The 116622-nt window shown below is 39.7% G+C and overlaps 11 protein-coding genes across 23 annotated transcripts; 6 read left to right on the top strand and 5 right to left on the bottom strand.

Moving 5' to 3' along the window:
* Nucleotides 1-4408: 4408 nt before the first annotated feature.
* Nucleotides 4409-41920, bottom strand: lars2 (leucyl-tRNA synthetase 2, mitochondrial). 2 transcript variants are annotated; one of them, XM_032559327.1, is made up of 21 exons: nucleotides 41775-41920; nucleotides 36426-36667; nucleotides 33016-33147; nucleotides 28551-28642; nucleotides 28413-28473; nucleotides 27892-27981; nucleotides 27576-27719; nucleotides 23860-23967; nucleotides 22410-22569; nucleotides 22026-22130; nucleotides 21400-21515; nucleotides 21002-21285; nucleotides 16534-16632; nucleotides 13073-13210; nucleotides 12888-12991; nucleotides 11886-12065; nucleotides 11509-11678; nucleotides 10019-10096; nucleotides 9808-9919; nucleotides 7990-8117; nucleotides 4409-4787 (listed from the first exon to the last, which is right to left on the bottom strand). In XM_032559327.1, exons 2-21 carry the CDS (start codon nucleotides 36657-36659, stop codon nucleotides 4608-4610), a joined length of 2715 nt encoding a protein of 904 aa, XP_032415218.1. In that variant the 5' UTR covers nucleotides 36660-36667; nucleotides 41775-41920; the 3' UTR covers nucleotides 4409-4607. The 2 variants fall into 2 exon arrangements, with proteins under 2 accessions (XP_032415218.1, XP_032415219.1); XM_032559328.1 differs by having other exon boundaries at nucleotides 36426-36663.
* A 9349-nt stretch (nucleotides 41921-51269) lies between these two features.
* Nucleotides 51270-52916, top strand: tmem158 (transmembrane protein 158). The gene has a single exon (XM_032557415.1). It carries the CDS (start codon nucleotides 51483-51485, stop codon nucleotides 52194-52196), a length of 714 nt encoding a protein of 237 aa, XP_032413306.1. The 5' UTR covers nucleotides 51270-51482; the 3' UTR covers nucleotides 52197-52916.
* A 2784-nt stretch (nucleotides 52917-55700) lies between these two features.
* clec3ba (C-type lectin domain family 3, member Ba) lies at nucleotides 55701-58603 on the bottom strand. The gene is made up of 3 exons (XM_032557419.1): nucleotides 57813-58603; nucleotides 56575-56673; nucleotides 55701-56459 (listed from the first exon to the last, which is right to left on the bottom strand). Exons 1-3 carry the CDS (start codon nucleotides 57907-57909, stop codon nucleotides 56059-56061), a joined length of 597 nt encoding a protein of 198 aa, XP_032413310.1. The 5' UTR covers nucleotides 57910-58603; the 3' UTR covers nucleotides 55701-56058.
* Nucleotides 58604-58714: 111 nt separating this feature from the next.
* fez2a (fasciculation and elongation protein zeta 2a) lies at nucleotides 58715-65102 on the bottom strand. 5 transcript variants are annotated; one of them, XM_032557400.1, is made up of 10 exons: nucleotides 64468-65098; nucleotides 63027-63135; nucleotides 62765-62881; nucleotides 62560-62686; nucleotides 62211-62476; nucleotides 61983-62063; nucleotides 61774-61849; nucleotides 61633-61698; nucleotides 59912-59937; nucleotides 58715-59649 (listed from the first exon to the last, which is right to left on the bottom strand). In XM_032557400.1, exons 1-9 carry the CDS (start codon nucleotides 64797-64799, stop codon nucleotides 59927-59929), a joined length of 1185 nt encoding a protein of 394 aa, XP_032413291.1. In that variant the 5' UTR covers nucleotides 64800-65098; the 3' UTR covers nucleotides 58715-59649; nucleotides 59912-59926. The 5 variants fall into 5 exon arrangements, 4 of the variants coding, with proteins under 4 accessions (XP_032413291.1, XP_032413271.1, XP_032413298.1 ...); XR_004338539.1 differs by having other exon boundaries at nucleotides 59912-61698; nucleotides 64468-65099; XM_032557390.1 differs by lacking the exon at nucleotides 59912-59937 and having other exon boundaries at nucleotides 58716-59649; nucleotides 64468-65092.
* Nucleotides 65103-65373: 271 nt separating this feature from the next.
* ubxn11 (UBX domain protein 11) lies at nucleotides 65374-69851 on the top strand. 2 transcript variants are annotated; one of them, XM_032557369.1, is made up of 14 exons: nucleotides 65374-65652; nucleotides 65748-65788; nucleotides 66669-66776; nucleotides 66867-66964; nucleotides 67076-67127; nucleotides 67225-67304; nucleotides 67966-68050; nucleotides 68145-68362; nucleotides 68452-68529; nucleotides 68597-68675; nucleotides 68797-68900; nucleotides 68971-69044; nucleotides 69389-69532; nucleotides 69610-69851. In XM_032557369.1, the coding sequence occupies exons 1-14, from the start codon at nucleotides 65489-65491 to the stop codon at nucleotides 69737-69739; spliced, it is 1455 nt and encodes a 484-aa protein (XP_032413260.1). In that variant the 5' UTR covers nucleotides 65374-65488; the 3' UTR covers nucleotides 69740-69851. The 2 variants fall into 2 exon arrangements, with proteins under 2 accessions (XP_032413260.1, XP_032413253.1); XM_032557362.1 differs by having other exon boundaries at nucleotides 68597-68711.
* An 894-nt stretch (nucleotides 69852-70745) lies between these two features.
* Nucleotides 70746-82202, bottom strand: cep85 (centrosomal protein 85). Of its 2 annotated transcripts, XM_032557344.1 has the most exons (14): nucleotides 82052-82202; nucleotides 80501-80560; nucleotides 80263-80394; nucleotides 76645-77411; nucleotides 75722-75852; nucleotides 75449-75566; nucleotides 75174-75359; nucleotides 74627-74779; nucleotides 74369-74523; nucleotides 74155-74272; nucleotides 73478-73528; nucleotides 73291-73398; nucleotides 72654-72897; nucleotides 70746-72539 (listed from the first exon to the last, which is right to left on the bottom strand). In XM_032557344.1, exons 2-14 carry the CDS (start codon nucleotides 80538-80540, stop codon nucleotides 72376-72378), a joined length of 2367 nt encoding a protein of 788 aa, XP_032413235.1. In that variant the 5' UTR covers nucleotides 80541-80560; nucleotides 82052-82202; the 3' UTR covers nucleotides 70746-72375. The 2 variants fall into 2 exon arrangements, with proteins under 2 accessions (XP_032413235.1, XP_032413244.1); XM_032557353.1 differs by lacking the exons at nucleotides 80263-80394; nucleotides 80501-80560; nucleotides 82052-82202 and adding an exon at nucleotides 78002-78940.
* A 2770-nt stretch (nucleotides 82203-84972) lies between these two features.
* On the top strand, nucleotides 84973-93981 carry wdtc1 (WD and tetratricopeptide repeats 1). 6 transcript variants are annotated; one of them, XM_032558511.1, is made up of 16 exons: nucleotides 84973-85036; nucleotides 85664-85714; nucleotides 85824-85907; nucleotides 86590-86636; nucleotides 87012-87123; nucleotides 87271-87458; nucleotides 87909-88091; nucleotides 88170-88264; nucleotides 88571-88686; nucleotides 88788-88863; nucleotides 88968-89061; nucleotides 89143-89313; nucleotides 89427-89662; nucleotides 89986-90151; nucleotides 92092-92284; nucleotides 92549-93981. In XM_032558511.1, exons 2-16 carry the CDS (start codon nucleotides 85667-85669, stop codon nucleotides 92744-92746), a joined length of 2007 nt encoding a protein of 668 aa, XP_032414402.1. In that variant the 5' UTR covers nucleotides 84973-85036; nucleotides 85664-85666; the 3' UTR covers nucleotides 92747-93981. The 6 variants fall into 6 exon arrangements, with proteins under 6 accessions (XP_032414402.1, XP_032414401.1, XP_032414398.1 ...); XM_032558510.1 differs by having other exon boundaries at nucleotides 84995-85135; XM_032558507.1 differs by having other exon boundaries at nucleotides 84995-85135; nucleotides 85519-85714.
* A 1243-nt stretch (nucleotides 93982-95224) lies between these two features.
* Nucleotides 95225-100226, top strand: LOC116717269 (transmembrane protein 222-like). The gene is made up of 6 exons (XM_032558512.1): nucleotides 95225-95400; nucleotides 95620-95704; nucleotides 95856-95887; nucleotides 95971-96067; nucleotides 96165-96295; nucleotides 98977-100226. Exons 1-6 carry the CDS (start codon nucleotides 95282-95284, stop codon nucleotides 99062-99064), a joined length of 552 nt encoding a protein of 183 aa, XP_032414403.1. The 5' UTR covers nucleotides 95225-95281; the 3' UTR covers nucleotides 99065-100226.
* A 504-nt stretch (nucleotides 100227-100730) lies between these two features.
* On the top strand, nucleotides 100731-104611 carry LOC116717744 (trophoblast glycoprotein-like). The gene is made up of 2 exons (XM_032559329.1): nucleotides 100731-102338; nucleotides 102550-104611. The coding sequence occupies exons 1-2, from the start codon at nucleotides 102076-102078 to the stop codon at nucleotides 103517-103519; spliced, it is 1233 nt and encodes a 410-aa protein (XP_032415220.1). The 5' UTR covers nucleotides 100731-102075; the 3' UTR covers nucleotides 103520-104611.
* Nucleotides 104612-106040: 1429 nt separating this feature from the next.
* kdf1a (keratinocyte differentiation factor 1a) lies at nucleotides 106041-112051 on the top strand. Its single transcript, XM_032559462.1, has 4 exons — nucleotides 106041-106366; nucleotides 107643-108691; nucleotides 109087-109161; nucleotides 111397-112051. The coding sequence occupies exons 2-4, from the start codon at nucleotides 107662-107664 to the stop codon at nucleotides 111480-111482; spliced, it is 1191 nt and encodes a 396-aa protein (XP_032415353.1). The 5' UTR covers nucleotides 106041-106366; nucleotides 107643-107661; the 3' UTR covers nucleotides 111483-112051.
* Nucleotides 112052-114425: 2374 nt separating this feature from the next.
* On the bottom strand, nucleotides 114426-115495 carry nr0b2a (nuclear receptor subfamily 0, group B, member 2a). Its single transcript, XM_032556170.1, has 2 exons — nucleotides 114857-115495; nucleotides 114426-114758 (listed from the first exon to the last, which is right to left on the bottom strand). Exons 1-2 carry the CDS (start codon nucleotides 115389-115391, stop codon nucleotides 114511-114513), a joined length of 783 nt encoding a protein of 260 aa, XP_032412061.1. The 5' UTR covers nucleotides 115392-115495; the 3' UTR covers nucleotides 114426-114510.
* Nucleotides 115496-116622: the final 1127 nt, after the last annotated feature.

Genomic DNA, 116622 nt, shown 5'->3' with positions numbered 1-116622 from the left:
TGTGCGAGCTGTTAGTACAGTGTATGTGAGCGAGCTGATAGTAGTGTATGTGAGCGAGAAAGTTAACGTTTGTGTGTGTGTGTGTGACATTTTAGTAGTGTGTGTATACGCAATTTGAGTATTTTTTGAATGTGCGTGAGTAATTTTTGAGTGTGCGTGGCTATTTTTTTGAGTATGCGTGAGTTTTTGGTAGTGTGTGAGAGACAAAATGTAATTTTTTTGAGTATGCGAGAGTTTTTGGTAGTGTGTGAGAGACAAAACGTAATTTTTTGAGTATGCGAGGCTATTTTTTTGGAGTATGCGTGAGTTTTTGGTAGTGTGTGAGGGACAAAACGTAATTTTTTGGAGTGTGCGAGGCTATTTTTTTGGAGTATGCGAGAGTTTTTGGTAGTGTGTGAGAGACAAAACGTAATTTTTTGGAGTGTGCGTGGCTACTTTTTTGGAGTATGCGAGAGTTTTTGGTAGTGTGTGAGAGACAAAACGTAATTTTTTGGAGTGTGCGTGGCTACTTTTTTGGAGTATGCGAGAGTTTTTGGTAGTGTGTGAGAGACAAAACGTAAATTTTGTCCTAAACGGCCCCTCATACTAAACTTAGCCACTCCTACACACATTTTTCCCCATATTGCTCTGGCATGGGAAGGCGTACTTTAAATTGCAAGGCAACTCTGGCACACACACACACGCGCACACCCCCACACACACACACACCACACACACACACCCTTCAATATTGTTTGTGAGATATTTCAACTTTGCAGTAGTGGATTTATTTTCCTTTTTAATAAAAGCTCAGAAAACCAAAAAATATTGAATAAAAGTTTGGTATGAAAAGTTATTTCCTATTAACCAGGAACTTTAATTGGAAAGTTAAAAAATAGAGCATAATGAGTTTACAAACTGCTATAGTCATATATGCAAATATATCACAAATTTAAGCATGTAAACAGGATGTCAAGGGAGGCCTAGGCCTCGGCCAGTGGTTGGATTAAAACAGTTTACACCACAAGCCTCGACTATCCATGTAAAGAAGATGCAAAGACAGTAAAACCTTTAAGAGTGTGTGCAGACATCATCCTAAGAATTTGTCCCTAACAGGCTAGTTATCATTCAGACGTTATTCAAACAATAAAATTAAAAATAGATTGTCACTGTATTTATATATCATATAAACGTTTTTAATCAAACTTTATTAAAAATGTTGAAACGAGGTGCTCAAATTGTGCTTTCACAAACATTGAATACTTCTAGCTATTTATTGTAAACTAAACTGAATATTTTATGTAAAACATAAATATACACAAACGTGAAAACTAAAAGAAACCACTTAAAACAACAGAAGTTGTACTTGTTCTCAAATTTAACTGTAGATTTCTCAGGCTACACAAATTAACTCATAAATGTATATGTATCTCCCCAAAAAGGAGAGAATACGTTCAGACAGAGAGTGCATCCTAATTGTCCTGCTACGGACAATTTTGCAGCAGAAACATTAGAAAGAAGCAATATTAATCCAGTTGTCAATAGCCATGATTTGCAGATTGATTACAAAAGATCAAAACAGTTAAAATTGATCAAAGTATCAGTATCAGGGAAAAAAAACCCTGATACTGCATTATATATAAATCATGCGCACTGAGGGCAGATGATTTTTTTCTTTTGAAACTGATTTTTTGTTAGTTTAGTTGTACAGGGTGAAAGTCATATCATCTGTGTCAAAACATTGTTGTGGTTTCATTCTTTGCATCCTGAAAATATTGTAATTTAACAGGGGTGTGTACACTTTTAAGAGCCACCATACTTCAAGATGCAGTCACATAGTTTTGGTACTGAGGACTTGAGAATGCAGTCAAAAATATGTATATAAAAAAAAAAACTACACACCCTGTATAAATATAGATTCCAGTGCAAAACAGGACACATCCATATGGATATTTGTGGACAACATATGGGATATTGTTGCTTTAGAATTTGACAAGTTTGCCTCTACTCAGTTTCTATTTACTTAGCTTTATCCTAAACATAGTTAAGGGAATAGCTACAATTTGCTTAGACAGTCAAATGACGTCAGGAACATCCTCAGAGGATCAAACCTCCTTGTGGTCAGCTTAATGAGCTATAGCATTACTGTGCCCTCCTGTGGGAATGCATAAGCTAGTCCAGAAACTAAACTGGCGCAGTGAAGGGTGACTGGGACTGCACTGCTGCATGCCCCACCCTTTTTTTCTGTCTTTTAGAGTTTCTCAAGAGCAAAGGAAGTGATTTACTTTAACGCACTAAAGATAACTCATGGTGCACAAGGCTACGGCTGGGGTTTGAAGACAAAATGAGTCACTGGCAGCACTTCCCTGTTCAAAGTTGTCATGGAAACTGCAGAGCTGACAAAAAGTGTTAAATGGTATGGCGGAGGCCGACGGTGACAAAATTAACTGTCAGAGGAAATGCATCACTGCAGCTTAGGCCTTATTTCTTAAAATGAGAAGAAATATGTTCAATCTTAACTTGTAGTTTGGGATTTTCTGGCAGCCCTAAACAATCCAAAATAAAGTCACATAAACTAATGCGACTGATAAAGTGTTGAATCAGTATATGAGTTGCGACAATGACTCAAAATAAATCAAGATGTTAGCTAAAAAAAAAAGAAAGATTGTGTGTGCACTTTATTTTTATTCCACAAAATCATTTGGGGAAGTTGAAAGAAAACAAAATCTGAAGTGACAGAAGATAAAGAGTCTCTATCCTTGGCCTTTCCATTTTGTGCTGTGACAGCATTTGGCTGAGCTTAGGTGTGCATATTTAACAGCGAGAATAGCTAAAACAGGTTTGGCTCTGGTTCTCTTATTCCTGGCCTTTCTTCCTGTTATTCTGTCCGTCCTGAAAGCACTTCCTGTCACCTGATGGCGGGTGATAAATCACAGAAATATGAAAAGAGGCTAAAGGAATGCTTTGCTTTTCTCTCTCTTTGCAGTTTGTCTTGGGCAAATACAGTTTACAAAATGACACAGAGGCGTATTTTGAGATGATGCCATTGTTAAAATGCTGATATTAGAAAGTTCTTGTGTGGGATGCAAATTTTCAGCACACACCTACAAAAAAAAAATCTTGTGGGTACTGAAAGGTTGTGAAAGACAAACGCTTGCATATATCAGATGACTGCTTACTCACACGGGCTTTAAAGATAGGCCAGTGGGTGGGCACCCAGATAGATTTCAGCGCCTCCGGCTTGTGGGCTCTTTGAGTGCAACGCTAATGGCCAAGTCATGGTGGCCCACTGCCACACAGACACAGAGCTAATGAACAGGCGCCGCTGGTGATGGGGCACTGAGCAGCTATGGATAATCAAGATGTGATGGCAGAGTAAAAACAGATCCACCCCACACCAACCACATTAGTTAAATCCCACTCACCTTTTGATGGCAGGCTGAACCCTACAGCGCTTCTTAAAACCCAAACAGCAGCTCATGCACAAGAATATTCAGACACATTGAACTTTTATTTCAGAAATTAACTCAAAATTGCACCGAATAACATTGTCTAATGAGAATAATTCGATGGACAAACTTTTCAAATCTGACAACATTTTTGTTTCAAAACTAATGATCAGAAAAGTGTGTTCCCATCTATGTCAATCCTTCTGACTACCCTAAATAAAATTCATCACAGGTAATTAGTAAACAGAAGCCACTTGTTTTAATTTAGTCTCAGCATAAACCCAACGATTTGGTAAAGGTTCACAGCTAACAACAGCAGTAGGTTGTGCGCTCCACAAACCTGGCCATTACAGGAGAGTAGCAAGAAGAAAGCCATTCCCATAATGAAACATGGTGGTGATGGCAGCATCAAACTATTGTGATCATTATTAGTTTTTAATAGACAAAACAGGGAAGCTGTTCAGAGTTGATGGATGGAGTTAAATCTAGAACAATCCTGAAAGAAAAACCTGTAGAGACTGCAAAAGGCTTGTGACTGAGGAAGATTCCCCTTAAAGCAGGTTAATGTCCCTAAACATACAACCAGAGCTATGATGGATACTTTTAAATCAAAGCAGACCCAAACCCAATTGAGAATCTCTGGGAAAGCTTGAAAATAAATGTTCACAGACATCTTACAATCCGTCTGACTGTCTTTAAGCTATTTTGCAAAGGAGGATGTACAAAAATGTCAGTCTCTGGATGTGCACTCTGTGTTGCTCAGAATAGCTTTTCAGCACTGATAAGGGATATCTAAACTTGGCTGAGAAGGAGTCCAAACAGGGAGGTGTGAATTGGTGGCACAGAAGAGGTTATACCTTTGATGAGAGTGTGAAGGACGTCCGACCTCGACACTTGGGTTCATAATTTATCAACAGGTTGAATAAAACTGAAGGCTTCCGAACCTATCCTGGTCAGGTTTGCAAAGATTACCCACACTCTGCTTGTTGAATGTTTTATTAAAAACTGCAAAATATAAATAAAATATTCTTGGAGGATATTTACATTGATATTTTAACAGACCAACATACCTTCTCTCTCATACGATATCAAAATATCAACATTACTTGTCTGTCTGTGTGTACAGGAGGAAGCCACCGCCCACCAGGTGCTGCACACAATCTGGTAAACATCCATACATCATTCATTAACCAGGAAGTTGATGAGGGGAGTCCTGGGAGAGAGGATGGCTTTCTTGATGTCACGCTCACTCAGACACTTCTGTCCGATGGGGCTCTCCATCACCAGCTGCTGGACCCGGCTGGGATCTTTGGACACCTGCAGAGGGATCGTCACCGTGCCACAGGGCTTGTTGTTTATCTGAGGGCAGGAAACAGAAGGTAAGAGACGAGAGAATGTTCCAGTTCTTCCTCTGAAAGGTTTTCATCATCTGGCAAACATTCGTCCCGATGGATCTGTACCTAAACTCTTTCATGGAAAAAAAAAAACACCCTCTAAAATAACACACTCCATTTCTACGTCTGCATATGCAGCACGCTCTTTCAAACACATAGTTAGTGGTAGGTATGGGAAGGCCACTCGGTCATGTGTGCTCAGAGGCAAGTGCAAGCGTGCACATGGTGAATGTGATCACGTCTCTGGAAGTGCTTACAAATTAATGGTGTGTGGATGCATGTATGTTTCTGAGGCCCCTCAGCTCAGCCACGGACTCTATTCTCCCTTGGGTTTGTCCCACATATTTGGGACAAGCCCAAGTGCATGATTAGAAGAAAGAGGGCGCGAGGAATCCCACAACAGACAGTTGAGTCCAAGGGAAAACCAGCCTCATTATCCTCGATGTCTGGGAGTTCAAACATGTGCGCTTGCTCCAAGTATTCGAAAAGGGGGAATATCGGGAGATGTTCACTTCTGTCAGACCAACTCAGGGAAATAAAGAAAGTAAAATCTCAGTTTTAGGATTAAAATCAATGCAGAGCGCAGGCTACCTATCTGATAAGCCATAATCAAATATCATCTGTCTCTAGATTGATTTTATACTCTTTAGAAATTAAAAACAGCAGAATATTATTTTCCTCTGCTACCAGTGATGGTTATTGGTAGCTAATAGCTTAAGCTAAAAAGACAACAAGACAGAAAAATCAGTATACATTGTTCAGACTAAGAGTCTTCAACCTGTGGCTCCAGAGTCTCACACTCTTTGGCCAAAAAAGGTTTCAGAACCAGGCAATGTATGAGCATAAGTACCATCACAAATGACATTATATTTAATGATATACAAAAATGCAAACTAAAGAACTCTGCAACAGAACTTTCTTGTAATCTTGTAAAGCAGATTTCTGCAATTGTTTTCCATGCTTTCTACAAAATCTGCAAACACTGGCTGATAGTCCCACTTTCTCTTCAAAACCAAGCCTTTTTTAGAGGAATGTGGTTTTTTTTATCTGTTTGTTTCTTTATCCACTCAACTCTGACCCATAAAAAATTCAATCTTGAAAAAAATTTTTATTGCCAAAGAGCTTTTAGCTGGAAGCTTGAAATAAAAGGCAACTTAATATTGATACATCTCTAAATTCCTGTGTAAGGTCTTTGCAACTTTTCTCTTCTGTTTCCAAAATACGTTATTTTTAGATATAATTTAGTGTCTACAAATAGTTACATTTAGGACCTAAAATAATTTCTTTTGTTTTCACACTGACAACATGCTGCCATAGCTGGGTGCAAGAACTGGATAAAAAAAAAGAAGTGAAAAGGCAGCCAGAATGAAAATAACTTTTGCAGACCTTCAAAAAATCAAAAGGGCTCATTTTATTTTATTTTTCCATGGAAGTGTACTGGTTGAATTACTCCTACAGAGTTCTGACTGATAATAAAGGCTTCAAATCTGCACATATGACACACACAAATATTCCTTCACAAGGCGAAACAACAGTTTATTTTCATTTCCTGGACCAACTTGTCTATTCATTCTGAATCGCATTGCATTACCTGCTACTGTGCCTTTTCCTAAAGGACTCTAAACTTAAACCTTCATTGAATCTAACCAGAAACATGCTCGAAGCTTTAAAACTGAAAAATTTACACCACGTTGTGGACATCCTTTTTAAGCCTCATAAGGAAGACACACCCTTGTGATGTGACAGATTTAGGTCTCCACAACATGAGTAGTAACTAAGCCACACACCCACACACATACACAAAGACTTTTACTATTTTTGAGTTCACAGTCAAACCAAAAAAAAAAAGAAAGAACTTCAAAGAAGAAATACCAGTGAGGAATAACATCGCAATTCTGTTGCAGACCCAATTATTACCAACACGCCTGTTTAGTTTAAACTGCCCTGCTGGCACATAAACTGGCATGCACAGGTATTTGCATTAATGTAGTCATGTGCACACTAAGGCTAATTATAGTCTTTGTTGAAAATTACAGAGTTTGAATGTAATCATGAGCTGACATGTTGGAGAGTTTGAGTGGAAAATGACTAAGGTTTTTGGTGTTCAAGAAAAAACTATATTTAGAATGGAAATTACTCCAAAAATAAACTTAAAGAGTTTGCTTGACCTCTTTATTTATTTAATTGGTTCCTGTAATGGCAATTAATTAGAGCAATTTAGTGTTTATGTTGCCAAAATACATCAAACAGATGATATGTATCCAATTTGTAAATTGGACTATTAAAAGAGGTTTGTCAGCATCGGCGTCGCTAACAAACCTAGGCTAATGGACTGTGAAGTTCATTTGGAGGTCCAAAATAACAGATGTGTTTCAAAATTAGAGACTCAAGCTTATAATATGAAATTTGTTTATAAGATGGACTTTTAAAAAGTAGTTCACTGATACCTTTCAAAATAAAATCACCATTATTTCAGGGATTAGGTAACTGAAACATAGTGGCACATTACTAGATGTAATAAGCAGGTAATAATAAATGCACAATATTTCCTTTTCAAAATAAAAAACTCAGTTATTTTCCTAACACTTTTTAATGTCAGGAAAATGGGACAATACCATCATTTTAAGAAAAATAAAAAAATGTGTTATACACAAATTAAAGTCTCAATATTTTATAAGTTACTGCAACTGTTTGTTCCACATTATTAGAGGAACTAAACCATCAGGGAAATGGCATAATGTTGGCTTTTCAAAATAAGGCTTGAACATAATTATTCTTAACAGAAGGTCACTATTTCATAGCTTATGTCAATTATGAAGTAATTGACACAAACCAGTAATATAAAACAGATAATGCTGAACTTTCAAAATAAAAATGAATAAAGACTCATCAAACTGGATTTTTCATGTTGTGATAATTAAATTATTATCAATGTATGGTTCAGATTTCTTGAGAGTGTCTAGACCAAAGCTGATAAACATTAGTCTAAACCAGACATGAGGAAAACATTACGGATTTAAACCGCAGTATGCAACAAGTGGCAGGCACAATTAAAATCCTTTCAGGAATTTTTCTAAGTATCACTCAGACAAAGTTTGTCGCTTTTATTAAATGTTCCAGTTGCTAATAAATCATCAGCGCATCAGTGAGTTTGTCTCTGATCCTACCAGCACAGACAGCTCCACAAATTCAGGGGCCTCCAGATACTCGGGGTCCACGTTTGGCCAGGGCTGCTGCAAGACGTCGCCTCCCTGCAGCAGCATGGGACTCTGGGGGTTTGTCACTTTGCAAAGACCTGGGGAGGAGAGAACACAGGAGGGCATTCATACTAAATATAGAAATGCTGAGGTGCTGGCAAGCAGCTGTTAAATATGTCTTAACTACAGTTTGGGGGAAAATACAACATGACGACATAAAAAGGCTGAAAAACAGCTAAACGTTGCAACCCGTGTTCCTGACTCCCAGTTAAACCAGTGCATCACTCTGCAAGAATGATGCACACACTCAGAGGAAGGATGTGTGCTTCCTCCATCCTGAATGGTGTGTGTGTGTGCATGTGTGTAAAATCACACAAGCCACCCAGAGTGAAAGGCCCAGCACAGCTGAGTGCAGCAGAGGTCGTGTTGTTCTGTCCTGTTTATGAACTGTTTTAGGAACTGAAATACGTGAACACAAACAAAACTGAACACACACACTCCTTCCTTCCAGCCATAATCTGCCAGGTTTTCCAGACTCTGCCCATCAGCTGGACCGGTGTGCTTTTCCAGTGTGTTGAAAGCTTATGTACGTACGTGTGTCAACAACAATAAAGGCTACCCGGCCAAGTTTCCACACGAGGCACAAAAGGTAACACTAGATTTTCCTCTCTATTGTTCGCTCACCACAAAAAGTCAAACTGAACCTACTGCTAAACAGAGAGGTAAATGATTCCAGTTAAAATGTACTGAACAGACATGGACACATCTCTTGGCACCGCTGGTAAAGAGGTGTAAAAATTTGTGAAATGATTGCTGTAGTGTGATCTCCATAGTTAGAACAATCCAACCTTTAACTTAAATGCAGCTATTCAGTGAGAAAAACAATCCCTCAATAAGAAAATGAATTAAGAAAATTACACATGACATAAATATTGCTCTTCCACAACAATTAAGTGTGACTACACTTTTCTTCAATTCTTGATTTATTCTATTTTTATTTTTTTTTAAGTAGTCAAGGTTCTCAAAACTTCTAATTGCTAACTTCTAACTTCTGGTTTCTCTGGGTTTTAAACTTGGACCCATTTCTAATGTCCACTATCCACATAGCTGGACGAGATCCTACAGAACACCTCCAGTGAAGAGGATGATGGGGAAGGTAAACAAATTTCCAAAGACCTCTGTTACAGAACAGCAAACAAATAGGACAAATATATGGAAAGCACAGCCAATTATAGAGGAGGATCTGTGATGCTGTGGGCCTTTTCCTCCAGAATAACAGAACTACACAGAACAAAATAAATGGGATGGGGACCTAAAATTGCAAGGCTGACTATTTTTTACAATTGTTAGTGTGAGATTAAGCTTCTGTAATACAATATGAATCTATATTAAGGTTTTTGCACATCTTTCACTGAATATGCCAATAACTGTGAATGGCACTGTGATAGTGTTAAACTGGCTATAAGAATAGGTATTACTATGCTAGATGTGTTTGTCAGATGTTACTTCCTCTGACATTATGCAAAATAACCTAATTTTACTATGAGCTTCCCTAACCAATGCTATCTTAAAATGTCGTCTGTATTAAAGTGAGCCCCTTTGGGATTTTAATTATAGAAATATGTTTTAAATTCAGAAGGACCTCATGGACATGTCAAATAAAAATAGGCACTCTGTTTTTCTGGAAATGGCATAATAGCTGATATATAAATCACTCTCTTGAAATGCACACTCCACCACAAGTGTGTAAACTGTTGAGCCATAATTAGCAGAAATAACGTCACTCACCTGCCCAAAGCTCAGAGGCCAAGTGAGGAGCCATGGGTGCCGTCATTATAACAAGGGCAGCCAGAGCTTCCTCAAACTCCACACTGTGCTGTAGGACTCGAACTGTTGCACTCTAATTACCCAGAAAAACATGTTAAAATGTGAGATACGTAGCATGTTTTAAACAGGTAAGCGAGACAGATTTGTTGAAGATAATGAAGGACACGCTCACACTCAACGTGTTGGTAAGGCCCATTAGACGAGAGAGGGCTGCGTTGAACAGAAAGTCTTTAGTGAAGTGAGCTGTCACCTGAAAATATGAACACAATAAGCTGATTAGACCAATAAAATTGGCATTTTGCATGTTATTATTAGACACAGGATGTGTAACATGGATGAAAGAACTTTAGGCTCAGTGTTCCCATTCTGGGGAGAAGAACCCGTTTTGGAAACCCCTGAGAAGAAGCTTGATCAGTGTGGCTTTTCTGTGAGACGCATCAAAGGACGGCCTCAGCTTTAAGGCCTTTTAGCAAACAACCTGAGGTCCTTTAAAAGCTCTGAATCCGACATGCAGAGGGAGGGGGATCCAACCTGGCAGCCGAGGGGGAGCTATTTATAAAGTGTGAAAGGAGACACAGTGGATTTAAAATCAATTTCCGTCCTCTTCTGCTGTTGCTCTTTACTCTAGGGGTTTCAGGTTGCGACAGATTCATCAACATGACCGGGAAACGTGTGATGAGTAATGTATTACTGAAGTTATGATCATGTATATACTTTGTAACTGAGAAACAACAGCCTGTCTATGCTTACACTTTCTATGCCAAATGTCATGCAAAACTTCTTCCTCCAGGATCTCCAGAATAGATTTTCACAAAGTTTTTACAAGCCTACCTCATGTTGTCAGAAAAGGTCCTATTTCAGGGATTTGCTAGGCAATCATCAGCCGTGGGACTGTCTCATAACAAAATGAACTATTCGGTTCAAAAACTGCAGTAATCATGATTAAACCATGTTTGTTTCCTTGCAATGATGAAATAGTCATATAAAACAAATAATTTTTATCACTGAGGTCATCATTGTCTGACATTAAAATCAGTTTGATGATCTATTTAAATGTGACACAAAAGCAAAAACAGAAAAAAGCACCTTTCTGCATTTACCTCCAATTCCACAAAACAATTATGTGAAATCTCCTTACATTTTAGTAATGTAGTATAAGGTTCTTTCACTACTTTTCAAGCAGTTGGACTAACTTGAGTCACGTCTGCTTCAATAGTTATATCCCTCAGACCAGCAAATATGGACTAGAATATCCTACACTAAATACAACTTAAAAAAATACACTTTTGACCTTAGAATGGTTGTATATTTGTTTGCAAAAAAACCCAAAAACGATGCTTTGATGCATTGCTTGGCATTTCACAAAATCTCCTAATATCATTTTCTATTTATTCCTTAAATGTTGAGATGCTCTGGCAATTGAAGACTTTTTAAAAGATAATTTGAAGTTTAAATGTCACAGAATATCTTAATAAATAACTTTCGGTAAAAAAAAAAAAATCTGGGAATTCAAATAAGAGCTCATTCCTGCCCCCTGCTGGTAAAAACTCCTTTAATCTCACTTTTTAATGACGTGATTAAAAGTTCATTTTTAAAACACAGGAAAACTTTAAGCCAACATTATTAACAAAATTAGCTAGCCAACACTAAAAAAACACCCACCTCTTGAACTGCATAGTTCTTGTTTCCCCAGATCTTCTTGACCTCTCCAAGCTCTTTCTTTTTCAGCAGCGAGGGGTTCGGGACATCACCGAGTTGTCGAGCTCCTCTTAGCTTTGTCACAAGCTGCCAAAGTCGAGACTGCCAACGCAGAACCCCTGCAAGTGCATCAGCTGGAACACAAACAAGAGGACAGAAAGAATATTCTGACACTTCATGGTAAAGAAAAAACTTGAAATTCTGACAATTATGTTGTCAAAAAAGACACTTTCTTTAAAAAAATACTTTCACAAAATCACTATGTAATAACCTGACTCCTAATTTAAATTTATTGATGACTTAATTTATCCGTGTCATTTTGCAGTAGCAGCCAGACTCACTCTTGACGTTCCAGAGGATATCTTGCTCGGGAGGAGCAGCGTAAAGGATGTAGAGACGGACGGTGTCCACACCGTACTGCTGCACCACCTCCTGAGGGTCCAGCCCGTTGTGTTTTGACTTGCTCATCTTCTCGAAGGTCACCTCGACTCCGCCACCGCTCAGAGCCACCGGCCCCTTCCCTGGATCATAAGACTTGCCATTACAGGAATCTCATTTTTAAGAGCAACAACATTAATCTCATTACGTGAATACATAAGATGTCATGGATTTATATCTATTGTTTGCTCATGCCATGTTTAGCAATATTGGATAAAAGAAAACTACAATGCTTTGAAAAAGCGTTCAGACCCCTTAAATGATTTTAGATTTTGTCATGTTGCAACTATAAACTTTTATGTGGTTTTACGTGTCTGACAAGCAAAGTACATACAGTTTTCAAATCTAAAAAAGAACAAAAAACCAAAAACATATTGTATTAAGCCCCTAATCTTCGATACCTCTAAATAAAATCCAGTTGCAGTTCTATGAAGGCCTACGGGTTTGTTTGAGAACTAACAAAGCAGCAACAATATACTGATAATATCTCACAAGAAAGTGGAATTTGTTTTGTAATGTGACAAAATGTGATCAGGTTAAGAAACATGAACATATATGCCAATTATTGTATGATCAGATAAGGGATTTCTGGTTATTCAATTTCTAAGCTGCAGACTGAATATCATTGAGTGAAATTATTTATGTAATATTTTAAGCTTAGTAACTTATATTGTTAGTTTTGTAATCAGGTTACAATGTCATTAAGTTGGAAATAAGTACAGGAAAGTACAATTAAACAAAAAGAGCTTACTATTAAAAACATGTAGAAAACCTAAAAGAGTAAAAAAAAAGAAAAAAAGACCTCTTTGTTTTATTTCCTGAACTCCATGAACAGAAGCTCTTTTCACCCATCTATTAAAAAGTGTCACATTAACAAACACTCAGCAGACCGAGGTACAGCGTACCTGTGAACTCGATTTCCTCTTTCTTCAAATACTGACCGCTGCCTGCCAGTTTAAATGTCTGACCTTTGATCAGACCTTGAACCAAAAGTTTTGAAAACGGCTCCCTGCAGAGCAGAAAGTTCATAAGCTGATGTGCATATTAAATGTACATGCATGCCAGGAGAAGATATGCAAATGCAGTCCACCTGTGAGTCACAAGGCCTTGATCCTTGCAGAAATGGCAGAGGAAGCGGGCGTAATACAGGTGCATAACGGCGTGCTCCTTCCCGCCAACGTATACGTCCACTGGAAGCCAGTGGTCGGCTAGCTGACGCTCAAAAGGTCTGCAGAAAGAAGGTGCATTTATTCTTTAGTAACAAAGCTGAATTAATATATAGGATCCTGAAATAATGTCCTTATGATCAGTCATATGTTCCTAAAAAAAACTTGCAGACAACTTTGTTTGTTACTCTCCCAGTCTATGAAAACAATGATTCATTTGTTCTAATAAGTGATTCAGTTAAAAACAACTGTTTAATGTAATCATTCATCACTTAAAGAAATTAAATTGCAAAAAGAAATTATTTCTTGTTTCTTCTACAAAGAAGATGTTAAAACAGAACAAATAGATCAGCTGGCAACCATAGAGACACTATTAATCATTGTATCAAGGTCATGTTTTAATCCTATTTAGAGTTAGTGTTGGGTGCCTTCAAACTGTTCACCAGCCATTAGGGCTATTGAAAAAGAACAAAAACCATGCTGCTGGGTTGTTTTGGATTGTTGTGTCCATCAAACCCAGAGAAAGCAAAGTGGAAAGCTATCTGAGGAGCTGAGAGACATGTTTAGGTTTAAGGCTGCAAAACCTCCCCAGGACCTCTAAGAAGCTTCATGTTCCTGTGAACACAGCTTGGGACTGTAGCCAACCTCCCAGGATGTTTACTCGAGAGGAAATGCAACTCCCGGTTGATCAGACAGATTGGCAAGGAGAAATTCAAGGACCCAATACACTTGAGCTGAACTCCAAGGTCAAGGCACATCACTTTCCGATCGCAACATCCGTCCCATTACAAAACACAGCAGTCTTCGTAGATGAAGACCCAAGAGAGCTCCACTACTGTATTATCAAAAGACACAAAAAAGCCACAGGAAATAAACACAATGGATGCTAACAAGCCATAATGTTTAGGGAAGAATATCTATTGGTTTGATGAGAAGAAATTGTATTCTTCAGACAAGTTAGATCAGCTCAATGTTTATAAAGTAAACATCGAGTTTATTGAAGTTTTCTCAGTTTAGTTTAGGGGCTGAGTTGCTGATTCTTGGAACAGAGAAAGCTTTATTTGAGCATTAAGTCTCCAAACTTCACACAATCATGGCTGAGAATAAATCAACGCTCTGTGAGTCCATTGAGTCTCGTTCGACTTGGATATGAAATAAAGAACGAGTGACGACTAAACCTTTTCAGCTTCAAGTCATTTCACAAATGGTTTTAATGTTTTATTTGGATTGCTTTTTGATTGGTGCCAGCAAATTTGTGTGCATCTGTAAGCCCAAACTCTGAAGAACAACACATTACATATTATGTCTTAGAAAGTATCTAAGCTCTCTTCTTCTATTGAGATAAAAGAGAAATCAGCGGTCCTGCGCAACTACTCTAATATACCAATCATATGTAAATCAGCAGGTCTAAACAAGGAAATTGCTTGGCAGTTTGCTGAAGTGCAGCACTCAGGTGTTTGTGAACAGAAAAGCAAAGGACAGAGCAGAGCGACAATTTTAGCCAAACAACTGTTGCTACCCATCAATCGGCGAAAAGTTAGAAATAACATACACATGGAAATTCATGACAACTGTAAATCTTTCCAGAGGTAGAGGATCAAGTAAGATAACACTAGGATCAGATTGCACAATGCGCAAAGTTATAACCAAAACCGCAGCAGAAAAACCTCAGATTGATTAGACCTCACCAGAAATCTTTGTTTATAAAAAAAAAACACACAGGAAAATGTTTCAACTGTGAAGAGCTGATGACTTGGACCTGTGTGGCCTTGACAGGACATAGGCAGCTGTCAGTGAATATGTCGACCATGAACTCTTCTGTATATACCAAAGTATTCAAGAAGTTAAATGGAAGGCCACTTTTCCAACAGCTGAAGCTCAACTCGGGTCATTCGACAATACCACGGCCCTGAGGAGAGCAGCTAATCTATAACAGGATGGCAAAAAGAAGAAAGGAATCCAGGTGTGACAATGGATTTGTCAAAAGGTTGGACTTAAATCTGGATAACAATATGATTGAAACAATCAGAAAGCTCTGCATAAATGAATGGTCGCAATCTCCAATGAACTTAAATGGAAAACATTTATATAATTTAATAGTTCGACAAGCAGCAGAATCATTAAAAATGAAAGGGGAGTGAATTTGATGCTTGGATTTAACTAAAACATTTATTTTATAAATAGTGTTGCTGAATTATTCACTAGAGGGGTAGGAAACTAGACATAATAATAAGTCCATAAATTTATTGCAATGCATTTGCACTTGAACTTGGCCAGACATTTCCAGGCTCGTCCTGCAGAGGGCAGGCTGATTCTGACGCACAGACATTCAGGAATCAGCCTGATTCATCGTTTGTTTAACTGGCTTCACTCTCAGAGAAAAAGAAGCAAACATGCTAACACTTGAGTCAAACTGTGTCCTTGGATCTTGACAGGTCTGCTGCATGTGGTTGGCCTGACTCTAGTGATAATCAGCAGTAATGACGCTCTTTTAGGCAGGCTGCTATCTCACTGTGTCTTTTTTTAACACCAGTCATTTGTCTCCTTCACACCTCTCTGACTCTCACCTTCCCTCTGTGGCTGGTAGGGTCTCTCCAGATGAAAAAAGAAATTCCCAAAATGTGAAACTATTTAGCTTGCTTAAAGGAAACCGAACTGCAATACTCAGCCACACACAGAGTGCCACATAACCCAAAAATTTAATCTGTCTCCACAAACTTTGAACATCTCTTATTTCTTTTCATCTTCCTTCCTCTCTGCGTGAAAGGCTCAGCGGGGCTGACTGAAATGCACAAATAGTGTAATTGCTTTTTCTGTTGTGCCATAATCTGCCCAGCTCTCTAAAGCAACAGAGAAAGCAGTCCGTTCTGTAGCAAAGCAGCTTTACGGCGAGGTCAGGGCAATGGGAAATTAATCTCTTTTGTTAAGCCCTGGGTATCGCCACCATCCCAGCAGGTGACGGCCGCAGCACCGTAATCTCTGGCGGAAGAAAGCAAAACTTTTACTCGAGTTTGTGAGTAAAAGTAAATGCAGTGTGTGAACATTTAAAGAAAAAAAAACTGAAAGACAGTTCACAATGCATATTAATTTACATGATGAAATTGATCAAATTCACCAAAAAGTGCTTCAATGCGTTTCCTGTCAGAATTTCGTACTTCCGCCAATTTAAGTTTCAAAGTTATTGCTCTGTTTTTAATCCAGAATTCACTGTATCAAAATTTAAGTTCACTGATTATATTGCAGAAATTTCCAGAGTGATCAGGTTCTATGAATTCAGACACAACCACTAATAGATGGGTGGATGAATTGACAAATTAATGGATGAATGATAAATTAATGAGTTATCAATGAATGAATTTGTTAGGGGTGAGGAAATGGCACAAACCTGTCCCTGTTGTGAGGGTCTGTGTATCTGAAATAATACCAGGCCGAATCCACAAACGTGTCCATGGTGTCGGTCTCCCGCCTGGCAGGGCCCTTGCATCTAACAGGGGAGGAAAAAAAACACAGAGAGTTGGCAGAAGCGGAGCATCAGTTAATATTAGTTGGACAAATCAGAGCGAACGAATGAGCCGTGTTGTTGGGGCTCAGACAAACTTGTGTGTTTGATGTTCTAAAACTGATTCCATCTGGCTGAAAGGGTCACGTCTCTGCAGAACAGCACGGCTGAAGCCCGACTGGCAGCACTGCTCTGTTCCTGTGCCCCTACTAACAGGCTGTGCTAACAGGACAGGCCTCAGTTCTGATCGGGTGTTTGAGTTGGAAATGCCGCCTCGTGGCTCCTTTCTGTCCAAGCCAAACAGCACTTTGGATGTACAACGTGAATCTGCCAGCAGCCCTTCCACAGTGCAGGGAAGGACGCTGACAAAGACATTCAGAGAGAAGAGCTTCTGAAGGGTGTTTTCTTTCTTCTTTTTTGCTTTAGAACTAAAGCATTTCATGGAACAGTGCGTGTCTGCCTTTTTAGTTTATAATGAGTCTCAGCTGATTTCAAATCACAGTCCCAGAAAGATAAACAGAAAAACAGCTCAGAGCTCTACCGCAGAGCGAGGAGCGGCTGGTGCAGCTTCCTGCACCGTCTGTGTCGCTGTCTGTCCAACATTTCCCGTCTCACAGCGAAACTTTTAAATCACATATTCACCAACAGACTCACTGGGAGACACAAACGCCTCGACCACCTACCATACCAGTCTATAATAAGGATGTAATGATGAGGTAAGAGCTGACGGTTGCCAGGCAACAAGGCTAAGGTGTAGCAAGGTTAATGTTTGGAAGCCAGGTGTTGTTTCATGGGAAGAAATCTCAGCAGTTTAACAAAGAATCAGTCATCAATAAAAAAAAAAAAAGCAAAGTCCCTTAAACTAAAAAAAAATGTACTAAAGATCTGAAAAGATTTTTCTTATTTTAAAGACCAATTGATTACTACATTACAGATAAAATATTCTTGAAAAAGTAATTAATACCCTTCAACTTTATTAAAACCATAAAGCATCACTTAACGATTTATTGATTTCATGTAATAAACCAACACAAGTAAAAAGTAATTGTAAAGTGTACGGAAAATGATTCAAAATGATTTGCGCATGAAAATATGACAGCTGTGACATACATTTGTGTTCAGTTCCCTTTACTCTGACACCCTTAAATTAAATCCAGCACAATCAGTTGCCTTTAGAAATTGCCTATCCGTCACTGCCACCCAACTAAATTGACTGACTGAGTAAGGAGAGCATTAATCAGAGATGTAGCTAAAAGTCCCACTGTTACTCTGGAGGAGCTGCAGAGAATCACAGATCAGACAGGAGAACCTTTTAAAAAGTCTGATTTTAATGGAAGAGTGGCAGAATGAGTTTTTTTTCTTGTTTTTTTCTTGAAAAACTACAAAAGGAAACTGAAGCTGTATATCACCCTGACCATATCATCCCCATAGAGAAACATAGCAATGGCAGAATCATGATTTGGGGATGTTTTTATTTAGTAAGAACAGGGAAACTATTCAGATTTTAAAAGAAATGGATGAAGCCAAATTATTGAGAATCTTAGAAAAGAATTGTTCAGCCACAAAAGAGTTAAGGCTGGCCCAGAGATTCACTTTCCAGCAGGACAATGGCTGCAAACATACAGACAGAGTTAGACTGAATCGCTTTGATCAAAGCACACTCATGTGTAGGAATATCCCATTTATGGCTCAGAGCTAAATGTAGTCAAGAATGTTCTCAAATACTTTGTTGAATATGATTGAGTTTGAGAAATTTCCAAATAACAAAACACTCAACATCTCTAGATGTGCAAAGCTGGGAGAAAGATACACAAAAAGAAACTTGACTCAGCAGTCTACAGCACTACTGCACATGTTTTGTTTTTATTTGTAAAAAATTTAAAACCCATGTTTCTATTAATATCTTTTGTAAGTCTATCACATACCGTCTCATTAAAATAAATTAAAGTTTGATGTTGTTACGAGACAAAGTGTGAAATACTTTTCCAAGTCATACCAAACAGAAAAGCTTTCTGTCTGCTGATAACAGTCCTCTAAGCTCTGAGAGGATCCCAACACCTAAACTAGCTATCTAAATCTGTGTGTCCATAAGTATTTAAAGAGTGCCTTTAGAGTACGAGCCAGAAAGAGCCAAAAGGCTCTCGAACAGATGCGGGAAAGGAGGCAGCTGCCCACTCTATAAAGCTCCTCTTCCCAGAGAAAACAGACCTCCATCTGTTGTGTGTCTGTGAGCCTGCCTACCCCAATGTGTTGGTACTCTGCAGACCAGGTGGTCTCTCTGTTTACCTGTGGATCCATAAAGCTCTCACAAACACAGACACACAGACACCACACACACATGCGGGCACGCTCTCCTAATCAGGCGAAAGCTGAAGCAGGGTTCAGTTGGCAGGCTAATTTACAGATCTGCGGAGGGTCGGAGACGAGATGAGCGCGCAGGAAATGACTTCCTCAAGGACAGATAAAAACCGCTTCTTTCACCAACCTCACTCGTCTGTGCCCCACTCAAACTTTAATTGGACACGGTCCATGAGTGAAGGGAACAAATTTCGACAGACACTTAACAACTGAGGGGGAGATGGGTGGAGGCGAGATAACGACGTCTTCGCCGATTATTACCATCAATCATTGCTGATGGGGAGCAATTCTAACAACTTTCGAGTAAACACAATCTGATGACTTGTGCCATCTGCGACTCAGTAGGCCTTTGTTTTAATCAACATGGAGCCCTGACGGTGATTAGTCGTATTCAGAGAGGAATTCCCATGTAAGTGAGGGACTCCGGAGGCGCCAGAGGAGTAGTCGTCGTGCATTTCCAAATACATCCACCGAGTAGCTGAGTGGAGAATGAGCGTACGTGTGTGTGAAATGATGTCTATGTACAGGGGGTTCATGCATGTGCATGTTCTCCCTCTGTGTGCCGCTTTCGAGGCACAGCTGGCTTATGTAACCTCCGACATCATCTCATGCGGCCCCTGCCACACATGCCACTCATTGCATAAGCCAGTCTGAACAAAAAGTATTAATCACAATTTGTAGACTCTCTGTCAGCGCCCCGTGTTCTTGTAAAGCTGCCTGACAGCAGGCTCGTTTTGTCGGAGCCGGTCTCCTGAGGAAACACAGGAAATGCAGAGCAGAGACAGTCACCGGAGAGGGTTCACACATAATTCAATTCTGACTCACAGAAGTCCACATAATTTCCCCGATCGCTCATGTTGTGTAAAAAAAATAAATAAAGACAGACTCCCATAAACAATATCAAGCATCTAAATGGGGCTTCTGTGCGCTAATGCCTGGAATACTTTGGGATAAAGCAATGATATGATAATTTATTTAAAACCTCTTTAGGGGGATGATTTACTGCTGAGTAAAGACAACAGGACATGAAAAGCCATTGGATTAAATTTATCCAGACAAGATATGAAAGATATTTGTAAGTAGAAAAAATAATTGACCTGCAAGTAACTGAATCTGAAGTGTATTATTTTACTGATTCATGGAGCCTCTTGTTTTGCAAAGCCTTGCATACACACATATTTTTTCACCTTTTTATGGGACAGAACCATACACTTCAATGAATTGTACAGTAAAATAGTATTAGTTATGATTTATCAACAGAACTAGACAGTCCAGTAAATTTGTGATATATTAAAATGCGATTATGGTACTTTGAAGTGGATCGTGGATTTACTCCGATCAAAAAGGAAAGTACATTTATTTTTAAGAAGTAATTTTAAGTAATCACTGGAAGGATTGAAAGAATAAGGCTGGGATCAGATTAAGTCAAACATAAATATCCCGCTAACATATATTAAAATTTTTGGATATCACAGTTTGAATAAAAGAGAAATATTGATTCTATTTGTCATAAGAGAAATTAATTTAGATGTTACAGCCTTTGTTTTGGTTCAGACCAATTATTTTGCCTTCTTTACTCACCAGCGACTCACTTCAAATGAAGCATCTTTCACTCTTTGCCTAAGACTGGTGCGTATCAGGCGCTCACAGGAAGGCAGTTCACACGACGCCAAGGACAGCAAACAATATTTGCATGTCAAATAAGCCTCACATAGTCTGATGCACTTTTTGCCTGTTCTCTGTCTTGTTAAGTGAAATAACTTAGCAAAATAAACAAAAAAAAAAAGAAAAAACCTCTGTCAACTGTGACGCTGATCTCATCTTTTATATTAAAGAGCGTCACATAGATTTGGGTTGATCATGAATGTCACCACTCTGATATGTAAAAGAGAAAATCAAGTTGTTGAGTGGAACAACTGATAGAGTAAAAAGTTATTTAGACCATTCTCTTTAAGAGATTAAAAATATGTGTTTTTCTGAATAGCAGTTTTCCCACCTGGGACACTTGCAGTTGACCCAATCATGAACAGCTCCCAAAGGCGACGCCCCTTTTCCTGTGAGAGACTGCGTCTTCGGCAGAGTAACTGGTAACTCCTCCTCAGGGACGGCGACGGCACCGCAAGAGTCGCAGTGCACCACTGGGATGGGCGTGCCCCAGTAACGCTGTCTGGATATCAGCCAGTCTCTGAGCTTGGAGCTGGTAAGATGGCCCCCGACTCGCTGCTCTCTGGCCTTCTGGGTAATGGACTGCAGCGCCTGCTCCCTGGTGAAGTCTGAGAACTACACAGAGATCACAAAAAAATAATTAATAAACATTTTTGTCTTTCTAAACAGTAAGACAAAATTAACTAGAGTGCTGTTCTTATGGACATCATCATCATCATCGCTGCTGACCTCCTGAGAGTTAATCAGAGTTTGTGTTCCGTCTTTGTGGGTTTTCAGCACCATGGCCCAATTCAGATACAGTGCACTGGCCACAGACAGGTCTTCCTCACTCACATCTGGAATACCTGTCACAACAGGAGCAGCAAGAGCACAAATTAGAAACAAAACAAAAATACTTAGTGAGATTTTTTATTTTTGCAGTACAGTAATCAATAAATGGCTGTATATATAAAAGTTTTTACAAATAGTCACACAAAACAGACTACAATAGCAAAAAGGAGAAGCACAGCCCTAGAGTAATCCTACATATAGGTTTCACTTCAACATAAACGCCCTCTGGTGCTTTTTGTCTTGCTTGGAACATACATGTGTATAGAGTAATATAATATTTTTCAGAAGATTAATAACGGTCAGAAGATAAAAAACTATACACAATCACTCCACTGGTAAAAACATAACCTGTGGCCAACAATAAAGAACTCCAACACCAAGCTGCTAATGCAAACAAGTAACACAAACTCATACTTGGTTCCAAAGTAACAAAGAGATCCAAGTTCTGACTGATAAATAAGAGCATTGAATGTGGCATTTACTCTATACATCTACATCTAGCAACCAGGAGCCCCAGAACTCACCGATCACAGTGTCCAGATAGTCATCGAACGCCTCCTTGTGGGAGATCACCACAGGAACCTCCTGGCCAGTGAACAGGTTGAGAGCAGTGACCTCTGTTAGGCAGTCTGGATAAAAAACACAGGAAGCATGAGGAATATAACGTTCTTGCTTCAAATATCGGCTCCTTTTCAAAACGCTACTTAACTCAGCAGTGCATTGAGGCTCCACAAACATATGGTTAATGTTCAACATCAACATTTTTATTCAAGACAACAACAGACTTGAACATTTCCAAGAGTTGTCTCATGTTCTGCAGTGAAGTGCCTCAACGTGCAAACAGTGACAAAAAAAAACTTAAAGGGTGTCCCCCAAGAAATCTAATGAATGTTTGGGGTCGGACTAACCTCGCCCTGGCTGAAATGCTTGCTGTAGGAGCGAGCGGACTGAGCTGCTGCCATGCAGCAGCCTGTGGGAGGGCAAGATGGCCAGGTAAGCTGCTCCATACACCATCTCTGGGGCAGAGCTGTAAGCTGACAGGGTCTCGCCTGTCTCCTTACCGTTGACCTGCAAAGTAAGAATAAATAGGAGTAAATAAGATCTGCAAAGTAACATTTGGCAACCTTTCACCCCCTGCTGCTTTTATAACTTCAGTTAGTTCATGAGATCGACGTCAAATGGACTCCCGGTCTAATGCAGCTTTGAAGAGCTATGGAGAAGCACACGCCTAAAAACTGTGCATAAACTGGTTGACTAAAGGAAGTTGAGATTTTGTTCTTTACTCAACCTCTTAATGAAAAACATTTTACACATTTACCACTGCCCACCCTTATAGAAGAGGTGGGCAGTGGTAATGAGACTGAGAACACAGTGCACTACGAAAGATAAACATTTTTCTAATAGGGCTTTGTGAAAGAAAAAAAATGTAATTGCAACATCACTGATGAAGATTGGTGCAACAATATTGTAACAAACTCGGATTTTCCTCACTGCTGTTATTCTCATGTGTGTCTTCAACCCACTCTGTAATCTTTATTACTGTAATCCGTATCAGGTGGGAAGTATCTACCGCAATTCAGCAGGATGGATATTGCATTGGCACAAAATGAAGGAACTCATGACGCCTGGAGTGTATTAACCAACAATTACAGCATTCCAACAAGATTGCACACACTGAGATTGTATGTAGCATAATCTTGTTAATGTTATCAAAAAATAACACTAATTGATTATCAGAAGATATCAGGTTCAATAAGTACTAATAAATATGATTGGCTCCCTAGAAAACTGATGCACTATGGAGTTTTTGTGTAGGATGATTTAAAATCAGTCATCCAGTCAGTTTAATAATGCAGCGTTAATTATTCATCCTACCTCAGAAATCCTTCTTACACACACAGATAGAAAAACACAAATTGTCAGTTTTCTTAATTTCTCCTACAGTAAAGAGACAGGCTTAAGTAACACATTTTTGAGTAACATGCTTTGACAATCAGAGGCCTCTCAGTGGGTTTATTGTTTCCACTCAGCTTGAAATCACTTCTTTACGAAGAACGGCAAATATGGCTTTCACAAATCCAACATAATTTGTGACATTATCTGTTTGGGAAAATTGCCACTCATAAATGTGTGTAGCTGTTGAAAGCACATAATAAAGCCATTATTCTGAAGCCTTTTTGATGCATTTTCAGTCAAATACATGAGTGAACAGAGAAGTCAAAGACAAAGCTTAAGATGAACAATCAATTTGGGGAAAAAGACACAGAAAATAGATGGAGAGATGAAAGAAGTGATGGCAAAACCTCTTTTAGCATGTGGAAACATAAGCTAAAAGAGGGTGAGAATTATGAGTTTCACCTTGAGTTTAAAATCAAAGTAGCATCCAGTGCACTCTCCAATCCAGTTTGCCTGCATGGCTTTAACCCCGTACCACTCAGGAAGGTCTTCCAGAGCATCCAGGAGAGGCTGAAAAGAAAACAACAGAAGACAAACATGTTTTCAACTTTGGACAACTGTGAAAGCAGCAAATTTTCCACTGCGCTGTGGCAAGCCGATATTCTCAGAAGTACGTGATTACAGTTTAGTGTTGCCTCTTTCAAAGCATTGAAAAATTAATTGGACGAATCAGCACAAACCTGCCATGTCACCAGAGCTGGACAGAAGGGGATTTTTAAAAATTCTGATTTCCACTGCGTCTACTTTCCTGGAAATGAACAAACTCTTTGGGATCGAGCACACTGCCCACTTTCCCCCACACATACCAACAGTTACTCTGCATGATTAAATGGAGCTATGCATATGAACGAGGCTTGGGCCAAAAAGCCGCAGCTGGTCAGTGGAGAGAGATGTTATAATTCTCTATTTTCCTTTCAGTCTGTCACAATCCATTACCTACAGTCCCGCTCCTGGAGCTTCTCGGTGTGTGCTGCCTCATCACAGAGTTATTGATACAAACATAAACACTGGCTGGGGTCCTCAGTGGGCACGAGTGCAGAATCGAACGGCGATGTTTGCTCCAGATTGGGAAAACAGAGACATGCTATGTCTTCTCAGATTACAAGTAACCTGAAAAGTGCGGCATGCACTGACATTCAGACCACGAGCATGCATTTAAAGCTGCACGCATTATGGGATGCGACAGTGTGTACGTCTGCAGACTGAAATGTCTGACCATTTCTGCTGGCAAAATCAGAAAATCAGTCATATGGGGGGAATCTGTGAAAACATATTTTCAGGTTTTGCTGCTTTTGCTACTTTGGATTTAGATCCGGACTCTGCCTGAGCCATTCCAACGCATCAATATACTGTGATTCAAATCATTTCATTGTAGCTCCATTTAGCGTTATTGCTCCGCTGGGAGGTGAACATCTGTCCCATCTGTCCTAACAGGCTAATCCATTTATCTTTCTATCAACTCAAGAACAGAAGTATCCCCACGGCCTGATGCTGCCATCACCAACCAATCCACCAACCATGGGAATGGTTGATGGATTGTCCAACCTGAGCTGTGCATCTCTGCGGCTCCTCAAGAGTTCCTACTGTCAGGTTATGTGGGTGGTCATGTCTTGTTAGATTTGCAGTAGAGCTCTATTAGACGCTTCAAGTAATGAATTGGTGTTTGTGGACGAAGCATTAAAAATATTGCTTTGAAAAGTTGAAGGACAATGCTTTTGTAAGGCACTATAAATATAATAAACCTGAATCAGTGAGACATCAGTGAAAACTCTGGGAGTCATTAAATAAAGTTACCAGCAATGAAAAATAAACTCCAGGAGGCATGACGGACAAGCAAAGGTGGATTTCCAGTGAGAGGGAACAACTGTTTTTACTTTCCTCGACTCAAAAGTACTGATTTGCCACAGAAGCACAAATAACTGTAACATGTACAACAAGGACAGGCGTTACTATGGAAACTAAGAAAACTGTGAGAGAAAAAAAAACATGGTATGGCAAAAACTAAGTATTACTCTATATCTCAGAGAGAGAAAAAGTCATTTAGAGAAGAATACAATACATTGTAGCACAAAACTCAAGTTGCTAATGGGCAATTTACTGAAATGATGAAGCGTTTTCAGAAACTTGAACAAGCATGCCTTTAACGAATACTGTCAGAGAACTATAAAAATGGAGAATCACTCTCTCTGTCCAGAATTTCTCTGCCTACAAAGTGTGATTATGCATGAAATTGAAAAACTCTCCTGCAGCCACCTGATAATTTAGCATCCTGCACGCTGCACATTATTTTTTCATTATTAACAGATCCATTGTACAACGTGGCGCAACTTGATGGCTAAACTGACTGAACATTGTCTCAGGTTAATGTTGTCTAACGGACCCGAACACGTGCGGGGCCGAGCCGACGACACGCAGGAAACTCGCAGTCCAATTACATCACTTTTCATTTGGCACGCTGCTGCTCGACATGCTCCTTCCTTTCATCTCCATCTGTCTTTCTCACTTCTTTCCCTTAACACCTCCCTGTTCCTTCCTTCCCACTTCTCTGCTCGTCAGAGAAAATTAGAAATGCAGGAACACATTGTCACAGTAGGCTGCTTCCACCTCCACTCGCTCTTCTGACACGGTGGCCAACTTCGACTACGCCAATCGGATAAAAACTGATGGTGGACAAAATGTCTTTAGCTTAATCTGAAATGAAAAAGTTGGCAGGCAATAAATCCAAAATGAGTAAAATTGATTTACTAATGGCTACAGTGAATTGAAAAAATAAAATAAAACACCTGTAGACCCTTGAACTGCTTCACACTTTGTCATGTTACAACCACAAAGTTCATTGTATTTTACTAAGGTTTAATGTAATAGACTAAGTAGTGGATGACGTTTAAGTTTGTGTGCAAAATGTGGAAAAGTGGAGTCATTCTTAATAAGTTCTCGTCCCCTATAAGGCTAAATATTTATTTTGTAATTTAAACTACAGTAACATTGGAGTCTAAATAAGTGAAATATGTTATGAAACCACAAATAAAGACTCAGTGTGAATCTTTCTTGTAGATTGGGATATATTTTTGGGGAACCTTTGAGTTTTGCTTCTTGTACAACACAATTGTCACTACAACACAAATTTCTAAGAATTTTCTAATCATCTTAAAAAAGAAAAAAGAAATCAAGGTTGTAGAGGAAGTCACTTTTGATTGATGTTGATTTCAGGTGATTTTTTGTAGATTTTTGTGAACTGAGGTAAAGCAATCAAAACTGATTGGCCCATTATAATGCAGGGGAATGTTTAAACCTTAACTTTCAACCCATTGAAGCCATTAGGGAGAAAATATGTCTCTTTTTGCATAATGAATTACGTCTTAAATAACTTCATCAATCATTCAAACAATTTGATGCTTTTACCTTTTTACATGCCAGTTTGATAAGTTGATATGACCTTTATTATTTATGAAAAATATGCAAAACATGATTTATTTTCCCTATTACAGTTCTTAGGTGGGTAGAGGACAGTTTTTGTGAATAATTAGCCACAACATGGACTTTAATGCATCATCGGTTTTTGTGACGCATCAGATTTAAAAATACCTCTGGAGTTATAAGGTACAAAAATTTCCACTCTATTTCTCTTTATTTATGAGTGAAATACTAAATATTTAACAGCTTTTTTTTTTTTATTCTTGCAAATGCACCAAATATTGTAGGGTCAAATGTTGACTCCTACTCATTTCAGTTAATGTGGCTTCTGCTGCCCATAATGCCTCACAGAGTAAATGCATGTGCTGCATGTAAAACACATTAACCAGTGTTCCCTGTGCCTGTTTCAGTCCAGAGGGAGTTTTCGCTCCCTTAGCAGGCCTGCTCACCCCTGTGCAGGAAGGTTAGGTTTCATCAGCCAGCCAGACCAACCCCAGGTCTGTTCCTGTATTCACCCCTTTGAACAGAGAGGCCAGGCTAAAGATGATGGTCTCCAGGGGTCTGATTACAGAAGCAGGGAGGCAGGGCAGCAGCTGTTGCTACTGAAGTGTCAGCCATGATTGTTATCAGAGGGCTCCGCTGCTCGTTTTTACACACAAACACACACCTTACAAATATGGCTCTCGCACATGAACCAGTCGAACCTTAGCATAGTTTGTAGTCTTGATGAACCACTGTGTCAGTAGCTTCTGCTCCACCAGAGCGCCAGACCTCCAGGATCGACCACTTTCATCCACCTGCTCATCTGCCAGCACTGTCTGATCAACGGGGTCCCAGTTCACCACGGCCTAAATACGGGACAAAAACAAGCACACACAGTCAGATCACAACCCACACGGTTAAAATGAAATGAGGACGCCTGATTTCTGCCTCAACAATAGAAAGGCTTCTGTTTTTCAGGTCAAAAAAAGAGACAACTCCACTGGTTTTGACACTTCTCTATGAAGAAAACATTCCTACCTCTTTTTGATATGCCAGTCCAGCTTCAAAGAGCTTGATGAACAGATACTGTGTCCACTTGTAGTAGTCTGGGAGACAAGTGGTGATTTCCTGTTGATGAAAGCCAAAAATCAGGAGTGCAGTGCAAAGTAGAAGTGAGCAGAGAGTCACTTTCCTTTTTCCTCTAATCACAGAAGCAGCAGCGACATTTCTGGATTTCTTTGGGTCTTAAAAGTCCTGCCTATTCCATCAACTTCCTATGCTACTGAATGGATTTCTACTCAGTTGTCTTGTTCCTTTTGCACTACGTTTCATTTTTGCTTACTCAATTTTGAGCTGTGGATCTCATCAGCATCTCCAAAGTTATATAAATATGTAATACAAATGTATAAAGGTTTGTGGTTGTAATGTGAAAAAGTACTTGAACACTTTTTCAAGTTCCCTCTTCTTTATGTGTGTAAATGGAACATGAACATTGAAAGAGCAAACACGACTCGGTCTTTTGTAACATCTTGGCCGATCCTCTCCTATCTCCTACTTACTCTGTCCCAGTTGAAGCAGAGCCCAAGGCTATCCAGCTGCTCCCTCATGGACTCGATGTTACTGAACAGAAAAGCAGCAGAGGAAGAAGTTACACATGAAAAACAGACATTTACACACTTCGTTTTAAATGTACAAACCTTTTTGTCCACTCTTCGGGATCAAGACCTCGCTCTATGGCTGCGTTCTCGGCAGGAAGCCCAAAAGCGTCCCAACCCATCGGATTTAGCACCTGGGAATTCAACTGTGTATTAATTGTCACTGTTGGGTAAATAATTAGTTAAAGAATCAATCATAAGTCAGTCCACATAAACCAACAGAAATTAATATCAATCTGGGTAATGTTACAAGATTTTATACCTGTATATTATGTATCAAATATTTTTCCCCAAATTTTTCCTTTTGTTACACTTAGGTTAAACTTCGCAAAATCTCCCCATAGATAGAAAATCTTTAGAAAACTGTCTCAGTGACTAAAGCCTGTGAGGCTGACCTTTGTGATAAAACATGCTCTAAGCAACAATAGGACACATTCAAAGCCAGCCTGCCGTCTTCTCTGGAAACCCCACAGTTTGCTTACGGCTCCAACCTCTCCACACCTCATCTCAAACACACACTGAACACAATCATTTTTCACCTGAAGAAAAAGAACGCCTGGAACCCTGTTTGTTCTCTTTTAGCGTTCAATAATACTTAAACAAAATCATAGCCAAAGCAGCTGATTACATAAGAGGTTTTCAGACCTCCAAAGAGAAAAAGAAGACTCAATTGAAGCTGGCAGGAAATCTTCAGGCTTCATCAAATTGAACGACAGTGTTCTTCAGGGATGTGTATTTAGTCCTTTGCACTTTATCCAACAAAAAAAAAATCATAGCATTCCTGAACTCCATGAAAACAAGATTAAAGTTGTTAATGATCCTACTGCAATCTGAGTCGCTAAAAATGGAGTTCAGCTTAAGTACAATAGTTTCTGCTGTAGACAATGACATGTTTTCACACACTGCCAGTGGCCGTCATATGGATAGGCTCAGCAGAAATCACTTTTTCAGAGTCTACACCAGCGATTAGCTCTTCTGGAGTCTTAGCAAGACAAACCAAGCCAAAATAGTAGAAGGCACAGCTGTATGGAATAACAGATTGATGGACATTTCATATATTTTTTAAAGCAAAATTATTGGTCGCATTTTACGACCTTATTTTATATTCTTGTCCTTCCATAGTAATTTATCTTTTATCTATGATTTTTTTCATGTTATTCCAGTTCGACTGAAGGCATCACTTACAAAAATGTTGTCTTTTGCTTACCCAAACCCCCCTGCCCTCCGTATTTATGTTTTTCCTGTCCAGAAGTGCTCCGTCTACACATCCGTGCTTTTGTCTCGCTCTTTGACACACACACTTAGGAAGTCTCTTTCACTCATTTCTCAAGCCCTTCGGCTCTATTTTCTGCTCACTGAGAGAAAAACGAGATGAAAGCGCAGGACTGGAAGGAGCGAGTAAAGTGGAGGAGAAGGAGAGTGACAATGAGTCGAAGGCTGGAGAGGATCATTGCGGGGACTCTAACGGGTCTGATGTTTCAGATGAATTGGTATCCTTGGTAACTGCTGGGCCCTCATTTGTAAAGCCGAGTGGTGGATGGTATAAGGCTGAGAGGCTGTCGGCTCACTAAGCTCCGGGGAAATACGAGCACAGCACATGCCAAGGATAGTCTATGATAATAAAAAAAACACATACTAAAATGATGAGAACATCATTATGGTGATACAATGCAGGTCTGCTTATTTAGCATAAATAGCTAAAGTTAGGCTCTATTTATGAAGGTTTCTTTTGAAAAGGCTGTCAATTTTGTTTTTTTCCTTTATGGATCATATTACACTTAAAGAGTAAAGCCTATCCTGACCTTAATTTTGATCACAATAAGATCTACTGTAATTTTGGATGACACCGATCCAACCAGGACAGGAAACATACTGTAAACTCGCAGCCTTCTGGACAACACTGTTCCAGGAGAGCTGGCAGACTCGTTTTATGACTGCAGAGGGACAGTACTAAATAAAAGCGCTCACCCACACAGCTCAATTCCATCTGTGTTAGCTTTGAAATGCAACTTCACACTCTTGTGTCCAGATGCCAACGTTTCTACTCAAATTCTTATTGTGTCCACTTGTTTCAGTGGACAAATGTAATTTTACATCAAGCGATACATCTGTTTAATTATATCGCAGCAACTACACAGCACGCCATGATGCATTGATGTCTGCGGTTTCAGCAGGTTAAATCACTTCAAAATCCAGGGAACAAAAACTGGCCACAAAATTCTGATCGGTGCATCTCCAGAAAACGCATTCTTACATTACATTTACCTGTACAAACAGTGGCTAAATAAAAGATGTTGTAAATTGGATAATCAGTTATTATCACATTATAATAGGAGTTCAAAACATATTCAAAACATCAAAAACTGGTAGACATCACCTCAAAAACTCAGCAGAATATCAACAGGTGAGTGTATATTTCTCAATTAACACATTGGGGAGTTTTGAGCATTCACCATAACGGTGTTTGCTTTTAGACAGATGCTCAGGGAAAGAGCAGTGCTGTGCAATGAGCAGCCAGCAATCAAGTGAAACCAAGTTTCCTTCAGGGAAATCCCACAGAGACAAAGGAGACTCTCTCAGCAGGTGACGGATAAATGCACATTTGATGTAAAATCTCAAAGGAGCAAAGCTTTTCACATAGCAGTTTGTTGTCTGGCTAAAAGCAAGGACCAATGGTTGTTTAGATGAGCAATGATCGAAGCAGAAGTGTGTTCCTGCAAAACAGCCACCAACCTGACCTTGTAGTCGCTGACCACAGCTCCATCAACAGCAGCCAGTAAGTGGAATCAAACAGAGAGCAAAGAGAGCTGTGGACTGAAGCACTTTGATCTTAACTAGTCTGGTCATTAAGACACCAGTAGGCTTTAGCTCAAGAGTATGGATCTGCCTTAATTTACACACCTACTGAAAACCAAAAGGAAACCCCGTATACACAAAAGTAAAATTGCCTTTCAGTTTTAACACCCCACGGCTGTAGACAAACAGGAAAACAGCTGAGTTTTCCCCTTTATGGATCTGACAACAACAGCTGTAAATGGTAAAACTGTATTACAGAAATATTCAAACCCAGCTAAACAAAAAAAATAGTCAAATTGCCTATGTTCTGTAGATAAATACTTTCAGGCATGAAGACACAATATGATAGATTCAAATATAAAATTTAAACTGTATTCAGAGTAGGGTTCGAACCGGCAGCCAAGTAGTTGTAGGATGAACTCCTATCACAGTCATATCACTACTGCATGTTGAATAGACCTGTGGCTGAATAACCTTGGTCCATCAACATTTAACAGAAAGGAACTGGAATCAAACCCACAACCTGACCATGGATAGGCCTTGATTTATTAATAAGGTTTGGATCGATTTTGAATTTTGATAAATGCAAATATGATTTGAAATTTGTTTAGGTGCCTCTCCTGGTAATGATTATCTGCCATTAAATTGTGTGAAACATTTAGGTTTGACTAAAATGCAACAACTGAAGGATTACATAATAAACATTTACATCCAGGATATGGGAATATGCATACTTTCAACTCTGCAATTTATGTCACGACTGTGCAAAACTAAATGCAACTTTTATATTGCAAGAACAAATTAAAGCAGCAAATTAAAGAAAATCTTGGAGCTGTTAACTGTTTCTCACTTAGTCACCCACTTGCCCTCATTGTTTTTTTCAGTGAGATGCCGTCAGAGCTGCCCTGGCTTCACCGACCGGCCAAAGGGCAGCAGATGAATTTCTCTTCATTTCTAATGAGTCAAACTCAAGACATTAATTTGAAGAGGTTGCTTTTCATCCTTTAATTTGTTTTGTGTTTTGCCTGAATGAAGAGTTCATTTCATAGAATTTTAGTAGAATCACAACAACACAGGAATCAACCCGTTATCTGCCGTTTGTAGAGAAAAGTCAATACAAGCTACACACACATACTGCATCAAAGTTCGCTCCCCTACTGTGTAGCACTAAAAAACTCAAACAACAATTGAAAAAACTGCAAAAGCATAAGAGTCTTAAAAATTATTTTTCTGTTATTCGAACTAACCTGAGACAGCAAACACTTAGTGCAACTGAATGACAGACAAGGAAAAAACAGTCTGTGTCTTTAAATAAAGTGTACGTAAATATCTGGTTTCAACTGCAAATACCTCATCTAAGATCTATTTGAGAATAATTTGAATCTGAAAATAACCATAAACCTTGTGACATCAATGATGAAAAAAATCTCCAGAATCTGCAATTAAGCTGCTTTTCTCATGAAAGAGTTTAATCAGTGACTAAATAAACAGATTTCTTTTTTCATTTCCAGTTGCTTAGATCTGAGCTTTACCAAGGAGACATATCAACATTGGCTCTCAGCTCTCTCTGTGTCACAGGCAGAATATTTGTGCCCCAACAACATGAGATATCTCTGGCTGGAATTCAGTTGCGGCTGCTTGGAGTGCTTTGCATGTTTCAGTGATGACCGGGGTAATAATAGTGAATACAAGTAGACAAAAGCAGACATACCTGATGGCCTCTCATTTTCTGGAAGTGACCAATGGTGTCGCTGATTGTGTACACTCGCACATGCCCCATGTGAAGGCGCCCCGAAGGGTACGGAAACATAGAGAGGACATAAAACTTCTTCCTGACGGAATGCTGTGGGAAAAACAAAAACAAAAAAACAAATAGCAGTCGACTTTAAAGCTGGTCTTTCCTCATCAGCCTGACTTTGAAGGATCTGTATGTGGAGGAGACTGCATTAAGCGGCTGAGGTGAGGATGCCAGTAATAACTCATCATATTCAAAGCGAGGGCCGCTGACTGTATTACTGTATGAGACTCGCACAGTGGCTGATTACAGTGTCTAAACGGTGGCAGATAATGTATGGTTTACAATCACAACACGGTTTCTATGGCAGCACAGCGAGGACCACTTCCACCCAGCTATACGTGATTGCAGGAAACCTGACTCATGAATTTTTCAATAAATTAATTAGAGCCAGCGCCCTGTCATAAATGCACTTAATCACTGTCAGCTTTGCCTAGACAGCCACACGCTCAGAGCGTTAGGATATATAATCAGCCTGTGATGAGCTACCGCGACCCAAACGCCTGTGAGAGATTAGGGAAAAATTTAAATAAAATACATAAATGTGGAAACAGGTAGAAGATTTCGCCATAGTTACATCTGGTCAAAAAATAAATCTTTTTCACATCAGATGTTTCATTTACCGGAAAAAAATGAGGTGAAACAATTTCCATTAACTGTGGAGCGAGTCTATTGAATGGCCCAGAAAGCCAGTGAGGCAGCATGCACAAGCCACATGTCATGTTTAATAACGTCAAGTGTATCTGTGCTTTACTTCTCAACTGCAGACCAAAATGTCAGCAGCATTAAAAAAAAAAGCTCTATCGATCGCTACCAGCTTGGTTTGTGACAGTCTTTTTTTTTTGTAGTCGGTAAGAAGTAGGTCATTTTAGAGGCAACCATCTGTGTATTTACAGTGGTTTTAAAAAGTGTACACATACCTGCTAAAAGTTTTTCCACTCTAAAAACTATTTAGACTTTTAACATGACATTAATATAAAAAAAACTCCAAATATGTTCCAGGAAAAATATTGAAAATAAAGAAGATAAATACAGTACAGTAAATACAGTGAATTTAATGAGAAAGTGTGTCCAAACTTTTGGTCTGTACTGTATAGCTGTGTATATTCTTTAACTAACACTTTGTTCAAGCATCATTTGATTCAATTTGAGAATTTATACTATTTTGGTGGGGGGAGGCGCGCGGTTAGCGTATCAGATCTTATATTTTCCATTTCCTTAGAAAAGAGCTTGGAATTAGGACTGCATATCAGATTCAGTTCCAAAACTTTCATGTTCTACATCTGAAGTCTCTTTTATTAATTTAGTTGTAAGCTAGAGCTCACCATGGAGCTGAAAAGTACAATTACTAACAGACTAGTGAATATTTTGATGAGTAATGCATTTTTTTATTGCTTATTATATCAACTACTTTGAAGAATACTCTGTGACTGTGTGCATGAATGGGAATGATCGATTTCATGTAAAATGTCTCTTTGAGGGTCCTGAAAATAACTATATAAGTCTGATGTTATTTTATTTACTGAAAATATATATGAAGGAGTAAGAACCAGAAATTCCTGCAGTATTACATACATCAGGTGGAACAGAAGTACTATAATCAAAGACAGTTTGAGCTGAAGGAGACTAAATTATGAATTGAGACTGAAAGGTACTTTAAAAAATTAATAGGTCAGCGGTGTGAAGATGTATGTCACCAGATTAATGCAACATTTTTTAAATATTTCCCTCTCTACAGCTTGTCTGTTTTCCAGCTGAATTGAGCATGATATTCATATCACTGGAGATGTAAAAATTATTTATTGTGGTTTAAATTTCAGATAAAAGTCTGACATTCAACAGGGTTGTGTCCACTGTACAAACAGGTGTGAAAGTGGAGAGGCTCAAGGAGAAGAAAATAACAAACACATCCTATGAATGTCTATTTTTAAAATGCGATGCCATTAAACAAGCAAAAATTATGTGGTTAAACAGATTTATTTGTATTCATTTGAAAGCCTCTATATTAAAATTCTATTTAACATAGATCTGACTGAAATGTATTGAACAGTGTTCAGAAAAAGAAAAGGTGCAACAGCACTTAACAAATACTTTAAGAGATTTTTAAAAATCAAAACAAATTTTCTATGGCAAATAAAAATGAGTACTTTCAGTGTATTCTGCATTTGCTCTCTTGTAAAATTAGCTGTAGAGCAGACTGTCAAAACACAGTTCACAGGATCGGTGGGTACTTTAGCAGAAATAGACCCAAAGCACATTGTCTCATAACAGAAAAGGACTGCAAAAATAAAGTCAGTGCCATTTTACAAGAAAGATTTCTGTCCACAGTTCAAATGGAGACTTTTTTCCCCAACAACTTTTAGTGCAATAGAACCTGAAACTGATTTAACTATAAATTATTTTAAAAAATGTGTTGTTTCAATGCAAACTAAAGCTTACCAAATCAACAATGATAATTATTTTTGATTAGTACTAAACAATAGGGTCAGGGCTGCTGGTCACTTGATTCAGAGGGAATTATTCCACTGATTATTGTTAAAATAATGTCTAAAAATGAAGGTTTACATGAACAGACATGATAGTTTATCTGTACAACTTGTTCAGGAAAGCAAATGTTATTTTGTTCTAATTTGGCAACAAGATGACAAAAACCTATTCACAAGGCTCCCAGCCAGGATATACCCAACATTTCATTCTTCTGCCAGAATCATGAAGGGAAAGGAATTTCTTGTTCTTGTCACTTTCCCCAAACAATTGATGCTTTGTCTCACAACAGGAAATATATACATGTTTCACAGTGCAAATGAAACATATTTTGCTTCAGATATTTTCTTAGTTGATAACAAAAATATGTTCTAAAGACCTAATTTTAAGTTTTGGAAATGTGTTCATTGTTCATGAGGTTTAGAAAAACAAGGAAGAACAACTTTGCAGAAAAAACTACCTTTTTCTGCAAACTGTGAAGTGTACGACTAACAGCTATCAGTAGAGCTGTGAATCTCTGCAGCTCCTCCACAGTAACCATAAACATCTTCCCTACAACTCTGTTTAATGCTTTAAGGCCTTCACGGAACAGTTGAATTTATGCTGATATGACCAAATTCCTTAGGCAATTGTATTCACACATTTAAAAAATTGAGTCAAGTGGGTAAAATGCAAATACAAACCAGAATTTTTAGATTTTTAATTTTATAAATGTGAAATGGACAATTTTTCTTTTACTTCAATCAAATAAAACAACAACAAAGTTTGTGGTTATAATGTGACAAACTGTGAAATTCTGTCCGGTTTTCATCAGGATAAATAATACATATTTACACACTTACTGCGTTCAGCGCATCCTTCCGCCACTGATCCATAATCCGCGAGCGCCACCATTCTTCTACTTTGCGCCTGGTCTCGGTACGATAGTCCTTTTCCCAAACGCCCGTCTCACTGAACAGGGTGCGGATGCTGGGGGACAGGAAGCGGAGTGCCGAGCTCCACAGAGCAGCCCTGCTTCGACAAGGCTGGACTGCACACAGAGGAACAGGAGTCAGCCTCCTCAAGGACGCCTGCATGATCCTGCCTTCAGAAAAATTAGGAAAGAAAAGACAGAGAACAAGAGGTCAGCTGGCAGACATGTTGTGAGTGCTGCCTGTAAAAAACCTGATACTTCTGAAGAGTGTCAAGTCAACTACTTGTGTGCAGGCGTGATATTCAGGACGGGTAGAAAACTAATAGATCCTATTAATAGAAACAACCTAATAGAAACTAGTAGATAAACAAAATTTACAGTTTGTTAGAAAAAAACAAGAAGGCAGCATAGTTCTGATTTGCAGGTTTACAATGATGCTACTTTAAGAGCTTTATGGTAATTATTGAATGGCTGCACAGTTGGTAGCACTGTTGCAAGAAGGTTCTGGATTCTATTCCCGGCCCGGGGTCTTTCTGCTTTCATGGAGTTTGCATGTTTTCCCTGTGCATGTGTGGGTTCTCTCCGGGTACTCCAGCTTCCTCCCACAGTCCAGAAACATGACTGTCAGGTTAATTGGTCTCTCTAAATTCTCCCAAGGTGTGTGTGTGCGTGGTTGTTTGTCCTGTCTGTCTCTGTGTTGCCCTGTGACAGACTGGCGACCTGTCCAGGGTGAACCCGCCTCTCGCCCAGAACGTTAGCTGGAGATAGACACCAGCACCCCTCCTGACCCCATTAGGGACAAGGCTGTTAGAAAATGGATGGATGGTAATTATTGAAAAAAAATAATCAACATTAAAAAACAGTTTTTTATGATTGATTGATAATTCAAGCAATGTTGCTAAAGAGGGAAGGAAGGTTTGAAAAAAATTCAGGCATTCCCAGTAAGGTCGGGTCATAAGTTCGCATTGATTAAGTCCCTGCACTTTGTACATGGTTATGGAAGTAAGCAAGTAAAGAAGGAAGGACGGAAGGAAGGAGAGAAGGAAGTAGACGAACCATGTCTCTTTATTTATTGAAAGCAAAATAAACACAGGTCTTTTCACAACTGCTCATGTCTGTAGGTGTTAAGCTGGAAATATTTCATATTAGCTTGCAGTTTCCATGTCAGTTGTCACTCATAATGAAGCACTGTTCACTCTCACACTTTTCCCCTGATTGGCTCTTTTCCAGTCGGTGAGCCAAAAAAAAGAGAAAGAAATATTAAAAAACTGGGGTTTTTTTCTGTTTATTAAATATATGAAAAATAAAAACTTTTTTTACATTATGTAAATGACATGGCAAGCATGTTCTTTGATGCTCTTTGTTTTGAGTTTATTAAAGCCCAGGAATTTTGCTTTGATGCGTAAACAAGACTAACCTTGTAAGCCCATCTTGTTCTGTGAAATTCACAAATACTGGCTCTGTGAAAACGCCCGCAGCCCTTTTCTCTCTTTTACTGGCAAATTCTTGTGCATTTAATAGTTAGACTAAAGCAGGGTTTACACAAATAACTCTTTATGTGTTATAGCTACTGGAAAGAAAAGTAAAAACCTGATCTTTGCATCCGTAGTCATTTATATTTAGGAGGAAAAAGTAGAATTTTAGAAGTAAAGAAGGCAACAAATGCCAAAAAACACAAACATAACTGAATGGCATGGAAGTCAAAAATCCCTTCATCTCAAATCAGATTTACTTTCATATTATTTAAATCTACAGGCTTGAGGAGCAGATGATGGGTTTGCTCTTGCTTTGAGAAGACTGACAGCTCTCCTCCTCATTTCTCCTCAGAATTGTTTTTTTCCAGCGCTGCTGCTGTTGCGTAACAGTTGGCAGTTTTCACACCATGTCGGTCACACAACAGCGTGGGTTTTCTTTTTTTTTTTTTTTTAGTGAAATGAGAGGTTTATTTGCTGTGATGTGATTATGGCTCTGCATCACTGCGGCGCCCTGGACAGGCTGTTCTTCATAAGACTGATCAGAGGACTGAATGACAGTTTTCCATTTAACTCAAATGAAAGCAGCCCTTGTCTGAAATCCAAATTATCATAAACAATCCAGTTAAAATGCAGAACTTTAGGATGTGGGGAAAAAAATTTAATGGGAATCAAAGACAAATTAGTTTAAAATGTCACGTTTATAAAACTCAATTAAAACCAAAGAAATAAAATTGGAAGAAAAAAAATTTTTTACTTAAATGTTGCAATTACTTAGTTACACCTTTGAACTAATATTTTGTCGAGGCAGCTATTGTTTTGATTTCAGCTTTCGGTTTTCTTGCTGCCTAATCTAAAATGAAATTCAGACATCCTCTTATGGGATACCCGACATCTGCATCCTTCTGCTAAAGCCAGTTTGGAAAAAAGGTTACAGAAGATCACCTAAAACTCACATTGCACCTTTTCAACACTAGTCTGGAAAAAGGTGGAAAATGTTTTTTCTTCCATAGCTTTGTGGATGGTTGTGCTCTACAAGCAACAACAACATGCAGTATTCTCTTTGGAGAATACAGACCAAAAAGCAAGGTCACAAGCCAGAAGCCTTTTCTCTTACTGAAACTCACAAATTTTTTATTTTCCAATTCTTGAGGCAGTGCTTTTACGTCTTTTAAGGTTTTAAATTAACTTTGGCGTTTTGTACGTCTTTCTTTTTTACACTAAATGTGTGCATAATTTTCCCAGTGTTGTGTAACTTTCAGTGAATTTAGTGGGCTTTCCATGTTATTGCTGTCGATGTACAGCACTTTGGTTGACATTTTGCCTAAAAAAAATAAATAATTTTTTTCCAAAGAAATTAGCTGGGCCTGGCTAAAACCTAGATTTTAGATTTTAACCTAGACTAGGTTTTTAAATGTTACCATTTAAAAAGGTCCTAATGCCAACTACAAGTTCATAAATCTGTTTGATATGAACTTGATTTCTTCCACAACCATATCGGTCAGATATGAACAAAAACATGGTTTCTAAGGCAACCCACAACAATATCCGTACCCTCCTCCTCCACTGAACTTCACTAGTGCTGCTAACCTGACCTGTGGAGGAAATAATCTCATAGCAGAGACGCCTGGATCTAAGACGGCAAGACCTTTAGAGCTGCAGACAATCAACACTCCCTGACAACAAGCTGAGATAAAGATGTAAATGAGATACATATACAAGAATTACGACTGATTATCTGAAGCTTGGGAGGAGAAGGTGATTCTGTTCTGTTATGGGAATATATGACTACAACAAAAGAGAGCTACGAGTCAACAAATCCCTGAAATTACTGAAAGGAGTTAGATCTCCTTTCAGTATCATTATTTTTTAGACTGTTAACAGGCCAGATGTTGCTTTCACTCAGATGTTATATAAATGGAATCTGACCAGCCTGAAGGGAGGACAACTCTCCTGAGGTTAAAACTCAGTTTTTTTCAACCAGATGAGCATTAAAAAGTACCCTCCAAACACCTGCTGGTGGGAATGTTTTTTTTTTTTCTCCTCCCACTAAAACTCCCTGGAGTATTAGCTCAACATCACAGCAAACAGCACTGCAGCGTCAAACTGCAGCTGGGAGAGCCGAGCACTCGAGCCTGGGCACATCTCTGAGTGAGTGGGCTGGAGCGAGAGATGGAGATGATGTTTCTATGGTGACTGGGCACATCCATTCGGGAGTCTCCAGAGAAGAGGGACTGAAAACTTCTGCAAACACTCAGATCGTCCGTACATGTTAGGGTCAGATCATCATAATGGCTTCTTGACAGCTGCTAACATCTTTTTGTATTCATCTGTTCCTTAATAGTATGTTTCATTCCCTTAAAGAGCACCGATTTTATGTGTATTATGTCTTTTAGGAGACATACATAAAAATTATTTTTATATTTATCAAATTAACGGAAACCTGAAACTATATTCAGCTGGATTTTTGTTGTTGTTGTTGCTATAGCTCCACTGTTTTTTCATTATCAGAGTAAAATAACTCATGTTAAAGACCAAATGTGCATGACAATTCACAATGCTTTTAAGACTCTACTAAGCATCCTGAAAAACCAATGCCATAATATTTTAATTATTTTAGAATAAATCATTATTTGCTTTTCTCAAAACATCAGAACCGCTTACCAAAACATCACAGTGTAACAAACAGACACAAAACTAACTGGAAAGAATCTGCTCTTCTGGTTAATTAATCAAATATACAATCGATCAAAATGTCAGTAAAATAGGCATTTTAATATTTCCCAAGAAACATATTTCTTCTTTTTTATATGAGATTCTACCATGAAAATAATCTTACTTAAGTACTGCATCTGTATGTAGCCAATAAGATTATTTCCAGACAATTTTCTACAATGATCTCATAACATAAACTCTACATAGAAAGATTTTCAAAGTAAACAAAAGGAAAATGGTTTTTTTCTTTCTCAGGCATAATGAAGGACCAGCAAATAAACACTGCAAAACTTTTGATTCATACTGAAATGTTCAATTTATTTACATTTTACAGTTTTTCCTCTCGTCTCTGTTGTGTATTCTTACACATGGTCCTGCTTTTATATGTTCTTTCTGTCCCTACTGTGTTGGCTTAGTTTCAAATAACAGTATTCTAATGTCTGAAGTTTAGGATTTAAAACTAAAGCCAGGGGAAGAAAACTCGACTTTTGATGCCAATATGAAGATCAATCAGATGACGTCTGTCTGCGTGATGCTATGATCGAAAAACTAGAGCTAATAGAAAATCATCATTCTCTATCATGGGACTTATTTATTGGCAGACGAATCAAAACACTGCAAATCCCAAAAAATTTACAATGCTGCAACATAAGCTTTCATTAAGGTCAAACTCTCAGTGCTACTTTGGCACAAGACCATTTAAATCTCACAACATCTACCCTGGATTAATTATGTTCTGTACCGCAGGTGCTTGTCAATCATAAAAACGTTTTTTATTTTTATTTTTTACATAAAAGAACATGTTGCTGGCTTCGCCACTACTTTCAGTCTGAAATATTGTTTATTTTGAACGTTTTTCTGTTCCAGGGTCATCACATTCCCTATTATCAAACATTTCTGCACAAAGCCAAACTGCAATTCATCTTCTATCGCTTAGACAGGACTAACTCGACCAGTTTCCATATTTTTGTCACTTAACTGAGATGTCGTTTGGTTTTTCATTCTGTTTATAATCTGGTTTAAATGTGAAAGGAAAGAAAACCGAAACGGTGTGAAATATTTATAAAAAATATACGAATTAGATAACTTACCGTCTTATCTCAGATTCCTTTGTCTCCGCGTTCTAGTCACAGGAATATATAATCTATCATTCTTGTCGAAAGCCATAAATTTCTCATTTAAAACCTACATAAATGACTTGTTTTCTGCTTCACGACTGCTCCGAGGGCGCCGCCATCTTGGATTCAATAATCTTTATTGACACAGCACGAGTGTACAACAGTTTCTTTTTCTTCTTCTTCTTGTTTTTTGCCCCAGCCACTTCACATAGTTATATGATGCTATGTGAAGCACTATATGTATTCTAAATTTATTTATTTTATCCAGAACTCAACGTGATTGAACTTTTAGTGCTCATGCACGTCTTGTATCAACATATGAACGCGGTCCTATCATAGTATGAATAAGATTGTTTTTGTTCATTCCAATGAGTCAAAGCAAATTTGTTGCCTTGCAGCAACTAGAAATTTTGCTGGTTGCTGCAAAATCACTGAAGAATTAATAGTCTTCAGTGAAAGAGAAAAAGGTTTAAGTTACCGTTTGTTTGATTTTGGCGGACTACAAACATATATTAGAACAAAATAAAATAGTTTTTGGACAGAGGTGCCAAAGTGGAATGTCCAGACTGAAACGTCACATGGCAATTTAATTTGATATTTTTGCTGTTTTATTCCTCTTTATTCTCCACTGTCTGCTAATTTTACTTCCTTGGCTTGTGCATGTCATTTTTTGTGGGTTTGTAGGCTCATTAAAACAACGTTTCCTCTTCAGCTGTTCGACTGTGCAGTCAGCTGTAGTTAAGCAAGTTACGATGAAGCACCAAAGACCTCTCACCTCAAATGTCTGAAAAGTCTTTGTAACCAATTAGATGCTTTTGGGCTTTTATTGTTATTATTTTTTTAAAGATTTCTGCAGGTGTTTTATGATTTTTTTTTTATTATTCTAATTTTTACCTCAGTATTTTGAAAGGTTCCAATCAAGAAGCTTGACGTAATACAACTTCTTCCTTGGAAACATTAGTCTTTTTGGTTTGGTTTCAACGTGTTAATGTTGAATTAGAGTTTTATCTCAGATAGAATTAACCCTGCAAAAATTATTCCTTAGGCAAAATGCTTTGCAATGGTTAAATATCCTAACATTCTTCTCTTGTTCCTCCTTGGATTTATTTCTTTGCTTGAAGAAAGCAATCAGAGGCAACATCAGGGGAGAAAATAGAGAAACTAAACAAAGAGAAACAGAGCAATAATCAAAGCTCTTATAAGTACAGCAAAACCTCACAGAAATCAATTAAAAATGATTAAAACCTCCAGAGATCAATAGTTGTTTCAGCTATGTATTTCTCATTATTCTGGTAATCTAAAACAAGTTGATCCACATGTAATTATGAAGGTGTTATAATATCTGCACAGGCTTTCCTACAGCACTATAGAGTGCTGTGGGAAAAGTTTCTGCCCCCTTACAAATATCTTATGTTTTTTGATCATTTGACAGTAACAAATCATCAAAAGCAAATTAGTGTAAAAAGGAAAACATAAGTGAGTCCAGAACAACAACAAAAACTCATCATACTCTAATCTGAGAAAAGATCCAAGAACAAATGAAAAATAAAGTTATCAATTTGAAATGTATATTTGAAATAACGCTAACACCGCATTTCAGAAAAATATATCTGCTGTTATCAAACAACATGTGAAAATGTGATTCTGTGCTGCTTTAGGGACTGGATAATAATTTATAGAGTGATGAATTCTGCTCTTTATCTGAAAACGCTGAAGGAGAATATTTCTCCATCTGTTCACTAAACTCAAATTCAGATCCAAGTGACACCAGAACATCCACTTCTGCATAGGTCAAAAATGTAAAAACTGAAGGTTTTTGAGTGGTCTAGTTAAAGTCTGTACTTAAATCCTACTGAGTTCATCATCAAAAATCCTCCTACAATTATGCACAGCAGAGTGCAACAAAATTTCCCCAGCAAAAGACTCGTTGCCACTTTTCACAAAGACTTGACGGTAGTTGTTGCTGCCAGACGTGTCACAATTAGGCTTAGGGGGCAATTATTTTTTTCACAAAGTGCCAAGTTGGTTTGGGTAAATTTTCATCAGTCATCATTTGTTGCATGGCTTACTCATTTACATCATGTGACAAAAAAGGGGCATTTTAGATCATACTTGTTTCATATTTGATGTTTGAAGCAGGAGAGAATATCTATTTGGAAATTTCCGGCATAAAGTAAATTTGGACGTTTCTTCTAGTCTTCATCATGTTTGATAGGGAGCCAACTTCTCATCACCGTGTTGCTTTTAAAAACAACCCCCTGTGGTTGTGTTACCTTTGATCAGGCAGAAACTGTTAAAGCTGTCTCATTGCAAAAGAGAAGAAGAGCAAGTGGGAAGGAAAGTTCCTCCGCCTGACGTCAGTGAGTTAAACCTGGGGCTTTGCTCCGACTTGCCCTCGTATATCAGCGCAGAAATATGTGTTCGCCTGAGGCACAACAGGACATGGATACAGAGCAGAAATGAGAAGGAAATGAGTTTCTGACACTGAGGAGATGCTAACCCCCCAGATATAACCCCAAATCATCAGATACAGACATTCATTTGATCCTCACTTCTGCACTTAGTCCATCAATGGAAAACATATGGGATCATCTTTTTTCAAAAATTGCATTCATGTAGCTGTTTCATTCAGAAAATAAGCTCAGACATTTTACATTTATCTTCTTGCTGTTATTGTTACCCATGGTGTCTGGTAATGTTTTAGGGTTTTAAAAGCTATTTCACTGTTTTTCTTTGACTCTTACTCTTGCAATAAGAAGTCTGAATGGCCAGTTTCCAAGTGGGAACAAAATCAAATAGGACACCACCTGAAGTTGGAATTGTGAATTGAAAATTGAGTTTTTATATTTAATGGATCTAAATGTAAAGTTTTGTAAATGTGCAGAGATAAATTGTTTACCAGGGCTTTTGATGTCTCCTATCAGCTTTGCATTAAAGACTGCGAACATCTAGAGACCGAAGCTGTTGCACATTCGTCTTTGCAAAGTAAGTCAATCTTAGCCAGATTGGATGGAGAGCATCTGTGAACATTAACTTGCAAGTCTTGCCGCAGATTTTCAATTGTATTTAGCTTGACTTTGATTAGACCGTTCTGTCACATGAATATGAGCTCATTCCAGTTTTTGGAGACACTTCCAGGACTGTCTGCTCAATCCATCTTCCCACCAAGGCTTCCTTGTCCTGCCCCTATATTTTACTGTGGGGATGGTGTGTTCAGAGTGCAACAAATCACACAATAAATCCAAATGAAATACTGAAGCTTGTGTTGTGACGTGATGAAATGTGAAACATTCTGCACTTCAACCCCTGCCACCGTCAAAACACTTAGATGTTAGTTAATGGGTCCATGAGGACAACGACATGATTGTGGTAGTTCAGGGGATAAATTTACGATCTTTGATTTTCAATAAAAGATCCCCCTGTGAAATAAAGATCACTTAATTGTTGGAAATAACATAGTTTTAAAGTAACCTTAACTATTTTCCAAAATTCTAATATAAAAAAGTAGGGGCAGATTCAAAACAACCAAAATATTGTAACATAATTATGAAAGTAAGAACATTAGTTTTTTAGCCTCAGGTTGAAAACATTTTTTTGTCACATTTTTTGACGCTCGCTACATGCCATGAAGATTTCTTCCAACTTCAGTCAGTCACTATTTTTCTAATTGATGCTCTGACAAGATGACATGTAAAGAAAAATGATATTGTGTAGCAGGAGCAGATGGAGACTCAGGTTGTTTAAAATGAATTAAGGCAGTTTACAGCACAAAGTTTGGCATAAAACCCGGGATCAGTTTGTCTCGGGATTCCTCTTTCTTATGAATCTTTTTAATTGTTTTTTTACGGAACAAAATGAAAGACACTATTTTTTCTTCTTCTTCATCTGGATTACATTGGAAAGTAACATTGTTTTTGGAAAGCAGTATTATGCTTATGTCAAGCTGGCCTACTTGTGTTTCTCAAACAAATCATGCCGAAAGCAACCAATTACCCCTCTGTTCCATTAGCGAACGCCTCCTTATTCCCAACATGACAAACAGCCGCTGGTAATCACCCCCTTTTCCCAATTGCATGTCAGCAGCAGAGCAGCAGCTGACAAACAGTCTCCCAGAGCTACAGTGGCAGCAATGTTTTCGGTAGAACTCATATGAGGGGGGGCTTGTCGCTACCTGTCCAAGGTTGACCTTTCGTGACCCAGAGTCTGATTCTCGATCCGTATCTGCCTGACCGAGGCTTCGGCCCAGGAAGCAATCTCACACCCTCTCAGCTCCCGGAGAGGGAGGACAGCCAGGCTGACGGGTCTCTGCCTGCTGTTGACCGTGTTTCAGGGAAAGTGATAAGTGTGGTTTTATTTCCAAGGCCCATTTCACATCAACAGGCTTGTGCGCCCCTCGCTTATCTGCTCTCACTGGGACCGAAGGCAAAGAGAGAAGCATGATTGTACAAAAGGAGATGAGGAGCTTTGTAGCTGCAAACAAAATCTCAATCTGGGTGGATCTCTGGGGCCGCATCATGATTTATCCTGATGTTTCATCTGCCACAGCTGCACCTCGGATCTCTGATTAAAAATCGAATCTTTGCAGCAGAATATGTTGCTGCATGTCCCAGGAACCCCATCGCATTTGAGTTATTTATTATTTATTTATGTCGTAATTGTGAAAGTTGATGACAAGATTCTGAAATGCTGAAAAATGTTATGTTAAATCGCAATTTATCAAGCTAACGTGAATATTACATAGTCTGATCAACCATGAATCATACTAATTTTATCCTCTAAATGTAGTTTGCGCAATAAAATATTTATATTCACCTTGAAATCAAGTTATTAAGGGTTTAATTGGATTGGTTTTATTTTTTTTTCTTGTGTAACTTCATTAAAACCAAACACTTAAACCATTAACGCACCACTGACTCCAATGTTCAACCATGATTATGTTTCAGATTGACTTTTCTAAGAACTACCTTTCTGTGCTTGCATAAACGAACTCATAATTAGTGCAATATTTATGCCCAGAGTGATTATTGTGGATGTAAGAGTGATGATTATCCAGCAGCCTAATACAACTCTCTGAAGAGGAAATCAAACAGAATGAGTTTTAGCCCTTTCTTTTAAATCTTTGTCAAAGTGCAATAATGCCTCTAAATTACATGTATAAAAATATATGCATATTTAAGGCTTTTCGTCACACAACCATTTTTCACAGTGAAACCATCACCAAAGAGAAATCTTGTAAATATCAGTGAAAACAGGATTTTCACAGTGATTATTCAAAAATGAATAATACTTGACATGTTTTACTTTAGCGGGATAAATTTTAGTTATTTGACATTGTTTTATTATCTTTTCAGAGTCACCTGCCTCAATTGTCATCAGATACAAATGGAAATTATTTAAATCTAAATGTGTCAGGAGTAAGAAGCATCAAAAAGGAGTGGGATAATATATGTCCAAGTGAAATCCCTAAAATAATGTGACGTCCCTTAATAAAGATGTGATGTAGCTCAGAGTGTAACACAACAGGAAAACAAAGTTTAAAAAAAAAAACTATAAATTACTGAATAGTAACTGTCAGTGAAAAGTTATTACTTTCCACTTGAAAGCAAGCAAAACAACTAAAAGACACAAAGGAACAGAAGACAGGAAAACCTTTAACTTCAGGTGGGTTTTCTGCAGGAGTCACGTTTAGATCTCAGGGGTAAAAGAAGGATGTTTCAGATTCACATCACCTTCTTTCTACTCCCAAAAAACGATAAAACACAGTTGCTGAGACATGTCAGTGGTACACTTTCTAAACATTTAAAGAGACTGTTTGTGCTCAGCTCAATAAGACGCTGCTTACTGCAGCTACCACAGTGGAAGTGAGGACTTGGGTATTTTAACTTCACTGATTTTAAAGGGGAAATCTTTAAACCCACTAATTTAAAGTTCTCTGTCAGGATATCTGTTTGACCCCTGATGTCGACGTTGAACCGGACTATGCATGTAAAATAAAAGGAATGCCCTCATGCATCAAGATTGGAAACTTCTGCACACATTAGACATAAAGCGCTCTAATGGGTGGCCTATTAAAATTACACAAGCTAAAATTATTCTGTCAGTGTAATTTAGCTTTTTAAAATAATATCACTCTAAACCTCTCGGAAACTAGACAGCTTCTGCTGATCTTAAATTAATATCTCTGATTAGATTGTTATTATTTGCTCTTTTATCATCACTATTAATTATACAAACTCCCATATTATTGAATGAAAGGATGGGAGCACTACTTTATTGCCTTGGTGATAAATTCTCAGTGCCTTGCAGTGTGACAGAAACCTCTGTAGACGCCAGATTCACCCGGCTCGGATGTAAAACCGGAGATTTAACACTCCTACTCTCGAAATGCATGAACCCAATCCTCAACATCTAATTAAGGCGGTCGTGTGTTAGAGCCGGTGGGTCAGAGCAACAGCGTCTGACAAAATGTGGAGCTGATGAAGGCCAAGGAGGAGCCGCTGCAGATCCTGCTCCCCTGAACACACAGACACATTTTTAGAAAATGAATCTTTCATACACTTTCCTTCAGCAGGGGGAGACTTTTATCTTACTCCATTTGCATTTTTGTCACCAAAGCAATTTACATTTTTATAGCATAATTAATGAGCAAGGAAGTCATTTACATCTCCCTCCTCTGTTCACCGCTACATTGTCTGGAGCATATCTGATGCGAAGAGACCTGCATTCTGGATGTGTGTGGGAGGGTTTCAGAGAAACAGACAGATATCTGAATTTACAGAAAGAGAACCAAACAACTGGGTAATTGTTTTAAAGCAACAAAAAAAAGGAGGCTGAATGTGCTGTCATAATTAAACTGGGACAAGAGGACAAGGTCTTTTCAGGTGTAAATTGAGGCCAGAGCATCTTTATCTTCAGCGGGAACTCACATCAAACACAGAGAGGCAGGACTCTGGAGCAAATTACACCATTTAAATAGCACAAAAGGAATCAGTTCGTCCAGGTAGCATTTAAATTCCCCAGTCTGCAAAAGATGAAACAGCATAATTCATCATGATTTGGCTCCTGGTCAATGACCCAGTTCTGTCAATATCTCATAATAGTTTCTGATGCGTTATATATAAGTTGTTAGGAGGAAATAAACACACGTATTTCCCAGGTGAAAACTTTAAAACCTTTCAAAAAGGCTGAGATAAAATAGAAACACAACAGCTTGAGGATAATAGAAGTAAGTGCTGTGTGGTGATAGATTTGAGTTTGTGACAGCTTTTTAAAGGTTTTATTTACCCGATTTAGGAATGAATAGCATTAAAGATACACACTGTGAAAAAGTGCATCATATTTCCCGTGCTTTGAATTTGAGTTGAGCTAAATCATTCTACCAGTTTGAAACATTCACTGCCAAAACTGACCAGGTGTTCAACCAAAGATCTAAATGTTGTTTCAGCTAGCATTAGAGCAACCAGGTGACGAAGCCACGTGTTTATTGATGTGTCTGGCTTCCCCTCAGTGCACAATGTGGCGGATGAAGACAAGCACCAGCATAAACACAGCTTGTGAGCGGAGAGCAGGTGAACACACAAGGGATTATAAACAGATGCCTTTTTATATATTTTTTTTTTTGAAAATGCCAGGAAAGAAACAAAGCATATGAAATATAGTTTTTTAAAAAATAACTGCTCTCAGATTTGTGTCATATAAAATGTAAAAACAAATGAGCACGGTCTTTTCAGGTCACCTACATTTCACAGGGCTCTCCAAAAATGTTTGCACATCTGTTAACCATAAATAAAAATCTTTAAAATAAACTTGTTTTTGCTGCAGTAGCATCATGTCATACTGAAAATGTATATTTATTCAGTGGTGATAAAATACCTTGCTAAACAATAACTCTTTTTAACAAAACTGGCAGTAGCACACTTACTTTCACCAATGATAGTGAGGTTGTTTCAGATCAGTTTACTGTCTATTGCAGTAAATTGATAACAGTCAAATGTGTAATGCAAGATGTTGCCTTAATTAAGAGAAACATTTCTCGGTAGTGAATAATGCCAGTGTTTGTTGAGATTTGCAATTTGATGAAAAACTTGCTTTGCTTTTCTCCTTATCTGTACACACAAAAAAACCTGCTCAATGTTTTATTTTTAGGGTGGATTGAGTGAAAGCTTCACTACACAGTTTTCCCTTAGAAAATTTCACGTACTTCTGAAGCTCAGCAAACCAAATTTATTCAGAATAAAGAAAGGGTCGGAGGTTAAGCTTCTCTGCATGGCACGCGGATTATCTTCTTATGTTTTGAGCAATTACTCAAATGAAACACCAGGCATATTCGTTGGTGTGACCTTATCAGAAAAGTCACCTCTGAATCTGACATTTCTACCATCTTTGTCAACTTCACAGAAACACTAAAGTGCCCTGCAAAAGTTTTCATACCCAGCAGATATGTTTACGTTATCCACACCACTCGGTGTGTTTTATTAGCATTTGATGTCATAGATCATCAGAACGTAGCACATGATTGTGATGTTGGGCAAAAATGATGCATTTTCTTTTCTCTACTACCCTAGACTAAAATTCAGGGTAATAAATGGATCTCACAAGTCATACATTAAGTAAATGAAATAAACACAATTTCCATAGTAAAAAATAGTGGTGGAAATACTATACTGCAGAGTACCAAAGTAGTTGTCGTAGTGCTAGATCTACAATGGACTGGGTTAGAACAAAGCATATTCATGTGCTAATATGGCTCAATTAAAATCCAGAGCCCAATACATCTGGGAATTAGTGGCAAATTTAAAGTTCATGCTCGCAGATGCTCTACATCCAATCTGAATTAACTTGATTTGGTTGGTAAAGAAAATTTTACATATATTTTAGTCTCTAGCAGAAAAAGGTGTTCCTGTGACGTATTGACTCAGAGGGTTGAGGTGCATGCCACACTTTGTAGATTTTTATTTGTAAAGTATCCTACAAAGCAAGCATTTTGCTCCACTTGACAATTACTTTTTTTTTACATAGGTGTACAAATGTGAAATGTGTTTATGTTTGTGGTGACAGGTAAAGTTTGAGGGGTTTGAATTACTTGTTATTATTCTGGAGTGGGTTTGATAAATTGAGGACAAAACTGCACAGATGGTCTTCAAGGACTTCTCCACCTAAGCTAGGTTTCCCCAATCCTATAAAAGCTGGCTTGAGCTGATAAACGGGCTAATATGGAGCAACAGTTCCATTGGCTCTGACAGCAGTCTGAGATGAATCGCTTTTTCTATCAGGAATTAGGGTTTTCTGCCGCCAGGAAGTTTCTAAAAGCAGGTCAGCGTCATTAAGCGGACGGCGTGTGTTGCGCTCGTCTCTGCTGTCCCTGCGCACTGGAGACTCTCCCCACACCATTCCCCAGTGTTTTGGTGCTCAGTGCTCACACCTGAAGTGACAGAGCCGAGCTCAGAGCGCACAGAGCTGGGTTTGGAGAACCAGACAGAGGAAAAAGATATATGCAGGGAGGAAGGATGCGCGCATATGGCGAGAGTTGGATGGGTTCGTTGTGAATGAATTTCTCCTCTGGGAGCTGCGTTTATTTAAAAAGAAATCACAAGCGTCTCGCGTTTCTGCGCGCTGCCCTTCCTGCCTGCCGTCCGAGGTTCTTCGAAGCACCATGCGAGCCGGAGAGACGCGCCTTGTGCCATGTTGAACAGCTCCCCGACCCTCCTGCTGGCTCTGACCGCGGTGGCCGCACTTCTCTCGCCATGCCGAGGCTGGAGCGACGAGGACCTCCTCCTGCCGCCCATCAACTCCTCCAACAGGTTCCTGGCCAACCTGGAGGTGGACGTGCGCTTCTCCAAGAGGTCCGTGGAGGAAAGCGACGCCTCGCCCGAAGCATCCCCGCTGCAGAGCCTCGCTCCCGCGCAGTCCCAGTGCAACGTGACGGTCCACAGGCTGCTGCCCACCTCGCTGGTGGCCCGCTGGGACAGCAGCTTCGGCTTCCAGTGTGACGTGCTCGTCTACACCACCAACAACCACGGCAGGGCGTTCTTCTCCGCCTCCTTCAACCGGGCCGTCTCACCCGTGGTGATCGAGCACCTCGGGGTCACCGGGGGTCAGCAGGAGATGAGGCTGTGCGTGGGTTGCGGGATGTCCCGGTACCGCCGGTTCGGCCAGGGCAGGTCGAGGGGACAGCAGAGCGGGGACCAGGTGGCTTTCTGCTGCGTGGATTTCAGCCTGGACGAGCTGAAGGGGGACAAAAGTTGGAGGCTGAACAGGAAGCCCATCGAGTCGACACTTGTGGCTTGTTTCATGACTCTGGTCATCATCGTGTGGAGTGTTGCTGCTCTCATATGGCCGGTACCGATCATTGCAGGATTTCTGCCTAACGGTATGGAGCAGAGGAGACCCAGATAACTGAAAAACCCCACGACACTAAAGGGCTATTCTGCTGCATTTAACGACCCCTGCCGTCATAAATCTGAATAATAAGGATGGTCAAACTTCACCAAGATTATTTTAGACTTATTTCAGTCTATCAAATACAAGTTGGGATTTGTGAAACCTTTGTGAAATGTCATGAATGAGCGATTTTAAGGCTTATTTGACACGAGAACGCCTCACAAAATCACACGACCAAGACAATTATTCTAGCTTTACGAAGCCTGTATTTAACACATAAAAACATTAAATACAGATTATGTAAAATCTGATTGGTTGATTCAGTTTTTTAAAAATAAATAAAATAAACTATTTTGAGGTTTGTTTTGACATCACTAATTTTCAAACTGGATCACGTTTGATAAATTATGCCACATAGACAGCTCAAACCAGGACATAACTATTGTAAGACACATTTTATAAAATATAAGCGGTGGTTTTTGCAGTCCTAGTTGTTTGTCTCTAAAAAAAAGAGAGACATTTCAGGATTCTCCCTTTGCTCAGAGAGTCTAATCTGGGCTCCAGCTTGAAGATTACAGAACCTGGACAAATAAGTTCTATACAGCACAATCCTGCACTGCGGATAGACAGTGTAGGATTGGAGGATTTTCTGAAACTCGGTTTCAGAAAATGTAGAAGATATAGGGCTGTTGTAAGGTTTTGTTTTATTTTTGTTTGTTTTATTTATTTATTTATTTATTTATTTATTTATTTATTTATTTATTTTGATTGAGACCACTTTACAGGACTTCCTGCCTGACATTCTATAGAACAAATTTACTTTAAGGGACGCACTATGTGTAATTTCTGATTCAAATTTGCCAAGACTCCAAAAGAGTCAATTGAAGGCTTTTTTTCCCCATAAGACCAACTTATTTAGTTGAAAAGTATACCACTTAAACAGCTCGCATCTGAACAAAATATGTTTTAATATTTGAGCCCAATTATAAAAATAACTTTTAAAAAACTTGATTTTAAAGCTTCATTTTGGCCCATGCACCTTAAATGAGGCTCATTATGAAATGAAACAACTAAAACCTAGAATTATTGTACACTGATGACAGACGAGTCCAGGCTTGCCCCGTCTGTGTGATCCAGTTTACATGTTGGAGCTCATGTAAATTATTATTGGGTCATAAAAAATAAGGTTTCATGTTCCAAAGATCACAACATATTATGTTTTCTAAATTCAATCTTTAGAGCAGCATAGCTGTGTTCATGTTCAACTGTTTAGGTATGTAATCATAAGGCTGGATCTATAATGTAAGATGCTACAAACTTCTTCTTCTGTAAAAGGTTTGAAGAAAGGTTTCACTGATAAAGTATCTGTCCTTTAGTGCAGAATAATGCTGTATATGTTTGAACACTCTTGGTGGTGTAATTTTCTAGCTGTACCCCACATAAGGTGTCCTACGGTGGAAAAAAGGGTACATTTGAGATTCTTCACAAATTGTATTTAATAGATGCAAAACAATCCAGTTCAAATGTGACCAGTATTAAGTTTTTTAAATTTCCAACCAGCGCAGATCAAAGGCAGTGATGACTTGTTAAATGCAGTAAAATAGCCCAGCCAAGTGCAGTCGGACGCTGACTTCAGTGTGTTGAAAAAACAAACTTTAATATATGAATATAGCCTGTGCTGCCTATACTATAACTGTAGCCATTCAGTAAATGAATGTGGAGACCCTCAGAAGTTTGGGTTGATCTTTAGACTCCTCTTCTTTAGGACAAACCAAGGTAAAGTCTAATTATAATAGCCAATGGTAATATATACTGGGACCAACACCAATGTGTTTTGTACACCCTTATAAGCCTTCCTAGATAATGTCAGCGTAAACTGTGCCAACTTCTATCTTTAAACGGTGTTTGTATAGTTTTTAATCTTTTTAGACTGTTTTTGCCTTATAATACCAAGTTTAGGACTTTTGCACAGAAAACTGAACATTAAAGTGTGCTGTCACTGTGGACTACTTAACCTATTATCAAGCTCTGTAACTTTTATTTAATATTTAATAAAACCATGACAAATACATGTTGGTTATAAGAAAGGTTTTAAGTATCATATTGTTATATTTCTAAAAGTCTAATATAGCTGTTTATTTGCATTAATGTTTCAAACTTTTAATGAAATAAATATTTAAATCCTTTAGCCTGCTACAGTTTTCTCTGACTCTTTTTCTGTGTTTTAAATCAGTTTGTTCAAGGCTTAATTCTGTTATTACAATTCTTCTATTATTGCAATAAGAATAATAAATTTAATGCGTCTTTTTTTCAGCGTGCTCAGTTTGCTGTTTGGTAAATATTTTGTATAGGAAAGAAATGGAGTTGTAAGTAAAAAAGATACTCTAATAACACAAGATGGTTTCTGTATGCAAAATGGTTTGACACAGTAACCATATGTCATATTTGACCAGATGTTACATTTATTTAAAACAAGAAAAAATCTTTTCATGACAACAGATTTATTGTTTTGTTCAAATGATGTCAAAAATCACTTGGTTTTCCAGTTTCTTCAAAGAGAAAGAAAAAAATATCAATTTCATAGGTTTCTAAAACCCAGTTAAAGTTTGTTTTATTTTATTATTTGACTTTTTTCCTTGCTTTTTATGACGACATGCCCCTGTGCCTTCCCCTTGTCTTCATACTTTCACCTTTCTCCGACCTAGACGATTGCTTTGTTGTTTACCCAACCTGCCGTTCTACTTTTCGTGACAGTCAGTTGCGTATGCCAAGGTATAATAGTCTTTATCTATGTGATCAGTTCGTAAAAAAATTGTTCCCCCTCAGGGCTGACTGACTGCTTTCAGTGTTGCCCCGTCATGTCATAGAGATGCAGCATCCCTGTAAAAGCAGAAGGAGGGTGTTTTACTGCAACGATAACATGTGACTGAATCAATTCCATGGAATTAAATCAGGAAAAGGTGCCAGCCTTAGTTCATGTTTTGTTTTGCTTATTTTTCTTATTAGAATTTTAAAACATATATACTGTAAGTGTCATTTTTTAAGAAAGAATATCACACCAACAACTAGAAGTCCTGAGTTACTGAAACTTATTTCATACAGTTAATCCAACTATTTCACTTGCTACAAAGTTTAACAATATTAATCATTTATATTTGTACACATTCTTTTTAAGCAACCTGTATCACTAAACATTAGACGGATGGAGATCATATCGGGTCCGGTCCAATAGACCAATTTTAGACGTCTCCATGAAGGTCCTCTGTTTTATTTGGATGTTTAACCATCACATCCAACAGCAGTCTGAACCTCAGACGAGACTTCTTTTTTTTTTTTTAAATAGACATCCATTACATTAAAGTTTGTTTTTCTTTTCTTTTTATTTTTTGTAATTTTACAACTAAAAATATTTGCCAAAATGGTCACCTTGGTCACTTCCTTACCTGTCTGCAGTCAGATTCTTTTGAACTCTCCTGTTCCTGCCAGGTATGTTCGGAAGAAAAACAAGTTGCAAATGCCTAGAGGATAACTGTACATTTTTATCCATATCATGTCATACATAAAGCTTGTGGAAATAAAAACCAGGATGCCACAGAAACATATAATTGATCGTCAGTTATAAAGCAGATTTGATTACATATAGCACACAATACACAAACAAGCCATACTGATATATTTTAACATAAACATGAGTATTTTTATAATTCACATAAAGGTTCCAGTGAGTAGTTTATACTGTGTCATTTAATGTTCTTTTCTGATAATGACATGTAGAAACGGAGGTCTAAGGAAAACTGCAGCTTAAATCTGTTTCAGTTTAATGCTGATATCATCTGCATAGAGAGATATCAGAGTCTAAAGAGTGGCAGTAAACCTCTCAGACGATGTTAAACTCACACACCGAGGCCTTTTCTGCTCTGCAGTTCTCATCAAACCATTTCCCATTGGCTGTGGTGGACAAGATGGCACAGTTCTGGGCGTGCCCCCCGTCGGGCTGGTGGGTGATCTCAGTCTCCCAGTTCTTGAAGCGTACGCTGGAGCCTGTCTGGTCCACCCAGTGTCCGTCCATCACCATGTCATTGACGCCCAGCCAGATTTGCTCCTCCGGCCCGACGCTCTGGCGAACGTAGCTGTGAAGCTGGTCATTCTCGTCTGCCGTCAGCGGGGTGCTCAGGCTGCCTCCCTTGGCGATGCAGTCATCGTTGGCTGCGTGGAAGGTCTTTTTCACTGGATCGGCCAGGAGACACTTTCCCAGGATCTTTGTGCCTTTCAGACAAACTGGGAAGCAAATTACAAAGAATTAATGACTCAGATGCTGATTCTGTCCGCTAATCAAGACACATGGCCTCACATGCTAGATGATTGTATTTGACATTTGTCAATAAAAACTTACCTGTCTGCAAGGCTTGGTGCTCTTTCAGCAGGTTCAGCTCCTGAACAATGTCATCAATTTGTTTCTGCAGCTTCTCAATCGCATCACTTGTTACTGAGTCTGGTTGAGGAAACACAAATATCAGCTTTAGCTTTACCTGATACCTGCTACAGCAGAGCTTTACGTAAATTTAAAGTCTGTTTTCATCTGCTAACGCATCTTACCTCTTAAACTTTTCACACTTTGTCTCTCTACAACCACAAATGTCAGTTGATTTTATTGAGATTTTATGGGACAGACGAATACTATACTTAACTCTGATATCCATAAGTTTCAAGGTAGTGCAAGGAACTACATTCAGATGTCAAGCATAAATAGCCTGTGTGTTAGTCAATCTTAGCATACATCTGTCCACCTAAGCTAATATAGCAGGTAATGAGAGCATTTTATTAGAGAAACACAAGAGTCCCACAATAACTTTGCAGGAGCTGCAAAGGTCTCCATTCACAGGTGGATGAACCTTTTGACAAAACAGCTGTGAATAGTTCACTCTATATATTGCTTGTACAGAAGAGTAGCAGAAAGAAAGCAATGGCAATAAGCGAAAACTTTTGAAATTTGGCTCAAGCAATGAAGGAGACAGAAAACAGGAAAAAAAGTGCTTTGGTCAGATGAGACCAAAATGTGACATTTTGATCTTCATGTGAAACAGAACATTAATACTCATATCACTCTGAACAAGTAATGCCAGCTGTGAAACATGGTGGAGGCAGAGTGATGCTGTGAGAGTGCTAGAACTGAGCTGGTTAGAATTGATGGGAAGATGAATGGAGGCAATCCTGAAGGAAAAATTGTTAGCAGCTGTAAACGACACTAACAGGTTAAAACTGGAGTGAAGACTCATCTTCCAGCAGTACAATAATCCTAAACATACTGCAAAAGCAATACTGGAATGCTTAAGGAATATAAGTCTTAAAATGGCCCAGTCAAAGTCCTGACAAACTTGATTTATAATTTGTGGCAAGACATGAAAAGTGTTGTTCAGACACAGATGCTCTCTACAAAATTCTATCTCATTCGGTAAAAACACATGCTGCAGTTTCCAAGTTTCATTTTCTCTCCACCTCTTAATTTTACACTTTGTTGGTCTAACACATTAAATCTCTAATGAATCCATTCAAGTTTGCGGCTGCAACCAGACACAAAATGTGGAGAAGTTTAAGGAGTTTGCATACTTGCGCTGCATGTCCAAGTCTTACCTTTCTTTCCGTTCCTCTTCTTGGAGGATGTCTGCTGCAGTGAGCAGTGCAACAGCAGAAGAAGACAAAGTGTTACCTGAAGCCCTCTAAGATCCATGGCTGAGGAGGAAAACCCTGAAATCCACAGCAAACAAACTGATTTGCTGCTGCAGCTCCTCTCAGCTCTGAGCAAAGGCTCGGCAGCAGACTGTTTGGTCCCACGTGACGAAGTGAAGGCAGAATGTAAGAGGAAATCTTATAACAGGGAGAATAAATGTTTTGCAGATGTCAAACAGCTGTTTGTGTCGCTGTTTTTGCAGAGTTTTCTTTATTATTCTTCAGCGTTTTTACATTATGACAAAGGATTTTCTTGTTATTTATCAAGAACACACGATATGTAAGGCAAAGTCATATTTATCTGAATACATCTCTTGGAATCAGATGTAATCTCTTGTTTTCCTTCATGTTGCCTGCAGTGATTGCCTTCTAGGCGCCAGAGGTCGGATGCTTTGGAGATTTCTCAAAAGTCTACATCTGGATCTCTTCAGAGAGCTGGACAAGGCGCAGCAAACACGTGGCAAAGCCTTACATAACAAAGAAACACTATTGTGAGGTTCAAATCTGATTAAGATGTAGGTTGTTTTATCACATCTACTTGATATTTAGTGAAAGTGCAAATAATGTTCAATCATTTCTGCTCTGTTAATTCCAGACAAAAGTCAGTGAGTTAAAGCAAAAATCTTCCTTTGACATGTGCAATAAACAGTGGAGGATTGTGTTTCTGCAGTGCAAGATGAATCCGTCCTAAGGTTTCTACTCACCTTTATCAGGGGTTCTACTAAGTGCAGAAGTCGCTGTGCAGGACATTTACAAAGTTTTTCACTCCATTAGATCATCATCAAAACCACAAACCCTGACTCAGCATGTTTCCTCATCATGTTCTTTATTACTTAATTCTCAGTAGTAAAATTAAGCAAACATATCAAGAGTTCTATTATTCAGATACAATATTTACACAAATAAATAAATAAATAGCATAGCAACGTGGCCTCTGTAAGTAGAGTTTCAACATGACACTCATCAGTGAAAATAAGCTCTCCATAATGTAAAAAAGTTCAGGCAAAGGCAGCTGGTAGGAACACAGTAAGAGTCCAGGTGCAACGCCTCCTGTGCGCTCTGATTCAGAGCTCCAGGCAGCGTCTCCGCAACGCAGACACTCTGTGGGTCAGATTAAGTTTTTACTCAAATGCATAGATTGTTTCTGGTTGCCAGTAAAGCCTCCATCAGCTCAGCATATTATATAAATATAGATGGTGTTGGAGGTAGAGTCCTGATAAAATGAGGAGATTGTTGACACACGATGATGCAGACTGGCTTCAGATTTGTTTTATAATCTTATAAATATCTCTTGGCTGTTTTTTCCACCTCTCTGATCTTTCAACTTATAATGCTGGGATGCTAACCTCATCTTGCCTTTTTGTTCATGCTTACAAAATGTTTTGCTCTTTAGAAAAGTGTCCTTGTTTCTTGACTCAGATGATCAGTTGATGCTTCATAAATACTAAGCCCTTTGATTCACAGCTTTACCCTGAATAAATTCATCTAATATCTGATTGAATTCCTTAAAAACAAAGAAACACCTTTAGAAAAACCTTGTATATGTCAAATAGTCTCCAAGAACACACTCTATTTGGAAATCACAATCATAAACTTAAACATATAAATCAAAGATGGGCCAATAAATTCACACATGGAGGTAAAAACATTCAGGAATAAATTAAGTGTGCTTCACAGTTCCTCTTCTTTCTAACTTTAACTGTCTGCAGATCATCAGGATCCATCTACGTCGGACAAAACACTGAAAGAAAGAAGAATATGAATATTAAAAGCAATAAAAAATCAGAAAAAGGAAAATCTATATTTCTGCTCTTTATTAAGTTTCTTCAAGATGCTTGTTGGGTGAGATAAAGACTGACTATGAGACTCAAATGTAAAGAGCAGGAAGGAACAGAGGGACATCTTTGAGGTCAGACTGAACTACACCCTTTGGTGGACAGGGGGCGCTATCGCATTGTGATCTATGGAACAACAACAATGTCACACAGGAATGTGCCACAAACCTCGCTGTCCAAAGCTCAGACCAGAGCTAGAGAGTAAAGCAGCGTAAGATTGTGAAGATTGTGAGAAGTGGAGAAAGACAAAAAAACAACAATGAAAAGATCAAAAGAAGACACAGAAGACACAAACTTCGATTATTTCACCTTTTCCAGATCTTTTCCTGTCCATTTCTATTTGTTCTTACTAAGACTGAGCCACACAGATTCATTTTGTCTCATAACTATTTCAATTAAAACCAAAGACTAACAAGTAAAAAGAGGAGAAATTGAGAACATGTAGGACAAAGACAGGCAATAAATACAGGCGAAAAATATGAAGCTTAAAGGAAATGGAAAAAGCAGAAAAGCCGACTGAAAAAGCACATTCGTAAGAAACAGCCAAGCATAAATGCAGAGTGATAAAAGCAGGAGAACCAGGATCAGACCACAGGAACGAGTTGGAACAAGCAGTGTCAACAGACAAACTAACAAAAGGAGATGAGATAAAAGACACACACTCACACACACACCCAGACACACTGTGTAATCTTCCACCCCTCTAAGATACACACTGGGATCATTTACTGCAACTTTGAGTTTTTTAGCTTCTCACTGTCAGAGTCACACAACTGCAACATGGAAACGCTGGGAGTCTTTTCAAGGACGCATACAGTGTCTTCCTGATGTGTTTGCAACAGTTGATCTTTTTTACACTTTTCAGCCTCAAATTGTACTGTATCTTAAGAGGGTTTTATGTGAGACCAACTCAAGGTAAGCTGTATAGTCTAATCTCACTATACAGACAGTTATGCTGGAAAGATGTTGCAGGTTTATTAAAGAACATTAGTAAACAAACAGCATGATGAAGAGCAGGAGAAACAGCAAACAGGTCAGGGAGAAAGATGTGGAGAACAAAACAATATCACAAACTTGATTTGGCTCAGTTCAGTCAATTATCCATAAAACCACAGCACAAATGAAAACCTTACAAACACTGACCAACACCTAAACTGGTGTCACAGGATGGGACTGATTCAATGGGAAGGTTTACCCAGTTATGCAAATTAACATTCAGAGATGCTCTATGTCTAACATGGCTGAACTTGAGCTTTTTTCACCAGACGAATAGGGAAAAATTTCAGTCTCTAGATGTGAAAACTGGCAGAGAGAGGCCCTAAAAGTGTTAAAGTTGTAATTGCAGTCAAAATATGATTCAACCAAGTATTCACTCAGAAAGGCAAGGTATAAAAACAGACTTTTCAGATTGTTACTGCAAAAATCTCTTGAAAACCATGTATTTGTTTCCATTTGTTTTGAAAGGCACTACAGCTATATTTTAACTATGTCTTGTGGATCAAATTTAACTCTAGAAATGGTGCACAATTTTCTCTCCCAGAGCCCAGACGTTACTTTCCACAAGAATAATGGAACTTGCTAGTAACATTCAGGTACTTTATCTGAAACATTCATTAAGTTACTTTCTCAGAGCTTAGAAATAGGGGAATTTAATAATCAGAACTTACTGGGTACGTTTTTACTAGTAAGTTCTGGAAATTTACATGGTGACTATTAACGTGATGAAAAGTAAAGTCTGTGTTATATAGTTAAATAAAAACTAAATGTGAAGCAAAATAAACTGTGGAACTAAGAACCTGTATTTAGCTCAACAGCAACTGGAGATCTCAGATAAAACAGGGCTTGTCGTTAATGGTGACAGGGTAGAAACAGAGGAGAGAAACGCTCACCATTGAGGATGTAGTCCGTCAAGAGACCAGGCACCTTGTCGCTGTCATCTCTCATAGCTTGCAGAACTGGAATAGATCAATAAATCAGCGCTGACTGAGCTAAATCAAGCCAAACAGAAGAGTAGAGATGAGAAGGCTTACTTTTGGTCAGGATCTGGAGGTCTTCAATCGACGGAGGTAGTCCCTTTTTCTCATAGGGAATGACTGTGGTCAAATACTGTGAACCACAGGAAAGGTGGGACAAAGCTAAGCAAAGCATTTGTGTTGCCGGAAAAGTTACATTTCCAGAGCAAAACAAAGAGAAGAAAAGAATAGAAAAGTAAAGCTTGTGGCTATGTGAGAAGTAGAACCTGTCTTTCGCTGCAGCCACTGCCAAATGTTTGCCGGAAGCTGTTTTGAATAACAGAGGAGAGGCCGTCCATGCTGAAGCGCTAAGGAGGAAGGAAGAAAAGTGAAGAAGAAACGAAAGGAAAAAAAATGTTGAATCAAATAAAGTATTTAGGAAGTACAGGAAAGTGTGTTTCCCCCAACAGAATAGCAAAGTCCTGCTGTCACAATGATTCGTTAAGATTATTTACTAATCCAGGTGTTCTCTCCGGCAGACCCTGAGCTGCTCCGGCTCCGCCTTTCAGCTTCTTCTTCTTCCTCAGCGACTCCCTGTGCTCCTTCTGCCGGTTCTGCACATCGATGAGCGCCGAGATGAAACTGTTCTTCACCTCCTTCTCGAAGTCCAGCTCGTCTCTGACGGCCAGCTGCTGCACCAGCTCCTCAGAGAACCTCCTGATGTTCACCTCTGTCTCTGTCAGACGTTCCAGCAGCTCGGCAGCGCTCAGGGACCTCAGCCCTGGAGTCATCACACACACATACTGAGCAAAAGCTGCTTGTGAGAAAAGCCCCCCGTTTTTGCTCGCTGTAGTGGCCACTCACTGTCCTCGAAGCCGGGACTGCTGCGCCGGATGTCCACAGAGAGCATGGACAGGTCAGACTGGGAGGGATTCCGCTCTGCCTCCGCATCGGGTGAGTCCTGCATCATTTCCTCGATCTCCTCAATGACCTGCATGAGGGGAAAAAAAACCAATGCATCAGAAGATCAAATATCTGAATGAGAGCGCGATGTGAGCTCATTTTGCACCTGCTCCGCCGTGACAAGGGGCTCCTGGTCCACACAGGGGACAATGATGGAGTGCATGTCCAGCTGCTCCCTGAGCTCGTCCTCGTCGGACAGCTCCGCCGCATCGTCCGTCTCTCTCTATCCGGGGACAGAATGGGTTGAGAGGGGGGAAGGGAATTTAATCAGCCACAATGAGGGAGAATTTCAGCTTTGTGAGATAAACACAGGAGGGATTTGGTGGGAGGATGAGGGGAGGGGAGGAGTGGGGCAGGAGGCGGCTCACCAGTCTCTCCTCAAGGTTAAACGTGGAGATGTAGAGGGAGCGCGTCCGAGACTGCCGCCAATCTACCGGCACGGCCTGGCCGTAGTTACAGGCGAGGGCGTTCCATATTCTGCAGGAGAGACAGGAATGAAGGACAGCTGCAGACTTCGCACTCTTCAAACCTCTTCTCCAGAATCTCTGAGCAATTGCTTTGCCATGATACCATCTAGGTATGTAGCAGGAAGTCGGTGTAGCAGGTGTGAAGCATTCTGGGAAATGCATCACACCAATTATTTAATCAAGCGCATGATAAATTCAAATGAGCTCAATAATTTCCATTCTGATCATTAATATTTTTTGAAAGGTTGTTTTGTTTATAGAGACTTCATAGTCCATTTTTAATAATGGTTTTAGTTGTGTGTGGTTTTAGCTTCTTTTAATTTGTTGTTTGCGGTTGTTGAGTTTTATTTTGAATGTTTAAAATGCCTTCCAGTTGCAGTGTGAAGTGTTCTACGTAAAGTTAAAACTTATTGGTCTCTGAGAGGGCGAACTTGCATCATTATGCCATTTTATTTTACATTAGTTGATAGTTCAACTAGCTGATAGTTGATTAGTTCAAAACAACAATATTACCATTTATCGCAATGACTTTTGAGACAATTTATCATCTTGCAAAATTTGTTATTGTGACAGATTTTATTGTGACGCATTTGGAGTTTGACCTGGTAGTCAACTTCTAAATTTATCTTGAGACGCATTTCTTGCAAAACTATTCTTAGTCCTCTGAATTTATCACATTTTATGAGATGGACATTTTTAACCACTTTGTGCAACACATGAACATACTTTGATCTAAACCATTCCATAGTGGCTCTGATCCATATTTAGGGTTGTTATTGCACTAGAAGGTGAACTTCCACCCCATTTTCGACTCAGTTTCAGCCTCCCATCTTCTAAACATTCTTGAGTGACTTCCCTGTACTCACTGAAGAAAAGAATCCCCACATCTTCATGCTGCCACTACTATGTTTCATTATGAGAATGCTCCTGTGATCAGGGTGATGTGCAAGTCTTAGTTTTTCCATTTTGGTTTAATCTTCTTCAACATGTTTGTTGTGTCTTCATGGTTTCTGACAAACTGCAAACAAGACTTTGCATGTTTTAGGGGGGAAAATGAATTATTGTCAGTGTTTGTTGGCTATGAATACTTATGCAAGGGCTTGTATGTGAAAAAACAATTAAATGTTATGAAACGTCTGAACATCATAGTACCAAGTACTGGCTAGTGGTCTCACAGAACCTGATGATGAGAATACCTCTGGGGTCTCCAATCCATCCAGCATTATCATCCTAAATAAACATCTACCCTGGTATGATCTTTGTGTGTTTTTAAACAGCTTATTACACATGGGGGGGTAATAACATGGAGCCTGCTCCTGACGGGCCAAACACAAACACTCACTCGTCTTTCTCCAGCAGGGTCTCCTCCGTGAACACACTCACTGGACCGATCCTGTCCGGTTTTACATTTTCGAGGCAAGCCGATAACTTCCCATCCGGTCCATTAGGATGTTCCTCCGTGGACCTGCACACACTGGATTGCTTCGGGGAACCATCGCTGTCAGCCCGCCCTGGAGGATCATCCTGATCCAGGAGGAGCCGAGCCACCGCTTCCCCCGCGGCGGGGCTCACCTCCGCTCGGCCGTGCTGCGGTACCGAACCCGCGGTCACGTCCGCCAAGTTCGGCCGGTCGTCGTCGAAATGCGCGATCGGTGCATCCATGGCCCGGACCATGCTAACCGCCCCGGGCAAACGATGGATTAATCGGGGCAGGACTGGCAGGCCTCATCCTCTGTGTGTCTGACCGAGGCTGCAGCAGCAGCAGCGTAGCACCGGCTGGGCCCACTAGTGGTGATACCCAGAATGTTATGGACCTGATGTGTGGAGACAGACAAAATATGTTGACAATAAATAAGCTTTCTGTGCAGGAATGCAATCATGTTTTTCTCCCTCGATTCATCAATTTGTTGTTTGGTTTTACTATTCAGCAAATTGAGCTGTCTGTCTCCCCAGGACGTGTCCATTGAACTTAGAAGTAGAAAAAAAAATCATTCATTATTTTAAATCAATTATGTTATTATGTGCAACAGAAATCCTAAAATTTGATAGCGAATGCATGCACTGTATTTAAATTAATATATCTTTGTTATGTCACTAAGTATTCTAAGGTATTTCATGTCTTTACCATTGTGAGACCAAAGGCGAAAATAAAAGTAATACAAAAAAAACCAACTTAAAATACAAAAACAAGTTCAAAAAAAGCGAAGAATGTTCTCTTAAAATATAATAATTAAGTACTACATTTTAAAAATAATAAATCAATCGATCAAAAAACAAAGAAAAGAAACAAAGAAAGAGCGACCTCTTGTGGCTGACGCCGGCATCGTCATGTTTTCATCCGGGATCTGCGTTCTCGGTTGCTTATGACAACAGACTGTAAACAAACTGAAAAAAACAAGGTTATTCCCTTTGAATACGCTCGAACAAGTACCAACAAAGTCTTTTCTTTTAAAATGAGCACTCCTATATCGATGCTGAAGAAAACAAGGCGCTCTCCCCTGCAGCACTCTCTGATGGATGAACAGGGGTAAGATTATAACTTCAACCTCAGCTCCTGTGTGCTTCTGTGCAAAGTATTCAAACAGATCATGTAGATACACTGAGTCACTTTTTGCCCTGCAGGGGCAATAGAAAAGTGCCATTCAAGAGGAACCTGCTGCAAGGTAGGCTGCACTCACAGACCACCAGCAGAGCCGAAACAGCAAGGGAGGAAGATTCCCTGAAGGAATGTTAAATTATTCATATATTACTGAAGATGCACATATCTGTATGTCAAAAAAGACCTTCAGTTAAATATAAATACTTAATGGTGAGAAAAAAAGAGTAGTCAATTTTACATTATGCAGTTTTAATACAACTTATTGCCTTTTTTGATGTGACATTAGCTTAACTTAACTTGACATTAACTTTGGCCATGATCCAAACCCTAGGAAATGGGAAAATAACATTGATATTTAATGTAATCACCCAACAATGGACTTTTACAATAATAAAAAATATATTCTATAGTATAAAAACAAATCTAAAAGAAAATATTGAGTTACCTGAGATTAAAAAAGATCCGTTATTATGAATTATGAACTAAGTAAAAACTTTGACAGGAAAAGCCCTTGAATAAGTTCATCTTTTACTGCAGCAGCATAATCACATACTGGAAAATTGAGAAACACCAAACCTTTAATCTGAGTTCAAGATAAAAAAAATCTTATCAAGAAATAATAGTTTAAAACAAATGATTATTGATACCCCTGCTATTAATAATGTGTGCAACCACCTTTTGTCAATTATATTAACATATGCATCATTTCACAAGGCTGAAGCATACAAAGTACATATTCAATAATTGCCTCAGTTGCTTTTATTTTGTGGAGAATTTTTGCTGGTGATTTTGTTAGTGTTAGTCAATATTATTTATTAACATACCAATTTTGTATGATTGAAGTAAAGGTTGCATTTTTCACAGCTTTTCATCAATACAATATTAATTTCATCAAGGTGTTTATGCACATTGTAAACCATTAAGATGTAATTTTAATGCCTCAGAAATAAAGGCCACACTGGTTGCTGACGACTCAAATCCCAGTCCTCCTCAGTCTCACACTGCGACCAACGTCGCCTCCACTTCAAAGTCCGGAGCAAGATTAAAACAAGGTACTTCATCCATTTTAATACCAGTGTAAATTATATCTGTTTCTGTTTAATTTCAGCTTTAGGAGATTTGTTTTGTACTTTAATGATCAGGTGCCCCAAGTGACTTCGAGCTCATGGCAGCCATGATGCATCGAATATCTATGTTGGAGAACACGCTGAGGAGTCAAGCATTGGAAATGCACCGAAAGGTAAAAAAAACCACACACACACATATAACTCTTCCAGATGAGTAGAAAAACCTAAAGACTTACACCAACAGGATGAAATCTCACAGAGTTTTTTTTTGCTTTTATTTGAAGGATGAGATGATCTCTGTTTTGGAGAAACAGCTGAGGTCTCGGGAAGAGCCAGGTATTTGTGTATAACAGGCTCAGACTTGTTCAGGTCGGGGATGTTTGTCTGAATTAAAGCGATTCGCTGACTGCTGTCTTTCCCCGTGTAAATTTAGAGGGCACGCCATGTCTGAGTAGCAGATATGAGCTGAAGAAAAGGTGCCAAATGCTGCAAAATAAAGTGCAAGAAATGGAGGTAAGATTTACAGAAGCATCCATATCACTTAAACATTCTCATGTTTTATGCATTTGCATTAGGACCAATGCAAATAAAATACCAAGTTAGTTCATAGTTGTGAAGTGGAAGAAAGAATAAAACATTTTATGAATAAAAATATGAAAAGTGTGGCATGACTTTATATCTACTCCGCTTCACTCTGAATTTCCTAAATGAAAACCAAAAGTAGCTAAAAGTTAGCTATGTACTTCACACGTTTTGCCTTTATTGAAGATTGGCAAGAAGAAAGCCATCGTTCAAGGAAACTTTTCCCACAGTGAAACAAGGTGTTGGCAGCATCATGCTGTGGGGACCCGGGCTGGTCTGAGTTGTTAGAAAGCTGGATGGAGCTAAATACAGGCCAACCCAAGATGAAAACCTGTTAGAAGCTGGAGAAGACTTCAGGCTGCAACGGTCCAGTCAAAGCCCAGGCTTAAGTAGATGAATAACTTGAGCTATTTGGAAAGAAGAATGAGCAGAAAATTCCTATGATGTCTAAAAAGTCACAGCTGTATCCTCTCATACGGGAGTGGGGTGATATTTTTCAGTCTTTAATTTAAACTTTTTTCTTCCATTTCACAACTTTCTGCTAGTTTGTGAGAATGAAACAGGTTGAATGCGACCTCCCTTTTTCTCGTAGAACTTTCTGGGTGACTATGGTCTGATCTGGGTCGGAGACGAAGACTCCAGCAACTCAGAAGAGAGTCCACAGAATGCAAACTCCGGTATAGTTTGATCTTGCTTTGCAGACTCTCGGCTCTCTTGTAATCAGCGCAAAAGTTTACTTTCACCCTCATACTGACTGCGTTTCCTGTGCAGGACTTTCTCCTAACGGGGGCTTCCAAATGAACTATGACCTTGTCCTTCGGAGGATCAGGGAGCTGAATGTCCTCGCAGGGGAAGGAGAGACTTTCGTTCAAACTACAGGGACTGGAGCCAAGCTGGCGAAAAAAGATCCCATTCAGCTGAAACTCTACAGGGACGGCATCGTCATGTTCGACGGCCCGTTCCGCTCATACCAGGAGCACAGCACCCAGGTTAGCTTTCTGCACCTCCGCTCAAAACATCCTACACTTTACTGGAGTGGTTGGTTCTTAAAATATTGTTTTTTTTCTGATTTTTACAGCAATGTATGCAAGATCTAATGGATGGCTACTTTCCATCTGAACTTCAGCAGAGATTTCCAGACGGCGTACCTTTCGAGGTGCGTCTCTGCAACATTTTCTCCATTTGCAAACATCCTGGCATCTCATAGGTAATTCCTTGTCCAGGTTCATGACCGTCGAGATGAAGAATTCATGGTCAGGATGCCATGGCACACGTTTCCTGGTGACGGACAAGCAGTTTGTGGGAAGGAATCAACAAATTCAGTCGGCTTTGTGCCAGGTTTGGTCAGAACTCGTCACAGTTAGGATTGGTCATAATCTTTTTTTCTTTTTTCTTTGGTTGGCGTTTTGGTTCCGATTCACAGATGGGAGGCTAACCACAGATCAGTTCCTCAACAAGCTGCCAAAGGTGGTAGTAAAGGCCGGGAACGTGATCAGCATCAGGGGTTCCCTGAGGAGAACTCTGCAGGTGAGAAGCAGAGATCCATCCATCAACCACAAACCCAAACCTCTGCTTAACACACTGGTTCTCTCATCAGGGTCTTTCTGATGCTCCGAGAAGCAGCTCAGAGATTCTCATTGACACACCAGCGCGCCAAGCGATGATGGAGAGGTAAACAAAGTGACTATGAAATGAGGTCAAGCCTCTGTTCCGTTCAGATATTCTGCAGATCATGATTTTATGAAGGAAGCCGATGTTTAAAAGGCTGAAGGAACTGGCTTCTGCACAGCCGTATTTGATGTTAGAGCCTGATTAAATTCTGATTTGCCCATGATGACTGATGACGGAGATTCTGGAGATTACTGCAGGCTCTGATGTGAAAAATGGGGCAGGCCGATCTGGAACAGCTCGGGATTATGTTCGACGACAGCAGCAGCAGCAGCAGAAACACCTCGCTGCTGATAAACAGAAGAAGATTCCAGTTTTAATCCGTCATTTTCACAATATTCCCTCAGGACACAGAAGATCAGCTCTGACAAACCTGCCCAAGCTGTCGTCACTCTCAAGCTGAAATCAGAGGATGGGAATCTCACCTATGTGATGAAAATGAGCCTCTCAGAAACAGTCGGCCAGCTGCGAGGCTATCTGGACAAACACAGGTGGAAAAAGCATCCTCGTGAGCTTTAACTTTTTAAGTTTAACGTTCATAACCATGTGGTTTCTCGTTGCTCTACAGAGGGGCAGTTCAGCCTGGCTATGATATCATCAGTGCATATCCACGCTGCAGCTTCAGCGATGACAATCGGACCCTCCAGTCCTGCGGTCTCTCAGAAAACGTCATTCTGAGGCTCCGTCAGAGGCAATGAAGACACCAGTAAACTCTAAAGCATTTGAGCCTCTCTTCTTCCTTAAGGTCTCCTGCATCCTTCAAACATTTGGATCAATAACTAATAAAGAAGAAAATGTATGTTAAACACACATGATGGTTACTTCTATTTAAATTTCCACGACTTAGAATTAGAGCTGATGTAATGGGCGATAAAAAAAAATCACCAAAGTTTTATGCTAGAGAACCAGACCAGAGAGTGGCATCTAAAGGACACAAAGACACCAAAAGCACCTCATACCCAGAGGATCTGTGATTCTGGGCCTGGTTCTCTTCCAAGTTCCCTGGCTCTCGTTAGACACATGACTCTTTGTAATACCAGATTTGGAGGGCTCTGCCAGAGAAGTAAAGAGGTCATCACTTGGTCTTTCAACCGGCTGAAGATCTAAAACATTCAGTCAGATGTACACTAAAACGTCAAAAAAGATCCCAAATCAGTCCAGTCTCAGACCACAACACCTAAATCCTGCAGAAAAAACTGAGGAGGAAAGGATTCAGGACTCTGGAAAGGAATCATCAGATTCCTCTCTGTACACTGCAACCTAGTAAAACTGACTTCCCTGCAATTTTGAACATGCACTAAATAAATGTGATAATTGAGGTGCGGAATTTTCTCAATTTTGCAGCACAAGATTATGCTCCTGCAATAAAAGATTTAACACAGGTGCCAGTAAATGCGGCCAGTTCTGCATCTACTGCAAAAATGTTCCTTGGTATTTTTAGACTAGAGAACTCTCCACTAGAAGCACAAAGCGGAAGTGTTTATAGTTCTTATATAACATGATACACACAGCTAGGACTGAACAACTGAGCTGTCCTGAATAATCATTACAAAGAAGAAAATTATTTAACAGTAGCAGATGTGAATGGGTTCACATCTGCTACTGTGATATCTTAGGATTAGCACGAGTCTGCACTGAACTGGGAACAAATCAGTTCTCAAGACCTTCTGCAGTCACAGTAAACAACAAAACCACTGCAACAAATTCAATGAAAAACAATGTCAAAAATCTTTATTTCTACAATATTCAGTTATAAACATAAACAACAGTATGAAAATAGACGTCTTTTTTCCCTTTTGCAAAACATTTGAGATGTTAAGGCATGCGGAGCCTGACGTTCCAAAGCGAAACCTTGTGCTAGTTAAGTTTTAAGGTCCCATGAAATGAAGTATGGCTTGAGTGTCCCTGGTTAAAATCTTTTGTTGTATGTCTTTTTTTTTTTCTTTTTGCATATCTTTATTTTAAAAATCCCTTTCACCTCCTGTAAAGTGTCGAGTTTTTCCTAAATGGCTTACCCTATACTTGTGATTTGGGGGTGATCCCGCCATCCCAGCTGCTGATCAGCACGGGATAACAACAAACGCGTAGGAGAACCTGCTCCCATCTCAACATCCTATTACAAGTGACCAGAACAAAAATGACACTTCATGGGACCTTTACAAAATCTTCTGAACATATTAACACATTATTACATGAACAAGTTAGGCAGGCTCCTCCCCCCCAAAAAAAATTGTTCACACCAAGTTATCAAAAAAATAATAAATAACACAGGATTAATACTGTTTCTGAGTCATTTATCAGTCAACTACTCTGCCGAATGAAAGTCGGCCATCATAAACGTTAAAAGAGCAAAACCTACAAAAAGCTCGCCCAGACTAACAGTTTTTACTCCAAATTGTTAACCGTGAACAGAAAGAGTCGGGGTTTCCTCGGCTGCTGTAATGTGTCCCGCTGTTTCCTACATTCAGAGTCAGGGAATGTATTGATTATCCTACTGGTTGGTGCTCTGAGAGAAAGGTCATATTGGAAGACTTCAGCAGCAAACAACCCTTCCGGTTGGTCTGAAACGAGTTAGCATAGTAGTTGCAATCAGGACAAAGGCACACGCTGGTGTACAGTCAGAGCGACGGCCCGCAGCGGGGAGGCGAGCTCGCCAACATTCCCGCTTTAGAGCAGAGAGTATCTTTGGTAATAAAACTGCTGTAGGCCTGTTGGTGTGAGAAGCTGATTTGGTTTGAAACCCTTGAAGTCGTTACGTCCCGTATGTCACAGCACAGTCCAACGTTACAGTGTTCACCATTAGAAATAATGATGCATTGGTAACATTTCTTTGTCAATTCAGTTAAAAGCACAAAGTTAAAACATGTCCAGTTGATTGTCAACCACTAAAAGGATCATTCCCCTAAACAGGGAAATACAAGATTTAAATAAATTAGATTTCTGGGACTTCTCAACAAAGCATCATCTACTCGCGTCAAACAAAGAATAAGACTGTTTGGTAACTGGTAATACAATAATACAATGTCAACCTCATCAAATGCACACATACACACACACACAATGCTTAAAGGATCAAGTAGTAGAGGTAAGTTATTTCTGGTAGCCCTTGGACTGAAATAGACGAACTAACTGAGGATGGGAGGCGTCTGAGCTACAGCTAGGCTTGGGACTCAATGTTCAGTCAGGTGAGAGAAGTTAAAGAGAAACCATTTTGGTTTGTCCTCATTCTAGGAAATCAAAACACAGGCTTTCTTCAAACATTCGGTATCAAGGAAAGAAAGTCTGAGAGAACAAGTGGTTGCTGCAGGTTTCCTCCGTCAGAGAGAAGTCACCGTTACTGAGTGATGCAGTTCTCCCCCATGTCCTGTGCGTAACGATCCAGAATGACATTACGCAGTTCCTCCACGTCCCGCCGGAGCTGCTGGGCCTCCACCAGCTTCTTCTGCAGCACGTCTGGTTCCATCCAGTCCTCATCCTGCTCAGAAACTGCTGGAGGTGCTGGGAGAAAAATAAAAAAATAAATAAATAAAACAACAACAAATAACTAGTTTATCTGCAAACACTTCCAGATGGAAAGTTTGAAATAAATCTTAGAATTTCAGCTGAGCTTACAAGTGAGACCAAGCAGCAGAGAGAGGTTGGGGTCCTGGCCCCGGGCTCGCTGGGTCAGGATGCTGCACAGCGAGCGCAGGTCGCCCAGACAGGAGGCGATCTCTGAGTGCAGCCTCTGTGTGAGATGGGCCCCTGCCGGCTCGAGGACGGACGAGGCCTGGTTGGAGATCCTCTGTTCCGGATCGCTCATCTGCTCCTGCAGCGTCAGATTCTGCTCGATCAGCTCCTGGTTCTGGGCCGACAGCTACAGAAACAAAGAGTCGGACACGGAGACGTCAGGATCCATCTGTGTTAAATGACTAAAAATGTGTAGAAATCAGAACTGGCTGAAAGAGGCATCAGCAGGTCAAAAGAATCACAAACAGAGCAAAACAGAAATAGGTCATAAGATTCTTATACACACACATCTTAAATAATCAAAAAAAAAAAGTTCCACATTTTAGATTATTAGATATTATTAGATTATTTAGATAATTAAAGATGAATAATTGAACATATTATATATGGAGTTTCACTTTCTGAAATAAGTGACAAAATCTTTTTACTGTTTTTCATGATAAGGCAATGTAGGTGAATATATCTAAGAAGTTTTGGGTTTCTTCCCAAATCTAAAGGAGAAACTTTTCTTAATCCTCACCTCCTTCATGGCTGTGTGGAGCTCCAGGACATTCGTATCTTTAGCCAACACTTCTTCTCTAAGAGCCTGAGAGCTACTTTCTTCCTGTGAAATCTGCTCCTCCAAAGCCTACAGATACAGAGACAACACAATATTAAAACAACTGAAAGCACACAAAGAATTTGTGTCACTTTGAAGAGAGAAATACCTGGATTTGGGATCCAAGCTGTTCCATCATTCGATGTTGCTTCTCAATAACCTGAAAGGAGAAAAACTTGGTGTTAAAACAAATTTTGTCATGTCAATTGTTATCAGCATTTTAAGTGATGAACCCAAACAAAGCGGAGCCCGATTGTGAAATAGATGGAAAATGATCCAGTTCAACTCAGCAAGAGACTTTGACTGAAGCATAAAGCCTAAGCTCAGATGGAATGATTTAAATTGAAGAATATTAATGTGCTAAAATTGCCTATTCAAAGCCCAGAACTATATTCAATTGAGAAACTTCCTTGAAGATTGATCTTCACAGATGTAATTGCAGCAAAAAGTGGCTCCATATAGTACCGATTGAGTGCACAAAACACATTTTTCTGATTTTTATGACAAAGGATGTACTGATTCAATGCAACACATTTTTCTGATTTTTATGACAAAAAACACTTTCCGCTACACAAATTGCACAGTTCTTTGCATAAGTCTATCACATAAAATCCATAATATGACAACATCTAAAAAAAATAAATGTTCTAAATATTTTAGAAAGATAATGCCAGTCATCTTCAAAAATCCGCCTCTAAAGAAGCCATGAGGAACACGCAGAATATTAAAATCCTTTTTGTCCCCACTCTCATGTGCTCAGGTATAACAAAACACACACACACACACCTTTTTGAGCCTCTGCTGCTCCTCTCTCAAAGCGTCATTCTCTCCTCTAAGCTTCTCCATATCCAGACACGGGAGTCTGGCTCCGTCCTCTAGGCCCTGCTGCACCCGCTGCTGCATGCTGATTAAGGCAGTAAACAATTTTCATTATGCATTTTCACTAAAGTGAACACATAACTCACCTGCTACTGGGGGGAATGACACATCTTGTACGTACTCTGTAATGGTTTTCAGCAGGTCTCTCTCCCTGCGTTTCTGCTCCTCCAGCTGAGCATCTTTTTCCTGGAGCTGTGAGCGCGTTTTCTCCAGAGTGGCTTCCAGTTCTCTAACTTTTTCTTCTAGCTGAGCCGCCTGCTGCTCAGCCTCTAATAGCTGTGAAAAAAAGGGAACGAGTCATGTAAGTTCCCATTTATAGTCTACATACTTTGATTAATGTGCAGCAGCAATTTAGATTAATTAAAGTAAGTGTTCTTACCTGCTTATTCTGACTCTGATAGTCCTCTAAGGTAGGCAGGTCAGCGAGGTAGCGCTCCAGAGTTTCAATACGCTGCTGGTTCTCCCTCTTCAGCTCTGCCTCCTTTTGACATTTCTTCTTCAGGTTGTTGATGTGTTTGTCTCGACTGCGGATCTGCAGATTCAACCAGAAGTGCAGCACAGAGTTATATGATCAGTAAAAGTTACTACAGTCATTTGGAGCACACCCTGAACATAAGCTGAAAGCATGAATAAAGTCATTTCAGTAAAACGCTCCAGCGGCTTTCTTTCATAAAATGAGGAAGTTGACAGAGCAGGTTGAATGTTATACTCAAAAATCTATTCCTGCGGTAAAGTTCGGGTGGGTTTCAAGCATCTACAGCTTTCGATACATCCTCCCCTTTACCCACTGAAGTAACGTCGATGAAAACATATTGCTGTTAAAGAGGAAGGTCAAGTTTGCAGTTCTCAGTTCAGTTTCCTTGTAATTCTGCGGTTCCTTTGATTGCAACACTAGTGATAGGTAGACATGTCAGATAAGCACCAACCCTTTCTTCCTGTTTCTTCATTTCCTCTGCGTGCCTCTCGCAGGCTTCCTTCAAACTCTCAGTGAGCCGCCGCGTCTCTGCCTCCACTGCACCGAGCCGGCGCTCCGCCTCGGCCTTCTCCAGCGCAGCGCAGTCGGTGCGCTCAGCAAACTGAGCTCTAAGGAATGCGTTTTCCCTCTGAGCCTCCTGCAATGCCACCATGTCATATCAGGGAATGAGAAACAACAACATGACATATAATTTAATGATGTGAAACTGAAGCGGCATGTTCCAACCTGAAGACGCAGCATGAACATGTCGCTGTACGAAGCCCCTCGACCCAGCAGGGCGCCGTGAACCTGCAGTTCACTTTCCCTCAGCCGCTGCTCCAGCTGGGCCATGTGCTGCTTCTGTCTGCATCATCAGACAGAAGCAATGACAATGTTATTCAGTGTTATTCATCCAACAATGAATAACAAAGCATGAAGTCAATAGACAAAGATTCCCTTCCTTCATCTCCTTAAAAGAAAAGTCCCAGCAGGAATAGTAAACCTGTTAGAAACGCTTACCTCTCAATGATAAGCTCCTTCTCCTTCAGCAGGCTCTCGCTGGCTTTAACCAGAGCGTCCCACTTGCCCGACTCCGGGTGAAGCGACGTCGAGTACAGCGGGGGATACTGGCTCACGCCAGCGTTCATCAACTAAATTAGATAACAAAAAAAGTCAATGTCATTGAGTTAAAGCTGAAATATAAATCAGATGTCTGCAATAATTTACAAAGTCACATTTACAATCCTTTAATTTCACAAATGCTTGAAGATTCTTCACATTATGTTATTGCAGCACAAACTTCAGACTACAGAAGTGAAGAAACATTAAATAAAGGGTAATGTAAAGAAATTGCACGTTCCAGGACATTTTTTAACATATAAACATTAAGACTCAAATTGATTTTCAAAATCTTTGTCAAGAGACGAGTTGTCATGACGACCAGCACGTTAGTTTATTCTCACCAGGTGCTGGATAAATGTGTAAAGAGCATCAGGCTCAAACCTGAACAATATAAAACCTTTAGAGAATCTGAAACACTTTTAATGTCTTCTTTGGAAAATATTTCTGACAAAAAACTAATATAAAGAAAGGTAAGATGCTCATAGATATACAAGTCCACAAACATGTGATTCTTTTAAAAGAATCCATGAAGACTGTTAAAACCAGACTTAATTTCTTCGCTGTATGCTATAGTTTCTTTAGGATCCCTTGAGTCACTCAATGTTTCAGAACTCAGTTAGATGCTTTCCAAATTTGGATGTTTTGAGAAGAAAATCTAACGAGTACCTTAATGGTCCTTTTTTCCCCATAAAACTATGTTTCAGCTTTTCCAAAAAGTCAAGATAGTTTCGCCAGTTTCCCATAACTTCCGATTTTAGCATCTGCACAAATCAAGCAAAACATCTGACAGCTGGAAAACAAAGTCTTCCTAATACGCTTACCTGCATTTGTTCCACTTGTAGGCGTAAAGTCTCCAGCTGCTGCTTTTGCTGCCAGCTAGAAAGTTCACTACATCTGTCGTAGCTTTTGGGACTCGTGTGCTCCCGGAGCAGAGCTTGAGTCTGCAGACTGAGAGGGTTTGAATAAACCCCGGCAGATCCGGCTGCACCCAGCTGACTCCCCCTCTGATTAGAGGTTTCTGCGATTCCAGGGAGGCCGGGCCGTGCTTCGGGCAGAACCTTGTAACTCTGCTCCAAACCCCCCCTGTACACCTCAGACACACAGTCTGCAGGGTCTCTAATCCCGGAAGTCTGTAACCTGAGCCTGACATCGGGACACAGCCCTCCCAACAGGGCCGATTGATTCAGAGTGGGCTCCACAGCGGGAGTGTCGAACCTCTGGCCCTCATCCAGCCTCGTGTGATCTGTGGGAAAAAGCGAGTGGTCCAGCCCGTTGACGAGGCTGCGGTAGCGGCTCAGGCAGTCCGGCTTGGGTCCCACGTGATCAGCTCCTGCACCCGGCTGGGCGTCCAAATTGGGCGAAGAGGCTGATTTAGAGAGCGAGGAAGACTTGGATGTGGAGCCACTCGGAGTTCTGGAACCAGAAGATGACCTGTGACCCTCAGTTGAGGACAACGCGTCGTCCGGGCCGAAAGAGCGCGACTTTGAGGCCGAGGCGCCAGCAGTGGAGGGCATGACATGAGCAGTGGGGATGGGGATCTGACTGCGGATGGGCTGGAAAGAAGGACTGCTGCTGGAACTGCAGAAATCTAAAAAAAAATACAAGAAAAATCAAAAGAAAATTACAATAGGTAGCGCATAAAAGATTACCTTCTTTCCACTTAATATAAAAGTAGTCTTTGTTAGATCACACCAGAGTAGGACTGATCTTCATGCTAAAATTTGAAATAATTATCATTTTAGTAAATAAAATAATCATTATGTTATTTACTAAAATAATCATTAGTTGCAGCCCTATTACAGAGTACTAAGAAGTCTACTGCAGGTCAGTTTCTCTATTTTCAGACAGAAGTAAGATGGAGCGAGGTTTATGGGTGGCCTACTTTGATGAGGCGTCACCTCTGAAAGAATTAACTGGCTCTTACTGACTCAACTCAGGGAATAGGCTTAGAATAGACTCACACCAAAGCTCTGAATGAATGCTCCATATTCGATCCAAAACAAATGCATCAGGTGTAAAACTGGATAAAGAATGTGAATATTTAAGAGGGTAACTCTGCTAGGCATGCAAAATGTCTTTATACAAGAAGCTCAGACATCCTATTAAGCACAAAAAGAACATCGGTGAGAAAGAAAGACATAAAACTTTAAAATGAGCCTGTAGTTCGGGATCACAAACCTGAGCGATCTGTTGAAGTCTGAAAGTCAGGGAGTCACTCCAACTCAGAAAGACAGTTTGCTGTGGCATTTTTTACCTAAATCTGAACTGAGGTTAGAGCAGCAGTAAAACGTGCTGAATCAAAACAGGAAACAGTCTTCTGCATTTCCAGGCACCACCGAAACTATCTGCGACATGTAGGCCGATGGCTGCGTGGTGAGCGGACCCTTCACTCAAATCTGTATTGTCTCCAAAAAGCCAAACTGGCCTGGACTGAGCTCTGAGCAAATGCACACAAACAAGCGTACGCAGGAAAGGTTAGGGGTATTTATAGCTCACCTCTCATGTTACAGACTGATCGGTGGGCGCCGCTTATTTAAGCACCTTGCCTCCTCCCAACGCAACACCCATCACAACATGGAACATTTTAAACCACAACACCATTAGACTAGAACTTCAACCCCGTAACAGAATCACAAGATGATCCAACGCATTTAAACATGATGGAAAAATTACAATTTCAGCTAAATAAATCTTAAAATATATTAAGAAAAAGGCCTTCAGGCTCCACTGATTCATGACGGGCTAAAACAAGTCTAAACCGTTCTGTAACAAGAACTTTGGAAAGCGGTTTACTCAGCAGACATTCCTTCCTTTAGACAGTGTATAAAGTAACCCAAACTCAAAGCTTCTTCGGGCTAATTTCCCATTAAAGCTTCCTCTATACGTTAAAAACAAGTCAATATTTTGAATTTAATACAGTCATTTTACAAGGGCACAGATGCGAAAGTCATGACAAAGCCAGTAGCAGATACTTTAATGCATTACTGAGAGGGAAATAATAGAAAGGCACCAGGGGAACAGAGCAGAAACAGCATGAGCAAATGAGAAGTTGGTCTAAATTGGGGAAACCTAACCCAGAGGTCAGCAACCTTAACAATTTATATTTTACTATACATTTCATACATCAAAAACAAGAACTCATACCTGTTTCCAACTATAACTATAATCATCCACTAATAGGGTGTCCTCTCACTCAGTCAGATGCACTTGGAAGCAAAAATTAGGATCATTTTGTAATGCCAACAAATTAAGAGCTACTGTTAAATTGACACAACAATTTTTACTCCTTTGTTAGTAACAAGGTCATTTGATCTCTTTCCACGCTAATGAGAAATGAAGAAGAGCCTAATTAACCAAATAAGGGAAATAGCTTGCACACGAATGACATCACAGCACTGAAGCCATGCACCTCTTCTGTCATTCTGTACAACTAATTCTATACAAAAAAATTATTACATGACCATTTAAATCCTTTAAATTTAAAAACATTATTCCTCTCTAAATCATTTATGGTTTAAGTGTTGGTGTTGGGTGGCTAGAACTGTAATTTGCAGACATTACAAATGCAACTTTGGTCATTCTTGGAAAGTTGCCTTGCTAGCCCAGACTACAGATATCTGTCTCCAACGGTTATTTTACAACTTTAGACATCTCTACAGTAAGTAAAACGATAATTCCTTTGGAAAACACGCATTAATTATTCCCTGACATTTTTTCATGAAGGATGGCAGATGGATCAGTGATTTTTATTATCCAATGGTAGAAAGGATGGCAAGAAAATACATCAAGTTCTGTCAGACCACATCATTGGGTAAATTTTTTTGCAATGCCGACCATTAGCACCAACTTTGTTAAGATCTAACCTAACAGGCCTACTGTACTTCTGATATACCATCTTGTCTATTATTCTACTGTCTTTCCTGTGGAAACTGGAGCCTCCCCTCCCAGGTGGCCATTCATAACAAACCACATTTTAGAATAATATTTTTTCATCAGGTTCTAACAACAGAACCACCTCCAGAACAATATTTCCATTTAAAAGCATAATGTGTGGCAAAACAAAACAATGATCAGTTTCCACACCCAAGACAGGGGACTACTCCCTGTTCAGTTGCTGAGTAATGGCGTTCCAACAACTCATCTTCTCAACACAGTAGTGAAGCAGAATCTTGGATCAGGGGTAGTTGGATAATTTATCTATTTCTATAAAACCCTTTGGGGTTAGATCACAAGCCTCTTCACTCTCCACAAATAACCCAGTAAACAAGACAACAGATAAAATCTATTCGATTTCTGCTACCTAAAAGCATAGAGGGCATGCTAGCATCTACAGAAATTTACCAAGTACAAGTGCAGGCTGCTGTCTATGCCAGACATTCTTCAAAAGAATATTACACAACACGCCACAGGGCTAAGAAAGAGCTATCAGAAGTCATCACCTTCCATGCTGTCAGATGCTGAAGTGCCGATCCCGGTGTCCCCGCTGTCTGATGTTCCCGGCCGGCGGCCAAAACGGCTTTGGTACTTCTCTGAAACAGCTGCCGTCTGCCACTCCATGTCAGCGAACCGACCTAATGTGTGTTTGGATAAAAAGGCACAAAGACAGCGGAGTGTTACATCAACACGCAACAAACTGATGCACCATGTCAACATTTTCACAGCTGAGTGTCAACTTACCAGGGGATTTGGATTCAAAATATCTCTGTGAGGTCGTCATTCCATACGAGACAATGTCACCTGATGGAAATATACATGCAAGAAGCAAGTATAAGTACAGCAATACTGAAAATTTACCTTTACTTTTAAGCATTTCCTATATAAAAAAAAGAAACAATACAGAGTATTCATAACTCTTGTCGTGAACTCTTTTGTACATTTGTCATCATGTTCCAATCATACAATTCAATGTCACTAGCATGAAGGCCAACACAAATGAGCACACAATTATGAAGTGCAAAGAAAATGCTAAATGCTAAATTCATTCACAGTGTGGTGTGCATTGTATTCAGCTGTTTCTACTATGATACTCTTAACTAAAAGCCAGTGGCAGCCTCATTAGCAAATACCAAGCCCATATGCGATTTGATTTAAGTATAAACCACATAGATTAAGTGAGGACCTCATGGATTTGGTAAATAATATCATTGGAAAAACAGCATCATAAAAACTAAGGAACACATCAGAAAGGTCAAGTATTAAGTTGTGGGGAAGTTCAAGCTTAGAAAATAAGTTTGGGGTAAAATACATTGATCCAGAAAGCATTGTGTAGTTCATTACTAGAAAACCTAGCCAAGAAGGCTATGTTAACTTTGGAGACCCACAGCTCGGGTAAGAGAAGAAAAACTGGATTATGCACTCCAAAAATGTGTTGCTTATGGAAAAGTGGTGATCACAACTGACCCAAGAGTCGACAAAATATTACAGGGATCAGGGGACATAATATTATTGCAACGTAATATATTTTGGTTTTTTGAAAATATCATGTGATTCAGCTGCTGGTGTGTTCACCAAAATATCAACACGTAAATTTAACACTTGGCTCTTAGGCTAAATCCTCTTTAAAATATTAAGCTTGGCCTCGCACGGTGTAGCACGGTGTAAATTAAGAACAGAGTGGTTTTGTAACAGGACTCAACAGCTGTTCACAAGCAAGACTTTCTGTTCTAAGTTACAACAAAAATAACAACATGGGCACATGTCTTACATAATAGCCATCACAATAACTTGTTCTCCGTATTTGGCTGCGTGAAGCTGTAACGTTGTTTTTGACGAGCGAATATGACAAAAACTGATGGACAGAAACAGAAAAATAAACCGCCAGGAAGCTAAAACTAATCTTAATGAGTAGCTAATTCAGAAAGGAAATGCCTTGTTAACGAGTCAAAGCAAGCTCAGAGCTAACCACGAGTAACCCTAACTAAAACCGACGCTGTAATTTACCTAAATACATACTCTGTTCTTCCAGTCTAGACAAAAAGCCCAACACATAAAAACATTTTTTGCCCTAGCGTAACATTTTTTGGTGTTCTGGGATGCGCGGCGATGTTATCCTGTTTAGCTAATCCGCGATAAATCCGTTTCCGTCGAGCGAGCTAACAGCTAACTCAGCACTGCGATTTACTTAGCGAAAGAAGTTCCTACAGCCTCACAATTGCCAAACAGCGAATGCGATTGAATTCACCGGGGGAAAAAATCGATATCTACACGCTTAAAAGCATTATAACTTACCCGACTTTCTACATGAAGAGAAACTGCATTAGTAAATCTCGGATAAAAGCTCGGAACTGATGCCGAATCTGTACCATCCGCTGCCGCTGCTGCTGCTGCTGCTGCTGCCGTTGTTCCGCTAGCCAACGGTTCCTCACCAAGACAACCCTCAAGACACAGTGGCTGCTCGTTTAATGTCACAGCACCGCCCGCCCGCCCTTCAATTTCATATATCTGTGAGCGCGTTTCAGCATGCACTTTAACTAAACAGTTACATTTCTATAATTTTATAATGATTACTCTTCTACATGTGTAATTTGTTGCGTCTTTTAATATTGTAGTTAACATTTTAAGGTAAGCAAACGCGTATCTCTCGTTTGACTGAATTCTACTGTAAAACAAAACGAACAAACCCAAGCAAGATTTGCTGAGAAACCTAAAATAACATGCAAATTAGCTATGCAAAGGTTTCAAATACCTATTTTGATGATTTCTAAAAAATTTTTTTACAAAACTGAGAAAGCTAAAAAATAGTTTTCTGTTTTTATGTTAAATAGAATGTTAATGAAAATTAACATATATAAAAAATAAATAAACAATAAAAAAATATTTACTTATCAAAAAGGAAAATAACTGGTATTGTAACTCATAGAATAAAAATTTCTTTGAAGACTTGTGGTGATTATGGCTGTGGGAGGGAAGGATCGGTGTTACAGTGAAGCTTCTGAAGACACTCCGTTGTTGAGTGACACCTTCAAGAAGAGGATGCTGAAGATTTTGAGAAGAATCCGTCTTTGCACAATAATCTCTGGAGGTGGTACAGCAGTCCCTAAAACAGAAACGCCCTTCTTCATTAGCTTGTTTAACCTTTTCAAGTCACCAGATCTGATGCTGCTCCTCTAATAGATGATGGCAAAAGAGGATTACACTGTCCACATCAGATTCTTAAAATGTAAGCAGCAATACAATATTAGCAACAAAAAGGTTTTGTAAGTGATGTAGGGTGTAATATTCTTGAGAGAAGGCGCACAAAAACCAAGGGACTAAAAAGAATAAAATATTAATTAAATTTTATAAACAACATAATAGTCATTCAGTCTTTTTATGTCACTACATAACAAATTGCCTTGTTGGACTTAAGAAGTAGTGACCACTTTATACCTTTTTAAGTAAGAAATGTTGCTATCTACTGCAGGGCATTTCATACCAACTGTGTTGATTTGCATTGTTCAAGGAAATGAACAATGCAATGTACTCATTTTGACAATAGACGATTTAATGTAATCATCTATTATCTGCTTAGAGTTGACCAAAAGACTATAAATTTATATAACCTGAAAATTAGGAGTCCTTAAGAGTTATTTTGGGTTCATCAGGGCTCCTCATCTTTCATGTTTTTGAAAGAGACAACTGGCCCTAATGGAGATTCAAACAAAATAAATGGGAGTTAAGCATAGAACAAAAGGAATAATATAAAATCAAAATAAACTATCACATTTCAGTATTTATTCTAACCTCATTTCTCCTTGATTCGTGAAAAATCTTAACTACATCAAAATATATTCTTTGGTTAGTGCATAGGTACAAAAAAAGAATATACAACAATGTATAGGCACAAAATATGTATTGATACCAATTAAAAATTGGAGCTTGGGGGCTAATTGATCTACAGCCATCACAAATAGTCAAACTTTTCTTCGTTTTAACTCAAGTGGGTTCCATCCTAGAATCCCTTTGTGATTTCAGGCCTACTTAGTGCCTCTTCAGTTTGACCAAAATCCAGATAAAGCCTGCCTATGTTGATTAGGTACCATTGTCCAACCATTGGCAAGCATACTCATAATATTATGTTTCTTAATCACCCACTCACCTTATTGACTTTAATTCATATAAGTCTGCTTTTATTTTGTAAGGTTGAATTAATAGTTTCTTATGGCATAACAGTTTGGTATTGCAACAAAAAAAAAAAAAAAAAGAGAAGTGATGCTATGACAAATGCTGACGCTGCCTTGTTGGAGATTATGACACTGACAGCACATCTGTGATACCCAATCACTTTCACACAATATTAGCTGATTAAGACATTTTGATGAACATCTTAAGACATTTTGATAAATGTCTTAAACATTTTGATAAATGTCTTAAGCAGCTAATAATTAGCGATAATCTGGAAAAAGATCAATAAACAAAATAAATAGTCAGCCCAGCTATGTATTGATCATTTTATGTGTTTTTCAGGGGCTGTGGGGAACGTAGACTAACATTAATGTATTTGTAATGCAAGTTTGTAATGTTTAGTGCTGGAATATGATTGAAGGAGCCTAACATTAAGCTAAAAATAAGGTGTTCATACAATGGTTCAGCAAGGGGACATTAGAAAATGACACGTAGTCAAAATTTAATTATGGCAATATAAATACACAGTTTGTATTTAGAATAGATTTTAAGTGAAGATTGTTATTAATTTACTTCCACATAGAAAACTTTAAAGGGAAAATAAATATTTGATTGTAGTTTTTCCTTTATCTTTATCTTTATAAAAATGAATGCCATATTTTTTTGCTCTCTAGCAATTCTTGAGACTGTCAGTTTTATGTGTGCTGCTGGACCACAGGGGTTAATCTTTGATTTTGATGTATCCACCCAAGTTTAAATAAAAAGAGAGTCAGAAATAATAATAATAATAATAATAATAATAATAATAATAATAATAATAATAATAATAATAATAATAATAATAATTTTAACACATAGGAATGTTCGTTTTATTTTATTATCTTATGTTTCTTTTTTCTTTTTGTTTCTGTTGTGTGTATTTTGGAGGGTCCTACTGGTGTATCAGTTTTCTGCTGAAAAATATGTCTCTTTATATTCGTTTTGAATTTATGGCTCACGCGCCTGTGGGATGCTTTTATTCTGAAAATCTCTCGGCCCGGATGTGTTTGGTCCGGCGGAACTAGGCTGATTTTGTCCAGTGGGAGGAGGTTTGTGTTCAACTTACAGAAGGTATTTGCCTGAATCCTGTCAACAAACTCGCAATGTCTGTTAGTGGTGTTTGTTAAATGGACAGTTTTTGACAGAAGTCTTCTTACGACAAGCAAACCGGTGAGATTTAATGGGTTCTTGTATGTAGTCATGAAATCTTCGCGGATATTTACGAAGGTCTTCATGAAGTAGACGTTTTGTTTAGCTAGCAAGGTAGCGGCAATGCGCTAGCACCAACTGATATATTAACGACATGGCTCCTAGAGGCCCGGTTTAAACGGGACTCAAAATGAGTCTGTGAAGCTAACAGTGCTATAACCTTTAGATAAGTGCTTCTGTTGTGGCAAACAGAGGGTTGTCGTTAATGCAGTGCTAACAATAGCTGCTCAGCTAGTGTCTTCGGCTTTCTGGAGTTCGTGATAGGAGCTAAACGCTCCTCTTCAACACTGTGGTGAGCAAAGTCTAACCTTATCCTTATCTGATATGTCTGTGTATTTATCTAGAGACGCATTTCGTATTCTTGATGTTTATCATGGACAGCTTATTCCGTCGCTATGCTACAAATGTGAATTAACAGTTTGATCACAACGAACAGACGTAGATGCCGTCTGAGCTCTGACCCCAGAAACTTTATTTCTGCTACATGAGGTCATGGCTGCTGTCAACATCACCAGGGAGATCCTGCACAGGCAGATCAGGGTAAGCACACCAAACCCGAAACTCTTAAGTTTTTCTTTATATAAATCATGTGAAATAAACCTTATTGTTATTTCTGGTATATTAATGATATGTTGATTTATGTCTCTAGGACAGGAGAGCGCCGGGCTTCCAAAGGTCTTTTCATGTGACTGACCCCTTCATTAAGAGACTTGGACTGGAAACTGAGCTCCAGGTCTTTAACATCAAACACTTTTTATAATTTTTTTTTCTCACGATGATATTGATTGTAATAAATCTACTTTTTTCTCTTTCAATTGTAATTACAGTACATCCAGTTTACCTTTTGCGTCTTAACATCTGTGGCAATATCTAATAATGCGTACCATTCGCAATCAGTATTAACACTGATTGCGAGTTGTTTGACTGAGTTATTTGAAGTCAGCATTGCTACTAGGAAATATCCAATATGCTATGTATAAAAGAAAGCCATGAAATTTACACCTACATACAGTTTATTTACTCAGTTTGTTTCTTATTCAACAAGTGACAAACATTGTACTGTGCAACTTTTGTTTGTGAAAATGTTCTTTTAGTGTTGAAAGGCATACAAACAAATTTTAGATCACGCCGGTTTTCAGACGTGCATATCGAAAGTAATACGTCGGCTGTGTGTTGGCTCCTCCCACATCCTGAGTTTTCATATTCCGAGAGACGAGCGTGGAAACATGGATTCATCACCACTTCATTTATTTTCTGATGTTGTAAAGTCTGTGGAGAAAATAGCAGTCAGGAAATACTCCATTCTCAACAGTCTTTGATATGACGCACTGATGATGTTATATTTACAGCATATTGTTCACAACATAACATATGTTATTGTATCTTTTCACAATCAATGTCACCTTCCTCTACAGGGCCATACTGGCTGTGTGAACTGCTTGGAATGGAACGAACAAGGAGAGTAAGTCTTCAAGGCTTCAAAATTCATCAGCATCTTGGTGTTTTTTCTATTTCTCACTGTCCCCTGCCTGCATGTAGGTGACCATTTTAGTCTCTAATTTACATTTGGAGAGATTCTACTTTGTCCACTGACTGATGTATTAGGCCTATGTTTGCCTGTTTTTAAAATTCATCTCTGTACGAAGCCCGGTGATTCTTGTACAGTGCTAAAACTGTGAAGCAAATAAGACTAAACTGTTGTATCAGTCGAACAACTTCAGGCAGCCAAGGCAGAAAGACAACAGTATTTATGCAATTTCTTTTGTTTGGATTTTTTCAGTCATTAATTTTTCAATGAATGCAGCTTAACTTGTCTTTGTTATTCTTTTGTACTCAGCCTGCTGGCTTCAGGCTCAGACGATCAACATGCCATCATCTGGGATCCATTCAGACACAAGAAGCTTACAACTATGCACACGGGTCATGCTGCAAATATATTTTCTGTCAAGGTAGTGCTACATTGGAATAACAGGAAAGTTTTAGTTTAAACTATTGAGACAATGGGGTCGCAGATCTAAACTTAGATTTGGATTGTTGTCTTTATAAAATACTTCATCATGTCCTGACCTTTAGTCTGTGTGTCTTTCTGTTTACAGTTCCTGCCTCACACTGGGGACAGGATCTTGGTAACAGGCGCAGCTGACACAAAGGTCCATGTCCATGACCTGAGCGTGAAGGAAACCATCCACATGTTCTCTGATCACACCAACAGAGTGAAGCGCATTGCCACAGCACCAATGTGGCCCAACACCTTCTGGAGTGCTGCAGAGGACGGCATCATCAGGTGAGAGCCCTATGCCGGACAGTTACTGGTTTTTGTTCTTTTTAGTCAGAAATTTGAATTTAGGTTGTAGTTAATCATCCATCCATTTGTCCGTTAGTCCATGCATGCATGTGTTGTTTCATAAATTTTTCTCGGTTTACCTATTTACCAGTTTCCTCATCTGTCCGTCTATCATTTTTACAGTTTTCCTTTCTAAAAATCTTAAATTGTTAAATATATGTGCAGGAATTTTGAACACATTTGAATTTGTGTTCAAAAAACTTTTTTGTTTTTTAGTAATCAACACATGTGAAACAGAAGTGGATCCTCAAATCTGTTTCAGTGTGCTCAGAGACAAGTTTTCTAGGTGTTGATCATTTCCCTCACGATGCCTGTGTGATATAAACACATCCGGTCCAAAGTCAGAGTTGATGGTGTTTGAAAAAGATTTGTTTTTCTTTTACCCTCCAGGCAGTATGATCTGCGGGAGAACAGTAAACACTCTGAGGTTCTGATCGACCTGACAGAGTTCTGCGGTCAGCTGGCTGAAGCCAAGTGTCTCGCAGTCAATCCACGGGACAATAACTACCTGGCGGTGGGAGCCAACGGGCCTTTTGTTCGTCTCTATGACATCAGGATGATTCACAACTACAGGTGAGTTGCTACTGATGTTCTCCCAGATTTGAGACATGTGCAGAACTGTAATAAAAGTAAATTTTGCTCCTTACTCAGGAAATCTTTGAGCCAGAACACATCAGCGGCTGTCCACACTTTCTGTGACAGGCAGAAGCCCATCCCTGATGGAGCCGGGCAGTACTATGTAGCAGGTGAATATAGGGCCAAATTGTCTCGTATCAAAATATTTGATTTGTAGATGCATCTCAATAAATTAGAAAATCATTTAAAAAATATTTAATATAAATAATTAAATTCAAAAACCAAAGCATGTGTATTCACTACATGTAGAGTGAAATATTTTAAACATTTATTTTGAGTTGAACACGCTGCCTGTAGTGGATCTACATAACTTATGGAAGTTTCTCTTTTTGAGTTGAACTAAGCGAACTTTTCGAAGATATTTTAAGTTACCGACAAGCATTGTTGGAACGACGACATTCTCCTCTGTGCTCCAGGCCACCTGCCAGTGAAACTCCGAGATTACAACAACCGCCTGAGAGTCCTGGTGGCCACCTATGTTACCTTCAGCCCCGACGGCACAGAGCTGCTCGTTAACATGGGTGGGGAACAGGTGATATTTCTAACAACAAACACACAATCACATCCTGTTTTCTGTTATTCCCTCACTGGTGTAGCGATGAAATGTCTAATTAATTTGTGCCCTTCATACAGGTCTATCTTTTTGACTTGACATTTAAGCAGAGGCCGTATACCTTTGTGCTTCCAAAAATGTGCCAGTCAACAACAGGTAGCGCTTTGCATGCAGAGTAATGCCTCAGTTTGTTGTGTATAAAGGAGTTAATCTATATAGAACGAGTCTTTGTAATTTCTGCTGCTGTCGCCTTCAATTAGATGTCCAGAATGGAAAGACGACAAACGGCGTCTCTAATGGCATCCATTTACCTCCCGGCCACATTGGCTTTACAGAAAGCAAAACACAGTCCAGGTAGGATTCAGCTCTATCTCCTTTAATACATGGTTAGCTTTACAGAAGCTTTACCTCTTGCTTTTTGCTTCATTCTTCTAGTTTTACGGAGCTTCCTCCTCACTTGGAGAAAATAAAGCAACAGGCCAACAACGCATTCGCCCGCCAGCAATGGACACAGGCCATCCAGCTGTACAGCTTAGGCATTCACGAAGCCAGGGGCAACGCCATGCTGTATGGGAACCGGGCTGCTGCCTATATGAAACGCAAATGGTTTGTGTTGCGTCATTATTACAAAATGACGCACATACTATCGTCTGTGCGAGTTTTTTTATTTTATTTTAAAGCAGCAATCTAACATTTATATTTGTGTATGTGACTTACAGGGATGGAGACCATTATGACGCCCTCAGGGATTGCGTGAAGGCTCTTGCTCTGAACCCGGGACATCTGAAAGCACATTTCAGGCTGGCACGGTGTCTGTTTGAGCTGAAGTATGTGGCAGAGGCTCTGGAGTGTTTGGACGATTTCAAAGGGAAGTTTCCTGAGCAAGCACACAGCAGTGCCTGTGATGCCTTGGATAAAGACATCAAGGCTGCTCTTTACTCTAAGTCGGATTCAGGTGAGAAGATGGACACCTCTGGTTGTCTGATTTGTAACCTGTAGATATGTTCCTTTTTTTGTTTCTGACATTTAAGCTACTATAGCATTAATCTACACAGCTTTACATTTACACTAATCTAAAAAAAGGAGAAAAATAGTGAAACTGGCAGTGATATATATATATAGAGAGAGAGAGAGAGAGAGAGAGAGAGAGAGAGAGAGAGAGAGAGAGAGAGAGAGAGAGAGAGAGAGAGAGAGAGAGATTTAGCATTCTAATTATTTATTAGGAAATACCTCAAAGTAGATCAAATATATTTTAAATGTATTTGTCTTCACCTGCAGAAGATAAAAAGGGCAACAGCTCCATTCGTTTCCAGTCGTTCAGTCGGAAAGAGTCCATCCCTGAAGATGAGGTGGTGTTGAGGGAGCGCAGTTTTGACTACAAGCACAGATACTGTGGTCACTGCAACACCACCACTGACATCAAAGAGGCCAACTTCTTCGGGAGGTCGGTACACCACACTGTCATTCTACTGTTGTCTCACTAGGGGGCAGTCTACAGCTGTGTGTTTACTATCAAGTCTGGTCTCCCGGTTTGTTTCTTGTTTTTTAATCATATAACAGAATAAGTGTCACTAATGCAACAAAATATAAAATATTTGTCAAATGTCTGTCCAGCTAAACTAACAGGAGTGAAGCTTTGATCAGGGATTCACTTTGATTTAAGTTTTGATTCGGTCAAGGTCATTTTCATTTTGTCTCCTAAAACAGTTTGATCGGTGCCGGTCTGCGTCTCATCTGGTACTGCACAGAATGAGTCAGTAATTAGTTTCAAAATGTTTTTGAATTTATTATTGATGATGATCACACCATGAAACGTGTTATTTTTGAAAAACCTGGATCCATTCATCTGTTTGTGCAGTTGGACAATGCAGAAGAGCATGGGTTGCTGCACAAACTTTGCTATAATGGTTGTTACTGCCACCACCGTGTTGGTCGCACAAAGCTAGTGCATTTCTGTAACCACTCCCAGAGATTTTGGAACAAGTAGCCGGTTCGCTGGATGACAGGAAATGTTGGAGACCTCTGATGTGAAATGTTTCAGATCAGCGGCTGATTGATTGGGGTTCTGGCTGTGTTTCAGGCTCTGTTCTGTGTGTTTAGGGTCATTGCTTTACTGGAAGGTGAATCTCAGTCTCAAGCGGCATGCTTGAGACATTTTCTTCCATGGTTGCTCTATTTTAGCTCTGTCCATCTTCCCATTTCTGTTGCTGCAGAAGAAAAACATATGAACAGATACTGAACGGTTCTTTTATGGAAGATGGTGGTCTGGTCAGATACGTTTGCTGTGTACCCTCAGCTTGTGCAAACTACAAACAGGATTACTGCTTCTTTTTTTCCCTTCCTCCTGCTCCCGTGCAATAGCCAGAATTGTGGAGTACATGAATAATAATTGCTCCTCCAGAGTGAAAATGGTTTGTCAGTTTACGTGGAGGGTTGTGTTTTGATTAGTTTGCATTCTTCCTATACTCTCTTTTGCCTGATTAGATGTTGTTGATGGATTGAACAGTCCTTTGTCATATATTCAAAGTTTGTTTATCCCTGACCTATCTCAGCAGTATTTATGAAAAGGCTTAAAAACTAATAAAATAACACCTGTGAACTGAGTGTGACCTCTGAATGCAGAAGTTTGCACGGTTTAGAGCATATAAATGTATATAGAGCTTTTCAGATTGTTATTGGCACAAAAAATGTAAAAAATCAGGCATTGCTTACCACTACTTGACATTTCTCTTACTTTGTGTTGACCAGTCTCTTAAATACCAATAAAATATTTGACAGTTCATGGTTGTAAGTTTAAAAGAGTTTGAATACTTGTGCAAGTTACTGTATGTCTGTCAAGTTCTCCTTTATGTAACTTTTCCAAGATGTCTTGTCAACAATGAGTCATTGTTGTGTATTTGTAACACAGCCAGCAGACAGAGACGGTGTGAACAGGCTTAATGCCATAACAATTAACTGAATATTTCAAATGTACTGTGACTCCAGAGAAGCTGGTTAATTACTCCTGAGCTTTCAGACATTTAAACGTTTAGTCGGTGAACCCACAGGCTGCATGTCCCAATGTACTCTTGTGTCATGGCACATTATGACTCAGCATTGATTAACCTCATCCGGTTTGTTGTTGCGTTTTGTTGTTGAGCTGGGTAACCAAACAGATTGTGTCACTTCATTCTGAACCTCACATACCAGAATATCCTGCTCTGTCACCTTTCATAAAATTACTGGAAAAATTAGCATTCTGCCAAAGACGTTCAATTGAAAAAGGACTGCACTGATTTCCAAGTAAAATCTTAAAATTTTACCAGGAAAATTTAAAGATTAATGTTTCTCCTCCCAAGAATGCTGCTCAACAGACGAGTCTAAGCGGTTTTATTTCCTCTCCAGCAAGGGCCAGTACATCGTGAGTGGCTCGGATGATGGCTCTTTTTTCATCTGGGAAAAGGAAACGACTAACCTGGTGAGGATCCTTCAGGGAGATGAGTCAATAGTCAACTGCCTGCAGCCGCACCCAAGCTACTGCTTCCTGGCCACTAGCGGTATTGATCCTGTGGTTCGATTATGGAACCCCAGACCAGAGGTGAACAAACTATTTATTTATCTTTTGTACACTGTTGATAAGCGAGCTGGAAATGTGTAGAATTGGATGGGTTTGGTTAAGAATGAGATTTATTTATCTTCCAGGTGCGGTGTTCTTTAAAAAGTCAAAGTTTATTGGTTTTTAAAAGGGCAAACTTATATTATTATGCCATAGTAAATATGTCCCTTGAAAATGGTCACAAAGCAACGATATTGTCGTCCAGCTTATGTGTTATCATGACAGGCCTGTTTTCTTTTCCGGCAGACCGACGGTGACAACGGGCGTGTGGTGGAGGACATGGAGGGAGCTGCTCAGGCGAATCAGCGGCGAATGAATGCCGATCCGTTAGAGGTAATGCTTCTGAACATGGGTTATCGCATCACAGGCCTGCGTGGCGTCGGACCCGACGGTTCAGACGACGAAGACAGCTCAGAGGGGCCGGTACAGTGCAGGACAAGCTAAACAGACCGCCATCCATTCTGCAGAATGGCTTTAGGAAGCAAAGGACTCTCCCAGATTCCGTTTTAACATCTGTACCCCGCTTCCGCTGACAGAACATCGGCCGGCTGTTGTGTCACTTATCTGCACTATGCGCCGCCCTCCCTTTGTCCCACGTAAGGACCGGTGGCACTTTTGGGAGTGGAATTGACAGAAGGCAGCAACACGATCTCATGCTTTCTAAGTACCAACAGCGCCCGCTCTGCTGTGACAGAGGAGACAGCAGAGCTTTTGAGAAGAGCGCCTTCCACGTCACTCCCCAGTTTCTCACAAGGAAGGAGGTGTGCAGCACTTATACCTTCTCAGGTTTTTGTTGGAGAGTCTCGCAACACAAGGAAGAAGCGGCGTGGGTTCGATTGACCTATTTTCAGGTCACAGAACAGATCTACTGTCTTCTCCACGGATGGAGCGAAGCATCCCGGCGTCCTGCTCCAGATGGAAAAGCCGCACACACACACCAGTCGCTGATGCTACGTTAGACTCGGATGGAGTTTGTGTTACAGGAAGTCATGGAACGAAGAGTAGCTCCTCACATTGTGATGATTGTTGCTAAGATAAAATGTATTTATAGTTTGAACTGTCAGGAAAAACAAGAGTTTTCTTCTGCCAAAGTTTACCATCTGTGTTTTAAACAGCCAAGGATTAATGTTTAGGTTCTCTCTGTTTTATTCTGGCCTAATTTGGCTCATTTTAGTTTAGAGCTTATAAAAATGCATATAAAATGAGTTGATTATTGACAAGGGAGTATTTGTAACACAAATAACTTTCTAATATTTTTTTGATTTCACTCTATTTGCACATAAGATGAAATTTAAAACTTTTTTTTAGGAACAAGTGGGAGATTTGTGTTTTAACTTGGCTCAAATAGTCGTTACCATGGATTTCCTGGCTGCATGGCTTCCCCATTAGTCCACTGCCGCCTTCAGGTTTTCAGCTTGCATGAGGCTTCTCACGATAAAGCAGTGACGTTATTAAAAAAAGAAACAAAATGCACACCTGCACCTCATCAGCAGTGCAGCTCACTGAAATTCCTTGGACCCCAATTAAAACGATATTAATGAATGGGTCCTCGGTGAATAACATGGCTTCCATGTGTTTTACTTTCATTTACGCTTCTCAGTTGTTGTTGTTTTTTCCTTTCTTCCACGGGGCCCTGTAATGAGCTTTGATGAAATTAAATTAAAATAAGATTATTAACTAATTTGTCTTTTACCTTTTTGTTCTAGTATTCCCACAAACATTTAACATTTGCACAAGTGAAACATCAGTGCAGACAGAATACTATCTAGGTTAGGAAGATGTAGCTCACTGTCTCAAGCTGCTGTACGCTCATTCATCACCATGAACTTTTCTCTGCGTTTCTGCTGACTATCGCACAACAAAATGTCCTAAAAACAGTAGAAATGAGAGTAGCCAGCTCCAAGGAATAGTGCCTCTAAAAGGAACATTTGGATAAAATTATTTGAGTTGGAAAAACTTCTTTAGTTGCTAATTTGAGTTATTTTGTGATGCTATATTCTATGTTAAAATAGAGAATGCTTCATGAGCCTGCAGTCTTCTGGCAGTGGTGGTATGTCTAGTAAAGTACAATTAATTTAGCTTTCAATGTGTATGCTCAATGAACCTTATTTGCATTGCTCTAACACTCACTGACTGATATTGTTCTCTCACTATTCCTATTAATCGCCCAGATTAAAGCAATTACAGAAAACAATACACATACAAAATGGTTTCCAAAAGTAATACTTTGTGAACTCATCATAATGCCGCCATCAAACTGATGGCATTTTACTGAGACGTTCTGTGATAGACTAACACAAAGTATATAAGACTCTGTACTCTGATTGCCCACAAATAAAACAAACTTGTAAAACATTTAAAGGTTTGTTAGAGAATAATAGTAAACGGCATCATGATGGAACTCCATAGACAGGCCAGGGGTAGGAATTTAGACATTTTAGACAATGTTATTTAAAAAAATAATAATAATAATGGGAACTCATATTTAAAAGTATATTTTGGACATTAACACAATTGATGCTTACACTTGATTTTGATATTAACTATAAAGCACTAATGAACGCGAGGATTAATGAAGCTGGACGCCCATGAATCTACCAATTTATGGGTATCAAATTGAACAGGGCCCACTTTTCAGATTTTTATTTGCACGGGACGATAAAATCTTATTTTTCCTCCCATTTCACAAATAAGCACAAATTTCATTTTGTAAGAAAACACATTGAGGTCTGAGTTTGCAACATAAATGTAGACAAGTTGAAGAGGTGTGGATACTTTTACATGGCACCGCATATGGGGCGGTCACTGAGTGCTGAGACGGTCAATCGGAAGTTTTTATGAATTTTTACACGATTTTAAATGAAGTTCAAACACGCGTCCTGTCAGATTATATGCCACAACAGCCTGCCATACCCTTCCGTTTCCAGGCTGCATTTGCGTCAGCGTCGTCTGGGTCTCCCTCTGGGCTCTCAGGCTGTGATGGCGGAGGTGGACGACACGGACATCATGATGAACTTCCAGGGTGATTTCCCAAAAAGCGGCAGGAAAAGCTGCCGCTACCCGTACTGCATTGTCTGGACGCCTATTCCTATTTTATCGTAAGAAGCTAATAATTCCCCATCCTGCTTTTCTAGCGGCGGACGCTGCAGCTGACAACTCTGTCAGCTGACTGCTATTTTTCCCCGCAAACATCCGGTCAGAGCAGATCAGTTCTCGCCGTGTGCTTTTGCGTTCATTTGCGCAGATGCATTAGATGCGCAGCACAGATCGTGTTCTGTTGAACCTGAACTGACTCATTCGTTCAATCCATCCTGCAGGTGGGTGCTCCCCTTCATTGGTCACATGGGCATCTGCACCTCTTCAGGGGTCATACGAGACTTTGCGGGATCTTACTTTGTATCGGTCAGTTGCTCTTCTCTTCTTATTCTTTGGATCATACAGACATCAACTGTAATGACAGTTAGCGTACAGACTTTAAAATGTTCTTGTTTTTCTGTAGTTTCATTGAAAGTGTTGCTGTTAGCCAATATAAAATATGTAATTTCCCTTTCAGGAGGATAACATGGGGTTTGGTCGACCCACAAAGTAGGTGTGATGACTAAATTCTGGTATTTTATAGTTTCAAAAGGCTGTTAATCAGATCAACACACCAATGACTCATGTTGTAGGTACTGGAGGCTGGATGTGGACAAAGTCTGTGGTAATGGTGCAGCAACGTGGGACCAAGCAGTTCACGATGCATCTGAGGAATACAAATGCAGGCCGGTACGACTGCATACAATATATTTTATTAATCATAATTTATGCTGCTACAGAATTATTCACATGTCTTTTGTTCTCCCCCCCTTTTTTCGCATTGAAGCACAACCTGTGCATGGACAACTGTCATTCCCACGTTGCGATGGCTTTAAACCTGATGCGGTATGACAACAGCTCATCCTGGAACATGGTGAACCTCTGTGTGCTGTCCTTCATTCATGGGAAGCATGTGAGGTAAACTGTTCACACCCACCTCAGCTTCTGGTCCTATTTGTAAACACGTATCAGTATCACTTTGTTTTTGTCCCTGTGGGGAACTTTTCCCTCGCAACCAGGTGGAAAGTATTTTAAAAAACCACACAGATACAATCATGCTACAACATTGGCAAAAACACTAAAGAAAACTATTCAAATTATTAATAAATAATTAAAAAATATATATATTAAAAACAATCCCATTAAAATGAAAAAGCAAACTTTTGGTTCTTGATCCAGGCGGTCTGAGTCGCTGTCCAGATGGCAGCAGCTCAAATTCACCATGACGTGATTGACAAGCAGAGGGAAGAATGTCTTTTGTGTGACTGTTTTTGAAAATGTTTCTGTTAGCTCAGATAATAAGATCAGATAAAATAAAACTTTATTGTCCACTAAGGTGGAAAGTTTTCTTTCTCTCTTCAACCGTAAAGTAAAACACATTCATACAGTCACAGTATCAACAATTTGTGCATAAAATGAAACACTTTGCATACTATAGGCAGATGCTATCATTTAGTTTGGTTAAGAGTGGTTATTCTGATGTTCTTAGTGGCCCTGTAAAAATTTGTCTCATGTAGATAGGTTTTTCAAGTTGTCACATTACATAATAAAATCCTCCAACACCTGACCAGGTGAGTGATCTTCTCCCTGTAGCTGACTGACAATAACTGTGTCGTCCACAAACGTCACAGTGTGTTGTCCTGTACAATGATTCCTGCAGTCGTTGGAACAGGATATACAATATGGGACAGAGAACACAGCCCAGAGGAGAGACAGCGGAGGAAAAACCCTCATCTGATTTAGAATCATTCACCCAGACATTCTTGGATCTGTCACCAAGAACATCTAAAACCCTGCCAACAACAGCAGGGCACAGGTTAAAATTAGTCAATAATTTAGGAGGTAAACTGTGAGACTGGATTAAATTAAAAAGCAGAAGAAAAATGTAAAAACAGCAACTGTGCATGAAAATCAAGTGTGTTTAAAAATTAACTTAAGAAGCATTAAGATTTTACTTTAAACCCTTCTATCACACCTGTAGGAAATTGTAAAATGTCTAATTTGTCCATAAATTAGACATTTGAAAAGCTTTTCAAAATCTTTTATGATGATGTACGTTAGAGCCGAATGTCTCCGCGTTTGCAAACTTTCAGCACAGATTGCTCAGCAAGTTTTCATAAAATCCAACTTATTTTCTCCAGTGTCTCCAGGACATGTTGGATTGTAAATTACTGTCTTCCAAAAGCATAGCTGCTGATGTTTTTCCTTGTTTCTCATGTTGCAGCACAAGCTTCAACTTATTTGACTTGGACTCAGTGTGACACATCAGAAAACAACCAACAAAGTTGCACTTACTGGTAAAATCGAGGGGAAATGATAAAGAGTTCAAACCTTTTTAAAAATAAGATTCTGAACAGCGTATCAGGCTTTATGTCCATTGTCTTTGAGCTCGTACATTGCTGAACAAACTTTCTCTGCAATTATAGCTGTATGTTTTGAAGGGTTTGTCTGCACATGCTTACTGCATTTAGACACTGAAATGTCCAATTTGTTTCTTCTTAAGTTCTTACTTTAATTGAACACATTCTTTTAAAGGAACCGTTTCACATCCTTTAGATCCGATGAGAGACGCCGCTTGTTTGTTCTCCTGTCTAACGATATAAAAGGCGGCAGCAGTCACAGCTGTTGCTCCACCATCATAGAGGGACTTTATTTGATGGGCTTTTTTATATATTGTTTGATGGAAATAAAAGTCTCATATTTATTCAGTTGCCCCTTTTTGCCTTCCGGCCCATTAACCCTTTAACCCTCCTTTTTACCAACATTCTGCATTTATTCCTTAAATTGCAAGTGAACTTTAATTTAAGATCAAAGTTCACTTGTAATTATAGTTTTTTGCCTTCGTACCTACAAGTAAGAACTTCACCTCCTTTTTGCTTTTTAACGATTGAGTGGAAGGAGTGTGGGGTGATTAGACAACTTTTAGAAATTTTATGATCACTCACTTGATGACTATAACTAAAGTATGCCATTTATGGCAATGTTATTTTGCCTGATCGTATTAGTTCAAAATAAACAGGTTGAATTAATTTTCTTTATTGACTCAAAATCGCTTTCCTTTTTATTTCTTGTAGATAAAATCTTAACACCTTCTATGCTGAGAAAGCTGAGAGATTAGAAATAAAAAAGTGGCACAGAAGGATTAATAAAATGTGTGTGAATATGTGTTTTAGCAGGAGCCTAAACTTAAACATCAAACATAAGGCGTCTTGTTTTTAGACGCGTATACACAATCTGGAAAAATGCCCCGCTGCCGGAGTCCGGCTCCATTAAGAGACATATGGCACAGAGAACCCCCCCCCCCCCCCTTCATTATTCTCCGCTGACCCACATAGGGAACAATACAGCCAGAGTTTGTGCTGCCGCTTCCTACACACTCCCACAGCAAAGGAGTCTTGGGCAATTCATCACTGACGGTGGCGCTCCCCTCCGCGCCACCGCTGGAGGTCACCTCTCAGCTGGATGGTTGGGTAGGACGCAGGTCATGGAGCCTCTGGGGATTAAAATTGTTGTGTCCTTTAGATTCTACTAGTAGGGCATCTGTCATACGAGATGTTTGCAGGTGTTGTCTTTAATACACAGTCTTTCTTTTCCCTCAGCTGGGCAGCGGTCCTGAAGACCTGGCTCCCCTTCGTCATGCTCTGTGGGGTCCTCGCCACGTTCATCCTGACTCTGAACCTACAGTAATACAGCGAGCGGCACCAGGAGGGGGCTTTGTTGATGCTGTATTCACTGTCACTGACATGAATGGCGTGTGTTTTGATGGGACGTTTGCAAAATATCAAATGGAACGACTCGTTATGTTTAATTTAACAAGCTTACTTGTTGTTTTCAAAGGATTTGTATCATTATTTTTGCAACTTTACCTTATCATTTGTATCCAGTGTTGCAGTTCCCGATAGTTTTATTAAATCACATGTTCAATATCAAAAAATATATAAAACAACATAAAGGGGGGGTACAGGCACAGTTCTGCTCAGAATGCAGCCAAAGGAGTGATAATTTAAACCTGGAATCCCCAAACCCTGACATCAGCGCATAGCGCAATGTTCACCTAGTGCAAAAGCAGCAAGAGCAAAATTAACTGCAAAAATTTGAGATCATAAAGTGAGGAAGTACATAGGAATTTATCCATTGATTTATCCATTGAGCTGTGGGAAGTCAGGCGAAATCTTACCTGTGAGCAGTAACTTGGTGACCTACCAAACAGGGATTCTACCCAGGGATTTAAAAGCTTTCTGAGCGTGTATTTTCTCTACAGTAGTGAATGAATTCTAGCGGTAGAAGCTGTAATTTGAAACACATTCTGGCAGCATTCAGACAAATGTAATTTCTACTTCGGTTCTGGCCAACATTGTTTCTTGGATGTGCACAGGCATCCATCCGCATGATCCTCCAAATAACTCACCAGAATAGCCTGCTTTATCTTATCAACCCATACGGTGATTGTGCAAGCCTCACCTTTATCCATATAGTCAGCTTGTGTTTACTACAATACTTTAATATAGTTGAGGAAACATTACTCTGAGGACAACATCTAGCTCTGTTTGCAGTTATTTAGCACCCAACAAAATGTTTATCCCTAAAAGTCACTTTGAATTATTACTAGTGGATGGAGGTGAAAATGCTGATCTATAACAAAGACTACAACTGCAGTCAAGTACTCTTGTGTAAAGACACAAGTGAAGTAAATATCACGAGTAAAATACACGGAAAACGTTTGGAGAAATTGGTCACCGATTGGTTAGTCTGTGGACTTTAGCACGAGTTTTGACTACAGATACATAAAAAAAACAATGACTAAGATCTAAAGATATATAAAGATATTATATTCTCAGGAGAGGGTATTGTAACTGAAATCAATTATTATTAATAAAACAAGCAATGGCCAATTTAACCTGATAAACTTTATACAGCACCCAGAGTCGTCAGGCTTTTTACCCCCTACTCAAGACATCTGTCTAAGCCTTGGCATGAACTGTGCTGTGTGCCCATCCCTCATCTCTGGGTTGAAATCAGATCCCGAATATTTCATAATCCTGGGCCAAACAGTGCTTTCAGTGGAGAGACTGTTTTTGGTTGAAATGTACAGTACAGACCAAAAGTTTGGACACACCTTCTAATTCAATGGGTTTTCTTTATTTTCATGACTATTTATAAGGCAAGAAATCCCACTTATTAACCTGACAGGGCACAGCTATGAAGTGAAAACCATTTCAGGTGACTACCTCTTGAAGCTCATCAAGAAAATGCAGAGTGTGTGCAAAGCAGTAATCACAGCAAAAGGTTGCTACTTTGAAGAAACTAGAATATAAGGGGTATTTTCAGTTGTTTTACACTTTTTTGTTTAGTGCATATTTCCACATGTGTTATTCATAGTTTTGATGCCTTCAGTGTGAATCTACAATGTCAATAATCATGAAAATAAAGGAAACTCATTGAATTAAAAGGTGTGTCCAAACTTTTGGTCTGTACTGTATCTTTTTTACTTGTTTACTTCCAACCCTCTTTCCTGCAGAGATCATCTCTATAGCAGATGTGCTCACTCTGTCTGTTTTTGTGTGTTGCCAATAAGAATCTACATATTCATTCAATATATTTCTGTTAATTTCTTAAGAAGAAATCAGTCCTTGTCCTTAGTATAGTAGTAGTCCAACAGACTGGCTTCAGAAAATACAATGTCATTCATAAATATTCGCCTCCTATTTTTAGGAGGGGAGTGGCTTTAAATGCTTTTGTGTTCTCAAAAAGTTCTTTTAAAATCTTTTATCTGCTATGAAAAGCTGGTTATTATTTATTCAAGTTTTATATTTTCAATATTTATTGATCTTATAGCTCTAAAATGTGACATTTGCCCTTTATGTAACAAAGTTTTGGTTTGTTTTAGTACGGTACAATACAGGGTCTGCTAATCTTTTCTCACGCTCGTAAATAATATGTTGTATGCTTTTTCTTGGGAAAAATAGTCACATTAAGGAGGTTCATTTTCTCCGTAATATGCCACTGGGGAGTGGGGAGATGCATTTTTCATGAGCGACGGTGATGAATCCGTTTCTGCGGCGCCTAATGTTGACTCCAGTGATGGATCATCATCTTAATGCTGAAAGTTCTCATCAGTTTTTTTGTGAATGAGATGTGAGTCGCAACCAAAGATAGAATGATGTGGGAAAAAAAACCTTGGGAGTGTCCTTGTTTGAATTTGTCTAAATTATTTATTCGTTTATTTGCAAGCAAATGCTGAATGCTCTCTTAACTTTGCAACCTGGAATGTCACTGGAGCAAGACTCAGGACTATGAACAGATCTGTTTTGAAAGCTGTCTACCTACATAGCTACTGTTTAAGAATTGTTGTGTATATATTTTTTGTATGTTTTTCAAGTAATTGTTGATATTCTCCCACTGTGTCCTCTGTCAGATGGTGGTGTAGGTCAGTGGCTGTGGGCGCTCTAATCTAATCGTCCTCTGTACCTTTAAGGGAACCACATACCTTTTTTTAGCAAGCAGATTCAGTTCGATAGGAGCAACCATCAATTTGTGGGAACCCTTATTCCCACAGTGGAGCAGATGAGAAGGCACTACTGCTGGAACAAGCAGCCCTTGCCACTAATGCAGCGTCAATCTAGCGTCTGAAGGGACAGGTCACATTTTTCTCTGCTGTCATTTTCATCTGCAGCTTCTTTGTTTCCAACTCTGCAGACATGTGCATTTTGGCAGCTTGTGTTTTTCTAGGAGTTCTCCTCTTACTTGCACCCTCGCAGTGCTTGGCATGTCCTTTTGGCTGTGAATGTTTTGCGGTCACCCACACAGTGAAGTGTGTCTCTAAGGATCTGCTCGTAGTGCCACAAGACATTCCAGGATATACCCGGAATGTCGTCATCACAGGGAATAATATACATCAAGTCGGACCAGATTCGTTTACAGAACTGCAGAATGTCACTAACGTCATTTTAAGCAATAACAGGTGAGAATGTCAGTGTCATGTTTTTCAGTTGTGTAATTTAAAGCCATATTTGGTTAATGTAACTAACTTTGTTGGTGTGTGTATAATAAAGAAATAATGGCTTTATCCGTGGCCGTGTTTGTTCCTTTAAAAATGCTATATGTGTTATTCATCATTAGAATGACATCAAAATGTCTAAGAGCGGTTGTCACAGTGTTAGTCGTCTTCTCAGGATCACAGAGTTGGCCTCCCACACCTTTGCCAGCCTCACCAGCCTGCGCTCCTTGGACCTCAGTGGTAACCAGCTGGCACTAATCCACCCAGAGGCTCTCAGCATACCTGGAAGCCCCCTTCAGGAGCTCAACCTGAGCCGCTCGCTGCACAACTTCACCGCCCTGACCGACCTAGCCACGGCTCTCCGCTGGGGCGGACTCTGGGGGCTCCGCCGCCTGGACCTTTCTGGAAACCTCCTGGCCCTTCTCCCGCCTGGCATGTTCTCCCACGTTCCCAGTTTGCAGCAGCTCTTGCTCAGGAACAACTCCTTGGTGGCTGTCTATGCGGGCACCTTTTCCGGCATGGACCATCTGGAGACCCTGGATCTGACGCACAACGACTTCGAGACGTTCAGGGTCGACGCACTTCAAGAACTAGAGAGACTTGGCAACGCTCAGATCTTTCTCGGTAATAACCCATACACCTGCTCCTGCGAGAGCCGAGACTTTGTGACCTGGCTGAATAAAACCAGAGCCCGGGTGGATGCTGACGCGGTCAGATGTACATCACCGGAGGAGTTGGCCGACACCCGGCTGCAAGGGCTCACCGTCCAGGCCATTGGTTGTGTAGTTCCAGTCCTGGCTGAGGTGGCTGACCTCACCTTGCAGACGTCGTACGTTTTCCTGGGGCTGGTGCTGGGCCTTGTCGGCATGGTTTTTCTCTTTGTGCTGTACCTGAATCGAAACGGCATGAAGAAGTGGATCATAGAAACGAGGGATGCGTGCCGGGACGTTCTGGAGGGCTATCACTACCGCTACGAGATAGACTCTGACCCTCGGTTGGGTCACATCACGGCTGGCGGTAGCAGGTCACAAAGGCATTTGGGACAAGCGCTGTCCCAACAGCTGCCAAATGACACGTGTATAGTCCAAACCCCGACAGAAACACAAGTCAAACCAGTGGCAACCTCTCCTACTGTAAACTCATGATCTTGGAGTTTCATTGAAGGAATAAAAGATACAAGTGCATTTTTTTATTAATTAGGATCCCATCCAATGATTTAGTTAGTTTGCAAATTCAGTTCAAAAAGTAAAAGTCACATTCATTGCCAAGAGTGAAATGTGTCAAAGGGTTATTTGTTTAATTTTTTTATAATTATGAAAAATGTTGACAGGTTTCCACAATCAGTGTAAACTACAGAAAGGTCACTGCAAGAGAAGCTGGCTGCTTTGTCCTAGCATGTCAAAATGTGGAGAAACAACAGGAACAGCAGCACTCTTTTTCGCAAAAAAAGAAAGTACATTTTATATTTCATTTGAAAATCAAGGTTCCAGAAGGAAGGAGAGGAGAGGATTGCTGCATTGTTGCAATAATTCATGCAAAAGGAGCCCCAACATAGCCTTGAGTGGGTATACTGCACAGTACACAAAGAATCTTTATGAAGCCAAGATTTCTGTATAATTATTATTTTTTGTTTGTTTATGTTATGTAATTTTCCAATTTTCTGAGAAATTGACTTTTGGGTTTTAACTGGCCATAAATCGTAATCATCAAAATGAAAAGAAATAGGTGGTTGAAATCTACCACTTGGTGTGTACAGTACCTGTAGAGTTGCACTCTTTAAGTTAAATTATTTAAATAACCTGAAAAATATATAGAGAGGTGTACTTTTAGAATTTCAAAAATATTTATACTTGCTGTGTATCCTTTAAACTTCACCATAAAAAGTGCCTTTGTGTTTTCTTAGGCACATGGAAATAATCTGTAGATAGTTTTTGCTTTTTAGATAAACTCTCTTGGTTTTAGTCATTGTTTATTAGATAGTCTTAGAGTCATAACTACACACATTTGGAAACTTCACTACAGATAGCATTGATGGCAGCCCAGAAGCATGGAAAATGCATGAAAAAGCATAAAGTATTAAAATATGTCTTGTATTATTAATACTGTTGTAAAGTTGTGAAGCAAAAAGTTCTCGGATGACATATTTTGTTGCATTTGTCTTTGTCGCTTCACACGTAGCACAACATGTTATTTGAAATACATATTTCTGTTCCAAATAAAACATTTGTTTATTTATATTTAATTTCTACGCTCCCTTACTGTGACCGGAGTCCAGAATGGAGATCTACGGAAAATCATTTGTTTTCCTCCATGCGGCGTGTTCCCACTGTTTCTGCTCAAAGAGTGCGTGATTAAGTGTCTGCGTTCAGTGGAAATAGGACAAAATGAAAGATGTTGTTTAGAAACACACCTGCTGGCTCTGCAGCTGTGCACCCCTGTGAGCAAGCCAGGCCTGCCTTGTATGTGTGCGCATTAATTACAACGGTGGTTTCCAAAGTTCCTCCGCTCCTGACCTACAAAATAGTAGTTGCCAAGGCTTGTGACCCAGACGACTGAAGAATACAAATATTGATAATAACCAGTAGGATGGATAATTGCAACACTAATGGCCTCTGCAAAGCTTCCATCATATCTGGAGCTGGTGTTTCTATCACTTTTATACGGCCCCCACCCTCACAAAAGTTTTCATACAACTTTATTTCCTCACATTTTTCACTTTTAAACCATAATTTTTAGTGTGTTTAAGTTTTGATTTTTCCTCTTTGCAAGCAAGTTTAAGCAATTGTTCTGTGGCTCAAGTAGGTGAACAATCTTCGTCCTGGATAAAGAAAAACACACTCAAAGCTAGTGTTGTGCATTTAGATAAACCCTTCTCTCATGAAGGTGGGATACATTTCTGTTGTTTCTTTTTTTTCTTTTTCACTTACCAATGCTGGGGCTTTTCCGAGATGAACTTGAAGGAGATGCAGCTCACACTGACGTCTTTTAAAGATACTCTGATCAGGGTTGAACAAATGATCTACGCATACTTTCCAGGTAGAAACTCTGGATATTTCATGCAGAAAGTGACGCAGCGTTTTCCTTCAAAGCACACACTGAGTGACTGCTGAGTGTGGTTGTGTGTCCGTGAAGTGGAGATGACGTTAAGGTAGGCCTGTCCATTTCCATTCACTATGAACTTGTCTATGTCGCCTTTAACCCTCTAAACTAAAGGATTACACAAAGATTTCACTGCAATGACCAAAATTATATTAATTTGGTTTTGAAGTTATATTAATTGAATTTTTTTTTTCCAGAAAAGGAGATAACAAAAGAAAAAATCTTTTTTTTTTGTGGCTATTTTGCAAATATGTGTTGACCGTAAGCCATTATAATTTCGGATCAGACAGTGGTGGTTATGTACTACAGCGTTTGCAACCACAACATTGGTCACAACAGTCATCTTGGATCTTTTTGCTTTTTATAATAAATATTCATGAGAACCATTTATATAGTGTAAATAGAGGTCAAACTTTTTTTCTTTCGTTTCTTTGTTTTAATTTTATTTTTTGTGAAATTTATTGTTGCGTTAACTTCCTTTTTTTGTCTTTTAACCCTTTTTTTGTTTTTCTTGCTCTGTACTTAAACATCCGCCTCAGGTGACGTCAGCACGCACCTGTGGGTGGGTCCCCTGCTGCGGTATTAGCTGTAGCCGCAGGTGATAGCCAAGTACTGGGAAACGCTCGGCAGCTGCGGGGAACTCGCTTTTTCTCTTTTTGACCAGAAGAGACTGTTTGGATGTGCTGGTTGATCTCGTTCGGTGGCGGCGCCGGACTCCGGGCTTCGACTGCTTCGTCCTCGCTTGTTGGATGAAACAGTAGCTCACCTGGAAGTCCCCGGTCCCGTCGACGCTCCGTCCCAGTTTGAGGCGCTAGCAGCAGGAGCTGCGTCGGCGTGAGACTTCCGCGGTTCGCTCACCAGCGAGCACAACCACAACTGTTTCTGCTTATGCGGTAAGTGGAAGCTTTGCAAGTGAAATGAGGAGCAGTTAGGTTTTAAACGGGGTTTGGCACTGATTGCACAGGTAGTTTGGACCTAAAGGGAACACCCCCCAAAAACCTCCGTGAAGGCAGCAATCAGCGCACCTTGTTGTATTCATATAGTCTTTTAAAAACTGCTTAATTTATCAGATCTCTGAGAGCTTAGTGCTTTAAACTCTGGAGTTTTATTCTTCAAATAAAAGAATTATTGCATACAAAAAAAGTGCAAAACAGTGGAAGAAGCATGCAAACAACCAGAAAGTGCTAAACTAATAAAAATAGATGATATTTATTAGAGAACCAGAATGAAATGTAGACCTAGGGGAGCTAACTAGAAGCATCTCTCATGTATATAAATAATGTAAAATACACGCATAGTGTACTTAAACATGACAGCAAATAAAGCATTCGTTTTATTTGTAATGAAAAGTAGTTATATAATATGCAATACAATATAAACAAGTATAAAAGTAGGAGACTTTAGCTATTAATATTCATTTGAAAGTACAGTGTAATCAAATAAAAACATGATTTTTTTAATCAATTAAAAAAAAATCTTATATGCAAAGTAATGCCCTTTGACCACATTGCAATAAATATATAAAACACAAAATTTACTCAATTTTGAATAAATCTAAAGAGTTACAAAAACAAACTGGAATGCAATACAATCAAAAAGGTAAAACATTAAAATTGACAGAACAAAAATCTAACAGACTGAATAATGTACTGCAACTCTTATGACAAATAAAGATGAAATAAAATGACATTTTACATATAATGAAATCAAAACATCAAATATATTACATTAAGTCAATCACATTCATAGTACATTAAAACTGCAATTGCAAAATATAGAATATAAAAGACTAAATATTGTACAAAATGCATAATTAAGAAAACATAATGGCTTCACCGAAGACCGGTACGAACAGAGTAAAACCAAACAAGCAAAAGCATAAAAATGTTAAAACCCAATAACATTAACCATCAAACATGAATAAAACAATTCATTGTTTATTCATGATGAAATCAACGTTGGTTGTATTCAAATCAAAATGCAGTGTTTAAATAAACAAACTACTTTGGTTACATAGAATATCAACACATTTAGTATTTCTATTTGATCATAGCACAAATATATAATGAGGTTGAAGTTCTGCTCTAAAGTGTCCTTCTCTGCAGACGTGTTTCAGTTATATAAAGGAGTGACATCCACTAACTTGCCTGGCTCCCTTTCCCTCTGCAGGCCCCGGGCGTTTTGAGCCATGCCTGGCCACAGCTCAGGGGCTCCCCAGACGTCCCGCCACTCAAAGCATCACACCTCCACCTCTCAGGGCAACCACAAACCAAGTCGAACTATATACAGGGAGAGCACGGGCTTACCTGACCTCAGGGACCTTCATGGGGAACATTTCCGCGAGCACCACAACGACCACCCTCGGCATTCGGAGAGCAAGAATGGCCCCAGTAGAAGATACCCGCGAAACGGCACGGCCCGGGGCTCAGAGACTATAGGATTTATTCCAGGGTCGGCTGACAGCGCGCCGGCCAGCAGGCCCTCATGCGGCTCCTGCCCCTCTATGGGCTGGAGTGGCTGCAAAGCCTTGCTCTGCCGTATGCTCAATTGTGGCTGTTGTGGCAGCCGAGAGACCTCTCTGGCCGTTAACGAGAGCTCAACAGACCACCCACCCAAATTAGGCGGTGAGCCTTCTAACGGCATGGCTCTGACCAACCCAACCTGTGGTGCCTCCATGGAGCCCGGCAAGCCCACCAAATCTGCCAGGTTACCCACCAGCGAAAGTTTTCGTTACCAAGACGTTCGTTTTAGGGGCGAGATTGTAAATTATCCAGTGAATCCTTCCAAACGGACCCGTCCTCCCGCAAAAGGGGAAAGCCAGAGACCGATCAGCAACACCAGCCTCTTGTCCAACGACTGCTACGACTTGGACGACCCGTGCGACAGCACAGACGTTGACTCTCTTATCACCAAGAAGCTCTTGGAGCTGTACGCCTTCCATCAGATCGAAGAGCTCGCCAAGTGTACGTCCGATTCCTCTTTCTTCCGCAAGACGAATGAGATAAGCGACCTTATCTACAACATTGCCCAGAACTACAACCTGGAGGAACAGGAGGCTGAGTGCAAGCTGGTGCACGGGGTCATCCGCATCAGCACGAGGAAGGCCAAGAAGAAGACCAGCCACCAGTCGACCGGGCAGCGTCCTAACGGCAGGAACGACGGGACTCTGCCTGATAGCGGCAACGAGACCATGACCCAAACCTTCATGAGCAGTGATTGTAAGGAAATGGCAACACATGTTTTTGTTGTAGTTGTGTAAAAAAAAATTGCTGCAAGATTTATGATTCATTTAGGTATTTTGCAGCCTGGAGGTTGCAGAATACCAAATATTGGAAACATCTGACCTGTCGTCTCCCAGTGACTCATAGTCTGTTGGAACCTTGCAGTCTTTGTTTAGCTCAGAGTTGTAAGCCTCAACACACTAGACATTTTGCAGGCAATGGCCTATTAACAATCAGTTAATCTGGGGCAAGTTGAAACATGTACGCATGTTTTGCCAAAACACTGAAGTAGCAGATGACCAGATTATTTCTACCTCTTAAACTCATAGCAACACTGGTGGTTGCACCCTGTCCGCTTGTCTTCATTGTGTCCATCTGGTTTCCCTTCGCAGTTCCAGAGGTGAAAGTGTCTGAGCAAACGCAGTCAGACGAGCTGGCGAGGAAAATGAGACAATACGGCTCAAGAAGTGAGTACATTTGGGGAATTTTCCACCGGCGCATAGACACTTGTGTGACTTTTTTTTGTTGTTGTTTGTTTTTAGAGGGGGTGATAAAAACACCGAAGGAATTAAAGCTATCAGGATCTAAAGTTATTCACTTTTAGTTTCCAACTGTTCTGATCTTAGAGGGATAATTTCCCCCGGTCTATGGGACCCATTGTGGCCTTCAGCTGTAGGCATCTTCTCAACTTCTCCCTCTTTTTTTTTTCCAGTAACACACCTCACCTTACATAGCAAAGTGCTGCATTCCTGCCCTTTTCTTCACATATTACAATTCTCAGCTGGTGAAAAGCTCCCCCCCCCCCCACCATGCTATTGAACGCCTACCTCATCTGCCTCATTCTTTTTTTCCCCCTCCAGCTCTGCAGTCATGCTACACAATCTGCTTAAGCAGCAGATTAAGCCACATTAAATACATGTCCCCTGATTTATTATGTCATTTTAGCAAACAACTCAGGTTACAAATGGATTACAGTGCAACAGGCACTTTTTTCCCCTCCCTCCTCGCTCTTATGTGAAGAGGTTGCTACAGGGACTGGGTGTCCTGTTTCATGTCTTTGAATGAGGGTACAGCACATTGTGTTTCCATAACTTTCACAGTGAGGCCTGGGAATGGATCAGCGGCTTGGCTTAAACTCGGTGCCCCTTAACCCTTTGATGCTAATATACAGTGGCTGCTGAAGTATTCATACCTTTTGAACATTTGTTTTGTCACAAAACTCTGTGGGTTATATGTGATAAAGTGGTCCATGGAAACATCATGCTGTTGGGATGCAGGGAAGCTAAGTGGATGCAGCTAAATGTAAATCCAATGTTCTAAATTTATAATCTGGTCAAGAATAGCATTAAGAAGAGAAGTAGGTCTGGGGGAGCTGGACGGGTTTAGCTGATTTAGTAATAAATTGTAAGTGGATTCAGATTTCAGTTATGAGACGTGGGGTTTTTTGCTTGTTTTGTGGTCATTAGATCAGTGGAGTTTGGTTGTGTACTAATTCAGTGACTTTATTAAATGACGACAAAGTGGGGGCATACAAATATAAAGTTATGTGTGATTAGCACAGAAAATATAGATGTTATAGAAGCCCACCCCCTGAGTTCAGAGGCTTATGTAGATGTTGAGGAATGGTGGCCTAAGAATGGAGCCCTGAGGAGCCCCAGATTTGTTATTTATTTTTGATTATCTAATAATACAAAGTCATTAGGTAAAAAAAAAAAGACCTGAGCCAGTTTAGGACAATCTCTCTGACTGTCCAATTGATCAGTCTGTTTCCTATGGTCAGATGTGTCAACTTCTATAATCAGACATTTTGCATGCATTGCATTTAAGAGGTTTATCATTCAAAACTTTTATCAGTGTGATGTCAGTGCTGTGGTGATCCAGATTAAGCTTTTTTTTAAAGATGTTTGATCACTGACATTTGCAACCTCTGTTTATAATTCTCCATCTAAAGGCGAGTATTTAATATTTACAACATTTGAGGTTCTTCACAGCTTAAGGACAATTGTCCCTTTTTTAACTTGTGGGGAATATGAATTTTGGCACTCAAATAATGTACAAAGTCTTTGCAGAATCAGATTAAAAGTTTATTAGGGAAAGGTTGTGACACATTGGTGAGCCTGTCAACAATAGTAAATAATGTCTGGGTCAGTGCAGTCAGAGCTACAGTGGAATAGTTTGGATCATATTAAAATTAATTTAATTAAAAATGTTAAATGTTTTGCAATAAAAAAAAAAATTACTCCATTAATCACGTAAAAAAAATTTAACACGTCTAAAAACTGTTGTTAATCAATCAAAATTAACAGGTTAAAGTCCCGGCAATAGTTTAAATCAAAGCACAGTTGTTGGCCTAGCCAAAGTCCAAACTTAAATCGAAGCGTGAATTTATGGCAAAACTTAACTTGCTCTTCATCCAGTCTGATGGAGCTTGGACTATTTTACAAAGACGACCAAAAATCACAGAATAATGGTGTCTGTGGTTGTACAACTTTGTGGAGTGGAATATTATTAGTTTTTATATGTGGAATTGTTTTTGAACAAAGTGTCATTTCCCCTCTGCTTCACAGCTTTGCTCTACTCCGTTAGTCTATCACATAAAATCAAAATACAATAAGTTGAAATTTGTGCTTTGAAAATAAGTGGAAAAGTTCAGGAAATCCACTCTATTAATTTCTTCCCCCGTCCCCTACTTTCTCTTCTAGCATATTCCTCCAGCACTTCCACAGCCTACTCTCCCTACCAGCACGACACCGGGACAAACTCTTCAGGAGCTCCTCTGCTGATTTGAAACGCTACGCAGAGAATCAAACGTCTATATGCTGACAAATCATGTAGCCTCCTTTCATTTATACTGTTACTGAGCAGAGCACCTATATCCTACATGGGTATAGTTCTCCTTACATTGGTCAAAATATTTTTGTATCTTTCCTTTAAAAACGACCAACAGAGGAGCTTTTTTTTTTTGTTATTTTTGTCATTTTCTCATGGCAGAGGGATGTAAGTTTTTTTGTTTTTTATCAACGCAGTGTTTGAGGTTTTGACAGTAAAGGCTCAGCATTCAGGAGGCCAGAGCATCGAGGCAGGAGAGAACCGTCCTCATTCTTGTCTTTGTTTTTGTTTATACAAGTTGTCTTATTCTGCATGTACAGCTTAATGTCTCCTACCATTTCGCTCGACTGCTGAGGGACACTTTGGTTTGTTTCACCCGCAGACTGTATTGTGAAAAGCCATATTTTGATGTACATATTATGTCAATGTTACTCTGTAACTTTTTGGATTTGTTTTTTTTTATATATATATATGTGATCCAACAATTCATGTTTTGAACAAAATAAAAGTTTTAGTCATTGTTTTTAAGCCTTTTGTTTTACTAAACTTGTTGCTGATATGCAATACATACCGCCTCTTTAATATCGGCAGCGCATCATAAAATGAAGATCAAACCGAAATCTGCTCGTAACAACTTCCTCGGTTTCAGCGTTTCTTTCCCTACGTCGACAAATGTTTCGGTAAAGTTTTTTCCCTGGCCCACTTTTTCTTCATCTCTGTGATTGTTGTCAGGCTCACCTCCCCGAGGTCAGTGTTGCAGCAGGCAGGGTTTTTCCGCCCTCAGCGAAAGACGGAACTCGTTTGGCTGGTTCTGACTCAAGGGAAATAAAATCCAGGGGTTTGTCTTTGTCATTTATTGCAAAATGAAGACGGAGCACGGAAAACCAACCCGATTTCAAGAATCCGTCCCGATTATGTTTGGTGTCGAACAAATACTTTATTCACTCTGGAAATTTTAGATTCTGGTGTTCTTTTATGACGGAGGCCAAAGCAAAACAAAAAAAATTGATCGAAAGCTAAATCTGTTTGCTGCTGGTATTTAGGACCATTTTGTGTCTTGTGTTGTAAAACGGGACATCTGTCAGACTGCATAATAAAACTGCTCCTGAACATACTTTTGACTTCCTTTGGAAGCAGATGAGAAGAGTTTTTGGTTGTCATGTAGAAGCAATGCTTGCTCCACAAAGCTTAAACACAACATACAATTGTCTCTGTTTTCTGTGTCTGAATTCAAGCTTTTCAGGCTTTTTCTTTTCTTTTTCCCCCTTCTGTTGGTGTTGCAGTTTTCCTGCATAACCCCGTTTCCTCTGGCTCACTGCCCCCGCCGGCACATTCCTGTTTTACCTGCACAGGTTGTCATGTAAAGACACAGTTTCACAACCTGCATACCAAACAGTGAGATGAGTAAGGACTAAGTAGGCCTGTTCCTTGTAAATCACAGCATTCACACTGTTGGGATTTTTTTACGGCTGTGTTTTCCTGTCGACTGTTGCGTATCGTTCCTTTCGCGGATTAAATTGAGGAGGGGGAAAAAAGTTGACATTGTTCAGAAGGAGAGTAAATTAAAAAGCGATTTTCAGGAAACTACTTGCTGGGACAAAAAAAAAGATTCCATCATTTTCCATGAGAGGGAGACACAGGACCATTGTTAAAGTTGCTGCAATAACCACATGCATTGTGAAGTGGAAGGAAAATAGTAGGAGGTTTTCATTATTATTTAGCAAATAAAATCTGAAAAGTTCACTTTGCATTCAGTCCCCCTTTCATATGATACCCTTAAATATACAAATTTGGCAAGAAGAAAACCATAACTAGCTCCATTTGTTTTTTTGTCACAAACCATGCAGGAGACAGAGCAGACACAGAAGAAGCAGCTTTGGTCAGCAGAGGCCAAAATATTTGTGGTAAACTGACGCAACACGCCAACCTGAACACACCCATCCACAGAGAACATGTTACTGAGGCTGCAAAAGACTCGCAACTGGGGCAGAGGTTCACCCTCCAGTCGGACGATGATCCTAAACACTCAGCTGTGATAGAATGGTTTATATCACAGCATATTCATGTGTTAGACTGGTGCTGTCAAAATCTAGACCTAAGTCCAGTTAAGAATATGTTGCAAGACTTTAAAAAGGTGATGTGATGTTCACAGATTTGAACTTTTTTAAAACTTTTGAGCTGTTCTGCAGAGAAGAGTGCAGGAAACATTCAGTCTTGTGCAAAATCTTCTTGGAGTCTTGTCGCCTCAAACGGATTTCCAGATGTTTTGAAAGGATGTACAAATTCATGTCACGCTTTTTGTGTTTTTTCTTTTTTTTTTGGCAACTAACGTAAAAGACCACATTTTTCCTTCCTCTTCATAATTATGCACTACTTTGTGTTGTTTTGTCACACTGACATTTATGGTTATAGCATGTGGTTTCAAGTGGGATGATTAATTTTGCAGGGTGATGTGCACGCGATATTTACCCTGAATCTTACAGTTTTAACTTGTTACAATTTTTCCAGATGGTCTAAAGAAGTGGCGTCAAAACGTTCAGATTTGTGCTTTTGGACACACTTGGGAGAATTTTAAAACGTTTTTGTTGTGCAATAGTTGAGCTCAACATGTCAGAAATGATGGATCTGAGAGTGAAGGGGTGAGGGTGTCATGGCAACCAATGAGCACTAGTGAATTCATGTACAAAAATATATTTATTTCAAGTCTTCATTTGAAGCAAACAACATTTATATACAACAACGAGGCAACAGAAAAGGTCAAGTATACTGTGGAAAGACAACGCTTTCTTTTTAGTGGAGGATTTCTGCTTAGTCTGGACTAAAGTGACCTCAGCTTCTTGAAAAATGGAAGCAAATCCTAATCCCGTGTAGAAAAATAACAGTTTCTCTTGCCGATTTTTTTGGGGGTGTTGGGGTTGCAGCATTGAAGGGCTGTAATAATAAAAAAACAAAAAAAACAGATGATCACTTTGAAGATTGAAGGACCGCTACGGATTTCTGCAGAAGAGCATGTCGACCAGCAGCTCCAGCAGGTTGGCCTGGCCAATCACAGGCCGGAAGAAGAGCTCGGTGATGAGGCTGGGTGTGATGCCCTGCAGCATGGAGGCTGTGAGGAGGATCCGAGCGAAGCGCTCCTGCTGGCCCGGATGTAGGAGCTGGACCACCTCGCTCAGGGCGTGCTGAGCTTCCTGCTGCAGCCCCTCCACAAACAGGCCTGCCTGTAACTCTGGCACATCTGTTGGTAAAATAAAAGGGAATATTTTTTAGGAATAATGAACTTTTTTTTTTTTTTTTTTGCATACTTGGAAGTGACTAACTCCAGTGACTGCCTACCTGGATTAAATATCGTGGTCCCTTTCAGATATGCGTACTCCTTCGGGCTCAAATCCAAGGTCCAAAACTTTTTCAGACAACACCGCAGCTTGCTGACGCCCGCCATGGTGGGCTGCTCCCTCTCCGACTCCGGGCTCTCCTGGCGGTTCAGGAGGATCTTTTTCAGCATGCTGTCGGCCGGCACGTCCGTCACGTCGAAGTCCACATGCTCCTGGGCCAGACCCAGAATGAAAAGCGGTGCCCAGGAGCTTTTGAGAAGGGCGTACTGGTCACCCGGCGGCAGCTGCTTGAAGGCCGGTAAGTTTCTCATGAAGTGCACGGTTTTGACCAGGACCGCGGAGGCCTCCTTGCAGACCTCCGAGGGTCTGACCAAGCACACTGTCCTTCGCACCTCGCAGTTGCACCGGTGAGGAGCCGAGCTATGGTGGAAGGTGTCTTGGCTCCGGCCGCCTTTATCCATTTGGCTCAAGATGTTGTAGAGGATAGGATTCAAAAGCCTGTCGCCGCTGTTCGAGCAGTCACACCTGCTGTCCATCTTTTCTGACCAGGATGTTCGGTCTCTTCGGGTGAACAGTCCGCGCTCTCTCTCTCTCTCTCTGCCTGAGCTGCTGGGTGTTACTGCTCCCTCCTGTCTGCCTTTGCTTATAAAGCCACCCCGCCGCCTCCCGCCTCCTTGTTGGACCTTGAAATGTCAATACACTCTATGTGAAAAACAACCATGTGCTCTGCCAGGTGACTGCTAGAACAGCCCTGGGAAACAGATAACGCTTTTCTCAATGAAAAGTAGCTGCTGGAGTAACACATGGACATCATGAGGGATTGGCTTTATCTGAAAGCCGGTGTCGTTAACCCAGGCAGTACCAAGCTACCAAGGACTGCAGAGGTAATCAGCCTCTCACTGTGTCACTGCACCCACCTCACACCTGTGGGGCTGGAAGGAGGCCAGAGCACAAAAAAAAGGGGGCCAGTGGCCTTCACATTATGTCCTCATTAAGTGCCCTTTTATCTAAATAAATATTTAATCTGGAAGCAACTGGTGAATTTTTTAGACTTGTTTTGAGAAAGGTGGAAATCAGGAGTTGCTGCAGCTTCCAGTGGAAACGCCATCAAGTCAAGTCAAATCCGAGCAGGCGTTAAATCGAACGTTTACACACCTGCAAAAGACATGAAAATGGCTATTAAAAAAAACTGCTAGAGCAGCAGAAATAGGTCGAAAAGGGGGAGAAAAAAAAACACTTTTAGCTGATTCCTTTCCCTCTTAAGGACATAACTTCAAATAATAAGAGAGAGCTTGTTGGCATGCCAAATGAGATAAAATTGTCCAGTAGTTTTTGAGGTATTTTAATATAAAATGAAGAGATGCTCACCATGCACCCCATCTGTTTGTCAGCTGTGGGTTTGACTCTTGGCCCTGATCTTGGCCCATTTTCTTTTCTTTTATCTCTCTTCTCTTTCTAGATACTGCGCAGTGCAACAGTGATACATAGAGCCAAAGGCAAATACAACTGACTAATAGTTGCCATTATTATAAAGTGAAGGAAGAGTCCAATGGTGGCAGAAATTCAGAATATAATGCTAAACAGCCCAGATGATACTGTATTAAAAAAAATGACACACAGACAAAACTTTGACTGTGTCAGATCAGCCTCAATTCCTCAAATTATTCTCTTTCCTAAAAGCCTGATTTATGGGTCAAACACTTTATGTTTCCCTGGAATTATGCTGGAATTATGCTCCCCTCCACCACAGGGCATGTTCTTGAGTGA

This window comes from Xiphophorus hellerii, chromosome 3 (assembly GCF_003331165.1).
Source record: "Xiphophorus hellerii strain 12219 chromosome 3, Xiphophorus_hellerii-4.1, whole genome shotgun sequence".
NCBI classification, from domain to species: domain Eukaryota; kingdom Metazoa; phylum Chordata; class Actinopteri; order Cyprinodontiformes; family Poeciliidae; genus Xiphophorus; species Xiphophorus hellerii.
Note: the sequence above shows the minus strand (reverse complement) of the source record. Positions and strands in the feature narration are given on the sequence as shown.

Bases quoted from the DNA above. Each gene is read 5' to 3' on its own strand.
- lars2 (XM_032559327.1), bottom strand. From the start codon at position 36,659: ATGCAGGCGTCCTTGAGGAGGCTGACTCCTGTTCCTCTGTGTGCAGTC. The intron at 33,148-36,425 runs GTAAGTGTGTAA...TTTTTCCCACAG, and splicing joins GGAAGGATGCGCTGAACGCA to CATTCCGTCAGGAAGAAGTT. The intron at 10,097-11,508 runs GTGGGTGTTTTT...TCATATTTTCAG, and splicing joins AGAACTATGCAGTTCAAGAG to GTGACAGCTCACTTCACTAA.
- tmem158 (XM_032557415.1), top strand. From the start codon at position 51,483: ATGTTGAACAGCTCCCCGACCCTCCTGCTGGCTCTGACCGCGGTGGCC.
- clec3ba (XM_032557419.1), bottom strand. From the start codon at position 57,909: ATGGATCTTAGAGGGCTTCAGGTAACACTTTGTCTTCTTCTGCTGTTG. The intron at 56,674-57,812 runs GTAAGACTTGGA...TTCCTCAACCAG, and splicing joins GAAGAGGAACGGAAAGAAAG to ACTCAGTAACAAGTGATGCG. The intron at 56,460-56,574 runs GTAAGTTTTTAT...TTTGCTTCCCAG, and splicing joins GCACCAAGCCTTGCAGACAG to TTTGTCTGAAAGGCACAAAG.
- fez2a (XM_032557380.1), bottom strand. From the start codon at position 64,799: ATGGTCCGGGCCATGGATGCACCGATCGCGCATTTCGACGACGACCGG. The intron at 62,477-62,559 runs GTGAGTGGCCAC...TGATGACTCCAG, and splicing joins CAGTCCCGGCTTCGAGGACA to GGCTGAGGTCCCTGAGCGCT. The intron at 61,699-61,773 runs GTAAGCCTTCTC...GATCTATTCCAG, and splicing joins CCTCCAGATCCTGACCAAAA to TTCTGCAAGCTATGAGAGAT.
- ubxn11 (XM_032557362.1), top strand. From the start codon at position 65,489: ATGACAACAGACTGTAAACAAACTGAAAAAAACAAGGTTATTCCCTTT. The intron at 66,777-66,866 runs GTACTTCATCCA...TTTAATGATCAG, and splicing joins CGGAGCAAGATTAAAACAAG to GTGCCCCAAGTGACTTCGAG. The intron at 67,305-67,965 runs GTAAGATTTACA...TTTTTCTCGTAG, and splicing joins ATAAAGTGCAAGAAATGGAG to AACTTTCTGGGTGACTATGG.
- cep85 (XM_032557344.1), bottom strand. From the start codon at position 80,540: ATGACGACCTCACAGAGATATTTTGAATCCAAATCCCCTG. The intron at 74,273-74,368 runs GTACGTACAAGA...TGCCTTAATCAG, and splicing joins CTGCTGAAAACCATTACAGA to CATGCAGCAGCGGGTGCAGC. The intron at 72,898-73,290 runs GTGAGGATTAAG...TTGTTTCTGTAG, and splicing joins TCCACACAGCCATGAAGGAG to CTGTCGGCCCAGAACCAGGA.
- wdtc1 (XM_032558511.1), top strand. From the start codon at position 85,667: ATGGCTGCTGTCAACATCACCAGGGAGATCCTGCACAGGCAGATCAGG. The intron at 86,637-87,011 runs GTAAGTCTTCAA...TTTTGTACTCAG, and splicing joins GAATGGAACGAACAAGGAGA to CCTGCTGGCTTCAGGCTCAG. The intron at 88,092-88,169 runs GTGAGTTGCTAC...CTCCTTACTCAG, and splicing joins AGGATGATTCACAACTACAG to GAAATCTTTGAGCCAGAACA.
- LOC116717269 (XM_032558512.1), top strand. From the start codon at position 95,282: ATGGCGGAGGTGGACGACACGGACATCATGATGAACTTCCAGGGTGAT. The intron at 95,888-95,970 runs GTAGGTGTGATG...CTCATGTTGTAG, and splicing joins GGGTTTGGTCGACCCACAAA to GTACTGGAGGCTGGATGTGG. The intron at 96,296-98,976 runs GTAAACTGTTCA...CTTTTCCCTCAG, and splicing joins ATTCATGGGAAGCATGTGAG to CTGGGCAGCGGTCCTGAAGA.
- LOC116717744 (XM_032559329.1), top strand. From the start codon at position 102,076: ATGTGCATTTTGGCAGCTTGTGTTTTTCTAGGAGTTCTCCTCTTACTT. The intron at 102,339-102,549 runs GTGAGAATGTCA...TCGTCTTCTCAG, and splicing joins GTCATTTTAAGCAATAACAG to GATCACAGAGTTGGCCTCCC.
- kdf1a (XM_032559462.1), top strand. From the start codon at position 107,662: ATGCCTGGCCACAGCTCAGGGGCTCCCCAGACGTCCCGCCACTCAAAG. The intron at 108,692-109,086 runs GTAAGGAAATGG...TTCCCTTCGCAG, and splicing joins AACCTTCATGAGCAGTGATT to TTCCAGAGGTGAAAGTGTCT. The intron at 109,162-111,396 runs GTGAGTACATTT...TTTCTCTTCTAG, and splicing joins GAGACAATACGGCTCAAGAA to CATATTCCTCCAGCACTTCC.
- nr0b2a (XM_032556170.1), bottom strand. From the start codon at position 115,391: ATGGACAGCAGGTGTGACTGCTCGAACAGCGGCGACAGGCTTTTGAAT. The intron at 114,759-114,856 runs GTAGGCAGTCAC...TTTTACCAACAG, and splicing joins GACCACGATATTTAATCCAG to ATGTGCCAGAGTTACAGGCA.